This window comes from Rhamphochromis longiceps, linkage group LG10, assembly GCF_057381845.1.
Source record: "Rhamphochromis longiceps isolate RC_006_pf linkage group LG10, R_longiceps_female_GT1.1, whole genome shotgun sequence".
Lineage (NCBI taxonomy): Eukaryota > Metazoa > Chordata > Actinopteri > Cichliformes > Cichlidae > Rhamphochromis > Rhamphochromis longiceps.
In genome coordinates this window covers 26,275,892-26,418,486 of record NC_140566.1, presented here as the reverse complement: position 1 = coordinate 26,418,486, position 142,595 = coordinate 26,275,892, and the positions used below count along the sequence as shown (strand labels likewise).

General features: G+C 39.4%; 11 protein-coding genes, 3 non-coding genes and 1 pseudogene across 16 annotated transcripts; 3 read left to right on the top strand and 12 right to left on the bottom strand.

The window, feature by feature from the left end:
• Positions 1-2,856: 2,856 nt before the first annotated feature.
• On the bottom strand, positions 2,857-18,935 carry LOC146661027 (pterin-4-alpha-carbinolamine dehydratase 2). The gene is made up of 4 exons (XM_085421124.1): positions 18,778-18,935; positions 17,787-17,918; positions 4,993-5,073; positions 2,857-3,148 (listed from the first exon to the last, which is right to left on the bottom strand). Exons 1-4 carry the CDS (start codon positions 18,874-18,876, stop codon positions 3,053-3,055), a joined length of 408 nt encoding a protein of 135 aa, XP_085277250.1. The 5' UTR covers positions 18,877-18,935; the 3' UTR covers positions 2,857-3,052.
• Positions 18,936-19,908: 973 nt separating this feature from the next.
• Positions 19,909-24,834, bottom strand: txndc15 (thioredoxin domain containing 15). Its single transcript, XM_085421123.1, has 6 exons — positions 24,619-24,834; positions 23,641-23,957; positions 22,973-23,119; positions 22,441-22,604; positions 20,430-20,560; positions 19,909-20,264 (listed from the first exon to the last, which is right to left on the bottom strand). Exons 1-6 carry the CDS (start codon positions 24,707-24,709, stop codon positions 20,068-20,070), a joined length of 1,047 nt encoding a protein of 348 aa, XP_085277249.1. The 5' UTR covers positions 24,710-24,834; the 3' UTR covers positions 19,909-20,067.
• A 91-nt stretch (positions 24,835-24,925) lies between these two features.
• Positions 24,926-27,816, top strand: LOC146661025 (tripartite motif-containing protein 16-like). Its single transcript, XM_085421122.1, has one exon. It carries the CDS (start codon positions 25,512-25,514, stop codon positions 27,174-27,176), a length of 1,665 nt encoding a protein of 554 aa, XP_085277248.1. The 5' UTR covers positions 24,926-25,511; the 3' UTR covers positions 27,177-27,816.
• Positions 27,817-29,902: 2,086 nt separating this feature from the next.
• On the bottom strand, positions 29,903-31,438 carry LOC146661024 (tripartite motif-containing protein 16-like). Its single transcript, XM_085419740.1, has 2 exons — positions 30,890-31,438; positions 29,903-30,790 (listed from the first exon to the last, which is right to left on the bottom strand). Exons 1-2 carry the CDS (start codon positions 31,436-31,438, stop codon positions 29,903-29,905), a joined length of 1,437 nt encoding a protein of 478 aa, XP_085275866.1.
• An 8,373-nt stretch (positions 31,439-39,811) lies between these two features.
• Positions 39,812-41,519, bottom strand: LOC146661023 (tripartite motif-containing protein 16-like). Its single transcript, XM_085419674.1, has one exon. It carries the CDS (start codon positions 41,517-41,519, stop codon positions 39,837-39,839), a length of 1,683 nt encoding a protein of 560 aa, XP_085275800.1. The 3' UTR covers positions 39,812-39,836.
• Positions 41,520-44,476: 2,957 nt separating this feature from the next.
• LOC146661022 (E3 ubiquitin/ISG15 ligase TRIM25-like) lies at positions 44,477-46,484 on the bottom strand. The gene has a single exon (XM_085419673.1). The coding sequence runs from the start codon at positions 46,441-46,443 to the stop codon at positions 44,770-44,772; it is 1,674 nt and encodes a 557-aa protein (XP_085275799.1). The 5' UTR covers positions 46,444-46,484; the 3' UTR covers positions 44,477-44,769.
• A 3,851-nt stretch (positions 46,485-50,335) lies between these two features.
• Positions 50,336-60,294, top strand: LOC146661018 (tripartite motif-containing protein 16-like; annotated as a pseudogene).
• On the bottom strand, positions 54,164-54,246 carry trnal-uaa (transfer RNA leucine (anticodon UAA)). Its single transcript has one exon. It is a non-coding gene; the product is annotated as a tRNA-Leu (tRNA).
• On the bottom strand, positions 55,459-55,541 carry trnal-uaa (transfer RNA leucine (anticodon UAA)). The gene has a single exon. It is a non-coding gene; the product is annotated as a tRNA-Leu (tRNA).
• Positions 56,385-56,575, bottom strand: LOC146661019 (U2 spliceosomal RNA). Its single transcript, XR_014913621.1, has one exon. It is a non-coding gene; the product is annotated as a U2 spliceosomal RNA (small nuclear RNA).
• A 788-nt stretch (positions 60,295-61,082) lies between the features above and the next one.
• On the bottom strand, positions 61,083-69,964 carry lg10h5orf24 (linkage group 10 C5orf24 homolog). Its single transcript, XM_085421121.1, has 2 exons — positions 69,684-69,964; positions 61,083-67,612 (listed from the first exon to the last, which is right to left on the bottom strand). The coding sequence occupies exon 2, from the start codon at positions 67,607-67,609 to the stop codon at positions 66,986-66,988; it is 624 nt and encodes a 207-aa protein (XP_085277247.1). The 5' UTR covers positions 67,610-67,612; positions 69,684-69,964; the 3' UTR covers positions 61,083-66,985.
• Positions 69,965-70,102: 138 nt separating this feature from the next.
• ddx46 (DEAD (Asp-Glu-Ala-Asp) box polypeptide 46) lies at positions 70,103-83,445 on the bottom strand. The gene is made up of 23 exons (XM_085421120.1): positions 83,286-83,445; positions 82,957-83,115; positions 81,834-81,956; positions 81,420-81,507; positions 81,076-81,244; positions 80,627-80,868; positions 80,216-80,326; positions 79,886-80,051; positions 79,648-79,768; positions 79,277-79,452; positions 78,909-79,030; positions 77,468-77,546; positions 76,464-76,546; positions 76,090-76,254; positions 75,810-75,972; positions 75,236-75,429; positions 74,973-75,110; positions 74,470-74,619; positions 74,094-74,321; positions 73,662-73,880; positions 71,303-71,447; positions 70,828-70,901; positions 70,103-70,709 (listed from the first exon to the last, which is right to left on the bottom strand). The coding sequence occupies exons 1-23, from the start codon at positions 83,300-83,302 to the stop codon at positions 70,662-70,664; spliced, it is 3,180 nt and encodes a 1,059-aa protein (XP_085277246.1). The 5' UTR covers positions 83,303-83,445; the 3' UTR covers positions 70,103-70,661.
• Positions 83,446-84,455: 1,010 nt separating this feature from the next.
• On the bottom strand, positions 84,456-90,834 carry camlg (calcium modulating ligand). The gene is made up of 4 exons (XM_085421119.1): positions 90,522-90,834; positions 88,608-89,050; positions 88,405-88,470; positions 84,456-86,932 (listed from the first exon to the last, which is right to left on the bottom strand). The coding sequence occupies exons 1-4, from the start codon at positions 90,670-90,672 to the stop codon at positions 86,741-86,743; spliced, it is 852 nt and encodes a 283-aa protein (XP_085277245.1). The 5' UTR covers positions 90,673-90,834; the 3' UTR covers positions 84,456-86,740.
• A 2,973-nt stretch (positions 90,835-93,807) lies between these two features.
• On the bottom strand, positions 93,808-126,977 carry sec24a (SEC24 homolog A, COPII coat complex component). 3 transcript variants are annotated; one of them, XM_085421117.1, is made up of 24 exons: positions 126,595-126,977; positions 123,099-123,722; positions 109,458-109,643; positions 109,151-109,228; positions 108,588-108,650; positions 107,843-108,006; positions 106,300-106,487; positions 105,958-106,060; positions 104,284-104,410; positions 104,005-104,114; positions 103,550-103,662; positions 102,614-102,732; positions 102,228-102,283; positions 101,810-102,016; positions 101,233-101,356; positions 100,754-100,912; positions 100,054-100,227; positions 99,701-99,811; positions 97,992-98,167; positions 97,605-97,742; positions 97,334-97,438; positions 96,695-96,787; positions 96,455-96,558; positions 93,808-95,382 (listed from the first exon to the last, which is right to left on the bottom strand). In XM_085421117.1, the coding sequence occupies exons 1-24, from the start codon at positions 126,653-126,655 to the stop codon at positions 95,268-95,270; spliced, it is 3,498 nt and encodes a 1,165-aa protein (XP_085277243.1). In that variant the 5' UTR covers positions 126,656-126,977; the 3' UTR covers positions 93,808-95,267. The 3 variants fall into 3 exon arrangements, with proteins under 3 accessions (XP_085277243.1, XP_085277241.1, XP_085277242.1); XM_085421115.1 differs by lacking the exon at positions 109,151-109,228 and having other exon boundaries at positions 93,809-95,382; XM_085421116.1 differs by lacking the exon at positions 109,151-109,228 and having other exon boundaries at positions 93,809-95,382; positions 104,284-104,407.
• A 1,853-nt stretch (positions 126,978-128,830) lies between these two features.
• Positions 128,831-140,496, top strand: sar1b (secretion associated, Ras related GTPase 1B). Its single transcript, XM_085421114.1, has 7 exons — positions 128,831-128,989; positions 132,817-132,892; positions 137,150-137,269; positions 137,553-137,618; positions 137,803-137,906; positions 139,465-139,596; positions 139,873-140,496. Exons 2-7 carry the CDS (start codon positions 132,835-132,837, stop codon positions 139,987-139,989), a joined length of 597 nt encoding a protein of 198 aa, XP_085277240.1. The 5' UTR covers positions 128,831-128,989; positions 132,817-132,834; the 3' UTR covers positions 139,990-140,496.
• Positions 140,497-142,595: the final 2,099 nt, after the last annotated feature.

Genomic DNA, 142,595 nt, shown 5'->3' with positions numbered 1-142,595 from the left:
GCTGCTGCTGCTGCTGCTGCTGCTGCTTCTGGCCATCAGCTGAGGTCAATTATCTGAAGGAGCCACATCTGGCCTGGCCTGGTCCAGCTTGGCCTTGTAGCAAGGTCCGTCCGGTCACTTAGAAAGTGGCCCTCCTCCTTCTCCTCAGACAAAATAGAGTGTTGAAGTGATAAAATATACTGATTAATCCAAAGGGGGATAAAGAGAAATGAATGAATGAGTGGATTTTTAACCAGTTAAGAGATTTATCATGGAAAAGCAAGAAGCATTTGCTAGATCAAGTTCTGAGACACGAGGCTCCAAGACATGGTCCATAAAGGGTTATTAAGTTTTTAATTAACTGTTTTTGTGATTGGGTTACAGTTGGAAACTCTTAATTAAACCACAGTTACTGATTTCACAGTATGTGGTCAGCTTGTTTGCTGTCTTCTCAGCACTTTTCTGGAGTATTGATTGCAGGTTGGTCTCTGCAGTCAGTGCAGAAAGAGCCAGCGAGTTAGTGGAGCAGAGGCAGGAGTTGCAAGGAGGCATAAATCCAACAGGGGAGGAAGATCCCTCCTCTGTTGGGTTATTTAAAAATAGAAAAATATAATTCTGAGGGAGAAAAAGAGCTTTGCTTTTTAATCCTCTGTCTTCTATTATTGTTTTCAACCTCAGTTTTCTAACCACAGAACAATGCACACCTCCACAGAAATTTGTTAAAAAGGAGCTAGTGCATTCACCTTGAGACAATACAGATGACACACACGTTAGAGTGCAAACAGAGGCAATGTGGTCTCTATTAGCAACACTGAAAACACTTGAATTCACTGCTATTGTTTCCAGCCTCAAAGTTGTCCTCCTGCACAAAAAGCAGTTTGAAGGGTGGCTGCCTGGGTCAGTGTTGTACAATGTAACACACAACAGATGCAACCGTCGTCTTATTTTGGTGAGAACTTCCCCGTTCAGATGAATAAACTGGGGCTACTTTAGTGCTCACAAATCATCTTTGTAATATGATATATATATATATATCTGACTTTCAGCATGTGCTTTAACCTCACCAGCGTGTGTGGGCTTAGATGGCCTTGGCAATACAATGTGAAAATTTGACAAATTATACAATATGTATATTCAAGTTACCCTGTAAGTGGAGGCCTAGCAGCAATGAGAAAACTGAATTTAGCAGCAGCATCCCGCGATCCAGCAATGCCATCTGAAAAAAGCATTACACAGTACAGAGCTATGTTATATGTTATGGGGGTCATTTTGCTGGCGGGGTTTAGGGGGTGAATTTTCTGATCCTGATGGGAATGGACTCTTCCAACATGAGAAGGTTCCATTCAAACAGGACAAAGGGATTATGGATAGCTTGATGAGTATTAAAATTATATGAATTATATGGTATGGGCTTCCCAGTCACTAAATTCCAATCCAATTGACTTCTGGGAGATTTCAGGCTGACAAGTTAGCGCTCTCCTCCGTCATTTAAATACCAAATGAAAGAATAACATAGGAGAGTCCCTCCAGCTTAGGTTTCGAGACATGTAGAGTCAGTGTCAAAGTACACTGAAGCTGTTCTGACAGACAATTCATATTTTGCTTTGGGTTTTTTTATGTCACTCGTTTGTGACCAGAAAAACCTCATCAAAGTCATTACCTGATGCTTTGCGCTAAAAGCCTTTCTAATGGCTAATATAGTCACCCAGGCTTGTCAGCATGTAATTAATTACCACTAATTGTGAGAAGAAGCACACCCAGTCCATCACCCCACATTTTAACCTTACTCTTTAACTAGAACAATTACTGATAGTTACTTAAAATCCAGTCCAAGCATCAGTACAACTGCAATTAGCTTCTGTTTGGCTTATTACAATCACATACCACATGGTCAGCGATGATTGAAAATCCAGCTGCATTCAAGTTGATGCAATAAATAAACTATTTGACATTTAGAAATACGATTAAATGAGAAAATTGATATTACAGAACCTGCCCTGTCTCTGATTATTCCATTCATTCAGTGTTTCCTTTGTTTCCCATAGCATGAATCCCTCAATCCAGAACTGTGATCAAGATTTAGTTTTTTTAGGTATTGCACATATGACTGATTGTGATCAGATTTAAGTAATAGAAAATGAAAATGTGAGCAGGGCAGGAGACCTCCAATGTTTTCACTGTCCTGAGGATGTGTCAAACTCCAACATCTCACCCATTTTGTAGAAATTAAAGAAATGGGATGGAACATGTTAAACGAGTCACTGTTGGATGAATTTTGTAACATTCAGACAGTTCATGCTGCCCAATTTTACTTTCTATGCTTAACTAGCAGACACTGACTTGTACTTGAAGTGTTGTCAGGTTCCTCATTTAAAAAGGTAGCAAATCTGTTTGAGCCGACTCTGAATTTAGTTTGGCGATAAAATGAGAATTTACAGCATTTTTTAAACTCACTATGATCAGGAAAGACCAAGGAAGCATATTTATGCTTTATTTATGTTTATAAACTTGGATTTTCCCCAAAAAACTGCAACCAAACACATGAGAGGTAGAAGGCACTGAATTTAGTTCAGCCTTTACAAAATCGCAAATCAAATTAATTCCCTTCCTACTGACTTTGACCCCTTCCACGATCAAGTGACAAAAGGAGAGCATGTGATCTGATGGACTCACATGTAAAAGCTCACTGGTGAGAACTTGACAGAGTACTGCTGACCAATCACGATCCATTTTAATTCCATATGAGAAAATCACTCAGTGATACCTTTCCAGTCTCTGACTTTTGGGGAAATCTAAACCAAAGAGCTTTCATACAGTGTTAATTCAAGATACACTGCATCATTTTAAAACAATTAGAGATGAAACAAGAACATTTGTAAACAGTGTAAAATGTTTATTTTATTTTGACAGATTTTATTTGGGACAAAAATCAGAAGCAGGATATGCACATGTGAAAGACTAAATACATTTAACTCTGTAGTGCAGTCGTCTTTTTAAAGAGTTGAAACTAAAATCAGTGTATCTACAAAGGCTGTGACAGATTGCAGACTAAAGACAAAAAAAAAAAAAAAAACTACATGGAAAGTGAAATTTTGTCAATAAATTTGGCCATTTTGATGTCCCGTTTTGACAGCCCTCCACAATCATGTGTAGACAGTGTAATTTGGACCTGTGAAGACATATACATGTTAGTGTCAATCACAAGGCAATGACAACATGATCAAAATATTTTCCTAAAAACAACTTTTAAGAGTTTAATAGTTGCAAAAAAAAAAAAATCCAATAAAATTACATTCTTTGTCATTTCAGAAAACCTTCCATTCTTTTAAATTGTGGTATAGCTCAAGGTTTTGCGTTATTAGGACTGTGGTCACTTTGACAGGTAGGTGCCGGCGCCTATCTGCATCACCAGGCTTTGCCTTTATTCATTCGAGTGACTAAACAGGAGCTCTCGCAACTGTTTGTTTTGGTGGCGCCTTTTGGAGTCATCAGTTATGGGACAAATAATATGGCTTGCTCTGTGGTTAACTGAACCAATATACAGTTTTGTCAAATTAAATACCATGGTTTTACCTGTAAAAATATACTAATCTAATTAGAATCACCCCGTTTTCCAAATATGGGCGCGTCTGGCTCCAGTTGTATAAGCTATTAGGCTCAAGTCAAAATGCTGGTCACAGTCTAAAGGGGGGAATGTTAGAGTAATTATGTCCACCTTTGATTTCCAGTCTGTATTCAAGAGTACAAGGTACAAATCAGATAGCATATGTGTGGCCATCTAGACACAGCTTTCAGTGCATTATGTGTCGCATCCAGTGTTGTGCAACCTTGGAAAAAAATATTAAAACTATCACCTAGTTCTGTGACAGCTCTTGCACATTCTGGTGGAAATATAATGTGACCTTCCTGTGTATTGGTAGGTGTAACTACAGCGTGCAGTGCTCCCAGCTGTGCTGTGGTTTGCCACTTGCAGCCAGTGAATACAGGTTTTGGTTTTTGGTCTCTGTGTGACATTTCTGTGATGACAAACTCAAGCAAACTGCCCACAGGCGCTGAGACTTCCTGCTGCTGTCAAACAATACTCTCCTAAAAACCACTCTCTAATCATACTTTACAAAATGTGAAACTTTGTACATATTGTGATACACATTATAGTTTTATTTGACATAAACTGTGATAACTACTCCTTTCCTGCAGCAGTTTGACCCCCCCCCCGGCTTCCAAAAACATTTTTTGTAAATACCCTTAAAACTGACAACCACCAAAACAGAACAGAAGGTTTAGAGTGAATTTTAGAGAATATTAGCAGCAGCTCAGCATACAGCTTCTGTTTTGTCGAGGCTGTACCTCAGTCGGTGTGGGATTTATGTGTAAGTGTCTGGTGGAAAGTGCTGTGGGGGCCCAGAGACCTGTTGCACCATTGTACAGAGACTTTAATAAAGAGTGGATTAGGAGCAGCATTCCTCCCAGAGCGGCCCGGTCCGCCACACAGTAACTCAGTGGCTACAGCCTAATGCTGAGAGATTTTCAGGGACTGGGTTTGTCATATCAACCACTACTTTATTTGTGAGGCAGGGAAAGTGAGAGAGCCTGTGTTAGTGCTGGGGCTGTGAAGGAAGGCAGACATATTTGCAGAGCTTTTCACAAAAAAAAACAAAACAAAACAAAAAAAAAAAAAACTATGGGAGTAAAGTGTGAACCTGATTTTCTCTTCCTTTTTCTTTTTGCATAAGGAGTGTGTGAAAGCCTGGCTATGGGCCAGTGATAACCGTTTGACATAAATAAATAAATAAATAAATAAATAAATAAATAAATAAATAAATAAATAAATAAATAAATAAATCAGGCTTTATACAAGATCAGTTGCAGTGTGTCTAATTTGTTATTAACAAACCACAAAACTGCAAATATGGCAACAAATCAAACAAACCACTATTGATTTTGCAAGATGCACTTACTCTAATTGACAGTAAATAAACACAGCACTGTAAATGAATCTCCAGTCCCTGTTACCTTATTATAAACATTGAACCATTCTGGGTGATGGTTCATCTTCTCTGCCTGCAGAGCCACCCGTGACATGAAGCCAAACGCCTGTTAGGGGGAAAATAAAATGATGGCTGAATTTATTGCGAGCATGCTTCAAAATGCATGTTTTTAAGCACAAAGTGATTAATACACTGCATTAAATTTGATCCACTTTTTTATAAATAAATAAATAAATGGAAAAAATACAAAAAGATGATCAAATGTTCAGATGTACAAATTCTGCTAAAAGCAAAGTCATCAGAATAACAAACAGAAAAGGACTCCTGCATTTTTAATGGTCAAAATCTAAATTAAAATAAATAAATGTTAACAGTATACACATAATTAGTGAAAACAAATCATTCTGTAAGTAATCTTGCAAAATTGTAACACTTCAACAGAACTATTGATTAGAAAATATAGCGGGCGTGTTTAAAGGGCTCTGTCATCAAATTTGAAATAAGTTAAATGTGAAGTTTCATAAATAATAAATAAAGTAAGTAACGTTTATTTATATAGCACATTCACTGACATAAAGGTCACAAAATGTGGTACAACAATTAAAACACAATGTTAATAGAGAACCATGTTAGGACAGAATAAAAAAGTTTAATACTATATAAATAAAATAATGTCAATCCAAAGCTTAATAAAGTGCAATACTGCCATCTGAGGCGGGGAGAAGTACAAGACGGATTTCTGAATATAGAAGGTCCTCTTGGATGCATGTGTTCAATTTCCACAACCACAAAAGGACTTTAGAGCATGCATGCACACACCGAGAAACATACACACTCTTCATAAGTTTGGCATGTGACTCGCTCCAATCACAGGCCATCCAGGGAGTGATTACGGTTATTCTAATTATCTACAAAGAGGAGAGTGAAATCCCTCGTCATGCTCTCTGTGAGGAGAGGGAAAAAAAAGAAGAAAAAAAGAATCAGGTAGACCTATTTCAGAGCAATTTCCCACTGCAATCTCAATTAAGCCCCTAAATGCTTCCTCTCTGCCTAATTAAATCAACTGAAATGCCATTGTTTACATGCTATGGCTGTGGCCCCATCCACCACCTGACATGACGAAACAGAATTAGCCTCAAAGAGGAAATTGCGTTTAGCCTTTTTAGTGTGTTGTAACCAATTTCTGAGACAGCCTGCTCAATTCACGTGTAGTGCTATGCATGTAACACGATCAGGAGCTTGATCAAATTGGTTATCAAGGAAACCGTCTCCCGATCAATTTAAGTAATTGACATATTCCTGCAACTTGACCTCACTGGCACCAATTTAGAGAGCCGGGCGGTCTGCTTTTTCTCAGTTTTCATTGGCTTTAATGGAGATTGCTAAGCAGCCTGTCATGTCAGGTGTTGTCCAAACATGTCTTCTCCCTCTAAGGGCTGACTTCAGGTTAATATACCACTGAGGAACATTAAGTGACAGGTAAAAGGATTCTGTGTTAACACTTTTGGTTCCTGCACAATGTCCCAGTTCAAAACACTGTGCTTTTTCAGAAACTCCCTTCCTAATCTGTCCCTTGTTATAGAACAAAAAAGTCATCTCGTGGTATTTTAAGATACTTCCGACTGATTAAACATGGTCTATGAATGTTTATAACTCATTCTTCAGGCTAACATTTTTTTCCTTCTTTTTTGACACCATCATTGGTATTAGGGTTTCCACTACACAAGATGTTGGCTGAGACCATGCAAAGTGCCAAATACTGCAGTTCCTCTGGTGTCCACTAGAGGCTTGCTCCAAAAGTGAATTGATCCCCATACAATCCAATGTTAAAGTGCCCAATTTTACAGCAGAATTTAAGAGTAGACATTCACAGCCTAGTATAGAAAGTGTTTAGGGCTCTATAGACAGTTTCTCTAACTCATCTATCTGGAAACTAGATTTGGGGGTGTGGCCACTTTAACACAGACAACTGCTGTCACACCTCACCTTTGGTCTGCTCCACTGCATTTGTGTTGTAGGGACCTCATAAAGCAGTTTTAATGCATTTATTTGACAAAAAATGGTTTCTACTTGAGTTTTGCTAAATGAAGTTCTGGTATTTTGCTATTTAGCTACTTCACAATAACTGGCAGATTTCAATTTGTTACTTACAAAAATACAACTTAAGAATGGTAACCAAATTTGCTAGTGTTAGCTGACACTCTCATTCAAGAGTGGAAATGTGTGGCATTAGAAAACTGATGGAAACACAGTGTATAGTAACAATATGTACATTACAGTGGCTACGTAAATCCTTTATGGTAGGAACTAGCTTATACTGTACACAAGTGGGTTTTTCAGCTTGAGTACCTTTTTGTTTCAAAGAGAGAAAGATGACAGAAATTCAGTCTACACAGCTTTTAAAACTGTGCTCATGAATGTTTGTGTCCATTAGCATAGCACTTTGCTATGCATACATTCAATAGCAAGGCTGAAAGAACACACTGATGTACACTCTAAAAACTCAACAATGCTGTCTTAGTTGGCGAAAAAGCTAGCTTCAACAGAAACACCAAAATAATTCAATACACACACACACACACACACACACACACACACACACACACACACACACACACACACACACACACACACACACACACACACACACCTGAGAAGCAGAATCAATGACTGGCATGGGCAATGAACTTTTTTAACACTCAATTTCACTCCAATAAAAAGAAGTTTTGTTGTCTAAAATGACTTCTGTCTTCTCTGCAGTAGGTGCTAAGCTAAAAGCCCAACAACAGCACAAACATGAACAACAACAGGCCAAATGACAGTACACAGCTACAAACATATACACATGGATCTGTAAAGCTTTTTGGAGCACCTATAGGCTACCAGCCCAGTACCATGCTGGTACCGTAAAGAGACAAGCATGCATGTATAGCATCCTACGCTTTTAAATAAAAGCAAAAAAATACAAGCTGGAGAAGCTTCAGCTCATCTTTCTTCCTCTTCTCCCTGTGCACTGCCACAACTTGTACATAAAACTACAATGTCCTCTAGTGCCTTCAGGCAGCTTTTCACTAAAACTACACAACACCGCAGTGTCCAACAGGACACTACTCAGAACAGAGTTCACCGAGAAGAGAAAAAATAAAACAACGAGTTCTTTGTGTGACTTCCGTCTTCTCTATAGCAGGGGCTAAGCTAAAGGATCAACAGCAGGACAAACACAAACACGAGTAGCTTACATTTCCAGCTGTTCCACATATCTTTGACACCGTCCCCATTTGGCGGCAGACAGCTACGACATGTAGGTGTGCGTTTACTGATCATGCTCGCCGCCTGCGCTTCATCAATCCTATGCTAAAGTTATTGCTAACCACAAATATTAGCAGTCTTATTTTCACTGAAGACTTACATAAAATACATAGAAACGATCAATTTATTTGCAAATGTGTAAAAATGTGACAAGCTAACAAAAATTAAAAGCATGACAAATGGTTTCACTGGTGAACATGCAACTAAGCAACTTCTTAAAAAGAAAGGTTTGTCATGTTAGCATTGTTTCCAACAGCCTAAAATGATTATAAACAATAGGAATGAATCCCTCTGCAAGTATTTATTTTTTCTTGTTTAGTAAATTCAAGGATTTTAATCATCAAATGTAAATGCAGATTTCATAACTTTAATCCTGCAACAGCTAAACAGTATCATGACGTTTGCCAATGATCAAGAACAATGTATTTTGAATTATCTAACCATCCATCCATTTTGTTTACCCCTAATTCATTCAACTGAAACTGCACTAAACCGGACTAGTTTATATTGATAACCCAAGCTTGAAAAGTGCTGTATAACATGGAAGCTGCACTGCTTTTATCATAAGTATTGTCACACTTTCCAAGACATTTCCTGTCCCCATTCAGCTGTCAGTGATGTGCAAATGAACCAAAGAGCATTTGGAGGGAATGGGAAACATAAGATGACTGTTAAGTATCATGAAGCCTGATAAAAGAAACAAAAATGGAGAGAAACAAGAAAAAAAATTAAATAAAAGCAGTAATCTCTCGCTACAAATGAATTGGAGTTGAATGTCAAAATAACCTGAAATAGTGAATCCAGAAAATAAATCCTGCCCTACATCAGCCTTTTCTCAACAGACAGTGCTCCCTTGGGGGCAGTAAACAGAGCATGAGGAAACAATACAGGCAAAGTGACAGTGCTGTGCCTGTCCGTCATCTGTAGGTCATCTCAACACCCTCCACTTGGGCCAAACAGAAATTAAAACCAATCCTCAACTCCCAGATGAGGTCTCGTGTCAGCAGAGGTCAAGGGCTTGGCCTCTCAAAGTGCTTTGTTTATCCCATTTGTATTGTACGGGCCACACTTCTCGAGCCAACAGGTCAGCCAGCTAGTCGGCTATCCATCCTCTCAGCCAGCCAGCCAGCAGTTCTCTCCAACTGGCCCAACAAGCTGTAGCTGTCAGAGTCACATAATTTGACGTGACATTATGCAGGCCCCCATCTCAAATAATCAGAAACACCCGACAGCAGACCGCCACTATGCCCCTCTCCCCTCCACACACACACACACACACACTCTTTTGAGGAGCCATTTTGGTGCTATTACAGCATGATTGTCATACAACACTGGATGAGACAATTTGACGTCGGAGCGGAGTGGTGTTCTCCCTCTCATTGCGGCTCTGGGCTGGAATACAGGACTCAGTTTCAAACACATGTGTCTGTTATTTACAGATCGGCTTTCCACCACCCCGCGGTCCAAGGACTTAGAAACGCCTGCACTGCTTTGCCAGGACTAAGTGCATGCAGATTGTGCCCACCCTTACTAGCCTCTGACAGACACACACTTTCACACTGGTGCATGCACAAATGTACACACACAAGCCTCCTCGGCATATGCGCGAGTATTCGCCAACACGCACGCACAGGAAGACGAGCCGCTCTCCTCCATTACACACCGCCGTGACTACCCGATGATTACTTCGCTAGCCCCATCATCACCCGCGTCAGCGTTAGCCCCCTGGAAAACCTTCGCTCCTCTGCAAGCGAAGAAAGCTGTGATTTCGATGGCGGTGGTTGTGGTGGTGATGATAATGATGATGACCACACCTCATTTCTCTTCTTTCCCCAAACAGCTCTTCACGAGCTTCCAGCTGGCCAGACGTGGGCTGCCCGCTGAGTTGACATGTAACTTAAAGCAAAATATCAAGTAATTATGAAGCAAAGCTGCCAGCTGTGAAGTTCTTTCATGTAGTCAGAGAGAGAGAGAGAGAGCTCTGCTGGGCAAGTGTAACATCAGCGGTATTAATCTTCTCAAATTAAGATTCTTAAAGTTGAGAAAAGCAGAGCAGGGTTTCAGTTTGACTCTCTGCCAGTGTTGACGCTCATTTAGTGACTAATATCATGTGTTACAACTCTTCACACACAACTCAGCTCCTTTTTGTAACGAGTGTCACGTAACGCTCAGGTATGGTGTTAAGGCCAACTTATGCAAACCCCTCATTAACTGCGGGGGTTAGTAGCGAGGGCTCAAAAAGGCATTGGGCTTGTCAACAGACGGCAGACGTCAGGGCCATCTTACTTTACCCAAGGTCTGATAGCCAGATTATCTAACCACCTCCGCTTGGGTGCCACACCTTGTGGCTTCCCTCCAGCTATTCTCACAGGATGGGATGAACGCAGGATGCCTCTGGTTCCCAGGGAAAGTTTCACTTTGGAGATTGAAGGTGGGAACTGAACACCGCTGAGCCGATTAATTGGCTTCTTGCTCGTCTGAGGACAAGTGTAGGAGTTGTATATGCAAATCTGTGTGCATACCTCTAAACATTTGAACAAATTATAACATTTTCTTGTTAGCTTTCCTTTTTTCTCCCCATCCGGTGGAATGTAAAACACTGCCTAAACTCTTTGAAGGGTGGCAAATCCCTGAATCATCGCGTCCAAACAATAGTCAAGAAATGTGGGATACTCCCGAGTCCACTTAAAGGTGGCTGAAATAATAGATCACCAAAGTCATGTATCAAGGAAACCAACCATTCACTAGTTCCAGCTTCTTGGATGTAACGACTGAAGTGGAAACTGATTATCTTTTGGTATCTGGAAGGTCTAGAAGGTCGACTGGCAGGTCAGTGATTTGATTCGCTGTCCAACCAATCCGCCAGTTTAAATGTCCTTGGGCAAGACACCAAAGCGTCATAACTGCCCACAATATATTATCTGTAACAGGAAGACGCTGAGGTTATAAAAACATTAAGGGCTGTATGAATGGGTGTGGCTTGCAGTGTAAAGTGGTCAGTAAGACTCAAAGTGCTACATAAATACAGCACACATGACGAAAGGAATTAACGTTCATTTCAAAAAGAAATAAATTCACTGATTGATATTGACTGACTGGGAAATTGACAAATCAACCCAACAGACTGTCCAATCTGATTGCTCAACTATTTGCCTGGGAGAAGAGGCCCTGCTTGTTTGGTATGGAGCATGAGCAAATGAATTCATCAGTCTAACCTGTATGCGAAAACATGTGCGTGTGTGTGTGAAGCTGGAGGAGGATGGCTTTGGGAGTTTGGTTTACCCAGGGGCTCAGTTTTAGTTGTAGGACAACTTATTCAACACAAGTAGACCAAGTCCCATAACGAGAGGCAGAGGCTTGAAGGAGATTTGGAGGAGAGGGAGCCTCTGACTGAATATAAAAAAGGGATGGGGGAGGGGGGGATCAGCCTCCAAGAGCAGAGCAGGAGCAGAGGCAGCTGTCTGAACACAGCATTGCACTCTTCAGTAAAAATCAGAGTCGCTACCTCAGACTCGAAATTGGAAGTTAAGTCCAGAAGTTTTTTCCCAGAGCTTGTGATGTAGTTATTGTTTGCGGCAACCTTGGGAGGTTGTTTGTGTATGGCAGACACTTAAAAAAAATTTCACACAAATAAAACTAAAATGTTCGGAATTTATTTTATTTATTTTTTTATTTGAAGTGACTATTTTTCAAAATAACAATAAATTAATTTTAAAATATTTTCCACAGCAGCTTGAAGTCGTTTCCGAGGAAAAGAGTTACAAGAGTAGGAGGGGAGTCTTTTCAGCCTTTCAAAATTATTTTAAAAATAATGTATGGGATGAAATCCAGGTAATTACTGATGCATTTGAGTAAAATTATACTTTTACATTTACAGTTCCACTAATGTTATGTGTTCAAGATAGGATTACTTTTTCATTTCTAGGCTGAAGTGAAATGTGAAAAAAATAAGCGTACTATCAGCAACCGATGGACGCAGGAGTGGATGCAGTGTTTATACTTTAAGCTAGCCAGTGAAATATGTTTGTATTATATCCCAATATGGGGGGGAGGGGGGGGGGGGGGGTCTATAAGAACAAGATAGCAGTGAGTGAATAATGTAAATATGTAATCCCTTTAAAATAGTTAAACATACAGCAATTAAATAAATTTTACTACTAACTTTTACTATTAACTAAAACTGTCAGAATCCATATATATTTTAATACAGCACATGATAGGAAATACTTTTAAATGCTTTATCTTAATGTGTATATTTGCTATATGTTTTCGTTTCATCTAATAATATCATCGTAGGTCTTTGAATTGAAATGTTTTAATAATACTATTGTTGTGACTTAATTATTTATTCAATTACAAGAAAAACTAATTAATGGTTTTACTTTTTCTTTCATTTGGTTTTTATTTTTTTATTTATTATGTATTTTTATTATTTAGTTCAAATGTACAGCACTTTGTGTCGGCTGTGGTTGTTTTAAAGTGCTTTATAAATAAAGATGATGATGATGATTTGGAGCCATATAAATAAAATAAATTGACCCGAATCATCAATGATTGCACAATTACAAACAAACATGTTGCACAATTAAAATGAACATTCAAGGCAATGTTTTGTGTGGAAAACAGAAATGAACCAGATGCGTAAACATTGAGCAATATTTTACTATTTTACTGTTTCTATTTAACTGTTGTAATTTTATTATGCTCGTCTGAAACAGGTCTCTCTTGTAAATGAGACATTCAATCTCTGATGGGAATACCTGTTTAAATAAATGAAAAATAAATACTTTTATTTTTAAAATAATTTATGAATGAAAACTTCAAAACGATTGAAAATTGTCCAAAAATAACATTAATTGCCAACAATACTATCACTGATAAATTTAATAACCTCTTCACTGGTGCTCATACCCATTTGCTTTTTAATCCCTCTAATAAAAACAGTGGAGCATGCTATGGATGCAGATATTTAACCATTAAAAATTTCCCTCCTTAGGTTAAGACTGCCCTTGTTTACTTTACAAGAAAGACTGAAGATAATAACCGGCCATTTTTCCCCTCTATCCTAAATGTAGCTTTTGAGTGATTTTTTTTCCCCAGGGCTGCTTGACTGAATATTTGTGGGAGAAGGAGGAATGCCATCGATGTCAACCTCAGCTAACACAACACAACAGTTGAGCATGCACAGCTCACCCTCTCTTATACAAGCTGCACCCGAAAGCTACCCGTTTCACTTGTGTCGCATGAAAGTTTCCACTTCATCCACCGAAATGTATAGCAGATGGTAATCTGTAAACATACATAACATAAAGCTTGATGTGTAAACAATATCAGCGACCACAACTTAGAACATGTTCAATTCCAGCCCAGATTTACAGTATTAAACACACACACACACACACACACACACACACACACACACACACACACACACGTACGTCTATATGTGATTGCAATAACTCCCACTGACCAAAGCGACTCCAGAAAGAGGATTTCACCTCAAAGCACATTAAACAGACTGGACTTGACAGGAAAAATAACTCACAGTTACTCCTCCGACTAATGCCACAAACATCACACTGTATACCCACACGCCGCAGCTAAACTCCTGAGCCATTTATAAAGGCATCATAACACTTTCCACTTGCTGTAATCAAAGAAAAATAAACTCAAAGAAGCAATCCCAGCTGCCATGTTTCCTTTAAATTCATTTCCAGCTCTTGAGCATCTCATGAATTCGCTCAACTTGCTGTACTCACTTCAATGCATGAGTATGGCTCTACCGCCCCCTAGAGATCAGGAGAGGAAGTGTTTTGATACACAGGAAGGGGATTTGTTATTCTCATTATAAACTCTTGGGGATCTGATTTCCTCAAGCCCATCACTTGGAGATAAGTGGCGAATGGAAATCAGCCAGCATGTCGCTCCTCATCTCCATTCCCCTTCGGTAAAAGCCCTTTAAGAGCAGCCATGAAAAACGAGCTGGAGAGTTTGTGAAAATGCATCAGAGAGTTTGAGTGGTGTCTGGAGAGAATAAAAGAGGGTGAAAAAGAAGGATAGAGAGACAGACAGACAGAGCGAGCTGCCAGCATGTAAAATTGGAACAACATGAGCTCATTCCCCCAATAACATGGGGCACAGAATGGGAATGAGAGACAGACAAAGACTGAAAGGCAGAGACAGGGGAAAGGAGGGTGGCAACAAGTAAGAATTTAAAAAAAAAAAAAGAAGAGAAAAAGAAGAAGAGAAAAAGAAGAGAGAAAGCAATGCACAGCAGAAGGAATGATGGGGTTGTTAGTGGTTTGTGAACCAGATGAAACATTTTAACCAATTTGATTGTTTGTGAAAGAAATCATTCTGATCAAAACCCTAATTGCTGCCAACTGGCCTCCTGGCGAGTATCAGAGTAATGCAGCCTGACGTGTCGGGGTAAGAGGAGAGGCTTTAGAGCCAGGAGGAGTAGATGGGGGAGGTCAGCGCTCACCCTCCGACTTCAAACATGGGGAAGTGTAAAAACAGACTATTTTAGGGACTAAAACAACTAACGATGGGATTAGAGGAAGTCCGCTAAGTGGCCTTGAGATGCTGCAGTTTACTTCGCCCCGCACAGAGTGAGCGAACGGAGCAGCTGCTTACAAGACGTGCCAAAAAACTTTTGAAAAGAATATTTAATGTTTGTTTTACCCCAGGAAGCAAGAGAACTAGTTTCAGCTGCCAGGCAGCTCTCAGGAACTGTGTTACAGTAGACACAGTCACCAATATTATAAATAACTATATAAATATTATAAATAACCTTCTGATAAATTGCCATAATTCATTTTAAATGAAACACTTACTTTCAGTGCAATCCTGAAAATTCAGAGCTAAACTGTACCACCAATGTGCACCTGTCCATTTCATCTAAGTACCTCATACAGTACCTGCATATTTTTCCATCCATCCATTTTCTTCCACTTATCCAATTCAGCGTCTCAGGCTGTCATGCCCACTTATACACCTAGAGTCATTTTAGTTAGAAACACCAGTTGACCTAACCCCATGCATGTCTTTGGACTGTGGGAGGAAGCAGGAATTTCCCAGAGACAACCCATGCAGACAGACATGAGGAGAGAATGCGAAATGCAAACAGTAAGAGACCAAGCTGGATTTGAACCCAGACCTTCTTACTGTGAGGCAACAGTGCTAACCGCCATCCTGTTATTGCACATGGTTCACATGATCAGGTTCACTTGTCTGTATGGAATACTAGGTGTATTTGTTTCTTTATGCATTATATTGTTATGCATTGTATTTGGTGTAACTTCAGATGCCCTCATGGTTGGGTATCTTAATGATACTTTTATCTGGATAAATAAAGGATTACACCGCCGCCCGGCATATTCGCCCTACTCAAATATTACCATACTTTACTGTTGACTCTGATTAGCATCCCAAAGTATCCTTGCACTGTGTCCTTGTGTGTCTTTAGAAGCACTTAAAATTTAAACACTTCGTGATAAATATTCAAAGGATGGATGCTGGTTTTTATGGATAGTGGCACAAATTATATAAAGAACAGACCTCTGCAACATGTGCAATTAAACTATCCTGGTGTCACTGAACGTCCTGAGCACTGCCTCAAAGTGTCTCTAGACTAAAGTAACAATCTGGCATTCAGGGCTTGTTTGGATTCATGGTCTGTTTTAGTTATTCTTTGAATAATATTCCCCAATGGGAATCATAACAGTTTTTAAGGCAAGGTTTTCTTCAGCTTCCCTTTTTCAGTAAATATTAAACACAGATGCACTGTTTGGCAAGTTTGGTGGAATTATAAGAACACGGGCACTGCTTCTATTTAAAATTGTAGTTTTTGTTGAGAAAACGAAAAAGCAGAGTATAAGGCGCGAAACCACAATGTAATTGGAGGGAAAAGTGTTTTAATTTAAATACATTTTTTTTAAAAATATACTTGCTAAGTATGAGGAATCTGATCTGAATGTCTGTTAGTGAGTAGAATGGACTGAGCAGTGTGCTTTGTATTACTGCAAGCTACAAACCAGTTTGTTCATAAATAGATTTGTAAATAATTTTGACTATTACACTGTATATATATTGAGCACTGCAGCAGTAGCAGGAGTAAGAAAACTTTTTTGTTGAACCATTTTTGTCTTGTTTATTGGTTATGAGTTTAAGTTGGAGATTTGTCTTTTGTTTGTTTCTGGCCTTTTCTTCGGTGTGGTTGGTGTGGGTAGCTGCACCTCATGTTACATCCAGGTTACCCCAGGCCGGGGACGTAATATTATTTAAATCACTAACTTTTTCCTGCAACTTCATGTCTTTTCTTGAACCACAAAATTTCTATAATTCAGTCTCACGTAAACCAAGTCAGAGATATTGCATAACAACCAAATAATAGTTCATTGATGACACGATGACACTGACACGAAGAACGCTAATCACAGTATTGTTTTTAAACAATACCAAGCCCTAGATGTTATTATCCTGCACATTTGGTGTCTTAGGTCATTCATAAGTACTTCAGAAAAAATGCTGAAACTTGACACAGTTATAACCTGTGGAGACATGTCTGACTACTGATTTCAATATCACAATTTTATGCTCAGTATGCTACCAGAATCACAGCTGAAATTATGAGTTTCCGATCAACACTTTGGGCATGCATCTGGCAGCGTGCAACAACCCTCCTATAGGTGAACAGATTTTCAAGGCTACAGAAACTGGAAAAATGACTGCTTCATCCCAGACTCTACTGGCCACCTGGAATAAAAAAAGACCACTAAGACAGAAATAGATGTGCATGTTTCTTTTTTCCCCCCCTTTATGTCAAATTCAAAGAAACACCATTTACACACCATCCAGCTGTGCAGGCATGGCTGTTGTGGTCTGATATTGTGATCCCAGCACTTATATAAAACTGTTATTTTGAGGCACTTTTCTTTTATTACACCTTTAGCATCTTACATCCTGCGCTTGATTTAATGACAACAGACACTTCAGTTTCAATCACCATATGCAATGGTGCCTAGATGTCGAATTAGCTGCTGATTTTTGCCTGTCGTTCAATCTTTTGCACGCATAACTGCATACTAATCGTGGCAGAGAGAGGCGCCTGCCTGTCCTTTGGAAGCAATTACAGTTTCAGGGTTTTGCTCAAGGGAATGTGGACAGAAGAAGACAGTGATAGAATCGCCATCCCTGCAATTTGTGGACTAGTCCGCCACAACTCAACTATACGTGGTAAATCAAGAATAGGACCTATGCATATTTTGAAAAAAGTGCACACATGCATGACAGGGAAAGGGGAGAAGACGTTAGATACACCTAACTGCACCTGATCATGAATGGCTAGCCTTACATAAACATAATCTAAATTAGGTCTAAACTCAAATCAAAGGAAGTGATGAAAAAAATAACAGCAATATAAAAAATATAAAATTCTAAGTCATAGATCCCTAATTAGATCTAAGACTTCAACAAAGCTAATTACTATATTAACATAAATACACACACCTGATTAAAGGTTTTAAAGTGAAGCTCTTTGAAGATGGCATCACGGTCCTCCACCTCCATCCAGCCTGTGGCCCTGAGCTCGACCAATAGCTGCTCCCGGTCTTCAGGGGAGAGCCAGTGTGAGTCTGATGACTGGACAAAATCATATTACGGTTAAACTCTTTAGCCCTGGAATTATAAAGGACAAATCACGTTTTTTGTAAAAAAAAATTTCTTGCACTATAATGAAAAGTGCTGATTCAACCTTTACACACATGCTTAGTATTAGGAGTTCTCTGACTGCTATTCACGCTGCGTCCAAAAGGTGGCGGTCTAGACCCAAAAATGAACGTTAACGCCGTCCTTTCCAGGACAACAGGTCAGGCTTACCTGGGTGTAACCTGCATAAGGGACCTAACTTGATTGGTTTAAATAACGGATTTGGACGGGACTCCACTCAAGCCCCGCCCTACTCTAAAAGTCTCAACCAAGCCCTAACAAAGCGTACAAAATGCAGGCATTTCACAGGCTAAAATAATAAATAAATGTGATGGTTAACTTTTAATATACAGTTAATCTCAACTTCGCAATAATATGAATACCAACCTCGCCCCGCTCACATTTCTATTGCACATGAGCCAAATGCCAACGTAAAAAGCAAAGGGATCAAATTAACTGAGAAATCTAAAAAACTACTAACGCCGAATTAAAGAACAGCATAAGAGCAATTCATAAAACTGTTACACACTTTAATCGTTTGCGCCTTAACGTAAATGGACGCCTTAAAGTTTGTATTTACATTTTTCCTGGTAGAGTTCAGCGTACGGTTTCTCACGTGATAGAACGACGCGAGCTGGGTACTTTGGAGGCTACACGTCGGAACGGTGCTTGGCTTGTCACGTGGGAGTGCACCCACACACTTAGCTGTGTTCAAAAACAGACTTTCCTCACGTGGAGTTTGTTTCTTCTGTTATTTAATGCTAATGCTAAAGCCTGTCACTACATTACTCACCATTTTAGATGAGTTGTTGCTGCAGAACGGAGGCGCCCTCAAGCTGCTCGGCAGGTGTAGAAGGCTGCCTGTCCTCAGGCTAAACATTAACCTAAACATTATCAGTAAACTGTCAGCTGTCCTCTCTCCCTACCAATGCCCCCTCTGCTCTTCCTCTACTGCCCTCTCATACTTTGCCATAGCTGTTTAACGTAGTGCCTGATTAAAATCACGCATTTTTCCAATGGAGTCTGGTTTTCTATTGAGAAGCAGTGGTATGATACTGCAAATATAGCCGAGAGCCATGGATTTGTGAATGCTTTTTAAGGACAAGTAAATGATGTGATTTTTTGCTTTCCACTGCTAATTATCTAACATGACAAAAGTCACTTTTCGCTCGTCTTCATGTGTTTTTCAAACTGGATTTGGATGCAATTTCTGTTGTGTGCTTATATAAATAAAAATAACCCAAAAGAGTTGCTATAGCCAGATATTTTATGTTTGAGGTGTTTTTTCACTTAAATAAAATTACTTACTGAACACGTTTCACTAGGTTAAATATATAAATATAGAATGTCTTAATACGCCCTAGGTATCAGTCTGCTAAAGTAACAACTATGATGACGAATTTCTCTTCAATTAATTAACACTACTACTGAACATCTGACATATGCCATGATTGAAACGTCATTTTCACCACTGTATAAACTAACGGAATATTCTTTGATCCTTTGGAAGGACTCTGCCAGTGACCTCTGACCTGTGCCAGAGGGTCTGCACCTCTGTCCTTTTTTTTTTTTTTTTCTTTTGCTGCCACAACAGAGAATTTCCTTCCTACACACATCACTGTTTGCAATGTTTTCATTTACAGCTGTAAAATATCTTCACAGGATGTTCCTCTCTTTCACTCACTGCAGCCTACATGTTTGTTCAGTGCAGCTGAATCAGGGGACTGCAAGACAACAAAACACAGTAGAGCCAGGAGGAGGAAGAGGAGCAAAGTGTGCCTACATGAGAGGAGCAGTGTTTGTACAGACATGTCAACTATTTTGTTTTTTTGTACTTTGGACTTACTTGGGTTCAGCTGAACATCAACTAAAAGGCACAAAAAAAAATGACAGCACAGTTTGTCTTCTCGCACACAGCCTCAAATTGTTACTTTTAATCCAAATCTTTATTCTAAACCGCAAGAGCTCAAATGTTTTTATTTCACTCAAACACTTAAAACATGAGCACATTAGCCATTTTAATAAACTAAACTGTTTAGCGAACAATTCTTTACATCATTCTTGACGAACAGTCTGTGAGGTTTCAGTCTTGATGCTCGTGCTCTTGTCCGGGTATGAGCCAGCGTATGCTGTCGGTCCGCAGGATGGCGTACAGAGTGAAGCTTGTGATGAAGAGGATGGAGAAGACCAGCAGCCAGTCGATGCTCCTCACGGGAACGCTAGGGAGGGGACCGAGGCGGTCTACGTCTGTCACAGTTCTATCAGGGCCGGCTTCAAAACCTGGAACACACAGAGTTGGATCACACATGGGTGCAAGTTTCATTTGAGTGGTCGTTCAGATTCATTTTACATGACTCAAAATGTTCTTCCAACCACCCAATTCTGACCCTTTTGAGCCCAAACCAGTAAGCTCTATATAATGTAACACATAACCTGCATTTGTACCTGTCTGGTTAACAAGAAAAGATGTGAGCGTATCCAGCGTTCTGTCAGTGTGGTTGAAACGAGCCATCGGTTTTGCCCCTTGGAACAGCAGGATGTTGGGCACTGCCACAGTCCCAAACCTCGTGGAGAGGCTGGTGGAAGATGGAGACATGCATTACAAGAAAATAACACGCAAGACTTTATTCTACATTTGTATTTTTATAATTTTCAACACAAAAGAACTTTTATCAACTACTCTAATTATCCAATTAACTGTTTGATAATAAACATGAGCTATATTCTGCTTCTATATACAGTGGGGCAAAAAAGTATTTAGTCAGCCACCGATTGTGCAAGTTCCCCCACTTAAAATGATGACAGAGGTCAGTAATTTGCACCAGAGGTACACTTCAACTGTGAGAGACAGAATGTGAAAAAAAAAATCCATGAATTCACATGGTAGGATTTGTAAAGAATTTATTCGTAAATCAGGGTGGAAAATAAGTATTTGGTCACCTCAAACAAGGAAAATCTCTGGCTCTCACAGACCTGTAACGTCTTCTGTAAGAAGCTTTTCTGTCCCCCACTCGTTACCTGTATGAATGGCACCTGTTTGAACTCATCATCTGTATAAAAGACACCTGTCCACAGCCTCAAACAGTCAGACTCCAAACTCCGCCATGGCCAAGACCAAAGAGCTTTCGAAGGACACCAGGAAAAGTATTGTAGACCTGCACCAGACTGGGAAGAGTGACTCTACAATAGGCAAGCAGCTTGGTGTGAAAAAATCAACTGTGGGAGCAATCATCAGAAAATGGAAGACATACAAGACCACTGATAATCTCCCTCGATCTGGGGCTCCACGCAAGATCTCATCCCGTGGGGTCAAAATGATCATGAGAACGGTGAGCAAAGATCCCAGAACCACACGGGGGGACCTGGTGAATGACCTGCAGAGAGCTGGGACCAAAGTAACAAAGGTCACCATCAGTAACACACTACAACGGCAGGGAATCAAATCCCGCAGTGCCAGACGTGTTCCGCTGCTGAAGCCAGTGCATGTCCAGGCCCGTCTGAAGTTTGCCAGAGAGCACATGGATGATACAGCAGAGGATTGGGAGAATGTCATGTGGTCAGATGAAACCAAAGTAGAACTTTTTGGTATAAACTCAACTCGTCGTGTTTGGAGGAAGACGAATACTGAGTTGCATCCCAAGAACACCATACCTACTGTGAAGCATGGGGGTGGAAACATCATGCTATGGGGCTGTTTTTCTGCCAAGGGGACAGGACGACTGATCCGTGTTAAGGACAGAATGAATGGGGCCATGTATCGTGAGATTTTGAGCCAAAACCTCCTTCCATCAGTGAGAACTTTGAAGATGAAACGAGGCTGGGTCTTCCAACATGACAATGATCCAAAACACACCGCCCGGGCAACAAAGGAGTGGCTCCGTAAGAAGCATTTGAAAGTCCTGGAGTGGCCTAGCCAGTCTCCAGACCTCAACCCCATAGAAAATCTGTGGCGGGAGTTGAAAGTCCGTGTTGCTCGGCGACAGCCCCAAAACATCACTGCTCTCGAGAAGATCTGCATGGAAGAATGGGCCAAAATACCAGCTACTGTGTGTGCAAACCTGGTAAAGACCTATAGTAAACGTTTGACCTCTGTTATTGCCAACAAAGGTTATGTTACAAAGTATTGAGTTGTATTTTTGTTATTGACCAAATACTTATTTTCCACCCTGATTTACGAATAAATTCTTTACAAATCCTACCATGTGGATTCATGGATTTTTTTTTTCACATTCTGTCTCTCACAGTTGAAGTGTACCTCTGGTGCAAATTACTGACCTCTGTCATCATTTTAGGTGGGGGAACTTGCACAATCGGTGGCTGACTAAATACTTTTTTGCCCCACTGTAGATGCTAAGGGGTGGTGAGCCACAGAGGACAACAGCTTTAAAAAGTATTCTAAGAGGGGTTTTCACAGTGAGATTACACAGTTAAAACCAGAACAAAGGTGATCATTTACCTGCTGTGCTGTGAGGCATCCAGTGCCAAGAAATGCATGCTGGGAAAAACCCGGGGAAGGGCGTTGAAGTGAGGTGCCAGGTTGGCTGAGAACTGGCACCAGGCGGTGAAGAACAGCACCACAGAGCACTCTGTGCTGTTAGCATTGAGGAACTCCATTAGATCCTGAAAGAAAAGAAGGGATGGGTTTAGTGTTTTTTATCCAGGAGAGAAACAGGAAATTCTCCTGCATGGAATTTTATAAGAGGGATACAAACAGAACCTGAATTCTGGTAAATTCACTCAAAAATGAAAGGTGCAACAAACAACAATGCTCACGATACAAACAGTGAGTCATGCTATGATGAAATAAAACAAAACTGATTTACAAAAAGGTTTATACACACAAAAAATATACAAATAGATGCATTAGAAAAGTTGATAAATTAATCTTGTATATGGTAACTGGTGTAAATGTTTGGGAAATTGGTGGCACACTTTTTACACACTTTACACAGCGTGTAAACATGTGCCTCAGAGGATGGAGTGAATACCTGTGAGGCATTGAGGACCTGCACAGTGAAGTTCTCCATTCCTGTGATGTTCCGTCTATCACAGTTGACTTTGTACGTCTTGGCGGTCTCCGTGGTGTTGTGCTCCTCAACCGTTATGACCTCCGCACGCACAATGTCAAGCGTGAGCTGCAGGGAAACATTCAAGGAAAAGTTAGTTTCTGCAAAACTGCATTTATAACTATACATATTTGGGCTAATCTTCAGTGAGACATTATCAAGCACACGTCAAAACATAAAAACTAAGCTGAGGCTGAAATTAAATTAACCTTGTTATTGATTTTTTTATCAATTCATTTTTAAGATAGGAGAAGACTTTATTGATCCCACAGCGGTTTAAGTCAGTTGGTTTATAACAACCAGTGTTAATATCTTAAAGTAAATTTGTCCAGGAAGACATTTGAGAATCAAAGGATCTCATTGTCTCACTTAATCATCTTAGAAGACAAATCTGCAAATCTTCACAAGTGCAAATTTTACCTTAATAATAAATAATTTACTAATTTGTGATTATCTTTATATTTTGGTTTTTTTTTGGAATTTATACATCAATTTAGATGTCAGTCACTGTGGTAACTGAGGTGGTAACCCTTTAAGGCTGCAGTCTAACAGCAGTCCCTTTTTATGTCTCACAGTTTCATCTTACTAACCTGCTGTGATGATTCAGCATCCTCCTCCTGTGAGCCGCCATTCTCAGCTGGAGCCGGTGAACTACACTGGGCACTGCTGTCATCACAGGGCGGGGAGAAGCCTGACTGAAAGTCTTTCACATTTTTGGGGAAGAGAGACTCGATGTCAGATGGATCGATGGGAGTTTCAGTGCCCATCACAGCATCTGCGATCTCAGCTGTCTTGAACTGCCTCTTCGGCAGAGAGTCCAGATCTCCGGACTCTACAAACTTTGGGCTGTTCTCCAAGTCAGAGAAAGTGTCCTCTGACAAAATGAGCTCCAGTGAGTCATCATATTCTAAGGGACAAAAAGAAAAAAAAATTAAGCTCAGTGCATATAACATATTTGTAATTGTTTTCCATTCCATCTGACTTTTAATAGTGAATCACTGCAGAAGTTTTTCTTATTTCTTGCTCTAATGTCACTTCCACTCCTGTGAAAAGGATCTGTTCCTTTCCTGATTTCATTTTTTGCATATTTATGACACTTATATGTTTCGGATCACCAAACAAATATCATACAAAGAAACAGTTTTTATATGTTTATTTCATTTATACAGGAAAAGAATGTTATCCAAACCTACCTGGCCTTGTGTGAAAACGTAACTGTCCCTTAAACCTAATAACTGGTTGTGTCACCCTTGTCAGTAAGCACTGCAATCTAGTGTGTGCAGATTTTTTTTAATTCAGCCAGGGGGTTTTGACTTTGACCAGGCCATTCCAAAACCTTCATGCTGGTTTATTTGAGCCATTCAGTTACTGGTGTGTAACCTTAATGTTTTCATAGACGTCTGGTTAGAATAAACAGCGTCTCTCACATTCTTTCGGTTGACTAAAAAGTGACTAATCGAATATTACACAGAGATAATATCCTGTGTTACTGTTAATTATCAACCTAAATACAAACATTATATTAGTACTATTAGCATTGAGGCTAGCTGCAGCCGTCAGTGTCTTACCTTGACCAGACGAAAACCTGAAAACATCCGCATGATGCAGCAAAAAAAATAAGACAAACCGTAATTGAATATGATTTAAAATCCTCATCATGTTTTTGAAATGTAAAGAGCAAAACACGATTATGAAACGCTGTCACGACATTTTGAGACGTGAAGGTATGTTGCTGGACTAATAGGAACGAGCGCCCGTGCCTGTGGCGGAAGAAAATAAACGATGCACATGAAAACGCAACTTCCGGAATGCTTATTTTACCCCAAATTTTATATATTTTTTATCCATCCCATATATTTTTAGACCATTCCTCCGACATTTTAGTGCTGTTAGTAGTAGTTTTTACGGGGAAAACTGGTTTCCAGTTTGGGTAACCCTGAGATTAATCAGGGTTTCAGACAGCCTCACTTTACTTCCTGAAGTTTACTGCACAGCCTTATTTGTCTATACTACGTAAGACGTAAGACACAGTATCAAAAGGATGGGGAAACCGAGTTTACTTGTATTGATATTTATGTCATGGTTAATTATTTAGTCCGTTATTATTTATTAATAACGGACTAAATGTGTTACTGATAAAATCACATTCGCAAGCGCATTGCTTTTATTTTGAATTCGGGACTGAGTTTCTCTTTCCATAATACTTAGCACTTAAGGCAAAATAAGGTGGGGCTGCCTTGACTGCGCTTCTGAAAGTGGGTAGGGTCTGTTCACTTCAGACAATTATCATTCCCTCCCCTTTCACTCAGCAGCCAGTTAAAATATGGATCGAAACACCATGTGATCAAATGCGAGCGCTGAAAACACCACACACCACGGATCAGTGTCTCAGTGTCAGAAGGCATTGAATGGAGTTTTTCTTTAGTAAGGGAAAGTGAAACTTAATTTATCTGGAAGAGAAATGGCGCATCAACTGATTCAGCTGGATCAAGAAAAATTGAGCTGTCCAATCTGTCTGGATCTCCTAAAGGAACCAGTCACTATTCCCTGTGGGCACAGCTACTGCATGAGCTGTATCAAAAACTGCTGGGATGAGAATGAAACACACAGCTGTCCTCAGTGCAGGCAAACTTTCACACCGAGACCTGTCCTGGTGAAAAACACTATGTTTGCTGATTTAGTGGAGGACCTAAAGAAAGCAGGACTTCCAGCTGATTCATCTGGTCATGCCTTTGCTGGACCTGGAGATGTGGCTTGTGACTTCTGTTCTGTGAGGAAACTGAAAGCCTCCAAGTCCTGCCTGGTGTGTATGGCCTCTTATTGTGAGCAGCACCTCCAGCCTCACTACAACGTAGCTCCATTAAAGAAACACAAACTCATCGATGCTACTTCAAAGCTTCAGGACAACATCTGCCCTCGCCATGATGAGGTGATGAAGATCTTCTGCTGCACTGATCAACGGTGTATCTGTTATCTCTGCTTAATGAATGAACACAAAAATCATGTCACAGTGTCAGCTGCAGCCGAAAGAGCTAAAAAGCAGAAAGATCTAGCAGGGAATCGACAACAAATCAAGAACAGAATCCAAAACAGAGAGAGGGATGTGAACCTGCTTCAGCGTGAAGTGGAGGCCATCAGTCTTTCTGCTGATAAAGCCTTAATGGAAAGCGAGAAGATGTTCAAAGACTTAATCTGTCTGATTAAGAAAAAAAGCTCTGAGGTGAAGCAGAAGATCAGATCCAAGCAGAAAACTGAACAGACTCGAGTCAAAGAACTTCAGGAGAAGCTAGAGCAGGAGATCAGAGACCTGAGGCAGAAAGACACTGAAGTGGAGCAGCTCTCACTAACAGAGGATCATATCCATTTTCTTAAAAATTTTTCGTCAGTGACACATTTGAATGAATATACAAATTTACCGAGCACCTCCAACCACACTCTGCAGTACTTTCAAGGTGTGATGGCGGCTGTATTACAGGCCGGAAATAAACTGACGAATCTTCTGAGTGATGAATGGACAAAAATTTCACTTGCAGTGAACAAAGTGGACGTGCTACTGCCTCAAGAAGAACCCACAACTAGAGAGGAATTTTTGAAATATTCTTGTGGCATCACTCTTGATCAAAGCACAACAAAAACGCATTTATCACTGAGTGATAATAACCGAAAATTGCATGGAAATCAATCGTATGGAAATTACAGTGAAAACTGGCATGTTTGTAGTAAAAAGATTCTGACTGGACCTTGTTACTGGGAGGTAAAATGGACTGGTGCAGTGACAGTAGGTGTTACATACATGTATAACTCCTGTTATGGGTCAAAGACTGAACGTGGATTGGGAACAGATTGCGAGTCTTGGGCATTGAACCTTTCACATGGCAGTTATCAATTAAGACATAAAAACATTTCAACTTCCCTCTCAGGCCCTGAGTCCTCCACAGTGGCAGTATATTTGGATCACAGAGCAGGTATTCTGTCTTTCTACAGCATCACTGAGACCATGAATCTCCTCCACAGAGTCCAGACCAGGTTCACTAAGCCTCTATATGCTGGATTTTGGCTTCCACAGCATTCTCAAAACTCTCTTGAATTGTGTGAGTTGAAGGAGACAAGTGTTACTGAATCATAAGAATTCAAGCTCTGCCTACTGCCATTCATTAAAGTGTGAGTGTCCATGGCAGTTGACTTCATGGAGTTAATGTTTTATTTTTTTGTTTATGTTGTTATTTCCTGAACATTGTTTTTCAAGCTACTAAAATATTAACTTACAAAGGGTACACTTATGTTTTATTGTATTGTTGTGACAATAAACACAGAATTATATATATATAATGTAGTTTGTAGTGTAATATGAAGTGTAAAGTAGTTTCTATTTCATTGTGAATTTTCTTTTTTTTAATTGGTTCACCATAAATTAGAGTAAGTAGGTTTGCTTGTTTCAGTTTATTTTTATTGTTAAATATTTCATGGCAATTCAGTTTTCATTAGTTTTAGTCATTTTAATTATTTAACAAAACTGAAGGACATCAGAACAGATGTTTTAATAGAAAATATACTTTATGACCTTCCAGCTCTCAATAAACATTCAACAGAGCCTCATCAGAAATTTTTAAAAAGCTGATTTCAGTAAACTGAAATTATTCTACAAAGCACAGTAGTTTTATATTGTAATATACTTTAATTTGACTATAACCTGCATTTGAACTTATAGTGGAGTTATATTTGTTTAGATTTTGTTTGATTGACTGTACTTTGTACAATAGAATGAGAAATGTGCACTTAATAAAGTTTCTGATTTCACAAAAAATGTCACTGGCTCTTTACCATTTAAAGTAGAAATAGATATAATATTTATATTTTATATTTTCTTTGTCCACAGTGAAATCAAATGTTTCATTTTTTAATGTGTACAACTATTCAACCATCTTTATTTAAGATAAATGTTTGTAAGAAAAAAAAATGTAAAAACCTACAATCTAACCAACTACTTATGTTTTTTATAACTCATCATTCTGCAAGCAACCACTCTGTAGGCAGTTACACAAATGTGTACTACTACATTACTTCTAGAAGTAATGAAGTGTTAAATGGTCTACTGAGCAGTGTTTTGTCTTCCATCGGATGCCTCTGAGGAATCAAAAGAACTCAGTGAAGTGTTGATATTTACATGGTAAGATTGGTTAACAGGGCTGTTGGGGATCTGAAGACAACATGATGATGCTTGATGACTTTAGTAGTGTTGATCTCCTGAACTTTTCTTCTGAAAAGTATATGTCTACCAAGGTTTATTGTGAACTTTTACAATAAAACTGTGCGCAGTGAGCAGCAAAAGAATATGAAAATAAACATCTTTTTTCACTGAAGAGGGATTATTATATTAACATGTAAATTGGAGGATGAAACAGTTGGTGACAACTTTACCTTTTTTTCACCAAATATTAATATAGCCATTGTTTATTTTCATTCAACTATAAGAGGATTGGTAGCATTGTATCTTTTGACTGAACAAATTCCAACATTCTAGGGAAAGCTCTGAGACAAATTGTGTATGTACATTAACTGTGCCTTGTGGGACTCTTGTAGAAAAAAACTGAAGATCTCGACTGCTGTTCTGCAGCTTGTAAAAACCATTCTGAAATTGCTGCATATGGCTTTTCATAAGTTAAGTTTGGATCAGGTTTTTGTTGTGCACAACAGCTGTTGTGTCAGAGATGATGGCATTAGAGCAGGTACTCAAAATAGCAACTTGTGGATTACTTAGCTGCTCTAATGCTGGGTTTTGAACACTGGCCATTATGATTATAAATCTCTAGTTGTTTTCTCTTTCTTTCTTTTATTAACCCATTTCTCAATTGTTTATTCCCGTGCTACCAAATTATGGAGGTAAATATTATACATTTTAATTTTAATTAAAATTCTGGAGAAAGAAACATTGCATTTACTACACACTCTGAATTACACAATGTTGAAAAATACAAGTATATCTGATTTGAGAATGAAAAAACAGAAGAAAAAAATGTTTATGTCATTGCTGTGTGCAGGCAGGCAGTGAAAAGGACCCAAGATGCGGACTCACAGAGGCAAGAGTGAAACTCAAAACAAACAGCTTTATTGCCAGTTGCAGATTAAACAGGAGACAACTATACTGGGAAAACAAACTAACGAGCAGGTAAACAGGTTAACAGAACACACAGTGAAGGTTGATTGTACGATGCAACAACGAGCAGGGGAAGACGGAGACACTAAATACAAGAGATGAACAGAACTAAGAGGAAACAGCTGGGAGACAGGGCTGACGCTAATTACACTGACGAGACAGGGAGAGCACAAACAGAACACACTGACAAAAGACACAAACCTTCAAAATAAAACAGGAAATGCACAGACTGGACTCAGAGATGCAGTACAGACAGAACAGAGGGAACACATAGGCAGACACAAAACAGAGGGAGCGCCAAAACTCTTGAGAACCAAAGGGTGTAAACCCAAAAACACAATCAGCATTAACTAGAACAAGATCATAATAACAACAACAAAATAATAATAATAAAAAATAAAAACAAAATGCTGGGTCAAATGACCCAGTGAAGGTTTAAGATGTACAGAATATGGACAGTGTATCTGGAAAGTATTCCCAGTGCCTCAATTGTTCCAAATTTTGTGATGTTACGGATTAAATATAGTAAAGTTATTTGCATACGAATTTATATTTGTGTGAGTTTTTTCTGCTAATGTTTCAACAAAATAGTGGTTAAATATAAACTATATAAGAACTGAATGTATCCATAAAGATTCATCTCTAACAGGTGCAGGATAGATAAACACATCTCAACAAGTAGCACATGGCATCAAATTTCACTGTTTTATGTTTATTCTCTTCTTGAGCTCACACACCTCAGCAGTGTGTCCAGCACTTTGTGGAAGCCACAGTCCAACATGGAGAGGCTGAGTGAACCTGGTCTGGACTCTGTGGAGACGATTCATGGTCTCAGTGATGCTGTAGAAAGAAAGAGTTCCTGCCCTGTGATCCAAATATACTCCTATTCTGGAGGACAGGGGGCCTGGGATGGGAGTGGAAATGTTGTTGTGTTTGAATTCATAGCCGCTGTCTGAAACTGTTAATGACCAGGATTTGTCATTCAATCCAAATCCACATTCCTCTCTGGTCCCTCTACGGCCGATATCCTTGTATGCAACAGCTACTCCAACAGTCTTGTTGTAATTCACCTCCCAGTAACAGCGTCCAGTCAGACCCTCTCTGCTCAGGACCTGACACCATTCAAGGAATTTGTCTGGATGACTTGGATATGACTGGTTTCTACTCATCAGTGTCACTTTTCTGTTGCTGTCACTCAGTGACATCAGTGTGTGTGCTGTATTTGGATCTAGAGTGATCTGACAAGAATGTTTCAAAAAGTCGTGTCTGGTTTTGGGTTCTCCTTGAGAAAGTAAAATATCTGCTTTGGTCGTTCCAACTGAGATTTTTGGCCATTCATCACTGAGAAGAGCCTTCACTTTATCTCTGGTCCATGACACAGATGCAGTCACATCCTCAAAGTACTGCAGAGTAACATTGTTGTAGGTGGGTACGTTTGTAGATGCACTCAGATGTGACAGTGAGGAGTAGCTTTTCAGAAAATGGAGGTGATCCTCTGTCAGTGAGAGCTGCTGCAGTTCAGTGTCTCTCCTCCTCAGATCTCTGATCTCCTGCTCTATTTTCTCCTGAAGCTCTTTGACTCTGTTCTGTTCAGATTTTTTGCTTAGATCTGATCTGCTGCTTCACCTCAGAGCTTTTCTTTCTCAATGAGAAAGACTCATAGCCTCAACTTCGTCTTGAAGCACCTTCACATCTTTCTCTATTTTCTGGATTCTCTGTTGGACATTTTGCAGATTTGTTTCAAGCTCTTTCTGTTTCTCTGTGATGTGTTCATCCATTAAGCAGAGATAACAGATACACCGTTGATCAGTGCGGCAGAAGATCTTCATCACCTCAACATCAGGGCAGATGTTGTCCTGAAGCTTTGAAGTGGCTTTGATGAGCTTGTGTTTCTTTATTGGAGCTATGTTGTAGTGAGGCTGGAGGTGCTGCTCACAGTAAGAGGCCCTACACATCAGGAAGGACTTGGAGGCTTTTTGCTTCCTCCCAGAACGGAAATCATAGGCCATGTCTCCAGGTCCAGCATAGGAGTGAGATGCGAGTCCTGCTTTCTTTATGTCCTCCACTAACTCACCTAAAATGGTGTTTTTCACCAGGACAGGCCATGGTGTAAAATTCTGCCCACAGGGAATAGTGACTGGATCTTTAGAAGTTCCAGACAGATGGAACAGCTCAATTTTTCTCAATGCAGCTGAATTGCTTGCTGCACCATTTATCCTCTGCTCAAATGACATCTTACTTTCTGTTTCCAGATAAAAGCTATTTTCATGCAGAGACACGGACCTGAGCAAATGGAAATTTTCAGTTTTGCATCTTATCACATGACTGGCAGATCAGTAATGTCTGAAGTAAATAGTCTACAGAGAGGTGTGCTTCATTCCAGGAAAGGAAGAATTTTAGTACATTTGGTGTCCATTTATAAAGTTATGAATACTAGCAATGGATCAGAATAGACTGGAGCCAAAACAAGTTTAGAAAAAGCTTAACAGCTGATGTGAGACATCACTAATGCTGAAAAGTTCTTTTATGTCTGGCTTGAAACATACAGAATATACAGATTACAGGTCAAGCATTTAACATGTTAATAACAAATATGGGCCTAATTATTTATTAGAAAGCAACTTTCCAATCTCTGTTTAGGTAAATGAAATATGGATAAAAAATAGGCTTTGTTATCCCAATAACAATTAAAACCGTTTCTTTCTAGAAATCATAACTGGGTTTCAGTAAGGACGTATCCATCACAGGCGTAGACAGCCACAAATTGAATCGGGACTACCAACTCATCCCAGAAACTAAATAACAAAGAATTTGAAAAACACACAAAACTGTGAGACAGAAACCCAGGGGCAATGACAAGTTCAGGCCTGTCAATGATAGAAAAAACAGTGGTGCTAGAGGGCAGTAGCATTGAATAAAGTCTGCTGATGTCAGAGTGAAACTTAATAAGTTTAACTTTTTGTTTTTGATTTTCTTTGACAAAGAAAACACCAAAAAACAAGAAAGAGGAAAAGAGAAGAAAAAAATGTTTGTTAGTTATTTGATCTGGAGCTTATGGATATTTCCTGTTTTGCAACTGTGATAAGAGAGGGTGTGCCTAACGCCTGAGATAAAGTCTGCAAACAGAGTGCGGCTCAGACAGGTGTGCTTAATTCCAGGAAAGGGAGCAGTCAGATTGGAGTGAAACTGAAAGTTACTTTTATAAGATATCTTTTTTTTCCATTTACGAAAATAAAGAAACATAACATTTGGGTTTTCATCCACGGGAGACACGCTGCTGTGCAGTCCTCCAAGATCCTTACTGTGTGTTGCTGGAATTCAATTCACTTTTATTTATCAGGAATTGTAACATCTAGTCCTTTTACTGAATCAGAATGTAACGCCAAATCACAACAGTTGCCTCTATGCGCTTTATATTTTAAGGCAAGACCCTACTTTAATAACAAGAAAACAGAGAAACCCCCAGCAATCAGAAGACCTGAGCAAACGCAACAGTGGGAAGGAAAACCTTCCTTTTAACAGGGAGAACCAGCCAGCAGAAGGGCTTGTGTACACATGAAGCCTGGAGAAATGAATCTCTCTTTTCATTACTTAGATGGAAGCTTTAAGGTTTCATTCGGCTTCCGCTGGCCATCACTCCACCAGACGATCTGCTTTGGAGGTGCTGCAGTTTCAGGCTCTTTGCCTGCCTGCAGGCAGGTACTGGAAATAGACATAAGAACATGGAAGTATTTCTCAATCCTGCCTTTTATCAACGGTTCAGAGTGCCGATGATGTGGTGATTGTGATGACAACTTACTTTCTGTTTCCATATAAAAGCTGTTTTCATGCAGAGACACTGACCTGAGCAAATTGAAATTTTCAGTTTTGCATCTTATCACATGACCGGCAGATCAGTAATGTCTGAAGTAAATCTATAAACAGGGAGGAGCTTAAAGCGGTGTGCTTCGTTCCAGGAAAGGAAGAATTTTAGTACATTTGGTGTCCATTTATAAAGTTATGAATACTAGCAATGGATCAGAATAGACTGGAGCCAAAACAAGTTTAGAATAAGCTTAACAGCTGATGTGAGACATCACTAATGCTGAAAAGTTCTTTTATGTCTCACTCAGAACATGCAGACTATACAGATTACAGGTCAAGCATTTAACATGTAAATAACAAATATAGGCCTAATTACTTATTAGAAAGCAACTTTCACGTCTCTGTTTAGGTAAATGTATTATGGTTAAAAGATGCTTTGTTATCCCAATAATAATTAAAACTGTTTTTTAAAGTGCTGTTCTTTCTAGAAATCATAACCAGGTTTCAGTAGGGACGCATCCATCACAGGCGTAGACAGCCACACATTCCTCATTATAACACGCAAACAACTACAAATTAATTATACTAGTGTAGGGACCCTTCATGTCACATTTCTCCACACCTTAACATTAGGGAGGATTCCTATGATGCACTGAGCATTTCTTCTTCACTCTGTTCACTCCTTTTGTGTTTCTGCACCACAACTGTATTTAATACTTAGCAGTTATTAAACTCTTTGGTAGTTTGCCTTTTGTCTTCTCTTCCTGCTCTTTTCTTTCTCCTCACCCCCAGCTGGTCATGGTGGAGAGCTGCTCCTCCAGACCTGGTTCTCTTGGAAACTTCCTCCTACTAAAAGGGAATTTTATCTCCCTCAACCTAGAAAACCAACCTAAAAATGTTTACTAAGAAGATAAAATGAAAAGATAAAATCATACTGCTAGAATAAAGATTAACACAGAATGGGGAAGGAAAGAACATCGGCAAAGCTGAATAAAATAATGCAAACTTTGTAAATATTACTCTAAAACACAAAAAAATAATTAAAAAATAATCCAGACTCCAGAAAACTCAAAACACGAGAATCAATATATAGCTACAACTGATTCGGGACTACCAACTCATCCCAGAAACTAAATAAAGAATTTAAAAAAAACACACAAAACTGTGAGACAAAAACCCAGGGGCAATGACAAGTTCAGGCCTGTCAATGATAGAAAAAACAGTGGTGCTAGAGGGCAGTATCAGTGAAAAAAGTCTGCTGGTGTCAGAGTGAAAGTTTAACTTTTTGTTTTTGATTTTCTTTGTTTGACACAAAAAACACAAAAATAGAAGAAAGAGGAAAAGAGAAGAAAAAAATATTTTTGTTAGTTATTTGTTCTGGAGCTTATGGATATTTCCTGTTTTGCAACTGTGATAAGAGAGGGTGTGCTGGCCCAATCAGGATGTTGGAGGACTGCACAGCAGCTTATCTCGCATGGGTGAAAACCCCAGTGTTATGTTGTTTTATTTGTTATTTTTGTAAATGGAAAAAAAGAAAGATATCTTATAATAGTAACTTTAAGTTTCACACCAATCTGACTGCTCCCTTTCCTGTGATTAAGCACATCTGTCTCACCGGGACAGGCCGTGGTGTGAAAATCTGCCTGCACTGAGGGAGGATATATACTTCCTTCCCATCCCAGTAGTTTCTGATACAGTCCATGCAGTAGTTATGCCCACAGGGAATAATGACTGGATCGTTTTGAACCTGCAGACAGACGGAACAGCCCAGTTTATATTGATCCACCGGAATCAGTTGCTGCACCATTTCTCCTCACCACGACTGTAAATGTCTGAAAGATTTCCTTTCTGTTACCAGATGCAAATATGCACTGAAATTTGAACTCAAGGTCCTTTCGAGGGAAGTCTGTGACATCTCACTTTCAGTTACCAGATAAAAGCTGCTTTCGTTTCTTTGATATAGAGACACTGAGCTGAGCGTCGAGTGTGCCTAATGTCTGACATGAGCAGTTTTTAAACAGAGTGGGGTTTAGACACGTGTGCTTTATTCCAGGAAAGGGAGTAGACAGACTGGTCTTGTAATTTGATACAGTACTGTTCTCACCATTTCAGCTGTGCATTTGTTAGTGGGTATTGTGTACATTTTATATCTAATAAGTATAAGGGTTGTGAATTTTCTTCTAGTTAATATGAGTTATGCATTTTGATTTAAACAGGAAAACACAACAGTTTTGTATGTCCACTCAGGCATCATTCATACCTGGTCTGTAGGAATTTCCTGCCAGAAGGAGGGGGCACCGCGAGGGCGTCGAGGGGCGGAAGGCGGTGCCTTAGTGCCTCCCTCCTTCTGACATTGTAAAGGAACCCTAACTTTATTGTTTTTTTAATAGTAAGAGATATCTCTCTCTCTCTGTGTGTGTGTGTGTGTGTGTGTGTGTGTGTGTGTGTGTGTGTGTGTGTGTGTGTGTGTGTGTATATAAAAACAGAATTGAAATTGAATGCTTATAGTGGAAACTGTTACTCACTCAACAATTTACAAGGACTGGATTAGTAATACTAAATATTAGTAACATTCAATGTTAATCCCATATGCCTTTTTAGAGAAAGGTTAAATTGATTCAAAGTTTTAGGAAAAATGGATTTAAAAAAATAAGAATTTTAGTACATTTAGTGTCCATTTATAAAATTCTAAATACCAGCAATGGATCAGAATAGACTGGAGCCAAAACAAGTTTAGAATAAGCTTAACAGCTGATGTGAGACATCACTAATGCTGAAAAGTTCTTTTAAGTCTGGCTTGAAACGTACAGTGTTTAACATGTTAATAACAAATATATGCCTAATTACTTATTAGAATTCAACTTTCCAATCTCTGCTTAGGTAAATGTTTTATGGATAAAAAGATGCCTTGTTATCCCAATAACAATTAAAACTGTTTTTTAAAGTGCTGTTCTTTGTAGTAATCATAGCTGGGTTTCACAAGGGACGTATCCATCTCAGGCGCAGAAAGCCACACATTTCTTTGTAAGATTGACATGATATAGTCATCACATGCAAATTTCTTGTTATAAAATGCAAACGACTGCAAATGAATTATACTTGTGTAGGGACCCTTCATGTCATATTTCGCCATACCTTAAAATTAGGGAGGATTTCTATGATGCACTGAACATTTCTTCTTCACTCTGTTGACTCCCCTTTGCGTCACAGTCTGGCTGAGTAGCTGACTGTGTGAAGTATGAATAGTAGACCCAAGTGCAAACAAAATGGAACATGGAATCTAACTTGAGAGACAAAAAGCGAGCCGTTTAAAGTGGCTGATGGAGAAATACAAAGTAATGCACAAGGCAAACAAAGATGAGAATATAAAAAAAACCGAAACTGGGGAAACTAAAAATAAACATGAAACTTGGTGTGGATGCAAAGACCCTGGACCATGGAGACATGGCACAAAAGACAACCTGACACTGAACAAAGTAGGACAGAGGACTTAAGTACACAGAAATATAATGAGAGGATGGGGAACAGGTGGAAACACAGCTGGGACAAATCAGACCTAATGAGACAAGGGGAAGAAAAGCTAGATACACTGCATACAGGACAGAGACTTTCACAGAAAAATAGGAAGCAGAATGGAATGCAGACATGACAACATAAGACACGCAAACATAAAACACAAAGGGCGAAGGAAACTCAAACAGGGGTAGAAGACAGAAGGGGAATCTGAAAAACAAACTATAATGGCAACTTAGCCATAGTAGAAATTAACTTAGATAACCTAAAGGACTTAAACATAAACCATAAAAATCAAAATAAGCCAAAACTCTGAGACAAAAACCCAGGGGCCATGGAAAGGTCAGGGTGGTCAATGAAAGTCTAAGGAAAAGGACCCCCTTTCTATTATTTATATTATAATCTGTATAAAATCATTCGGTAGCCTTGTTTCAGGTCCTGCACAGCTGCTCCTCATTAAAGATTGTGGTGGTTGTCTGTGAAAAGGAAAAGGTTGTGATTCAGAGGAAATAAGGTTTACCAGTAAGGAGAATTAATGCAAACGTGTGTGTGCAGGTCTAGAATTAAAGGGGGTGCAAAGAAGTTATTGTAAGATGTGATTACTCACCTTTCTCTCCTGTGTACTCTGCAAGGTGTTTGGGCAAATGTTTCCCTGAGGGTCCAGACACCCTTTAAAGGTTCCGGGAGAGACCATGGATTAAGAGAGTGTGGTGAATCTTTTGTGCTTGGGTTTTGGGGTATTTATAATAATGTTTGGCGTAAGATTAAAGTGTAAAATATTTATTAATATGAAAATGTGAAATGTATTTATACATGTATTTATTCAAGTTGATGTGCTGTATACTGGGGTGGAAGGTTGGGATTTAAGAATTTACCTGTGTGTGGAATAATGCTTTAGTCTGGGACAGCTGAAGGTATTTAAGGCTGCCAGTTGGCATTGGATGGGGAGTGAATTGTTTGTAAGGAGAGCTGTATGACAAACAAATACTACTTGTCCCCCTGCACTTGCCTTGATCCATCTCACTGTGATTCCAGCTGCTAAGGGCCGCCCTGTGACAGAGAGAAAGAACAGTGGTGCTAAAGAGCAGTAGCATTGAAAAAGATCTGCTGATTATTCCACACTTATTAAGGTGTTTTTTTCACTTTCTATGTTTGACACATAAAACACAAAAAATGACAAAAAAGGAAAAGTTAAAGAAATTAAATCTTTTTGTTAATTATTTGATCTGAAGCATATGGAAATTTCTTGTTTTGCAACTTATCATATGAATGTGATAAGAGTGGGTGTGCCTAATGCCTGCGGTAAAGAGACTGTAAACAGAGGGAGGCTTAGACAGGTGTGCTTAATTCCAGGAAAGGGAGTAGTCAGAGTGCTGTGAAACTGAAAGTTACTTTTATAAGATTAGATTTTTTTTTTCTTTTACAAAAGTAGCTTTAAGGTTTCATTCGGCTTCATCTGGGCATCGCTCCATGAGTCGACCTGCTTTGCAGTTGCTGCAGTTTCACACTCTTTGCCTGCCTGCACGGAGCTACTGATAATAGATACAACAATATGAAAGTATGACTCAAGCCCACCTTTTATCAAGTTCAGAGTGCCAATGATGTAATGGTGTGGTGAATATGTTCTTGGCACACTTTGGGCCCTGTAATATTTAAACCCCTCAACCTACCTAAGTAGGCAACTTGCCATATATATCAGTTTTCCATCTGATACATCAGACAGACATATTGCTAGTAATGGATCTAAATGATCATCAGTTCCAAAAATCTGTTATATCTGTAAAATCCTCGATCAATCCAAAGCCACTACAGCAAAATTTACATGAATTACTACATCTTAAAATCAAAGGAGCTTGCAAAGAAAAGCGTCTGGACTTCTTTAAGTTACTTGAAGACGTTTCACCTCTTATCCGAGAAGCTTCTTCAGTTCTAAGGTCAAATGGTGGAGAGTCCCAGATTTAAACCTAGTGGGAGTAACCCCCCACAGAGGGACAAAAGGACCCCTTGATGATCCTCTAATCGCCTGAGCCAAGGTGTGAAACTGGGTGTGGGTCCCAATCAGCCAGAGTTTCGGGTGAGTTCATTGTGAAACCTGGCCCCACCTTATCATGCAAATTCCTGAGATCGTAAACCACCGCACCGACGACACCAACTCTCTGCCATCTATAATCCAGTTTTGAGATCCCTTCCCAGACGCCTTAACGCCCACTCACATCCTGGGCCATCTGACCTCAGGAATTCGCATGATAAGGTGGGGCCAGGTTTCACAATGAACACACCCGAAACTCTGGCTGATTGGGACCCACACCCAGTTTCACACCTTGGCTCAGGCGATTAGAGGATCATCAGGGGGTCCTTTTGTCCCTCTGTGGGGGGTCACTCCCACTAGGTTTATATCTGGGACTCTCCACCATTTGACCTTAGAACTGAAGAAGCTTCTCGGATGAGAGGTGAAACGTCTTCAAGTAACTTAAAGAAGTCCAGACGCTTTTCTTTGCAAGCTCCTTTGACTACGATGACCTGGATGACTGAGAACCTTCACAGATACATCTTAAAATAATGATCCGTACATTAAAATATCTCATTTTTATTTTCCACTTTGCTAGTTTACTTCCTGCTTTTCTTATTATGAAAACTTTTTCTTCTCTTATATTTAAATTTCTTTCCAATTCAACTTTTACATCCATATTTTCCCACTTAAATTAGTGTAGACCTACAGTATGTATGTTTTTAAGGTTATACTTTCTTAAATTTCATCATTATTTGAAATTATTGAATGCTCTACTTTAAATGTCTCTTAACAAAAGTTTCCATCATTCATGTTAGTGATATTTTATTTCTTGAAACAGGAAACTTTAGTGTACATTGCTCACTTTATTTCACAAACAGCAGTAAATAAATAAAGTTCATGAAAACATAACTAAAATTAAACATTTTACAATCATTTTCCACCAACTTAAATCTAAAAATGAAAAGTACATTAAAAATGCAAACACCATAATAACCCTGAATCAAACACATCTGATATATAATTACTTTTTTCTGTATTTTTAAATATAATGAAGTTATTTTCATATGAATTTATATTTATGTGAGTTTTTTCTGTTAATGTTACAACAAAACAGTGGTTAAATATAAAATATGTAAGAAATGAATATTGTTTTGCCAAATAAACAGTATAGGAATGCAAAGTACATTAAAAATGCAAACACCACAATAACCTTGATTCCAGCTTATCTGATACATAGATTCATCTTTAACAGGTGCAGGATAGATAAACACATCTCAACAAGTAGCACATGGCATCAAATTTCACTATTTTATGTTTATTCTCTTCTTGAGCTCACACACCTCAGCAGTGTGTCCAGCACTTTGTGGAAGCCACAGTCCAACATGGAGAGGCTGAGTGAACCTGGTCTGGACTCTGTGGAGGAGATTCATGGTCTCAGTGATGCTGTAGAAAGAAAGAGTTCCTGCCCTGTGATCCAAATATACTCCTATTCTGGAGGACAGAGGGCCTGGGATGGGAGTGGAAATGTTGTTGTGTTTGAATTCAAAACCGCTGTCTGAAACTGTTAATGCCCAGGATTTGTCATTCAATCCAAATCCACATTCCTCTCTGGTCCCTCTACGGCCGATATCCTTGTATGCAACAGCTACTCCAACAGTCCCGTTGCACTTCACCTCCCAGTAACAGCGTCCAGTCAGACCCTCTCTGCTCAGGACCTGCCGGCAATCAAGGAATTTGTCTGGATGACTTGGATATGACTGGTTTCTACTCATCAGTGTCACTTTTCTGTTGCTGTCACTCAGTGACAACAGTGTGTGTGCTGTATTTGGATCTAGAGTGATCTGACAAGAATATTTCAAAAAGTCGTCTCTGGTTTTGGGTTCTCCTTGAGGCAGTAAAATATCTGCTTTGGTCGTTCCAACTGAGATTTTTGGCCATTCATCACTGAGAAGAGCCTTCACTTTATCTCTGGTCCGTGACACAGATGCAGTCACATCCTCAAAGTACTGCAGAGTAAGATTGTTGTAGGTGGGTACGTTTGTAGATGCACTCAGATCTGACTGCGATGAGTAGCTTTTCAGAAAATGGAGGTGATCCTCTGTCAGTGAGAGCTGCTGCAGTTCAGCGTCTCTCCTCCTCAGATCTCTGATCTCCTGCTCTATTTTCTCCTGAAGCTCTTTGACTCTGTTCTGTTCCGATTTTTGCTTGGATCTGATCTTCTGCTTCACCTCAGAGCTTTTTTTCTCAATTAGACTGATCAAATCTTTGAACATCTTCTCAGATTGCCTCAAAGCTTTATCAGTAGAAAGATTGATAGCCTTCACCTCCTCTTGAAGCATCTTCACATCTTTCTCTCTGTTTGGGATTATCTGTTGGACACTTTTTCGATTTGTTTCAAGATCTTTCTGTTTCTCAGCTCTTTCTGCTGCAGCTGGCACTGTGACATGGTCTTTGTGTTCATCCATTGAGCAGAAATAACAGACACACTGCTGATCAGTGCGGCAGAAGATCTCCATCACCTTATCATGGCGAGGGCAGAAGTTGTCCTGAAGCTTTGAAGCATCATTGATGAGCTTGTGTTTCTTTAATGGAGCTACGTTGTAGTGAGGCTGGAGGTGATGCTCACAATAAGACGCCCTACACATCAGGCAGGACTTGGAGGCTTTCCGCTTCCTCCCAGAACAGAAATCACAGGCCACATCTCCAGGTCCAGCATAGGCAAGACCAGATGAAGTAGCTGGAAGTTCTGCTTTCTTTACGTCTTCCACTAGCTCACCTAAAATGGTGTTTTTCACCAGGACAGGCCACGGTGTGAAAGTCTTCCTGCACTGAGGACAGCTGTGGGTTTCCTTCCCATTCCAGCAGTTTCTGATACAGGTCATGCAGTAGCTGTGCCCACAGGGAATAGTGACTGGATTCTTTAGAAGTTTCACACAGATAGAACAGCTCAATTTTTCTTGATCCAGCGGAATAAGTTGATGTGCCATTTCTCTTCCAGATAAATTAAGTTTCACTTTCCCTTACTAGAGAAAAGCTCCATTCAATGCCTTCTGACACTGAGACACTGATCCGTGGTGTGTGGTGTTTTCAGCGCTCGCATTTGATCACATGGTGTTTCGATCCATATTTTAACTGGCTGCTGAGTCAAAGGGGAGGGAATGAGTTTTCCTTGATCCAGCTCAATTACTTATTGCGCCATTTCTTCTCCCCTCAAATGACATCTTACTTTCTGTTTCCAGATAAAAGCTTTTTCATGCAGAGACACTCACCTGAGCAGATGAAAATGTTCTGTTTTGCATCTTATCACATGACCGGCAGATCAGTAAAGTCTGAAGTGAATACTCTATAAACAAGGAGGAGCTTAAAAAGGTGTGCTTCATTCCAGGAAAGGAAGTATTCAGATTGGCGTGAAACTGAAAGTGTTTCAGATGAAAACAGAATTGTAATTGTATGTTTACATTGGAAACTGTTACTCACTCAACAATTAACTGGGAATACAATTAGCAATACTAAATATTAGTAACGTTCAACACTGATCCCTTTATGCCTTTATAGAGAAATATTAAATTGACTCAAATTTATAGGAAAAATGGACTTGTAATTGTCAAAAAATAAACATTTTAGTACATTTAATGTCCATTATATAATTTTAAATACTGGGAATGGAGCAGAATAGACTGGAGCCAATACAAGTTTAGAATAAGCTTAACAGTTGATGTGAGACATCACTAATGCTGAAGAGTTCTTTTAAGTCTGGCTTGAAACATACAGAATATACAGATTACAGGTCAAGCATTTAACATGTAAATAACAAATATAGGCCTAATTACTCATTAGAAAGCAACTTTCACATCTCTGTTTAGGTACGTTTATTATGGTTAAAAGATGCTTTGTTATCCCAATAACAATTAAAACTGTTTTTTAAAGTGCTGTTCTTTCTAGAAATCATAACTAGGTTTCAGTAGGGACGCATCCATCACAGGCGTAGACAGCCACACATTCCTCATTATAAAACGCAAATAACTACAAATGAATTATACTTGTGTAGGGACCCTTCTGGGGTCCTGGGGAAGGACAGAACATCGGCAAAACTGGAAAAAAAATAATGCAAACTCTGTAAATACTACTCTAAAACACAAACAAAATAATTAAAAAAAAATAATCCAGACTCCAGAAAACTCAAAACACAGGAATCAATATATATGGCTACAGCTGAATCAAAACTACCAACTCATCCCAGAAACTAAATAACAACAAATAATAACAAACTAAACAAAACTGTGAGACACAAACCCAGGGGCAATGACAAGTTCAGGCCTGTCAATGATAGAAAAAACAGTGGTGCTAGAGGGCAGTAGCATTGAAAAAAAATCTGCTGGTGTCAGAGTGAAGGGCACATTATTCCACACTTAAGTTTATCAACTTTTTGTTTTTCATTTTCTTTGTTTGACACACAAAACACAGAAAGCGAAGAAAGAAGAAAAGAGAAAAAAACAAATATTTTTGTTAATTATTGGATCAGGAGCTTATGGATATTTCCTGTTTTTCAACTTGTCACATGACTGTGATAAGAGAGGGTGTGCCTATCGCCTGTGGTGAACAGTCTGTAAACAGAGAGGTAAATAGACGAGTGTGCTTAATTCCAGGAAAGGGAGCAGTCAGATTGGTGTGAAACTGAAAGTGACTTTTACAAGATATCTTTTTTTCATTTACAAATATAACAAATAAAAAAAAACATAACATTGGGGTTTTGCCCACGTGAGACATGCTGCTGTGCAGTCCTCCAAGATCTTTACACTTTTATTCATATAACGCCAAATAACAACGGTTGCCTCATGGCGCTTTCTATTTTAAGGCAACACCCTGCTGTAAGATGGAGAAAACAGAGAAACCCTCAACAATCAGAAGACCCCCTATGAGCAAGTGGTTTGGCAACAGTGGGAAGGAAAAACATCTTTTTAATAGGAAGAACCCTCCAGCAGAAGGGCTTGTGTACACACAAAGCCTGAAGAAATTCATCATTTTTTTTCCACGTGAATGGAGAGGTTTAAAGTTTAATTCATCTGGCCATCACTCCACGACAAGATCTGCTTTGCAGGTGCTGCAGTTTCACACTCTTGGGTAGCTCTTTACCTGCAGGGAGTTACTGATAACAGATACAACAACATGAAAGTATGACTCAGTCCTGCCTTTCATCAACAGTTCAGAGTGCCGATGATGTAATGGTGTGGTGAATATATTCTTGGCATGCTTTGGGCCCTGTAATACCAACTGAGCATTATGGGGAAAAAAATCAGCCTACCTAAGTAGGCAACTCTCCATATTGTCAATATGGAGCAGAATTCTTAACAAATATATCAGTTTTCCATCTGATATATCATACAGACACATGGCTAATATAGAGTAATGGATCTAAATGATCATCAGTTCCAGAAATCTGTTAAATCCCTTTTTGAAAATCTTTTATGAAATGAAGTAACCTTGAAAAATCCCAAAATATACGTGTAAAATCCTTAATCAATTCCAAAGCCCCTACAGTAAAATGTACATGAATTACTAAATAATAACGGAAAAACTCGTCTGTTATATTTAAATTTCTTTCCAATTCAACTTTAACATCCACATCCTCCTACTTAAATTAGTGTTTTAGAGCTATGTATGTTTTTAAAATTACACTTTTTTAATTTCATCATTATTTGACATTTTTAAATGCTCTATTTTAAATGTCTCTTTACAAAGTCCATCATGTTAGTGATATTTTATTTCTTGGAACAGGAAACTTTAGTGTACATTGCTCACTTTATTTCACAAACAGCAGTAAATAAAAATGAAATCATCAATCATCAAATGAAAACATAACTAAAATTAAACATTTTACAATCCACCAACTTAAGTATAGAAATAAAAAGTACATTAAAAATGCAAACACCATATTAACCGTGATTACAATTATCTGATACATAATTTTTTTCTGTAATTTTAAATACACTGAAGTTATTTTCATATGAATTTATATTTATGTGAGTTTTTTCTGCAAATGTTACAACAAAACACTGGTTAAATATAAACTATATAGGAAATGAATATTGTTTTGCCAAATAAACAGTTTTACCCAAATAGCTATTGAAAACAACACAAAGAAATTAAAGAACACACTTATATCCATAAGCATTCATCTCTAACAGGTGCAGGATAGATAAACACATCTCAACAAGTAGCACACGGCATCAAATTTCACTATTTTATGTTTATTCTCTTCTTGAGCTCACACACCTCAGCAGTGTGTCCAGCACTTTGTGGAAGCCACAGTCCAACATGGAGAGGCTGAGTGAACCTGGTCTGGACTCTGTGGAGACGATTCATGGTCTCAGTGATGCTGTAGAAAGAAAGAGTTCCTGCCCTGTGATCCAAATATACTCCTATTCTGGAGGACAGGGGGCCTGGGATGGGAGTGGAAATGTTGTTGTGTTTGAATTCATAACCGCTGCCTGAAACTGTTAATGACCAGGATTTGTCATTCAATCCAAATCCACATTCCTCTCTGGTCCCTCTACGGCCGATATGCTTGTATGCAACAGCTACTCCAACCATCCCGTTGCACTTCACCTCCCAGTAACAGCGTCCAGTCAGACCCTCTCTGCTCAGGACCTGCCACCATTCAAGGAATTTGTCTGGATGACTTGGATATGACTGGTTTCTACTCATCAGTGTTACTTTTCTGTTGCTGTCACTTAGTGACAACAGTGTGTGTGCTGTATTTGGATCGAGAGTGATCTGACAAGAATATTTCAAAAAGTCGTCTCTGGTTTTGGGTTCTCCTTGAGGCAGTAAAATATCTGCTTTGGTCGTTCCAACTGAGATTTTTGGCCATTCATCACTGAGAAGAGCCTTCACTTTATCTCTGGTCCATGACACAGATGCAGTCACATCCTCAAAGTACTGCAGAGTAACATTGTTGTAGGTGGGTACGTTTGTAGATGCACTCAGATATGACAGTGAGGAGTAGTTTTTCAGAAAATGGAGGTGATCCTCTGTCAGTGAGAGCTGCTGCAGTTCAGCGTCTCTCCTCCTCAGATCTCTGATCTCCTGCTCTATTTTCTCCTGAAGCTCTTTGACTCTGTCCTGTTCGGCTTTTTGTTTGGATCTGATCTTCTGCTTCCCTACAGAGCTTTTTTTCTCAATGAGACTGATCAAATCTTTGAAAGCCTTATCACATTCTCTGAAAGCTTTATCAGCAGAAAGATTGATAGCCTCCCCTCTTCGATGAAGCATCTTCACATCTTTCTCTCTTTCCTGAATTCTTTGAAGAAATTTTTGTCGATTTCTTCCAAGCCTTTTCTGCTTCTCAGCTCTTTCCACTGCAGGCGACACTGTGACATGGTCTTTGTGTTCATCCATTAAGCAGAGACAACAGACACACTGCTGATCAGTGCAGCAGAAGATCTTCATCTCCTCATCGTGGCGAGGGCAGATGTTCTCCCGAAGCTTTGAAGTGGCTTTAATGATCTTGTGTCTCTTTATTGGAGCTACGTTGTAGTGAGGCTGCAGGTGATGCTCACAGTAAAAGGCCATACACATCAGGCAGGACTTGGAGGCTTTCCGCTTCCTCCCAGAACAGGCCACATCTCCAGGTCCAGGATAGGCATGATCAGGTGAAGCTGTCAGATGTTCTACTTTCTTTAGGTCCTCCACTAACTCAGCTAACATGGTGTTCTTCACCAGAACAGGCCGCGGTGTGAAAATCTCTCTGCACTGAGGGCAGCTGTGTGTTTCCTTCTCATCCCAGTAGTTTTTGATACAGTCCATGCAGTAGCTGTGCCCACAGGGAATAGTGACTGGATGCTTTAAAAGTTGCAGACAGATGGAACAGCTCAATTTTTCTTGATCCAGCTGAATCGTTCGCTGTGCCATGTCTCCTCAATGTAAGTAACGTCTCCCCAGATAAAAGCTGCTCTTGTCTCTTTTATATAGAGACACTGAGTGTGGAAATTTCCTGTTTTTCCACTTATCACATGACTGTGATAACAGAGGGTGTGCCTAACGTCTGAGGTAAACAGTCTGTAAACAGAGAGGGGCTTAGAAAGGTGTGCTTCATTCCAGGAGAGGCAGTCATCAGATTGGTGTGAAACTGAAACTTTTCATGTTTTTGATTAAGATGTATTTGTAGGTGCTTCAAGTCTTTGTGCAATACTTGCAGGCTGGTTGGTAGGTTGAAGCCCATTGGTTTTCCTTACTTATTTGCAATGTATATTATGGGGTTATTTCATGTTTTATTGTTCTATTACTGAAAATGATGAATTCAATTAGTATTGTCTGTATTTTCTAACTGTTAATGTGAGTTTTGTATTCTGATTTAAACAAGAAAACAAGCCTCTATTTAGAGGATAATTTTCACTCTAAGGTTTTAATTGTTTTTTTTAACAATGCAATTTGTTCAGAATAATAATAAAGAATAATAAATGACCTTTAAATATATTTCTACTTTGTCTTGAGCTCATTTTGCCACACACACCACATATGAATAATGGCAGTCACTTAGTTTTTACAGTAGTTTTTAATACAGCTCATGCAGTAGATGTGCCCACAGGGAATAGTGACTGGCTCCTTTACAAGTTGCAGACAGATGAAACAGCTCAGTTTTTCTTGATGCAGCTGAATTACTTGCTGCGCCTTTTCTCCTCATTCAAATGGTCTCTCTTTTCGTTTTTAGATAAAAGCTGTTTTCGTCTCTTAATGCTGAGACACTGAACTAAAGCATATGGAAATTTTCTGTTTTGTATCTTATCACGTGACTCTGTCAAAGAAGAGGGTACGCGTAAACAGTGCAGAGAGGAGCTTCCATCCAGGTACTCAGATTGGTGTGAAACTGAAAGTGTTTCGGATGAAAACCAAATTATAATTGAATGTTTACACTGGAAACTGTTACTCACTGTTTATCTACCTGCTGTTGCCAAGTGCTTGTTCATACTGAGTGAAGCAAATACAAATAAAACTGAATTTAACTGAACTGACCTGAAGTCATCATGGGCATGAATTTGGACCTTAAAGACTTCAGTAACTTTTCAACTTCAAACTTTTCATTTATTAGTTAAATCCTGGCAACACATGTCACATTTTTTTTAAAATTTTCAATCTGTGTTCAGATCACACCACAAAACTGAAACTGCTCTCATCAAAAACACAAACTACCTCCTCACTGCTGCAGACTCTGGCCATATAAGTACCCTCACTCTCCTGGGCTTATTACATTGTACTTAACTTATTTATAGGGCGATCGTCACTCAAGAGTTGGCAGTTCGTCTTGTAATCGGAGGGTTGCTGGTCCGAGCCCCGGCTCGGACAATCTCGATCGTTGTGTTCTTGGGCAAGACACTTCACGTACCGCCTACTGGTGATGGCCAGAGGGGCCGATGGCGCGATATGGCAGCCTCGCTTCTGTCCGTCTGCCCCAGGGCAGCTCTGACTACAACTGTAGCTTGCCTCCACCAGTGTGTGAATGTGAGACTGAATGAAGAGTGGAATTGTAAAGCGCTTTGATGATCTTGAAAAGCGCTATATAAATGCAATCCATTATTATTATTAATGCTTAGCGTTCATCCTCCAGCTTCACTGTGTTTCTATTATTTTAACCATAGCTGTGTGGCTAGCTCTATAAATACTACTCTAAAACACAAACAAAATAATTAAAAAATAAACCAGACGCCATATAACTCAAAACACAGGAATCAAAATATAGCTACAACTGAAAGAATGAAGACTACCAACTCACCCCAGAATCTAAATAACAAAGAATAAGGAACACTGGGACAAAAACCCAGGGGCCATGACAAGTTCAGGCTGGTCAGAAAGAACAGTGGTGCTGCAGGGCAGTAGCACTGATGTCAGAGGGAATGGCACATTATGTCACATTTATTACGTTTATTTTCTTTTTGTTTTGTTTTTTTGACACACAAAACATAAAAAAGGAAGAAAGAGGAAAAGAAAGAAACAAAATCTTCTTTTTATTATTACACTGTACTCTGTCCAGTTAGCAGTGTTCTTATATGCTGTACGTTTACAACACAACTATTAGTGTCAGGACCAAAGCTCTGAGTAGTAAACACTACTGATACAGTGTTTAGTGTATTTTGAGCTACAAAAGACTGAAAATGAGCTTTAGAGGAGATCCTTCTCTAAAGCTCGATTCTCACGTGAACACTGTGGTAAAATCCTGCTTCCAACTGAGGCAGCTGTCAAAGATCAAGCTTCTTTTGGTCAAACGCAACCTTGAAAGAGACATACATGCTTTTATATGCTCTCATCTCAACTACTGCAGTGCACTTTTCATCCAACTCACCCAGGCCTCCATTGCTCACCTTCAGCTGATGCAAAACGCCACCGGTGGATTTTTATCTTGTGCAAGCAAGAGCTCCTTCACTCACCGTTTTAAAACACACTTTTACTCCCTGTCCTTCAACCCAGTGTCAGATGTCTGTGATCTTATGTTACTTTTATGTACTTGTTTATTGTTTAACTTCAACTCCTCTTTTCTGTTTCCGTATCTTTTACCTTCTGGTGTGTGTTGTTTGTCTTTTGTATTTGATATCATTTTACTGCACTTTGGTTTGCCCTGTTGTTGTTTTTAAGTGCTTTATAAATAAAGTAGTACGGTAACTGTATTTGTTTAAATTACATACTTACAAGTCACCATTTTAGAAAATGCAAGATCAAATCAAAAATGAGTTACAAAAATACTTATATATTTGCCTCCAGTTAGCTGTATTATAATATAAAATACTTAAAAACATAACTATTGGAAAAGGAGTGTGGAGCAGGGAAATTATTTTACTGCTATTGTTAAATAATTGTCATTATTACCATTGCATTAATAATATAATCTGGAGTTTATATTGCATTCAGGGGTTGAACAGTGTGTGTCTTTCAGAAAGACTAAGTTGCAGGCTGACAGGAAGTTGCAGGTTTGCAGAGTGTGCCTTTTGCAGAACTGAAACCGAAAGCAGAGTCTAAGTGCAGGTTATTTTGAGGAGCATTTGAGGACGAGACACAGACAGTAGGTGAAGAGGTGACACAAAGAGCATGTGAGGTCAACACATACACACACATTAGTTAAATTTATTTAGAGGAACCGTCCTTGTTGTCTCGGCAAGAAAGAGGAACGATTCATTTTAAGATAAGAACGGAAAGTACCAAGCCATGAAAATAGAAGATGATTTTCTAGGTGAAAAGTCATGGTGATGTTGATCTGATCTATGTATAAAATGTACCGGTGACGCATGAAGGGGCGTCAGTAAACAAACCCTGATGCTATAAAATATCTGTTCATGCTTTGATTGAGTCGAGGACTACTGGCTGTCTGCGTACAGAGTGTCTTCCCACACGTGTGTTCATTAAAATCATCGTTTGACTTCACCCGGCCGGATCGGTGTGGTTATTCTTCGATCACCTCTTGTACCCTTCCTCAATTTGAACCTTAACAGGAGTGAGCATCTTTACTCTCCAGGCAGAACAAAGCAAGTAACATGTTGAATATTTTCATGTTTTGAGACAGGCGAGATCACATGAAACAACTACTTCACCTTAACTCAAAAAATATATACCTAAGATCGTCTACAATCATTCACCGCACAACCCTTCCCTTCTTGCCCTGCTATCAGAATCAAAGTCCATTCAGTGTAAATATCTTTGTACCCTCCCCTTTCACAGACCTCCCTCAAAAGGACTTTGGGTTCGAATTTCAGTTCATATTTGCATTCTTATAACAGAAAGGAAAGCTTTCAGACATTTACAGTCATCGTGAGGAGACATGACGCAGCAAGTGAATCAGCTGGATCAAGAAAAATTGAGCTGTCCAATCTGTCTGGATCTCCTTAAGGATCCCGTCACTAATCCCTGTGGGCACAGCTGCTGCATGAGCTGTATCAAAAAATATTGGGATGAGAAGGAAACATACAGCTGCCCCCAGTGCAAGAAGACTTTTACACCGAGGCCTGTCCTGGTGAAAAACCATGTTAGCTGAGTTAGTGGACGACCTAAAGAAAGCAGGACTTCCAGCTGCTTCACCTGATCATGCCTATGCTGGACCTGAAGACGTGGCCTGTGATTTCTGTTCTGGGAAGAAGCTGAAAGCCTCCAAGTCCTGCCTGGTGTGTATGGCCTCTTACTGTGAGCAGCACCTCCAGCCTCACTACAACATAGCTCCACTAAAGAAACACAAGCTGGTCAAAGCCGCACTGATTAGCAGTGTATCTGTTATCTCTGCTTAATGGATGAACGCAAAGACCATGTCACAGTGTCAGCTGCAGCAGAAAGAGCTGAGAGGCAGAAAGATCGATCAGGGAATCGACAGAACATCCAGCAGAGAATCCAGGACAGAGAGAAAGATATGAAGGTGCTTCAGGAGGAGGTGGAGGCCATTAATCTTTCTGCTGATAAAACAGGGAAGGAGAGTGAGGAGTTGTTCAAAGACCTGATCAATCTAATTGAGAAAAAAAGCTCTGAGGTGAAGCAGAAGATCAGATCCAAGCAGGAAACTGAACAGAACAGAGTCAAAGAGCTTCAGGAGAAGCTAGAGCAGGAGATCAGAGATCTGAGGAGGAGAGACACTGAACTGCAGCAGCTCTCACTGACTGAGGATCACCTCCATTTTCTGAAAAACTACTCCTCACTGTCACATCAGAGTGCATCTACAAACGTACCCACTATCAGTGTTCAACCTCAACAGTACTTTAAGGATATGATGATGGAAGTGTCACACCTCAGAAATGAACTACAGGCTGCTTTGAGTGAAGAGCCGGCAAACACCTGTCAGAAAATGACTCAAGTGGATCTAAAAGAGCCCGTGACTAGACACGAGTTTTTGAAATACGCCCGTAAAATCACACTGGATCCAAAGACTGCAAATCCATATTTATCTCTGAGTATGAGCAACAGGAAGGCAACGCTGACGCAAGTCGAACACTTGGTTTCCATTCATCCGAAAAGGTTCTTTTTTCTTTTTTTTTTTTTTCTTTTTTTTTTTGCCTGTCCCATTTGGTTCTTTAGCCATCAGAAATGTTGTCTGAAGACCAACAAGGATACCCAATGGATTTACTTTGCCAAATGGATCATCGTGGCATTGCCGTATTGGTCCATTTGGTTGATCTTTGTTTTTATTATTTATTATATTTTATTTTCAGATGTTACAGACGGGACAGACATGAGTGAGGGATAGGAAAGGGAGAAAGAAAGAGGAAGGAAAAGAAAAACAGAAGGGGAGAGGGACAGTGAGAAAGGGGGGGAGAAAAAAAATAAAAATCTCCTGGATCACCTGTTGAGAGAAGAATAGAAAACAAGCAAAAAAAAAAACAAAGCAACGTACTAAACACAACACCATCGCATTAATCTAGCTAAGTGTAAACAGCAGTAAATACTAAATATTCAATGTTGTTGTGCAGCACGCAGGACAGATGTGCTTCGAAGTAGCAGCCAAGAAAGGTGTAATTTGGGTCTACGAGCAGTGAACACCCGTGTGCATACCTGTGTGGATCAGCATGCTTGTATTCCAAAGGTTTCTCCATGTAACGATCTGCTAGGGAGTGTGGGGGGGCCACAGCCCCGTCCTCCGGGGTGTGAAGCGGGTATGGAGGAGATCAAAACTCCAGACATCCAGAGGCCCCCAGAACACAAGAGACCAAGGAAGACCAACAGAGGGGCAGCCGCGCCACTGTTCCAGTAAGAGCTGAGGAGAGTCCCAGATGAGGGTTCACTCAGCAGCCGCGGAGCAGAAGCCAGGGGGAGTTGCAGTGACGCGCCCGTGAGCTCCGCCGGCCCCCAGCTGTGCCTGAGTGACCGAGCCCCAGGCCGAGAGGCCGGGGGCACCCCACCTCCGAAGGGGCCCAAGCGAGCCCCAGGCTCCAGGCCCCCGATAAGCGGCCGCCAAGGAGTGAGCCCACCTGGACGCCCACCCCCAGACACAAAGAACCACCAACGCACCGACACCTGAGGGAGTCCGCCACTGCATCCGAAAAGGTTCTTACCATGGTGGCAGGTGATGAGTTCTGATGGTCTGACTGGATGTTGTTACTGGGAAGTAAAGTGGAGTGGTAAAGTTTTAATTGCAGTTACATACAATGACATTTGTAGAACAGGAAACAGGATTAAATGTGGATTTGGAAATAATGAGAAATCGTGGGCACTGGAATGTGAGGACGGTAGTTATGTTTTCAGACACAACAGCATTTCCACTTTAATCTCAGGCCCTCAATCCTCCAGAGTGGGAGTGTATTTGGATCACAGGGCAGGTATTCTGTCTTTCTACAGCATAGGTGTCAAACTCTGGCCCGCGGGCCAAATTTGGCCCGCAGCCTAATTACATTTGGCCCGCGAAGCCATACCAAATTACTATTAGAGCTGGCCTACTGGTATTATACAGCTAATATATATATTGTTTAGTATTAAGCTTTGCTTGTTCCATATTCAGTTTTTCAGCAAAACTTGTTTGAGTCCATAAGAAAAGATTCATTCTTATATCTGAGAATCTGAAGATTTTGTTTTTCAATAAATATTAACATTAGCCCGCGACTTTGTTCCAGTTTTGAATTTTGGCCCACTGTGTATTTGAGTTTGACACCCCTGGTATATATTGTATTATCTTACTTATTTTGTATTTGTTTGTATTTTATTTGTATTTTTGTATTTTCCTGCTGCTATCTGTACCTGAGCTGAGGTAATGCAAAAATTTCCCCGCTGTGGGATCAATAGTCTTATCTTATCTTATTTTAGAGAAGAGAAATACATTTGTTTTGGCCGATTTCTCATCTTGACCTCCAGCTTTAGGCAACTAAAAAAAATGGCACAGTGTCCCACATTGTAAGGAAATATGGGCAAAGCTGCTGGGGGAAAGGGTTTGCTTCAAAACAATCCAACAACTACTGTACATGCTGGGATAAAGAAACATTTAACATAATAGGTCTGTAGTCCGTTATACTGCTGTGAGAAAATACATGCAATGTGTCACAAAATACAGTGTCATCACTTTTTGGCAAGATAAATAAAATTCTTGAAAAGTGCAATTACATATGGCTGCTTTGCCAAAAATAGAAATAGTGAGTGGTTAAGGTTCTCGGTATTTAACTTCTTGAAGTTGAACAAATGTCAGTAGACTTCCTGTTTACACGTTGTGTCAGGACAAGCGAGCCACACTGTATCTACTTTAAGAAGCTCATGTGCAGCAGATGCAGCATTACCTTTAAATGTCACTCAGCTCTGCCCAGATAAGTGACTTCCCATTGTTCCCAGAGTGAAAAGGAATGGCATTAACACAAGAAAGAAAACAGCGGTTTAATACAAGACATTTTAAAAAAAAATGAAAAAAAGAAAAGAAAAAGAAATTATGATTTCACAGAAACATCCCTGGTTAATATTAGTTTTACATTGAAAAGTGTTCAACTGCCTTTCAGAGAGGTGACACCTCCCAATTTCAAGGTAGTTATTTTATTCACTTTTTTCATTAACCATTTAACAATTTTCCCTTTGGGTTCAGCATCACAGCTTTTTTTTGTGGGAAAGATATTGCTCACATCAAATACCTAAAAACCATATCTGTTGCTCTCATAGATTCCATCCAGTTTACCACACACGAGGCTCCAAATTGTACCAGGAGTGGGGTTTGAACCCACGAGAGCATCCGCTCATTGAAACTTAAGTCCAACGCCTTAACCACTCAGCCATCCTGGTGCATATATTTACGTTTTGCCAAATCATGTGCATACATAGTAGCCCTTACTGGTAATCTCTTATGCATTAAGAGCTAATTAAAATCCTTACATCTATTATTCAGTTCTTTATCCTGCACCCTTTCCCACATTTCCGCCTCCCTGATCAAAACCCCAGTCTTATACTTTTGCACCAAGGTTCTATACAGAAGTCTATGATTTATAATTATTATTACATCTTTACATTCCTTATTTTTCTTTCTCCATCTGTCCATTTGACGGTAATAAGTTGGTCTATCCTCAGCTTTGGGGACCTTATTATCCCATTCAATCAAAAACCGCAGAGGTAAAGACAACCAGAAACAGATTAAAGCTTGGCACTTGTGTATATATGCTTCCTTTAGCAATTTGCATACATTACTGCAAAAAATCATGTCCAACTTCAGAGGGATGCATGGCACATTCCTTCCCCCCTACCTTATCTCTTGGTACATCATCCCCCTTTTCACATATTCATAATCCCTCCCCACATAAACTTAAACATTTTTCATATAAACCTCAACACACATGGAATTGGGAAGATGTAAGCAAGGTGGAGAAGGCCTGGTAGGATATCAGCTTTGATAACTAGCACCTTTCCCAAAATGGTAAGCTTCCTCTTGTTCCATAGCCCCAATTTTATACGCATCTTCTTCAAAATCTTTCCCCAATTAAAGATAGCATCCCCCTCTGTATTCCCAAAGGAAATACCCAAGACCTCCATTGGCCCTCCACATAATTGATATTCACAAATTGCCTCTCTCCTGCCCGCCCATCTTCCCAGGTATTTATACATTGACTTATACTTGTTTATTTGAGGCCCCGCAGCCTTCAAAAACTCCTGTATAACTCTTATTGATTCTGTTACACTTTTATCATCAGCCAGGTACAGCATTGTGTCGTCCGCATACTGTTAAATTTTTAATGTTTCTCCTCCCGGTAACTGTATTCCTGTTATGTCTGGGCTTTCCCTAATTGCACAAGCCAACGGTTCTACATATAACATGTACAGTAAGACTGAGAGGGGGCAACCTTGGCACAGACCTCTCATTTGTCTTTCTTGTCTTACATCCCAGCTTTTTTGGGGGTGACTGGGTGGGGGGATATTGCTCAAAGCAAATTCCTAAAAACTCCTATTGATCATTGTTGCTCCCATAGATACATTTCAGTTTACCAGTCATGAGGCTCCAAATTATACCAGGAGTGGGGTTTGAACCCACGAGAGAATCCGCTCATTGGAACTTAAGTCCAACGCCTTAACCACTCGGCCATCCTGGCGCAGATATATTGTGTATGTGTGTTCCTTTAGGAAACAGGAAGATTGGTAGGAGAAAGAAACGTATTATTCTTGTTTGTTAGGATCATAGCCATAAATGGAGGACTCTTATAAAGTCCATGGATTTTCATTCACACATATTACATGAGTTATCTACTCTTTACACACTAAGGATCCACACTACCAGGGCTACGGCACACAGCTGTTTTATAAATCATCAAAACCAATACTATCCTAAGATTTATTATATACAAAAATGATCTGTTCCAAAATGTTTTCATGTAATCCTGAAAACAGAAAAACAATCTTCTGCACTATTAACCATCCACAAATGGAAACAACAGACAATACAGGTGATTTTAGCTAAAGAAGCCAAGAAAAAATTGTGGGTTTTTTTTTTTTCAAACGATGTAATTTACAGCCACAGAGGACAGGAAGCTGCAGTATGTAGAGAAAGAGAAGAGTTAAACCTATAATCAACATGAGTCCTTGTAGATGGCAGCCTCCGGTTTTTAAAGACTTCTATCGGTCTCTAGTGGACAACAGAGGTAACTGCAGGATTCGAGCCAGAATAATGTAACTGCAGTTCAAAACTACATATTTTTTTGATTTCCCATAGAAAGTGTGTGTCCACGTGTCAGTCCAAGTGGCAGGATTTAGTAATTCTCGTAATAGTTAAATGTAACTCATTCACAAATATTAAGTCGCAACATTTCAGCCTGACTAACCTTCGAAGATTACACGAAGGCAATGTCCACATATCCACACGCACGCATATATCTAACGTATAACAAATTTCTTTACAGAAACTGTTGAATCAAATTACACTTCTTTTTCACAGCTTCAGGGAGTGCACCGTTCCTGGAAATACTGCAATACCAGGTCGATGCGTGGAGTGGACGGAGCAAGCCCCTATTCCATCTCCCTGTTCCAAAAATCAATTTAATATATGGTCCCCGAGTAGGGGACGTATCAGATATTAAACTGATAAGAACAGATACTACACTTGATCTTAGCCAAAAGGCCGAGAAGCGATACCCACATATGGCACGACAGAAACGACTCATTCTGCTTACTGCAACTCTAACTCATGGTTACAATGAAGAACACAGTCGCCTTCTAACAAATGGTAGAGGACAGGTCGATGTTTTACTGACGTTTTACCTCCGAAAATCACAATATAACTATGGTCGGCATGTTTCAGTTTATAAACGGCGCCACATATATAACGACACTTTAGTTTCTGAAACGCCGGTCAGCGTGTGCCGGTTAATGAGATTCAAAATCACGTGGTCGTCTGCAGTCCAATCAGCGGTCGTTAAGACGGAGCGTCTTAAATTCATTTTTATAACTTTCTTGGCGTTATAATTGTTTTCATAATATGATAATTACAAGATGAAAGAATTATAATACCAGTATCGTGCGTTGAAATGAAACGACGAAAATCAAATAAACACGTCTATGATTGTTTAAGGTTTCACAAAGACACACTTCCGCCCTCAGGTGTACAGACAGAAAACTGCACAAAGTCTACTCTAGACCACAGTAATCTACTGTAGAGTACTGACACTGGATTTGCAGCAGTTTCTAACCATGGAAGTGGACATACAAAACTAGCTTAAATAAGTTACAATTATTTATGCATTTTTGTAACTTTGGTGTGAAATGAGAAAGTCTGAGAAAACTTGCAGCTGGAGGGAGGTTGAATGTATCTGTTTATCTTTTCTGCATTTGTATTACTTTAACGAACTAACCCCAGTGCTATTTCTTTTTTTAAAAAACAAAAAAAAACATAACAAACAAACAAAAGAAAAGCGAATAATTTTTTTTACACTTTAGCTTGTTTAGCAGTTAGCAAAACACCCTTAGGTTAGAAAACACACACAAAAATAAACAAACAAAAACAATTAGGATTAACAAAACAGTACGACATCGACAATTGAAACTAGGGTTAAATGTCAGAATGAAATAAAAGGCACTGTTCATAAAGAGTTGGTTTGACCACACCTACCTTTAAAAGGTTCTCTTAGGGGGCAGTGTTTACTTTATACGAAGTAATAGAATACAAGCCACCCTAAGCCGTAGACCGCAAGACGTCTTAAGATTGTGGTGTGATGGTGTGACATTTAATAAAAACATTAAATAGAACTATTGCCAGCTATTTTTTAAACACTTCAAAAACAAAGCCAGTTTAACCACCTTAAACTAACAAAAGCTACACTTACACCAAAAGAATCAGACATGTAAACTGCTCTTGAAGCATTTACAATTCTTAAGATTGCAGTCCCATTTAGAAGAAAACTGGGTGATGTAGAGACAAGGCACCATCTTGGTTAAAATATATATTTAAGTCAGCTCAAGAGGACAAAGGCAAGGAAGGCAGCAGGTTCGAATGGAATCTGCTCCAGATTGCTCAGGGACTGTGCAGACCAGCTGTGTCAGGTGGTCCTGTACATCTTCAACCTGAGCCTGAGTCTGGAAAGGGGTCCTGAACCGTGGAAGACTTCCTGCATGGTTCCGATGCCAAAAATCGCACACCCCAAGGAGCCAAACAACCTCAAGCCTGTGGCCTCGACTTCTCATCTGATGAAGACCATGGAAAGGCTTGTTCTGCACCACTTTTGCCCACTGGTGAGCTCAGCGATCGACCCCCTGCAGTTCACCTACCGATCTGGAATCGGGGTGGATGACGCTGTCATCTACCTTTTACACCGATCCCTCTCTCACCTAGAACAGTCTGGGAGCACTGTGAGGAAAATGTTTTTTGACTTCTCCAGGAGACTAAGGTCCTTTGGAGTCTGCAGGACTCTCTTAAGGACATTCTATGATACCGTGGTAGCATCTGCCCTTTTCTATGCAATGGCCTGCTGGGGGAGCAGATGCACGGACAGGGACAGGAGCAGGTTTGACAAACTGGTGCGGAGCTCTAGCTCTGTGCTGGGATGTCCTCTGGAGTCTGTGGAGGCAGTGGGCAAGAGGAGGATATTAGTAACGCTGACATCCATCATGAACAACCCACATCACCCTCTGCATGAGTCTGTTTGCTGAGCAGCTCTTTTAGTCAGAGAGTGAAACAGCCTCACTGCAGGAAGAAGCGCTCTCACAGATCATTCATCCCAAAAGCAGTTAGACTCTATAACTCCTCAATCACAAAGTCATAAGTCACTGGACATTGTGGACATACACTGTCACACTTCATGCATAATGCATCTTTTTATATGTATGGACGTGTGCAGGTATATGTGTATGTATACATATGTATATTTAGTGTGTACATTCAATTCAATTCAATTTTCAATTCAATTTTATTTATAAAGCGCCATATCACAACAAAAGTCGCCTCAAGGCGCTTCATAGATACAGAGAAAAACCCAACAATCATATGACCCCCTATGAGCAAGCACTTTGGCGACAGTGGGAAGGAAAAACTCCCTTTTAACAGGAAGAAACCTCCGGCAGAACCAGGCTCAGGGAGGGGCGGCCATCTGCTGCGACCGGTTGGGGTGAGAGAAGGAAGACAGGATAAAAGACATGCTGTGGAAGAGAGACAGAGATTAATAACAGATATGATTCAATGCAGAGAGGTCAATTCACACATAGTGAGTGAGAAAGGTGACTGGAAAGGAAAAACTCAGTGCATCATGGGAATCCCTCGGCAGCCTACATCTATTGCAGCATAACTAAGGGAGGATTCAGGGTCACCTGGTCCAGCCCTAACTATATGCTTTAGCAAAAAGGAAAGTTTTAAGCCTAATCTTAAAAGTAGAGATAGTGTCTGTCTCCCGAATCCAAACTGGAAGCTGGTTCCACAGAAGAGGGGCCTGAAAACTGAAGGCTCTCCCTCCCATTCTACTTTTAAATACTCTAGGAACAACAAGTAGGCCTGCAGAGCGAGAGCGAAGTGCTCTAATAGGGTGATATGGTACTACAAGGTCATTAAGATAAGATGGGGCCTGATTATTTAAGACCTTGTATGTGAGGAGCAAGATTTTGAATTCAATTCTGGATTTAACAGGAAGCCAATGAAGGGAAGCCAAAACAGGAGAAATCTGCTCTCTCTTTCTAGTCCCTGTCAGGACTCTTGCTGCAGCATTTTGGATTAGCTGAAGGCTTTTCAGTGAGTTTTTTGGACATCCTGATAATAATGAATTACAGTACACATGTGTGTGTAGTGTGCATGTACATGTCTATACTTATAGATATCTATTACTTACAAATTAATAGTAGCGGTAAAATAGTTAAATTTATGTCTTGCATGTTTCTACAACCATATCCATAATCACATACTGTGTATGCTACCACTGTATATATCACAGGTGTCAAACTCTGGCCCGCGGGCCAAATTTGGCCCGCAGCCTAATTACATTTGGCCCGCGAAGCCATACCAAATTACTATTAGAGCTGGCCTACTGGTATTATACAGCTAATATATATATTGTTTAGTATTAAGCTTTGCTTGTTCCATATTCAGTTTTTCAGCAAAACTTGTTTGAGTCCATAAGAAAAGATTCATTCTTATATCTGAGAATCTGAAGATTTTGTTTTTCAATAAATATTAACGTTAGCCCGCGACTTTGTTCCAGTTTTGAATATTGGCCCACTGTGTATTTGAGTTTGACACCCCTGTTCTACAGCATCACTGAGACCATGAATCTCCTCCACAGAGTCCAGGCCAGGTTCACTCAGCCTCTCTATCCTGGTTTTTGGTTGTCAGCATTTGTTGGAGACACTGTTGAGTTGTGTAAGTTAAAGTAGACCGGAGTGATGACTGATCTGTGGTGAACAGTAAAATAATATATGCTGAGATGTGGCTGCACTGCTGAGGTCAAACTCTGTGGGTGAGAATTTAAAAAAATTGAAAAATACTTCATTTATAAAAGCAGGTATACTTATAACATATGCAGATTTTATAAGAATAAAACTTGCATTAGAAAGTGTTTTGATTTATTCATTTAAATAAACCTATTAATTTCTCTGAACACAATCATCTCCGAAAGGAATGTATTATAATGTAAGAAAATGTCATTATAATTTATATATTAATTAATTCAATGTCTATATTTGTTGCTGGGTATTTCATATGCTGTGTATTCTTCTTGTATATATTATAAAGCTGTTTTAATGATATTACAAAATCACAGCAGTATTAAATGTAAATTTAAGCATGTTTAATTGAAGCATTCTGAATAATGACCAAATTTACTTTTGGTAGCTATAATGTTAACACTAATGCTTTCAATCTTTACAAATGCAGGATTTTTAATTGTTATAGAGTATATTTAGTGTAAAAGCTCAGGTTATCTTTTCTTCCACTGAGCAAAACGGTCCCGTCTTTTGTAACCTGCACAGCAGAAGAGCCACACCTGATGGTTGCATTTATTTCTGATAGATTTCCTATTGTCCTGTCCATGGCCATTTAAAATAAATCTTGGATTTGTTCCACTTTTATGATTCTCAATTTCTTTACTTTTATTTTAATATAACAAATAAGTAAAAGGTTACAAAAGTAAATAAAAGTAAACATTTCACCAGACAGTGTTACTTTCAGATTTATTACACAACTTGTTTAAACATTCCACAACAATCATGCAGGAATAAAATGGGAATTATACAAAGCTTTACACGCTTCTCCAATCACACTTCAGGAATAACTGGACTTCTGATCATTGTCTCAAAAACACTCAAAATGTGAGGTAATTTTTAAAAATCATTATCTACAGACGAAAGACCGTGTGTTGACTGAATGCCGAAGAGGGTGAAAGAAACAAAAACACTCATTATAGGGTAATGAAGTCAGCAATTAACTATACATAACTGTGCACTGCGTCAGCATTGAGTTCATTTGGAATATTAAAGTTTAAAATGCCAGGAATGTCAACAAATGCACCATCAATTCCTTATCCCTTATTTGATGTCCTCCTTAGAAGTAAAAAAAAATTACACATCAGAAATTATTAACATAACACCTTGTCCTTTTTTCTTTTGTACATCAATTCTACAAAAGAAATAAAAGCTACAGTAAAACAGACGCACAAACAAAGTCAGGGCGCTCTGGGATCATTGGACATTTATCATTTCATTCCCTTAAATTCTTACCATTCAGAGAAAATCTGTAAAGGTGCAGAAAGTGTCTTACCTAAATTCTGACTTTGAAAGGTCAAATACTTGAGAGTCAATCATAACTACCTCAGCCTCAGCATATATCTATACTTAAAAATATCAAAGCTTGAGATAATTAAGATAACGGTTGTTATAATTACCTTCTGTTCTTTTAACGCCTGTAACACAAAAAGCTTCCTGTCTTTTTTTTAAGAGCTGAAACATGTTTTGGGGTTTTTCCTTAGTTGCATACACTATACACACTATATGAACAAACGTATTGAGCCACAACTTTCAGTCTTTCAGTCTCATTGCCACAGGTGTGTAAAATCAAGCACCTACCCACACAGTCTGCCTTTTGTGAAAGAATGAGTCATTCTGAAGAGCTCACATTCAAGCGTAGTGCTGCGGTACCTCTGCAACAAGTCAGTTTTCATGCTAGATATATTCAACAATCAGCTGTAAGTGGTTTTATTGCAAAGTGGAAGTGTTTAGGAACCACAGCAACTCAGTCATGAAGTAATAAGAGCAGAGGAGGCATAGTGTTTAACAGTCAGCAACGCTCTGCTGACTCTGCCGCGCTCCAAAGCTCCTCTAGCATTAACATCCTGAGTTCAATTCCACCATCAGGCCGGGGTCTTTCTGTGTGGAGTTTGCATGTTCTGCCCGTGTTTGCGTGGGTTCTCTCCGGGTACTCCGGCTTCCTCCCACTGTCCAAAGACATGCACTTGGGGATAGGTTAATTGGTTAATCCAAATTGCCCATAGGTGTGAATGTGCAAGTGAATGTGAGTGCGAATGGTTGTCTGTCTCTGTGTGTTGGCCCTGCGACTAATTATTGGAATTCAATCCAGATAACAGTTTCCCCCTTACTTGCTAAAAAAAACGCATATGAGAGCTAGCTAAGCTCTTTCAATAAAAAATTGAATATGCCTGATGAGGGTTTTTTACACATAATCTGGGTGTTTGGCGTTAAATACTGTTGTTATTAACAGATTTTAAAAAACGCAAAGTTTCCAAAACTCCACTGTCTATGTGCAAATATCTAGCTTTTAGCCGCTAATAGCAAACTAGCAAGATGTAAAAGTCTATTGGAGCTGCTAAAAGTGAACAAAGCTAATTGTGTGTGTGTGTGTTCACTTTTTCAGTAAGTTGCAGATGTTATAAGAACAGAAGCTACCCAGAAGATTGAAGAGCAGTAACAAAAAGCCATATGTCACAGCTTTTACTAAAAGGTGACTTACACATGTTATAAGCAACCTTAACATGTCTTCAAATCTCCCTAAGTCACTGCGAGCAAACTTCACAATAGCCATTGTGTATGCTCTTATTTATGCTTTTCCTGCTGTGTCATATATCAAAATGTCTGCTGTGGGAAAAGCTCCCCAGTTTTGTTGATCCTATCAGGGTTAGAAACAAATAATAACAATTTAATAAACACTTTAGCCACAAATACTGTGTAAAAAAAAAAAAAAGGTCAGATCATGAGAAAAACAGGCACCATATCCACCATAATCTCAATGGAAAATATCAGGTAAATATCAAACATGACTATATAAGAATTATGGATAAAAAGAAGTCTAATTTTGAAGCATATAAATAGAAAACAATGAAAAGTAAAGTTTGTATTATCAACGTGTACTACTTTACAGTGTGCTCATTAAACACATACTCTCCCAGATGTAACAATGTAACGATGAAGCCAAACAATCATATTTTATGGGTTAGTGGTTTGTTTGTTTTTTAACTTCCATTTCCATTTTCATGCGCCGGCTGTTTTGTGAGGTTGTTCGAGTATTTTTAGATCAAGTCAGATGAGATCATATTCTTTGGTAAAAGGAGGGTGAAGAGGATGTTTGTATGAATTACCTCTGATAACACTACGCACGTCAACAAACCAATGATAAAAGGCCTTATACACAAGTTTAAAAATACAATGATAAAAAGTGATAGTATCAAAGTTTCCACAGTACAATACATACAACAGATTATTGCACCAAATGTAACTATTATAAATGTTATAGCAGAGCGACTTAGTGACACTGTTTCACTTTCTCCACTCTCTGGATTTAAAGCCACCCATAAATGAATAATACAATTAAAAAGCGAATGTTCAGTAGGGAACGTTTTAAAGACCAAAAATTATTATTTGCTGAATGATTAAGTAAAAAAATTATAGTGGCAAGTAGTTACATAGCCAATCGGTCATTTTGTATCAAAATTCTCATTAACTATATGTGTATTACACATGTTGTAAAGTCACAAATATTAAACCAATAAAGCTTTGTGCATCTTACATTTACACTAAACTGGCATTTCAGAAAACATCGCTTTCACCTACGGTCGGCTTCAAGTGCGTTACAGGGTAATGGTAATATACCTAAAAATGCACAATAAATACTAACCTTAAATAATAAGCATGATTGGACTTTGTCATCACTTAAAAAATAATGAGCTGCTTAAACTTTTCCTTTAGGAAAGTTACATTTTAAGTGATGATTTTAAGTGATGATGCTGTGAGACTCACAGCAGTGATGGTGTGATCACCAAATGTTGCTATCAGCTCGTCTTTCCTCTGGAGGAACAGCGCCCTCTCTCTGCAGATTTCCCACTAAAACCTAGAGGCCTGTGGTGGGAGAAAGCCTTATTAGATGGTCTGATTTGTTTACTTTCAGCATTTTGTCCATACACTGCCTGGCCAAAAAAACAAATTTTACAAAGCAAAAAAAAAAGAAAAATTTTCATCCATCATTTTTCATCCAAGTATGTTGGAAGGGTCAAATTATTGGCCTCTTTCAGGCAAAGAAAACAACTAAAGAGACTGATAAACTACTAAAACCGGGTAGGGGCTTTCCAAGTTCTCATTACAATAAGGCAGTAAGCACAGAGTAAAAAGAACAGGACTAAACAAAACCACTCGTCAATGAAAGGGTAGAAAAGGGTTCAATTTGGTAGGAAGTATAAAGATTGGACTCAGCAGTGGAAAAATTGCCAGATTTAACCCTTTAACGCCTATTGTTTCATATTACATACATTCAGTTTTTTGTGAGTTATATCATCAGTGTGATTTTTTTTCCCAATAACAAACCTAAAAAAATTAATTTTTAAGTATTTTCTTTGAAGCCAGATGTAGCAAACACAATATAAATTAAAAGTCATATATAGAAATTAAAATGTAATTCATTTTTCAAACAAATTTGCTAGATAGTTCAATAAACTCTCCATTTTCAAAAAATTCAAAGAACTTTCTAGCAATTATTTCATATTTCAGGCTTTCATAACCCTGCAGGAGCATGCAACTGTGTATGTACAAAAACGTGGTGACGCTGCATAAGCTTATCGAAACAATGCCATGGTGAATGCGAGCTGTCATCAAAGCTAAAAAGGCAGTGCAAGATATTATTAGATTTTTTTTGACAGGCAGTGTATTTTCTGATCTGTGAGCAAGGATGCCAATAAGACTTTTGAGTCTTTAGCTGGGTAAAAGTGTTTAACTTTTAAAAGTCATATCATTCGAATTACATTCAGCAACACATTCATAGCAGATGAGATTCTGAATATCTGTGAATCTGTTCACTATCTTGGGACAAATGTAACACTGACGCAAGATTTCATTATTTTACACCAACAAATGGACCCTGTGGTTTGACACAAAACAAGAACACAATAATAGGTAACAGATTTTCCTCTACAATGTGAGCCTTTTAGAATAAAGCAGTGTACCCTTTCTCTTACTTTATACTGACATCTACACACTAAAAACAGTCACACGGGTTTACATTTTGCCGTAGGAGTGATAAATGCAAAGCTAAAAATGAAGCTTTTAGATCAATATAAGGACATTTAAGCTGCGTTTCAAACACAAGTGCCTCCTAAAAACGAAACAAAACATGTCTAAAAGTTGTTCCAGAGCAGGAACAGTGAGGAAGGTCATATTTTTAAATGGGCATGTTGCTTTTTTAAGACATTAAGTTTGTCGTTCTTGTAAAAGTAAGCTGTGTAGAAAAAGAGCGCATTTTAAAAAATGATTATTTTGGTATTTGTGCTGAAATTTGCAAAAGAATAGCAGACAAAAGCAGAGAGTGGAGAAACAAGTCCCACCACAAATAAGCCAGCAGGTTGCTGGGACTAGCTAGTGGCTGTGAAGAGTGATCAAATACAAAAACACCATCCATCCAAATGTCTACAGCTTCTCTGTGCCGAATATGTAACAAAAAAGGCAACCACAGTCCACATTAGCCAATTTGTAGCAAGTCATCAGAGACGAAGAGTGTTGCTGTGAAGGTGTGTACATTTTTTTTTAAAGTTTTATACTTTTAGTTTAAAAAAATACAAACAAAACCTTAGCTGAATAACAATGATCTGCATGTTGAGTCAGTGGTTTTGCATGCAAATAATATGTAGATATTTTGCAATGTGACATTTAGAGAATAAAATCTGTTTTTAGGAGGAATTCCTTTTTTGTGTTACATGAGGAGCTGAGTGGAACTGGATCGGTCAGATTTTAGTTCTTGGATGCTGGATAAATATTTAGATTTCTACTTTTGAAGTGCCACTGAGCAAACCACTAGACTACCAACCTTTCCTCTATAACTATATTTCTTTACTTCCTATCAACCTGCCTGTTTTTCATGACGGCAGCTCATTTAAATTACAAACTGTAGTTCAGCAATAATGTCCTTGTTTACATCAAACAAGATTTTGAATTGTTTCCATTAGAGGTTTCCTCGATAATTTAAAAATAAATGATCAACATCACATCATACATTATTGTGTAGCTGTTCTTATTCTATGCTTTTGCATGGCTATGGTTACACACTCTCTTGCGAACTCCATTTATTTGGAGATTTAATTAAATTGCCTCAAAAGAAATTATGCAATAGACAACGGTGTAGATGAACTTGCAAAATTGCAATAATATTGTCGTTATTGGCAATAATCGTGAAGAGAAAATCTGACAGGACAGTCCAAGTTTCCAACATTTGTTGGCGTTAAAATGCTACATGTAACACTCTAAGACTTAACTACCACAGTAGCTGCTGGATAAAAGCCTCTTGTTCAATGAATATCTGGTATTTTTTTCTCCCCAGAAAACAGATACAGCAATGTGTACACTGTGTAGTGAAACCTTTCGCACACTATAGATCTCTAGCACTGAAAAACAGTAATTTTATCAGGTGGCAGGCACACAAAAGACACAAACACGAATAATAGAAAAATCCTCCCCTCTCTCTGCCACACAGCAGACTAGGAAAGTTTGCAATCACCCTCAATATGTGGCAGGAAACCTGTGCGTGTCTGTCTGTTATTCCAGAGACGAAGGGTGAAGTAGAAACGGGGTACAGGCTTTACTCATTAGCGGGCTTCTCTTTGCAGGAAGGTTCACAGAGGATTTCTTTGTGTGGTAGTGGATAGGGGAAAGCTGCTCCGCTGCAAGTGCTACTGTGAACCAGTTTGTTGAGGCGAGAGAGGCCCTTGATGCTGCCAGGAGGCCTCCCGGGGCTGACCTTATACCCTGCCGCTCTGGTCGTACCGAGCGGCCTTCCAGGACTCGTCTTGAACCCGGCAGCTCTGGTGGTGCCGAGTGGTCGCCCTGTGCTGGTTCTATAACCAGCTAGCTTGGTGGTTCCCAAAGGCCTCCCACGTCTGCCCGTCTTCCCGACAGACTTGTTCTTCTTCTTGGCATCATCTGTTGCTTGATTGGTGTTTTTTAACCCTGCTAGCTTTCCAGACGAGCGGGGGTCACCCCCAAGAACTTCCTGTCTCTGGCACACCATGGGCTTGTGGCTCTGGGTGGGTAAGGCCATGGGAGCCAGTGTCATCTGGAGGGATGATGGAGGGGGAGGAGGGTAGAACTTGCTGGCCTGTGAGGTGCACAGGTCAAAGTGAGCAGTGGGGTGGTGGCTGTCCTCTGCTAGGCATGACGGCCTGCTGTTCATGCAGAAGTCACTGGTTGTCACCTGGCGCATCATCTTCTGTTGGGGGTTGGAAATAATGCATCATCACTCAAACATCAGGACTAATGTTTTCTGGATAGTGCCATGTCAGGTTAAAGTTAAAAAACAACTCTGCAGTTGAAACTGATCATACCCATATTTGCATGAAGACAAGAAACATGGGAACACTAAGACTTCAGTGAAATATTCTGAAAGCATCATCTGGTCTAATCCAGATCTACACACGGTGGGTCTAATCCCATCCCAACAGATTATTCTCATAAGAAAGGTCAAGAAAGGGTGCTGCTTATTTCTGAAGTGAGCTTCACTTTTGTGCTGCTGGTCAAAGTTCAAATTTAGTGTCAGCGCTAAATATTAAGGGCTCATTACTGCCACGCTGACAGTAGAAGGCTGAAAGCATCTACTATGACCAAGGGGCAACAATGACCACATTGCACACTGAAAGGGGAAACTTCAAAGTGCATGAAGGTGGGAGACGATGCTATATCTGAACCATTTTAACAGAAGAAAGGACTTGAGGATTGTTTTGCTCTGCAGAGAAGGAGCAGCAGCATACTGTAATGTGGCTGTGTGCTGAAGTCGAGGTTATTACAGCAAACAAACTACACAATAACTGTTGTCTCATGGTGTTTGTACTATAAGATAAAGACCCAACAACCAGACCTCAAATAAAACGTAGACTCAAAAAGAAAGGCAAACTAACAGAAACAATAATGGACTTACAAAAGTAATCCACAATATTGAGTAAATATGCTTAGTCTTAGTTAACTTGCACTACTTCTAAGCACTTTGTTCTCCAATTTCTCTTGTTTCTTATTTATTCCTGCTGTCTTACCCTTTATATTTTGTTCCTGCACAGTTGGCATGGAGGACTTATAACTTAGTTCTACATGTACAGTGACAATAAAGGGCTATTTTATTTATTTTCAGCCTGAGGAGGCATTGGTTAATCTGTTGGGTTGTTTGTTTGTTTGTTTTTATTATAATGACTGTGAGTCAACTGCCTTCACACAGTGTTGTCCTTGTTTTATAATACCAGCTTTGAACTTCCTAATCTGCCTTCAATAATAATTAGCACGGAAACATACAAAACTAAACTAAAAGTAAACAAGAAAAACAAGCAAATCCACTCTGAAACTAAACAGAATTAAAACCAAATTAGAAATTTGGATTCACACCCTTCATGTAACAACAACAACCCCTAAAAGTTAAAAAACATTATTGTTATTATTACTACTACTACTACTACCTATATAACCAGGCAAATACCCTTCATATAACAACAAAAAAACAAGTGCTGAAACTATTAAAATAAACAAGAAAATCCCCTGAAACTAAACAGAATTAAAAGTAACTTATTAGAAATATTGAAATAACAATAAAAAAATACAAAAACTATAGATCTCGATGAAAAATGCTTTGTTTAGAAACTCAAGTTCACATCTAGTTCGCTTGTTTACACGCAGACTTTCTCGTGTTAACTCGACCATGAAAAGCTGTTTCATAATTTAACAAACAGCATATGATTACATACGTCCCATAAACAGCTTCGACCTTAAGAATAAGGATAGACCTCACCAAAGTGGTGCTGAAGTGCCTTAGAGCAAGACCTCTCCTCTCGCCGGTCATAAAACCGCGTTAGACTGAATGCATTTGGCTGCTTTGCACACTTTAATTACAGTAATGAAGAGTGTAAATGGAGTGAAGTAAAGAGTGCACACAGCTGCTGTCGCCTTTTCTGCAGAGGAAACGGGACGCAGGGAGGTGTGGACTTTCACCATCACACACGCCACACTGTCAGTAGTAATATTCATTCACAAAAAACAAAATGCACATGGATTCCGCATCTTTGCATTCAGACAAAACCTCCAGCTCTCCGTTAACGAGCAGCACCGAGGGCTGAACGTAGCCTCGTTCCTGGCCCGAATAACGGGCTTTTTTTTTTTTTAAGAGACACAGAGACTGGTTTACTCTGTTTACAACATGGCAGCTGACCGCGGACAGAGCTGATTTATGTGCTCGCATTTGAGCCGCATAACGAATCTAAATGCCCCTCCGGAGACCCGCGTTAGCGCTAACGTTACTGTACCTCGATTGTTCGCAGATCTCGGAGCAGAAAGGGTTAAGGAGCAAAATGATCTTTCATCCCCCTCAAAGCGCGAGTCGATCCATTTTCCAGAATATTTTCTCGCCACAGGACATCGGTTCGCTAACACACGATCACCGCATCGGGTAGTTTCGACGCGAGCGACGATGAGAGGTGAGATGTGGTCAGCTAGACGGCTCCTTTTTTCATCTCCCAGCTCCAGCGGTTTGGATAAGAAACGCAGCCATTTTCCATTAAAAATTAATAAGACAGCAGCGCAGTCTGAGCATGCGCACAACAGCAAACTGGGGATGTGAAGAGGTTATTCTCCTTCCCCTCCTCCTGAACTGCTTTCACGACGGAAAACGCTTTTTTTGTCTCTCAAGTCCTGAAAATTCTAATTTTCACCAAACAAGCGAGAGTAAAGGCTCAAAAAACGACTTTATTTTTCAGATTATTATCCTGAAACCGAGCCATGAAGCAGTTTTAATGCTCACCAAGCATCACTTCCCACCACTGATGAATAATATACAAAGAACTGCTATTAAATAATTAACATTAGCAGTCTGAACAAATACGAAGCACCTTAACAGACTGGAAACAAGTTTATTTTCTTAGCAACATTGTTTTCTTGGGATCTTTCATAAAGATGATGGTTGGTGTGGTGTTCCTACATAAATGTGACTAAAAACATCTTATTAATGAAACCAGGTCTTATACTTAAAGACATATTGTGGATAGTTCACTGCAGCATTGTGCTGGTTTGATGGTATAAAAATCATTGGACATATATATGTGTGTGTGTGCGTGTGCGCGTGCGTGCGTGGGAGGGGGGGGAGGGGGGTCAAAAATGCAAACAAACAAAATGCAACTAAAGTTGGACACATTACAAAAAATCTTGACTAAAATATTCTTCAACAACTTGGATGAAACTGTGGAGATGAGGAATGGAAGCTCCTCCGGTGTGCCTCGGTTCATCCTCTACAGCACTTTGTACCGGCCTTTGCTCGTCGGCTGGTAGGAGTTTTGCTGGGGGGGGGGGGGAAAGAAAGAAACGGGAAATAAAATTAAACATTTTCGGCATAAAGTCACTGCATAATAAGAGTGGATGACATGTTTTAACATGTGTGAGCAAAAAGATACTTACTAATCGGATGAGCTCTTCCTTGATTAGCCGTGTAATTTCTGTTTTGGCTTTCTGCACAGCCAGTTCATTTGCACCTACAACACAAATAACATGTTAATATTCAGTATAGGCTGCTCTGTTAAGGAAACTGGACACCCCATTAGGAAATTCATTGCCTTCGAGGTAATTAAAAAAAAAAATACCAAAAGGGAGGGAGGAGTTGTATTTTGCAAGAGGCACTTTTAACAGCATGATTTAAGCCAACAAAAGCTTTTTTTCCTTCTTTAAAACTTGAAAAGTCAAGATTATCTGCTCCGTGTGATAACTAGTTTATAAACTTCCTGCGTTGTGCTGTTCTCAAGTTATCATGTTCATTGTTCGTGTTCACTGAACCTTAGAGTTCAGCAATTGTACAGCTGCCCTAAAAATATCTTGTTATATCAGGTGTCAGGACTTTAAAAAAAAAAAAAAAGGACAGACGTTCTTTGACACATACTCTCAATAGCCAGGTAGATCTTGCGCTCTCCTTCCTTGGGCTCTTTGCCTGGAGGGAAGTACGTTCCTCTGATGGTGATGGCAGCTTCAGAGTATTCACCGATCCTCTGCAAAGCTTCTTTAGATGTCACCTTCCACCTGGCAGTCTGAGGGAAGGAAGAAAAGGAAGATTTTATAAGCCCTTTTTTGTCTGCTTTATGTTCAGAGGAAGAAACAAAATACTTTGGGATTCTTGATTGTTAATCAGTCGTGACAAAAAACACAAAACGCTCAGTTTAAGCATCTGTCATCTAAAAGATAAGCCCCTCTCCCGGACAAAAAGCATTTGTATTGAGCATAAACATTTTGCCAAAAATTAGAACAGCTTAGCTTTTTTAATCAGAGATTAAAAGAAAGTTATTTTCTTAGTAGCTTAAAGAAGTCGAGGATTTTAATGTCAAGTATTTTTAATAGATGGATTTGCTTAATTTTCCACTCAAATTTGCATATGTTAGACTTTACATCATGATGCACCAACTACATGCAAGAGGTGGATTTTAAAGGAGTATAACAGGAATGACTACTAGGCCCTCAGGTCTCCAGCTGTCTGCATCCGTGTTCGCAATGGAGAATAATCAAGACTTACGTGTAAGCAAATCAGGAACACACATTCACAGATGTTTTAAAAAAAAAGTACAAATGGCTTTCCAACTTTAAATCTGAAATTGCATTGCTAAAAAAAGCGACAGTGTAAGTCTTACATAAACACTTAGAGAAACAACGTCTATGCTAGAAAAACTTGAACGCGTTTCACTTGAAACCACAACCAGGAGATGGGTTTGGTGTGGTGTGAAAATCACTAAAAAGAAAGCAAAGAAAACACTCAAAGACGTGTAAAGTGGAACTTCTGGTATGTATGGGTAGAATGCCTGCAGACTAAAAAGTGAGCAGACTCTAAAATGGGAATCATCTCTCAGTTTTATAGGGGTTTTAGCAACGTTCACTCAACACAACGTATAAAAAGCAAGATGAGAGAAGAAGGAGGTCTTACAATAATGCAAAAAGAATGACAGGATATCTGTGCATTTGGCAGGAAAAATAACTTTTGAAGGAATTTTGCTGGATTTTTGTTATTGCTCCCCACATGAAAGTACACTTTAATAATAGTAAATCTGGGTGTTGGAGGAATTGTGGCTCCCAAACTGCAGAGCATTATGTCTGCTGGGAATGTCAACACATGCAAAACTACTGGATGGAAACAGACAGGGTGTGACAGGGTGGATCGTCAACACTCACATATGACCTTATGTCTGGATAACTTTCCACCAAAGGAATCAATAAATAATCATATTGATGATGTTGTTTTATCGCCTTATGATGTATTATGATCCTTAGATTTCCCCATTACGCATTCGTTATTTATATACAAATGTATGGCTAACCAGGTAGCTGCAGGTTAGTCTTACATGTCTGTAAATTTGTTGAAAAGTTTTAAATAATAATAGTTTTGGGGTTTTTTTCTTTCTTTTTTTTTTAAAGTGGGCTTGAAAAACAAAGGGAGCAATAGTAGAGCTCCGTTTAACAGGAAGTAGTCAGGAAAAAAAATGCAAAAGCAAAAGTTTGTTTTATGTTTTGATTTGTCTTCTATTTGGTCTTTTACTCATTTTTAAGTCCTTACACGGCCTTGCCCCACACGACATCTGAGCTGTTTTATTTCCCAGTTGCTCAAATCAGCAGACCAGCTGCTCCTGGATGTGCCGAGGACACAGTGGAGGCTCGGGAGAACAGGGATTTGCCATGGCGGCTCCCAAACTGAGGAATTCTTTGCTGTTAAAAAGACAGGCCTCTTCACTACCAGTTTGCGCTTATGACCCACCTCTTCATCTTGGCTTTTCCCAAGTGTGAGATGTTGATTTTACGTTTTGATTTTAAATTTTTACTCGTGTTTAATTCTGTCTTGATGCTTTTATTTTACATTGTAATTTTAATTCTATTTATTTTATTCTAACATATCTTTATTTTTGTATCCTGAGGTTTTATCAGTGGTTGCTGTTTTTTAAAGTGCTTTAAAGGAAGTTGGCTTGGCTTATCAGCAGCACGGGCTAAGCTAACAATCCAACAACAGCACAAACAGAAATAAGCTAGCATGCAGACAGTTGATCCCCATATTTTTGACACAGACCCCTGGTGACAATACACAGCAACAACATCCAGATTCATGATTCCTTCCCTATGCTGTTTTGGAGAAATGACTTAGTCGAGTTAAACTACTGAAACCCAGCGGCTGTGAAAAGAAAACCTGAGTCCAAAAAACAAAGAGCAAAAATAAAACTGATCCTTGCTGAATATTTCAGTACAGCCCTGCGCTGTGTGCCGCTGACCTGAGGGAAGTCGTTGATCTCCAGCTCCTCTTCATATCTCCTGACTGTCTCAGCCTGCTCAGCCGCCTGCCGCTCCTCCTCCAGCTTCTCCACCGGGGTGTAGTTGAGCTTTGCATTGATCTTTTCTGCCAGCTGCTCTGCGATGGTTTTGGCTGACACTGAGGGGGTCATGATGGTGCCGCCCCGCAGGATGGCGTTGGTTGCCTGCTGCATTACATCCTGTAGACACAGAGTAATTGTAATTGTCACAATGCAAACAAAGTTTTAATTACTAGCTGAGGTCCTAGGATTTTTGTGGGTACTAAGTATTGGACACAATAAAAATTAAACCTAAGTGGTTAGTCTGAAAAATCACAAGTCCAGCAATCTCAGCTGTGTCATGAATACGTGCACAACCGTCCACTTCACGGTGGCACTGGAGTCTTGACGTACCTGAGCCTCAGCGCCCAGGTTCTTCTGAGCGTTGATCTTGAGCGCCAGCCTTTTGGCCATTTCCAATTTCTGGATGTTACCAGCAGACGTAGGCCCGAGTCCTGGCAAACCTCCGGGGGCAGCCGCTGTGGCGGCAACAGCTCCAGCTGGACCAGCAGCCGTGCCCGGAGCAGACAGATCCTTCACCCTCTTCTTGGAATTAAACATACTTTCGATTTGCTCCTCAATCTAAGAAGGAATAACAGTTAAACATGTTTAATAATAATAGAACTGCAATTAGAGGACAAAAAAAAACTTGAAGCCAAGCAGCTTAGCAGAGGTAAGTAAATAATTTAAATTAAAAAATTTAAATCTCCATTATTTAAAAGTTACTCACATCCAGGGCTCCGTCCTCATCGTCAGAGTCCTGCAAACCGAGAGCAGCTTTCTGCAGCTTCTTCCTCTCATTGGCCAGAGCATGCTCAGTCTCATCAAACTTGAAGCCTTTTCCTGAGAAACCACTGCTGCTCTTAATGGTCTTACCCTCCTGCACAGAGCAAAGGGAGGAAAGAAAGAAGCTTTCAAGTTTGTCACATTGTTCTTCTAGATCCTTTTCAATCTGCTTACTAACTGAGACACCAAAGATCAAATTTTATCCCAATTAATGTTAAGCATTTACAATATAAGAAAACAATAAACAAATGAAATACGAAGTATAGAAGCAACAAACTAGCACCATGTAACTGCAAAGAAAGCATAAAAATGAACATGATATTTAAGCTGATGCATTACATGTGCAGAAAGACGTTGCTAATACCTTCAGAAACTTCAACATACGTTTCTGCCTGGCAGTAAGTACTGCTAAAATATACGATTGCCTACTGCGGGTCTTTATCTTACCGCTTTTTGTTGGTCTTTGAAAGAGGCCCAAAGCTGCTCCAGTTCTGGTGGGACCGGAGAGCCCGACAGCTCCAGAGCTTTAATGATATCGCCAGCATAGCGAACCTGATCCTCCGTGATGAACGTGTAGGCGTATCCCTGAGAAGCAAATGTGTACAGATTTAAACATGATTACCACCAAAAACAAAACACCCCAAATGTCAACACAAATTTCCTAGTTTTTGATGTCTAAAATTAAATGAGCTCCCTTTAAAGGGGCTGACCTTGTTGCCTGCTCTGCCCGTGCGCCCGGCCCTGTGAACGTAGTCCTCGTAGTGGTTGGGACAGTTGTAGTTGACCACCAGGATCAGCTGCTTCACATCAAGGCCTCTGGCTGCCACAGAGGTGGCGACCATCAGACGACACGCTCCATTCTTAAAATCGTTGATGATGCTGTCTCTGTCGTACTGATCGATTCCTTGGAGACACAGAATTACTAATTTGTAGTAAATGTGGCCATAACAGAACAGAAACCTAAAAATATAACTGACAGATATAAAACTGACTGATTGTATATTCACATTAGGAGGACAAAAAAAAAATATGAATTCATGTGGTTTGATGAGACTTTTTAATATTCCTGGTCGTTGTTTAAACAGACCAGATCATCCCAAATACCTGAAATTGAAAAGTGATTGACAATCTGCTAGCCAATGAAGATTCAATATGATGAAAAAAAAAAAACAAAAAAAAAAAACTAATGAGGCTTCTAAATGAGACTTGAGAAACCAGAGGGTGATGTCACAGTAGCTTTGTTATTCATCATATGGCTGTCAAAGTCAAAGTGTGGCTCACTACCTCCATGTAAAGACATGCAGGGGTACGAGGCTTTCATCAAGTCTTTGAGCAGTCCGTCTGCGTGCTCCTGTTTGTCCACAAAGATGATAACAGATCCTTTTTCCTGGTAGTGACCCAGAATCTCCAGCAGCTTCAGGAATTTCTTGTCCTCATCGATTACTAGCTGCAGAAATAAAAACAGATACTTTTTAAAAAAGGGGGGGAATTAAAACTGAACTAGTAAGCAGAGAAACTGAAAGGGAAAGTTACTGTTTAGTGAGATGTAACATAAATGGCTTACCACGTGTTGCTCCACATCAGAGCAGACGACACTGCGGCCTCCCACCTGGATCTCCAGGGGCTTTGACAGGATCCTGCGAGCCAGCGCCTCCATGGCTCTGGGGAAAGTTGCTGAGAACATGACCGTCTGACGGTCTGGACGCACGTTGTCAACGATACGCATCACCTGGTGTGTGAATCAGAGGGGGAAAAAAATATATCTGAGAATTTTTGTCACTGAACATTTTCTTTTGCAGGTTCAAAGTTGATTTGTCCTGGCTTTATAAAACATTATTGTGACAACCGTTCCTCAAGTGCTAAACATTATACACTAAAAATGCTTCATTTGATGCTACTGATGCATGAAAAGCTGTATGTTAGTGTATGATCCCCCACCTGTGGCTCGAAGCCCATGTCAAACATCCTGTCTGCCTCATCCAGGACCACATATGTGACTCTGCGGAGGTTGGTTACCCGACCTACACATTAAGGAAGACGGGCATAAGGAAATCAGTTAAATATGAACAACGCCAAGGCTTAACAGGCATCCTGCCTTCTTCACATCACATGAAACTAGTCTAACAAAACACAGAAAAGCTTTTTCCATGATACAACTACTTGATACAACTGGACAATAAATCAAGGCATCCTAATTTCAGCACATTTTTCAAGTGGCCAGAGTTTTATTGCATTGGTATTTTAGGCTGTTCATTTCTTTGCTCGTCTTGCGTACCATCTCAGGGGCAACTGGGACCTGTAAAACATATAATACAAGAGATGGAGCCACATCAAGCACTATCTGAGCGAGCGCCTTTTCACCTACAAGGGAAACATATTACAGATTACCTCGCATGTGTGGAAGCAACAAGAAACCCCTTCTATCATACTAACTGCTACACACATGTAATAGCTACTTTCTAAGTACACTAATAGTGTTTTTTTCACATTTCTATGCAAAGGCTCAGTGCTGCGCAGGACTCTACAATCATATTTACTCCCAGAAGCAGCACATTAAGTCAAAATAACCTGACATGATGCAAAACTCTGATATAATACAGTGCATACCCCTGACCACCTTACATCCATGTTATGATACACTTATCAAACATTACGATTGTTTCCTGCTTTAAGTCAGAGGAACCGTGGAGGCAGCACCAGGTCCACCTACCTGTACTTGGCCTGAGCTTCGGGAATAACACATCAGTCTTGTAGATATGAGTGATCCCAAAGGTGGTCAAATAATGCCAACAGTTTAGTAAGTAGTACTGATTTGGTTCATTATGTACTGTATCATACTGTTTAATCCATGCAAAGCAACAAGAAAAGGCATCAAATGAGCAGATTTGCATTTATGTCCTATAAGGATAGAGAAGCGACACGACCAAGAGTGATGAACTCACCGCTGTTGGCCCCCAACATGTCAATCATTCTTCCTGGTGTGCACACGATGATCTCAGCTCCTCTCTTCAGCTCAGCGATCTATAATACAGAAGGCAGCGTTAAGGAAAAACACACATTTTCTTTCTGTTACAGGAGTTTTGAGGGAGGAACAATGTCCAGAATTTAAACACTTATAATACCAACACAAACACAATAAAGTGATTATGGTGCACGAGGAGCGTATACAATAATGAGCAACTTGAATTTGGAAGTTTCTGCTACTGGGTCTCAAATCGGTGTTTCCTCCAAACCTTTTCAAAATTCTTCAAATTATTTTACAATATATTTTTTAAGAAGTCTCAGCCATGCATGTTTTTGTTTAAATATATACAAGAATTGCAAAATAGTCTAGAAGACCAATTTTAGGTAGGTATTTTATGCCGTTATTTGATAGTATAAAAGGTAGACGCGGCCACAATGTCGTCACCTGCTGTTTGGTGACGTTCAGTTTGACATCACCACCTTGGTGTTTTGAAATTAGATGTGAAAAGTGAGACTCAAACTGAGGATATCACCACCTGGTAAACAGCCTGGATAATCCAAGTCGTTAGCCAGTGAACATAACCTGGATATTCCTCCTTTCTGACTACGAATGGCCATCATTTAGACTAAAGTCTTCAGGAAAGTGCTTACAGGTAACAGAGTAAAGGAAACCAAGGTCTGTTATAGCACAGACTCTACTACTTAAAATCTTCTTGCAATTGGAGGAATCACCCCCTTGCTGCCCATAAAAAGAAGCAGGTTTAATCTTCTACTCCACCTCAAAGTTAAAGTAGAATTTATTTATGGTTCAGCAGGGAGAGCTCGCTCACAATATGCTGGAAGTCCAGGGATGGCCCATCTACGGTCTACCTGCACAGAGCTTTTTGTCAATTGAGGCAGCGAACAAATAAGTGCTACAGCCGGTCTGTGGGCCACTCTTCTTGTGCTGTTGATATACAGTATTTTTTGACATGCACTACTGGCATTTTGGAGGACTGCATGGAAGTGTTTTGCAGTGGGTGAAAACCCTTCTCTCCACTCACTGTCCACACAGAAACATGTACATGGATGGAACAAGCGGAACCACAATTTGCTCTGAAGCCTGTGTTATACTGTCAATGTTGACAGTAGTCCTGTAAGCAGTTATTATAGCAGCAGTTGTTCTTTTGTTGTTGTTTGTTTTTTTAAAAACAACCTATTGTAGTTTCCCACACTATTACATCAACATCAGCCTGAATCATTAATGCAAGGCAGGATGGATCCATGCTTTCAAGTCGTCTATACCAAAATCTAACCCTACCATCCAATATATAAATCCATTTTTGGCTCTACTGAAAAGCATGAGCTGCTATTTCAGATGGACACCATAGGTCTATTAAACCTCTAAAATGATGTAGTTGTGCTACAGCGCACACTTACCTGTTCACTGATGCCCGTGCCTCCATAAACACACACCACCCTGAGTCCCAGCGGTTTAGAGAATTTCTTACACTCCTTTGTGATCTGCAGAGCCAGCTCTCTGGTTGGAGTCATAATTACAGCTGTGTAAAAGGGAGGAAAAACAGGATAATTGGATTGTTGTCGTTAGGAAAAAAAAAAGGAACAAAAGAAAAAAAACTTGACCATTTGGTCTTCATCTGACCTACAGTTGGATTCTGAACCCGGACTATGAAAAGCAAAGGAATCAGACAGGATTCATATGTTTTTATTTAAATGTGATCAAAAGATGAGTTTATTTATATTTTAGCGAGAAGCCCAAAGGAAAAATAAAAGTTCCTGTTGCTTACAGATTGGGCCCTCAGATTCCTCCAGGGGTCTCTGGTCCATGATGTGTCGGAACATGGGCAGCAGGAAAGCTATGGTTTTCCCGCTGCCGGTCTTAGCAATACCAATGAGGTCTCGGCCCGACATGATGGCAGGGATGGCCTGGGCCTGGATGGGTGTGGGTTTCTCATAACCGTGCCTTTAAAAGAAAACCATGAGCATCTTGTCAGAAAGAGTCATATGCAATCCCAATATATTAATTATATATTTGTGGCTAGTCTTGAGTGAATATGAATGGTCATATTTATTGGCTTATTAATGGATTTTATATAAAGAGAAAAGACTGCTCACTGCACAATGATTTTCAAACATGCACACACAGAGACACACTCACTTCTTCAGGGCGTTCAGGATCTTCATCGACACTCCACACTGCACCCATGTCTTGATGGGTTTGGGACAGCCTTTCCCTTTCACCGTGATGCCTTCCAGTTCCAGCCTGTACGCATTCACTTCTGTATTTATTTAAAATAAAGTAAATAAACAAATTGAATAAAGAGATTTTAAACAGGTAATTAAGCATGAAAAAGACAAGTCGTTTATCATAGAACAGATATGGTTTTCTCACTGACCTTCTGTAGTCATCTTGGCCAGCTCAGGGACCTCCACGTAGAAGTTTTTGCGGTACGATTCATACTGGATCTTTGTGTGGTCAACAGGCTCCAGGATCTTCCTTTGTTTGGTCTGGAAGCCTGTCAGAGCCGTCTGGAGATCAACCTCTTCCTCCTCTGATGAGTACTGTCAAACACATGAGCATCATTTTAGATTGTTAAAAGATGAGCCCATCAGCAGAAAGCAGATTAATTACTGAGGATCTCTGTTTCATTCATATCAGCTTCTCGGGCAGCGAGAGAAGAGGTTTAACCTTTATTATATAATCAAAGCAAGCATTAAAATCTCACCTCCATGGCATCCTGGTCATTCTCCATCAGCTCTCCCTTCTTTTTGTGCGTGTGAGGTCCTTTCTTGGTTTTAACGACTGTCACCACTTTGGTCACAGTCATTGCACCTTTCTGCAGAAGAAGAGAAGACACGCATATTCATCAGCAGAAGAACAAACATCCATAAAGGCAGCATCTGGTCTGACACTAGTAGATGATAAACCCAAAGCCACACGCTTCCAGTGATGAACACCTAAAGACAAAATGATAGCAACTACACAAACATCAGGAAAATGTTGACAAACTTCAATTGCATTTGAACATTTTTTCTAAGATTTTTAGTTCAGGTGTGTTTTTAGAGCTGATCCTAATGACTTTGGGGAGGGTTGGGCAATAAGGATAACACTGCAAAATGCGGGATTTTGTCCTCACCTTATCATTTCCTTTCATGGCTCCAATGTTGAACTTCTTCACTTCCTGTTTCACCTCCTCCATGTAGGCATCCAGGGGATCTATATCATCCTCCTCTGTCTGCTGCTCCATGGGAGTCTCCTTGTCCTTATCGTCATCACCCTCTTTCTTACCATCCTTTAACTCCTCTTGCCTTTCCCCTTTCCCGTCCGCCTCCTCGTCATCATCTCCCTCCATTACAGCAGAACCGTCCTCGTCATCGTCTGAAATGAAGAGTTAATTAAGATGCTGGGCAAAGATAAACCTATAGCAAGTATTGGTCAGTTAGCTGATAAAATTAAAGCAAATAAAGGGTGACTGATTGGTTTATCACACAGATAAAGTTTTGTTAGACACAGTTTAAACAATTTAAACTACTCGTGAAGTCCAAAGTAAAAATTCAACAGTGTTTCCTCCAGTTACTTCCTCACCATCATCGTCCTCCAGGCTCCATTTCTTGCCCTGCTTCATCTCCTCCAGTTCTTTCTTGATCTCTCCGATGTTTTCGATGGCCTTCTTCCTCTGCTCTTCCCTCCACTTCTCCACCCGCTCCTTCCTCTTCCTCATCTCCTCCTCCAGTTTGTTCTGGTCAAAGTCTTGCTGCATGAAAACAAAGGAAAAGCACAAATATTTTACTTCTCGTTATGTTCTTTACTTACTTGCTTATTATTTCAAACAAAGAGGCACTTTAAAGTTCTTTCTATGGGCAAAGAAAAACATGAAGAAAGGACAATGGCATTCAAGCTAGCAGAAATAAACATATCAACCAACTTACATCCTCAACCTTTTCATCTTCTTTCTCCTCTTTAATCTTTTTCTTTTCAGCTATTGGCTCCAGGGTGTCCTTCTCTTTGCTTTTAGCCCTGCAAGGGAAAAAGAAAATAAGACAAAGTGTAATAGATGGGATTATGGAATTGCTCAGATTAAGCAAACCATCCATCCAATTTCCAAGGTCTTCTATACCGTTCACCACTTCTAGAGGACAGTTTAATCTTTATAAAAATGGAAAGCTCCATATATTATATGGTGTTTTTTTTAACTGTCGCCAAGCTCTGAAAATATGCCTCACATCCTGGCTGCTGATAGCATCTTTACATGACTCTGCGTGCCAGCAAAAGAACACAGTGGAAGTACAGAGTAGAAGACTCTGTGTGTTTTCAATTTCACAGATGGGAATTTAAAGCCTCACTTTTCATCCTTTTTACTGCTCTTGCTGGGGCTACCAGAGCGGGACCTCCGGGCTCGGCTTCTGCTGCCCGACCGCCTCCTGTCTCGGCTTCTCGACCTCCTCCTCTCCCTGCTCCTGGAGCGCCTGGAAGCCAAAGGCAAACATATCACATGTAAAAGGACAAATCAACAGGGAGACAACAGTTTTGTCAGTTTCAGCTTTTTAAGTGTGCAGATGCGCATCTGAAAGGAAACCTCACAATAGCTTAATCATAATAAAACTGTATCATAAAAAAAGTGCATGAGAGTTTTCATTGTCTCGATTCAAAATGATTCTTCGCCATCACTGTGATTTTTATCCACTGTCCTACTGGATTTGCAAAATTCAACACATGTGAAAGTTTTAGTTCAAAAGAATTTTCAAATCAATGGATGCAATTCTACTGAAATTAAAGATAATTACCAGACAGAGCAACAGCAGTAAACAGTTTTGTTAAAAACTAAATTTGGCTTCTGTTCATCACCGTATAGCTTGGACATATAGCCTGTTGTTTTTTCCCCCCATTAAAGCAGGCTATTGTCTGATGATGTTTATCAAAGAGTTTTTGGTGGACTCTGTTGTCCTAATGTCTCTGAAGGAAGAAAAAAAAATTGAGAATGTGCCCCTCTCCAAGCAGACAATTGACCTTTTCTCATTGGCTCTGGACAAGAACTGTAATGTTTGCGAGTCAAGTTACTCATCTTTGCAAGTGGGAAAACAAAAGAGTGTGAGATTAGCGAGTGCCCCAGGAGTGATTTATTAACAGAATACCTGCATGCTGAAGCTGAAATGGGACAACAGGCAGGCTACAACCAAAACAATGTCAGACTTTTGAAACAGATGCAAGATAAAGTGACTGAAATGAACCCAGAACTGCAATTGGTATTGTTGCGTCGTATTATAGGTCAGGAAGTGTTGTGCAAGTCTGCAAGAGATGGTCATTCTGCCTGCATATGGTTGGAAAGTCAGTATTGTTACATCGGATCAAAAGAGTGACCAAAAACTTCAATTTGTGTTCAGGCTGTAAACACCAGAAGACTTCAGTCCACTTCAAAATGTATTTATTTACGTGTACACTTAAACTTAAGTTCAAACCACCACACACCTGGCTCGTTTTCTGTCTCTGGAGCGCGACCTGCGGCGATCCCGGCTCCGTGACCTCTCCCTCCGGCTCCGCTCGTCTTTCTTGGAGCGCTTGTCCGGGGAGCGACTCTTTGATCGGCTACCCGACCGTCCCCGAGATGCGGAACGTTTCCGGTAATGCCTGTTGATTAAAAAACACATGATATGAGAGATTAGCTCTTGGTTAACGTGCATAAACATCAGTACGCTTTTAGCCAGCATGCTAACGCTAATCTAAAATCGCTTCCTCAAACAGAAGTTAGTCACACTCGATTCACCAGCACCAGACTAACCGTAAAAGTCCAGACATACCTCGACTCACGTCCCATCTCGAACCCACGCAGATAAGTCTCGCAAAAAAAGTGAAATTAGTTCTCAAAAAATAAACGAGTCTTGCGCGTCGAGTGGATGTTTGTGTGTTTGAACCCGCACGTAAAAAAAGTGCGACTCTACAACTCCTGAACTCCACGGGTAAAAGGTTGCTGCGCCACCAAGTGGTGGGAGGTCAGAATACCCCAGCCTTATCACAGGCTGTGTCGCAGGGCTTTTCATTTGTGAGCGGTTCCCGAACTTTATGAAGATGATTTCATTTTCATTTATTTCACCTTATTCATCTCTTTATCTTTCGTGGAACTGAAACATTTTAAAATGCTCTCATTCTTAAATATAAGATGTATTAATTGGAGGATCAGTGGTTTATTGGTTCCACCACAGAGTTATAAATTAAAAACCTATTTATCTTTCTTGTTATCTTCCACATTTTAAAGCTGAGACTTACATGAGAGATCGCACTGGATTTGAAAAGAAAATATATAAAAAAAAAATCCTCCAATGGCAGCTTTTTGTCACTACTGGGGTGAATCTAAATGCAAAATGTTCAACGTAGCAAATATTTGCCAGAAGATTGGTTAAATTTCAATATGAACCATGAATAGTAAAGTAAAAGAAGAGTAGTAACCGTAAAGACAAGACGTATAACAGCAGATCAAATGATTCCAATAAGTTTTACTCAAAGATAACCCAAGTAAATACAAAATGCAGTTTTGAAATGACTTCATGTATTTAGGGAAAAAAATCTAACCAAACTTACCAGGCCCCTATTAAATACTACACCATTACAACCAGAGGAGCGTGAGCTGTTGAAGGCAGAATGGATCCATGCTTTCATGTTGTTAACATCAAATTCTGACCTTACACTTTCAATTGTGCAAGAGTTTGTTGGTTTGATTCCAGCTACAGACACAAATACCCTTTAGGGTTACATCCTGTCTAAAACGCTGCCAAACCAAACATGCTTGACCATGCTTACATGGCTATACAGGCATTTAGTTACTGCCCTGTGATTGGCTGATTAGATTAGATACATATTTTTAATAACCTAAATTTAGTCATTTCAGTTCCCTTGGTCTTTCAAATTAAGGCTTTTTCAAAGTTTGGCTCAATAACTGACTGCCAAAAAAAAAAAAAAAGAAGAGGTGAGTCACACAAGTAGTATTTATTTGGTATGAATTGTTCGGTTGCTCATTCATCTTTTGGAGCAGAGACTGTTTACATCACATCAACACTACATTTGTTACTCACGTTCAAATATGTAAGATACCGCAAGAGCCATTAAAAACAGTATCTGCAAATTTACCTTATCAAAAAACAATCAAGTAGGTCAGACAAGTTGTAGGATAAATTACACCAAGTCATTCACATGGAAAAAATATTCACATTCATAAATTAATCAGGTTAAAATTACAAATATGAAACAAGGACAGCACAGAAGTAGAGAGAGCATACTGTATATTTATGCAAGTATGTATGAGAGAGGCTTGAACAAAGCAAAGCAGGATATGTCACCAGAATTACTCAACACAAATAAGCATACGAAGTCCCACTGCCTCACACAAAACTGCAGTGACAGCACTTTCTAGTAAAACCCCCCAAAACACTCTCAGCGTGTATAAAGTTCACCGCGGTTTTAAGCTCACCGAGCTTAATAAAGTACACAAAACATACAAGGGCTAAACTCTTCATCAGACGTAAACAAAGAAGGAAATTGTTTGTAACGTAAGTGGACCCTTCCCAAAGATCAGAGAAAATGTGATTTTTAAAGCAGTGCTATGAGGAAAAGAAAATCCCTCAGAAATGGGAAGGTCCTCAACACTCGACTATCTTTAAAATCTCTAACTGAAGGTTGGAGGGCCATCTATGTAAAAGTTTGTTTTGTAGAAAAATCAAAGAAGCTCACAGTTTTAGGCAATCCAGAAATTCTGTCATTCTTCCTCATTCCATTTATACCAGAGTAGTTTTGTTCTTCCCGGCCTCTTCTACCTCTAAGATCTCCGTCTTTTTAAGCCAGCTCATTCTGATGGACAGAAATGTTTGATACGGCTCTTTCTACAACAGATTATTAGTGTGGTTAAACGATGTCTAACTGCTGGCCTCTTTCTCTCCTTCTTATTATTTGTTTTAAATAGGCTGTGCAGCAGTGTCGGAGGTCATCCGAACCTCTCCACTCAGAGAGAAGCAACGTAACTGTGAGATCTCTGAGATTAATCACAGTATTCACAAAAAAGCTGAATTAATAAACCTGAGAATAAAAGTCAGAAAGCAAATTTCTGAATCTCAGGGCGAGTATTTTTCCAACGCTGCTCGAGTTAAACGTTTCTCACACTTTTGTTTGCGGGAGATTTTTCTACTGGGCTGCTATGCTACGATCTGTGACACAGCTGTCACGTCTCTATCTCGTCTACAGCTCTGGTGTGGACACTGCAATCAGCAGGGGTGTTTATGTACCGTATGAGAAAGAACAGAAAACTGCTGCTTCTGTCAATGTCATTCATACTGTCAATTGTAACGGATCAAGAAACTTCTCCAATCTTTCCTTGCAAGGTTGTACCAACGTCACTTTCACAATGTACAAATGAAGCACTTCAACCTAAAAGGCCAGCAGTGTTCTGCGTTTGATTTGAGTGGCATGAACTGAAAGTGAGTTGACCCTGTGCGATGCCCTAAGTTGACAAAAAGATTACCGTACTATAGTGTTGTAGACTAGCTACCTCCAAAATTCTCCAGCAGTTTTCATCGGTTTGACAGCAGATTTTGGTTTTACAGAAGAGTTAGAACCCTGCTGAGGAATCTGGCTGAAAATATGACACCCTGCTCAGACTAACCTCAACTTTGGAGGTTATTACTCCGCAGAATGACTCACAGGCTTGGCGATAATTCAAAGCGTTCTGACTCAACATCTTGTTCAGCAAACAATTGTTCCTATCAGGTGTCAGATTTTGAATTATGACCCAGCCTTTGAGGAGTCTCCAGTGTTTCCCCTTCATAAGTTAAATGCAATCTGTGGCTGCCCACTGGGATGTCAGACTGATGACTGTACAGTAATCCAATCTTCGGCGTGATACTTCCCATTTTCCGTACTAATAAATATCCTTCGGCGCAATAAATGGCAGTACATTCTTTACACACAGGTAACACAGGTTTCACAGCTTCTGTTCAGAGAAATATTAACCTGGAAGTCTGTAACAAACACCGAACTTTGTGGTTGGGCGTAGCTTTAGCGTTAGTGAAATCCCGAAGAGCTCAAATGACGAGCACTCGTCCAGCTGGCGTGTGCGGGCCTGATCATAAGGCAGCAGGGGTTCACCTCCAGACTGTCAATGATAAACAAGCACCTAAGGGTGCAAATGAGCATGCCTATGTTGCTATGAGAGATGGGAGGGGACAGCAAAAAAGGAGGGGTGGGGGTTTACAGAGGTCCTTGTAACCTATCAGGGAGTCTCTGAGCCAATGAAGAGCAGTATCTCATGCGAGAGGATGAAGGTGAAGAAGTAGACACAGAGGTCAGCGAAGACGTCACCCATCCTCCTGTAGGTGTCCATGGAGCGATTGATGACCTCGGCAGGGATGCCGGACAGTAACAGGGCAGCAGTTAGCACAGTGGTCTGGGTCTTCTTCTCTACCTGCAGAAACAGGAGAACCCAAAGCACATTATATGCAAATATATGTGCTTACTTCTCATTATTAATCAATCTATTTTTGCACTAAATAAATCAAGATTAAAATGTTCAAAAACTAAAACTCTATTAGAAATTTGTGCCAAAAGTTCCTTCAGTGGCCACTTGAGGCTGGCTCAAAGAGCAAGTCAATCCCCATAGACTCCCATGTTAAAATGTCCAGCTTTGCAGCAGAAAGAAACATGTTTACAACCTGCTTTGGTTGTAAATTAAGTGGAGTCACTGAACTGGACCTCTCCATCTATTCTTCTGGTGATGACTTAACAATCCACCAGCTTTTCCAAATATGATCACTTCTTATTTAAAAACAAGAACAGCAGCTGTTAAAATTAAACCCTGAGCCTTCAAAATGAGTCCAAAACTAGTGGGTGATGTCACGGTGGCTATGTCCATGTTTTAAAATATCACTGGACCCTCTGTGGCATAAATTCAAAATGCTCCTGGAAATATTCCTCACATATTTTGGACCATACTGACATTAAAGCAACACACAGTCGCTGTGGATTTGTTAGCTGAACATCCATTATGCAGATCTCCAATTCCACCACATCATAAATGAGTACAGTGAACTCAACGTCATGCTCATGAAAGCAGTTCAAGAAGATGGGTATACTGTAGTCATAATGGGATGGGCATGGTCGGCAACAGTACACCAAAATCTGACCCTACTATCTGAATGACACAGCAGAAATTCAGACTCATTGGAACAGGCAGCATTTTTCCAAACTTCTATTGTCCAATTTTTGAGACCCTGTATGAGCTGTAGCCTCAGTTTCCCTTTCTTAGCTGACAGAAGAAGCACCCGGTGTGGTCTTCTGCTGCTATAGCCCATCTGCTTCAAGGTTCAGGGTATTTTGCATTTAAAGGTGCTCTTCTGTATACCTTAGTTTTAACAAGTTCTTTGAGTCAAACCCTCAACATGGATTTTTCTCACAGAGAATTGCTGATCATAAGATATTTTCTCTTTTTTCAACCATTCTCTGTAAACCCAAGAGATGATTGTCTGGGGAAATCTTAGTAGATCAGTTTCTGAAATACTCAGACTGCCTAACTGGCACCAGAAACCATGCTATGTTACATTTGAATCATCTTTCATTCCCAGATTTTCTGATGCTCGGTTTCAGCAGGTTGTTTTAATCTGTCTAGTTGTTGAACAGGTATTTGTCTTTTCCTTATTAGCAAATAGTTTTTATTGTACTTTGTATGAACTTGGCGTTGGTTGAGAAGATTGTAGCTAAAAAGACTGGGCTGTCAGACACAGCACAACTACATCGGAACAACTGCAATAGGTCATTGTATTTGATTTTCTATTTATACAGAGAAAAACAAAACTAAAATATTATTCGTAGTGCTGTCCGCTCTGCATGCACAATGTGTGCATGCAGAGTGACGAGAGTCTTAAAAAAATAAAAACTCACCTTTGGAAAGTATTTGGACAACCCCATGTAGGCCAGTTCAAGTGTCAAAAATGGAGCAAATATTGACTAAAATAAAACAAGATAAATGTAGCATTAACAAACAAATAAATAAATACATATTTGGTACTGATACTGGCATAAAATGTAAAAATGAACTCCTTACTAGTGCACTAACAAGTCTGTGTTAAAAACCAAAGGCTCACCAGATACTTGCAGACAAAAACCCTGACAAAAACAGCAAGGAGGACGCTGCCGATGAGCCTGAAGACCCTGAAGGGATCAAACTCCTCTGAGTCCGACCTTCCATCCTCGGCCGGCTTTTCATTGGCCAGCTGACCCCGAAGCTTCATGGCATCATCAAAACGAGAAAAGTAGGATGCAGAGAGAAAGCCTGGACGAGGAGAGCCACTGACATCATCTGACGGCCGCTCGCCCCTCGGTCTCCGCCGGACTCCTCCGATATCATCTTCTGAGGATCCTCCGGGTGGCTCACTGGAGAGCTCTGGCAGGGGTGAGCCTCTCCTCTCCGGGGTGGAGCTGTGGGAGTGACTGCCAATCCCTGGAGACGGTCTCGGAGAAGATGAGGCAGTGGACCATGGCTCTAGAGGCAGATGGAACCGGGGTTCTGCAGGACGCCGTGACGCTCCTGACAATGAGAAGACAATAATCAATAATATGACATTAGCTAGTGCTAAAGTGATTGGTCACCCCCCCCCCCGTCCCAAAAAACCCCAAATCCAGGTGTGATGTAACTGCAGTTTTAGCTTTAATTCAAAAGGATTTAACAAATTAATTAATTATCTTTATAAACAAATTGCAAGCAGTTTAGATTTTGTACAGGGGACTATGGTTTTACTTCAGTTCAGAGACAGCATAATATGGATAACAGATTGTAGTACCAGTAAGTTTCCATTAAGTTTTTTTTTTTTGCTGGGTCTGACGGCGTGAAGACACTGATGAGTTCCAGCTTGTCTGTGTTGTTTAAGTTAAACTGGGAAGTTAATGTCAGCATAATTTTTTGCCTCACAGTGTTCAAGAGCACAGGAGTGAGTGAGAACAGAGAGGTCTGAGCAAAAACAATCAGGACTTGTCAAAACTCATAGTATGTTCCACAGAATTGAGAATTTCAACACATTCAAGTCTGGGAAGATTGATTTTGGATATTTAGAGTAAGATAACTTCAGCGAGGGCACTCATGATGATGGAGGAGGACCTGGGCTTGGTAGATATGGCCACACTGAAGAAGAGGGCTTGAAGAAGTCAATTAAGAAGAGAACAGTGACTGATGATGATGGTCGCTTCGATCACTTTTTGAAACATGATAACTATGATGTGTCGCCAAAGAAAGGGAATGACATCATAGACAGTACTGCTGGTGTTGTGCCATAGAGTGATTGTCTGCCACTTCTGATTTTTCTATGCATTTTCAATGTATAATATCTTTGCTTATTGTACCTACATTATAATAAATACAGTCATTTTTGGCCACTTAAAATATCTCAATAATTATTTGTTGCAATTTCAGCCCCCTTTTGGCCATATCTCTCTATTCTTCATGTCAATGACACTTTTTACCCTGATAAATAAAGGATATATAAAAGTCACAGCCAAAAACCAACTGCAGCTTTTACCTTGTCACTCACTCCTGTGCTTTCTGGTTCCAAATGACTAGATATTTGTTACAAGAGATATGCTTGGCATATATGTACTTTTTGTTTTCTTATGTACTGACTACTGCAGCTTCTCTGCAGGTGTCTTAAAGCCTGTGTGCAATAAGACAGGTTGGCTGAGGTACCTTCTATCTACACTGCTGTATTGTTGTGTATTAATTATTCTGTTTATCAGAGCTGAGCAGCCTGTGAGCCACCCTCTGATCTCCACCTGCTAATGCTAACAACATTTAGCATGATTTGAATCCCAAGCTGCTGCCATTTTCCTCTTCTACTTAATATATCTGTAGTGAGCCCGATTATTTACATAGTAAGTTATGGTCCTAAAAGACAGCACTAACGTCCTAACTGCAGCCGCAGGATGAGGCGGGTCTCTGTCACGACAGCGTGTTTCAATAGGAAAGACACGCCCAGGAGAAATTCAGAGGATCGTTTGTTACCGATTACCGTTATTTTCAGGCTCGTTTTTGGTGATTCCCACGATCCTGTTCATCCTGTCCTCTGAATTCATGAGCAGCCTTTTCCTCCGGATCTCCGCTCTTTTCTGTGCCGTCGACATGGAGCCCGTCTTCTCCTCGCTGGCCTCCCCGGACTCCATGTCGATAATTAAGTAAATGACCCTTTAATGCAAACTCAACCCACAGTACATAAAGCTAGTGCTTCAGTAGCTCACGGTACACGACACAGAAGCCTCAGACCACTGAATTAAACGCTTAACACGAAAGAGCGACGAGCCTTAACTGTGGCGCACAGTGATGATGTCAGCACGGCTTTTTTAGATTACGTCAACGATATGCGATGATTGCGACGGTCAATAGTAATAAAATAATAATAATAGTGAAGGGGCCGGATGGGTATATTCTGCAAAAAGGCAAATTTACAACAAAACGGGTCATATATTTAAAAGAAAAAGGTGATATTTAAAACAAATAAAAACAAATGGCAAGTTTACAAGAAAAAGGTAAAAAAAAAAAAACTATATAAATTTATGGTAAATAAATGTATTTGTTCTTAGTTTGTTTAAATCCTCAGCCTCTTTATGCCTTTAATCGGCTCTAATACGCCTTCATAAAACTGTATAACAATATTAGCATTTAACGAGCATATAAAAGTACAAAGAAACACTAAGGAAACAGTGTGTTCTGAGTGGCAAAGCATAAGCATAACAAAGCATAAAGCATAAAAAACGGGATAATTTCATTTTTAGTTTCATTTTTGTTTTTCGAAATGGCACCAAATTTTAGATTTTCTCTAGACCTCAAGAGGCTGGAAGTGACAAGTTCTGCCTTTTAAAAAAAAAATCCATTTCTGAATGGTCTGTAGTGTTAATAGGAAAAATAGCTCTAACCTCTAGGTTTGGAGTATTCTTTACTCAAGCTGAAGTAAAAAGTGCATTAACGATGCAAAAAAAATCAGACCTGAAATAACAATTTTTTTCAGTTAATTATATAAAAGCAGGGCATATTGATTTAAATAATTGTAACTGAGCTATGGAAAAACTGAAGAAATGAAACAACTTGATCATTTTATTTGTTTCATCTTTTGGTCATTGGTTATATTAAAGCAATGAAGTGATATAATTAAAGGTCTGAGAAAAATGCTTATTGCAAATGTCAACACAGCACATACTGATGCTGAAAAACAGACAGACAGATATTACTAAAAGCCTGAACTTACCACAACTTTCATACCCTTGATGGGTGTCTGTACATCTCAGACTCTATGGGCCTCTGTTAGCATGTTCAAGTTAATGACAGCACAATTTTAAAAAACGACCGAACAAGAGAAATGAACACATCAGCACAGCTTACATTTGCAAAGTTGCATCTGAACAAACCACTTCTTCTTCTAGAAGAATCACCATATCAATATAAATGTCCACTCGTCAATATTCTACGATAGAGTACTAGCACTGTAGAGAAAGGTGGGATTGAAGTCCACTTGGCTAACCTCTCACTACATTGGAGATAGGGTAAAAGGTCTTAACATCCAGCCTTTATGATAACAATGAAACAAAGTTCTAGAAAAGATCTTATCAATGTGTGTTTTTAATTTGTATCAAAGTTATAATTAAAGTATACATCTAAGTAATATGATGAATGAGAAATCTGAGTAATGAAACTGATTTAATATTTAATCTCCTGACCTTTTGCTGTGATTTGGTGTGTGCGTGTGCTTTTGTGCTGAGGTTGATTGTACCAGCAGGGAATCTAAATATGGCACACAGCCTAGAGCTTGTCTGAGGTCTGTAGTGCTTGGTCAGAATGACTAAGCAAATACTCAGAGAAAGTTTGATTTTTAATGTTTATGATTTAATTAATTTAATTGATAAAACAAAATTATATGAAGTAAATTGTGATTGACAAACTGAGTTTTGAAGAGTAAAGATGAGAGAAAGTATTTCTATATAATGAGCTGTTTGGAAGATTGGATCTAAGCAGATCCAGCAGAGGGATCTATTGCTGAGCCGGGGACAGAGGCTGACTGGAATTTATTCTTTATTGACAAAAAACAAACAAAAAAAGTCTGGTGCTAAGAAACAAATATTTTATGGTGATAAGTTAATAAATTTTCACTCAATTGTCACTTTTCTCCCCTTTAATTATCTTATACCAACTATAACGCATGATGGCACAGGCATGATGATTTGGCCTTGCTCTGCAGCCACAGGGCACTGTCATGGCTGCTGTCATTGAGTTGACCATGAACCATGACCCCAGAACAAATTTCCAAATGAGTGCCTCAAAGCCCAGGCCTCCACCTGACTGGAGTGAATATCCACAAACCTCAATAATCTGAAACAACATTGTAAAGAAGAGTGGACCAGAAGTCATATGGAAAATAATTATTTCAAGTTATTTCATGTCACGCTGATGTTCATCTGAGGTTGTATTTAAATCATTTTAGAACCTGTAAGGACAAAATGATTTTTTGTTACATCCTGATTACATGAAGCCTAAGAATTAAAGGAGTGTGTACTTTAGTTTTTACAATGCCTGTACAATTAGGGAACACAGAGTGGGCCAAGAAGAATCAGAGAAGCCTCTCAGATTAGAGAAAAAACCTAAAATGAGTCTACTTTCCTTCAACATGAGTACTGAGACTGAGGTCCTGCGCACAAACACCGATGATACAGAGGTAGAAATTCATCAGTGCTGCTACTGTTTTTGAACAGTGTATAGATGTGGGGCAAAGCCAATATTGATGATCCACTTTATACTCAAGACACAGCTAATAACTAACAGGTAAACCTCCACCCACCCTCCAACCAATTTTAAAGTTTCAAAGACAAGGTCTATTATATTGTATAGCTTTCTTGTTATATGTAAAATTGTATTGTATTTATTTAAATTTTTACTTTTTAATTATTTTACCTGCATTTTTTAATCACTCTTATATTTAAATGTTCATTTGCTATTTTATCTAGGGATTGAGAGTAACGTAGTTTCTATTCTCTGTATGTCCTGTACATGTGGCAGAATTGACAATAAAGGTGACTTTGACTTCATGTTGTCCCTGTAAGTCAGAAGAGAAGTCACAGGTCAAGTCAAATTTGTATTATTTTCTACTTTATTTTTTGGGTGTTAAATTAATTCAATTTCTTGTTGAAAGGTGAGGTCATTCTAAAAAGCCAGTGGCATTACATCTGTTGATTTAATCCACTCTGTCCACACTCACGAGTGGTGTTATTTTAGCTGTAGTCATGTGACTGACATCCAGTCCTCAGCAGGTTAACTCTGTACAAAAACAAAGCTGCTTTTTATTTTCATCAGTATTTTTTTATGAAAAACAATTTTCCTTGTGCATGAAGACCAAAACATATTTGTCTGTTCCTAAATACATTTTTGTTGATATGATACATAGATTACAAACTGTATGAAATGAGACCAAACCAAATTAAAAAAAAAAAAAAAAAAAAAAAAAAAAATTCAATTCAAATGCATTCAAGAGAAATATAGACTGATTTGGTCCATGTTGTCTTTTGTAGTCTTTGTGTTCACAGAATAAACACTGTTCACCCACCAAAACACAAACTACACTTAAAAAGTCCCAACATTTTATTTTCTTAGCGTCATTTCACCTTATTTGTACTAAAATCATCAGCATGTCTTTACCTTTATATAATGCAATCTTTTAATATACAAGTATCAATAAGCATGATTAAAAGATCACAATGGCTTTGTTATGTCTGTGTTAAAGAATTTCCCATATCCTATTATATTAAAATATTTCATATATAGAGTCTGTATTTAAACAGAGGTTTTAATAATAAAAAGTGAGTTCCCATACAAGGCAATTATAGAATTTAATCAGATTGGGAGTCTCATAAATTAAACAATCAGAAAAAGAAACAAACAAACAGAACAGCAATGTCGTCAGAGGTGTTCTGAATATCCAGATAGAAAGAGCGAAAAGATGAGCGACAGACCAGACCGATGAAACCACCTTCCGCTGCCAAATCCAAACATTCGAGGCAGCGACGGCAACGAGGCTGATCTGCCTTCAAACACCTTTAAAATTCAGGCTTTCAAACAACAGAGTCTACAGATTTGTTCAACACACAAGTATAATGACTGTCAAATAAAAAGCACACGCTCTCTCCTTCAGGTACAATATTAGAGTGTTGTTAGAGCTCAGCTGCTGTGTGTACAAATACTCCAGGTGACACCCAAAAAACAAAACAGTCTTTTTGCCGGTTCCTTTCTGTCTTATAAACTAGTCTTAAGCGTATGTATATATGTTTGACTCTTATTAATAAAGACTGTGCTTTTTCCAAACACAAACACTTCACACATCTGTTTTCCTGCACTGTTTCTGAGCACTACCTCAGTTAGACAGCATTGTTCTGTGAGAATAAACACTGATTCATTCGATCATTGACACAATAATCATCCAGGATTTCTTGTTTCTTCAGCAGGGTTCAAAAGTGCCCAATAAGCATCAGAACCAATTATTTGTCACATCCTCGTCACATGACTTGATTGGGCTGATGCCTCGTGTTAAGTTCAGCTCGGGTTTCCCCCCCTCAGAGATATGGTGGACCACAGCTGAAGAAGGACCAAGAAGCGACCTTGAGTGTAGTCTCACTCACACGCATACACACTCTCACACCATATACATATATACTCGCACACATACACTGACGCACATGTTCGCTTCAATGTTCCCTCGTCTCCGGAGCCACACTGAAGATTATTTGGAGATTTGCTGTTGGAGGTGAAGGAGGAACTCGTAGTACGACAGGGCCGACTCTGTTCGGTCCTCGATCATGTTTTGCATAAAGCTGGCTTTCAGCTGGCTCTCGTCCCTGAGTCACATGATAATGGGTGGGAAATAAGAACACAATGAGAAGACGTGAGTTGGGATTGCTCCTACATATTCAGGTACTAAAGATGTGCAATTTAAAATACTTTCATTCATTTTAACAGGGAAGAAGAGGAGATGCTAAAGTTTTTCAGAGCATTTCCTTCAACATAGCACAGTTGCAAAGCCTATATTTTACTATTTTGTTAACATGAAGTCTGTACTATAAAGGAGGGTTAGGAGGCCTGTTGACGACCGTCTGGGACTTTCCCATCAATAGTCGTGAAAGAAAAATTGATTTTTACTGACCAGTTAAAAAAGTGTGACGCAAACCAGAAACATAGACCATGGGCTTTCAAAGTAAAAGCTGTGCTTCAGCAGTACAACCAACACGTTTCAAAAGTAGCAACTTTTACACTGGAGGGGAACGGTCTCTGTTTGCGGTCTGCACCACACTTTTCAGTTTCTTAACTGCTCAGTGAGTAGTCAATATCTGCCCTGCAAACTAGAGGTAGCAACTCCATGCCCACCAAAGCTACTGTAAGGTGGTTTTCGATGCTGCTTTGTAATCCTCTTTGCTTGTTACACAGATAGCAAAAAGGTCTATTGGTTTAAGAGATCATCTACAGTTTTTGTCTTTACTTATCAGCCTCAACAGGAAATACAGTCCCTCATAAGCCACTTGCCTTACTTGATTTATACATTACATTATAGTTAGTATCATAAGCGTTAAAGTGCTATAATCCTAAAGGCACAGGGTGGCTTGTATTTTTTAGACCCTTTTGTTTTGCTGGGTTCTGAAAGATCAAGTCTGAAACAGTCTTATATGCCCTGAGAAAACATTAAGTCAACACATCACCCTATAAAAAACAGTTACTATAGTGAAATTTTAGCTGTTATATAGATAAAGCTATAAACTGATCTTGATCTTTTACCTGTGGAAGAGTGTGGGAAAAACTGACAGCACTACAAAAAGTATCGGTAGTTTATAACAGTTCTTAGCTAGACCACCAGGGAGCACACTTTTTACTTTTGCAACTTAATTCATTCTTTTCTAATACCCAGTGAGGCCCCACCTGATGATATGCAGGGAGGGGAAAAATGGCCTCTGATCTCTCAGCCAACCAATGAAAGCTCTGGTTCTCTGAGACTCTGCAGTGTCCAGTTCCGGAAGCAAATACTGTGAGAGGACAGCAACAGTTTTTGTTATCAGCAAGTAGGGGAAGGCGTCAACATATGGAAATGTAGCTGGGCTGCATGTTTTGAGAAGTCTTGTTACAGAGATAGAGCAGTTGACCCAAAGTAAGAAATCCTACCAGATTATCAGGCACAGCAGCGTAGTTTGGAACTCCTAGGACCTGTGTGAGGAAGTTGGAGTGGCAGTTTCGTCCAATCCACAGGTATATCACCTTTGGGAAGAGAATGAGGTTCATTTAAATATCTTTAACTGAAGAGCAAGAAGATTACAGTACTGAGAACTGTGACTGAAGAGCTGAACACCTTTAAGTACAGCTCAGGAAAGCTCATAACTGATGTTTTTAATCTAGAACTGTGCTACATGGTTACATAAAATGTTGAGTGTACAAGTTATTATCAGGCGTGGGGGGAGAATGATTAGTGTCATGGAGAAAGCTGGAGTAAGGCTTCATCACAGAGCTACACATTTGCATAAGTCACACAGAGAAGAGGCACTAGTGATACAAAATGTACAATTCAGTGATTTCTCATTTTCCAGAAAAGGAAATCTCTCAATCTCTCTCACTATGCCAATATTAGCACCTTTTAAAAAGCCAGAAAAAAGGGCCATCTAAAGAATCTTTAGCACTGCTGCAAATAAGTAGGAAAAATGTAGGAAATAAATTAAATGAGACATTCAGGATGGGAAATGCCAAGCTGTAATTTTGCCCGACATTGAAAATTGTTAGCTTGCTCTAAGAGCTCATCTTGAAACGCACAATTCCAGCATCCATGAGGAAAGCTCCCTCCCTGCTGAGCTTCTCCACAGACAGCTGCAGCAGTCTGGGCTGAGGGATGGTCCGCTCGTTGATGTTTAATGCTCCCTGAAGATGGAGAAAAGAAAAGATCACTTAGTAATGAAGAAAAGCTGAAAATAAATAAAATCCTTCCGAAAATGGTTTTAGTCCAGTCATGTAATCTTAAAACTACACATTACGCATAAAAAGAAATAAAACACAGGGCTTTGAAACTTAAATTCATCCTCCTCACCTCGTCAGTCAGGTCGTCGACACGGTACAGAGCAGGATGGATCATCAGCATGGCGTAGGCCAGTGGCTGGTACTTCAGCTGAAGCATGGCAAACACCCGGTCATCCAGCCTGGTGCTGGTGCCTGTCCTGAAGGCTTTCTGCAAAGCGCACATATAAACACACCAAAAACCTTCAATGACGACTCAGTGGTGGCGTATTCAAGAAAGGCCTCTGGAAGTAGAGCCAGTTAGTGTTAATGTTCATAAAAATTAGTGAATTTAGCAAAGAGAGGATATAGTAGATCGATCTTTACACCAAACAAAGGTACGTTTAAGCACAGGGAAAGGTTGAAAATCAGTCAGTGGAAAAGATTAATGGCAGTGTAGCAGTTGTGTAAACCAGCCAACCTGTTTGAGCAGAGCAAGAATGTAGAGCGGGAAGAGTCTGAGGCAGGCCGGAACCAGCAGGCCAGGCTGCTGGATTGTCAACACAGACTGCCGGTAAGACATCAGCGAGTCGATAGCAGCGTTGGTCATTGCGTCTCTTGCATCGCTCAGACTTGCCGTCACCGAACGGTCAACAGCTGTGGAGAGGGACATTAAGAACTTTTAGGCAGATATTTGTGGGATTAAATAGAAGGGCTGTCTCTACAAACAACACCGACTACCAGAGTAGTTTAAAAGAGGCTCCAGTCTCACACCAGTTATGAGACAATCATGCATTTTAGGTCTGATATTGTAATATAAGGGGCGCTGTTCCTAGACCATGTTCAAAACGTAAAAAAAAAAATCTGTGATCAAGACCTCAATAATTACACTTTTTAAGACAATGTTTTTTTAAAATCAGACTTTTATGAACCTTTCTTAAATAATTTAACTGAAACAGAAATATAATACTTCTCTTTACCAGAATATGGTAAACTAAATATTTGTGTGATTAAAAGATGAACTTTCTAAAAAAAAAAAGATTCATTAAAATTTTATCTGCTAATCTAATTCACCTAACAGCAAAATTGTTACTGTTAAAATTCACAATATGTGTGACTTTACAAAAACTTATTTTCCTTCATAGTAACGCTCTTCTAATAACATTTCAATGGAGACTATGATGTGAATTCAGTTTGAGGAAATTAAATAAATTTGTGTTTGACAGAATGAATGACCTGCAGGCCTGTGGCTATATTGGTTCTTGTGGGTAAGCGACAGTTGTGTTGGTGGGCCAGTAAAAGTCTGATCTACTTACCCAGAGGGTGGAAAGAAAAACATGCTGAACACTGCTAAGTGACCCAATTTTATGCAGTAGGACATTTAACTACCAAATGAATTTTCTGTGAATTTAAAATGAAAAAATACGTCCGTCTTTGAGATGTTAACATTTGTGACATGACCTGTAAAAAATGCTTATATTTCCCAGCAGAGCTTAGCATTAGGATTAGTGTTTATAAATCTTTTTGAGTATTAGCCTTGTGTATATTACAGTTGTGAGTTGATAATCATCATTCACATGGCATGGCTGCGCCTTACTATGCATTTGAAGTCACAGTGCTAAAACAGCCATGCTCCACCTGATTGTTATAAGATTAAAATGAAATAAACTCTTCTGAAACATAATATCAGTATCTGTTCTCCAAGTTAACATCAGATGAGCCAGCACAGATTTGAATGCTCGGTTATAGAATGGTCGCTAGGACACCGCAGCTGTCACCACTCATCACCATCTGTCAGTGCTTATAACAGCGAAGACGATGAAAACCCTGTGAGGATTTAGGATCCAGCCAATTAAAAGAGTATTAACTGTGACAATGAAGAATAATCGCCTAGTTATGCTTTCCACAAATCCAAGTTTATCCAGATTTTACAAACACACAATCACGTATCCAGAAATTTACAACTGGTGAAGACAAAGCTCTCACACTGTTACTTCACTTTCACATTTCTGCCTACAATTATTATATACAAGTTTCAAAACAAACATAACTGGTAATAACTCTTAAGTATGCAAAAGAGATGTGCAAACTGACCAAATAAAATTAAGTATGAGTGGTAAAAAAAATAACAAAATAATTGTAAAACTTTATTATCTCATGTGAAATTTTAGAAAACAGTTTAGCACGTACCCATGCAAGCCAACAGCCCAGTGATGGCTTGAACATCAGCCCCAGCAAAGATATCCGACAGAGAATTCACCACAGGGAGACACAACGTGTGCACGCGGATCCTCCTCTCTCCTGTAAGGGACCATTCATGTTATTTAAACATATTTTAGTTCTACCCATTTATTGCATATAAAAATGTGTAAATAATAACATCTGCTTTTCATTCGATAAAATTACACTAAGTAGTTCCATCTTATATAATAATAATATTCATAAGTCACTATTTGCATGGATGTTTTTTTTTCCATTTATCAACACTATTCTGCAAAAAGATAAGGAACCCAACAGGCTCGTCTAAGTGAGCATGTGCGTACCTTTGCTGGAGGTGTAAAGCAGCGCAGCCTGGAAAGAGACAACCTGCATGTCATCAAGGTTTTCCTCGATGGACATCTGAACTGCGAAGCCGGCGTCTGGGTTGACGTTGGGGAGGGACAACAGATCTGTGGAGCGCACAAAGAAGTTTCCGTGGAACGTGTGGATGGACAGACCTGCATAGGAACAGAGAGAAATAAAAATCAATTAAACTGGACTGCATTATCTTAAAAGGTAGCAAAAAACAGAAACCATGAATGAGTCCAAATGTGTTTTCCTCTCTATAATGACTCAGAGTTTAAGCTTTTATGTCCAATTTCCATGATGAGCAAATACAGGGCTACAAAGACCTTGGTGTTAGCAACAGTAAGCATATACTACTAATACTTTTACCAATAAATCAAACATGTAAAGAGAAACTTGAAACCATATTTGGGAATTTATCGCTGTAAGGAAAAGTTTTGAACCAATTACCAGGATTTCTAAAAATGATTTTTGAGTGAAAATCAAAACTATTTGTATTATTATTACTATTACAAGTGTGTTTATCTAATTGTGCCTTGGATGATGATGAATAGACCACATTTTATGCCAAATCAGTGCAGAGTTGCTAATTCCAAAGTTTATAAACAACATCATGCAACGGTAACCTTCACTTCTATTCAACACTCAATCATCTTTAGCTCTTTTGTGCCCACAGACCTTTGGTGCAGCGTATCCTCATGACAGCCTCAAAGCCAATTTTCCTGGTTAAATATCTCTTCAGATCCTTCTGGAAGCGCTCAACCTGAGCTGGGTTATGCTGGTGGTGGTAGGATGGGTAGTAGTAAACGCTCCCTGCTGAATATCTGGATATGCATCCTGCAATAAAGAGAGAACACACAGAAATGGAGAGAAAAAGCTTTAAAGTTTTGAAAAAACAGACTGGTTAAGAATTTCTATCAATTTCCATCTCGTTAGGGAAGAAATAAAATCTGATAGCATCGATTCTGTAATCAGATTTCCTCCCATTAACAACAAATATTTTTGTGCTTAACGTTTTTACCACTCAAGAGTTTTAAAATCTAGGAATATGAGGGGATTTTTAAGCAAGAGGTTAACATGATAAAAACAATAAAAGATCCACTGCATCCATCTTTTCCCTCCATTGTCCCCCTCCAGTCCATTGAGGTGAGATTTACCAAGAGATGCCAGGTCACAGTACTGAGCACTGAGCAGGAACAGGTCTACAGCCACCTGCTGGCTGGAACAGTCCAGAGCCAGCTTCTTGTAGAAGTCTGTCGCCGGCGCTAAGTGCTGGATATCCTGAAAGGAATGCACATCAGATAGCGCCATGAACATAAAGTGTAAATGTAAAGCAACAACTCAAAAGTCGTCCAAAGTAAAACAAATTTTTACAGTTTGTGGAAAAGCTGACATTTTTTAATCCTGATTTAACCCTCTGGTTTAAGATCACCAAAATCAAATAACTCTAAACATAAAAAGGTAAATCTTCTCTCTCTCTCAGTCTCTGAAAAGTTAGTTTTTCTACAATAAATCTGATCTTATTCCAAAAAAAATGCTTTTATTTTGCATTTACTAGAAAAGTTTAAAACTAGCTGTCAAACATTCGTCATGTCCATTTTTGTTCTATGACTGACTTGAAACACTAGTCATTAAGACTTACTTTAATATAGTTATGGCAACTGGTGTCTACATATAACACAATGGTTATATTTAAATCCCGCTGTATACCATTCAGCACACTTCTCTCATTACCTTGGCAGATGCCCGCTGGTTGGGGTCCTCTCTCGACTGCAGTGCCCCAACACCGAGGTTAGGCAGCTGCGTTTGAAACACTGACATGCGCCCTCCAGTGGGGGACAACAACTTAAAGGCTGCTTGCAGAGCTGAACCCAGGGCGGACTGCGTCTCCATCGTCTTCTCAAATAAATTTGGCAGGCTCTTCAACAGATCCTGCACAAGCTGAAAGGCAAATGGGTGGACATGAGTCATATTTTTATGACGTGTTATCGCTATTAATCAGAGAAAACGGATATGAATATAAAGCAGCAATCAATTTTACTTCCTACATAATGTAAACACATAGTAAACTGTTACACTGAATCTCAGTTTCAGAATACAGTCATTTATAAATTAAACAACACAGGACTTTAACAAAATGTGCATATCTGACCTCTTTGCTTTCATTGAGGTTTACTAGAAGGCTGTCTGGTGTTGGTAAAAAGATATCTGTAGAGAACAAAACGTATTTATTTAAACAAATATAACAGTAGGTAATGACAACCATAAATCGAACAGGCGAACAACCATAAAGTGGTTTCATTAAGAAATAAGAGTCACTGCATGTATTGCAACAGTTTTTACAAAGTTTCGCTTAAAATAAAGGCGAAAAAACATAAATGTACTAATTTACCAACATGGCATTCATGTTTAGTGAGCCAGTAAGTCTGTGACCTTATATGTTTGCTGGTTCTCGATTCCTGCAGCAAGTGGGCACACAGCTGATGTCAAGTTACTGTGATAATGAAAGTGTGGCCTTTGCCGTCAGCTGCGTCTCACCTTCTATGTCAGACACGATTAGCATCTGAGGCTGGGAAAGTCCTTCCTGGAGGTTGTAGAAGTGGATGGTGCTGTCAAAGGTGATGAAGCCTACCTTAGTCCGTGAGTCTCCAGGAAGTCTAGGACACATAAACACACACTTCAGTAAAGCTTGCCCTTATGTGTCAGGGATAACCTATTTTCATCGAAGTTAGCAAAGACCCAAATTAAGATCCTTCCATTAAGATATTATGTTGGATCGTGTTACTGCACATTACAGAAAATAACCATCTGTTGATCAAATATGTAGACAGGTGGTCAGAGTCAGCCTGCCAGGGGGTCCAGTTTGTCCTATATAAAAGGGATCAACCTTCATGTGCAAATATTAACTGTACATGTTTAATATGAGTATCGTCCACCAGAACAGTGTATGACAGAAAATAAGGTACACTATGTTGCCAAAATTATTCGCTCGTGTACCTTCACATGCATATGAACTTGGGTGACATTTTATTCTAATCTATAGGTTTTCATATGATGTCAACCCACCCTTTGCAGCTATAACAACTCTTAAACTCTTCTGGGAAGGCTTTCTTTACGGTTTAGCAGTGTATTTATGGGAACTTTCGATCATTCTTCCATTCCATTAAGCTCTCTACAAACTGTTCTTGAGCTAATCTAAAGTTCAAATAAAGTTTGGAGATTTGTAGCGAATGACTGGAGAAAGTCGGCGACCTCTGCGCACTATAAGCCTCATTGTTGCACAGGTGGGATCCTATCACAGTACCATGCTGGAATTCATGGAACTCCTGAGAGCGACCCATTTTTTCACAAATGTTTGTAGAAGCAGGCTGCATGCCTAAATGCTTGATGTTATACTAAATACGGAAAATTACTGTTTAAAAGGCTATTTTGTCAAAAGGACTCTAATGAATCAAAATTAAAGGTTGTACATACGAATTGATGTTGTCCAGCAGTGACTGACAGAACACATTTAGGTAGCCTGTCTCCACTGCATTGTGGGAAACGTCCAGAACGAAGAGGTAAACAGCAGGCTGGGGTGGCCTCAGCTGAACAAAATCAGAGCAAACACAAGCTAGTTAAAGCAGGGTTAATAAAAAGAGACAAAATTACTATCATGTACACAGAAGACTGCACAATTTCCAACCCTCAGAATTTAATTTAGCAGGTTAAAATAGCAAGTTAAAAGCTTAAAGTAACCACTAACTGACTTTGCCCTGAGACAGAGTCCTGGAAAGTATTTTCCCTGCAGAAGGCTACACCTCTCCCACCATCTTTGAAATCTCCCTCAGCTTTCAGATCATAATTCTTCAATTTTACATCACTCTGAAAATGCCAGTTTTATAATAGCATGGATTTAACTGGTGACAGATGCAATGTTAAACACCTACCATGTATTCTGAAGGAGCAATGAACTCAATGGTGGCATTCTGGACCTCAGGTCTTTTGTGTGGTTCTCCATATGATCTGCTGACAGGGTTGTACATGAACTCCTCTGGAACTACACACAAACACACAAAACTTCCAGTGAGATTTTAGTACTGAGTCAGATCTTCTACCTGAGGTGAAAACACATATAAACTAACAAAATCTTCTTTCCAAAGTAGGTGACATTATTCTCTCTTTGTACTTAATCTGTGGGTGGAAAAAAAACCCCTCCTGTTACTTACCATCATTAACCCGATAGCAAAGGTTGCACTTCCACCTTCTCTGGTCCAGGAAAGAGACAAAGGGATTGATGTAGGTTCTGCAGAACCGACACCTAACAATCGTGCTGGATGTCACAACAGGAAGCTGCTGTATTTATAAAAGCAGATGAGAAACAACTTCTGTGAGATGAGAGCCTCAAGGCAAACATTATCTGGTATGCAGCTTATTTCAATAAAGACGTTTCTTGTTGCTGTCCAAGCTGTGAAATGTCTCTGGAATTTGTGTCCTCAATTAACAGGGAAACATAAACGTAGTCACTGTGATAGATTTTGCCCAGGGGTGTATTAAGTCAAACCCTACTGGGAAATAAACAGCTGTTAGGAAGACACTGTTTAACCAATACAAATTTGATGCAGCTCATGCATCTTTTTAAAGATAATATAGCTGTTATATGTTGGTGTTATATGAGGATGAAACGTTTAAAAATGGCTCTGGGAATGCCTCATTTTTAAAAGCACCACTAATGAGATTAGACAATTAGCTCCTGTAACATATATATGATTTCTGTGGGGAATTCATTTAATGAACTATAAGTCACAGGCATATGTTTAAGGAAGAAGCCAGAGGAATGAGGCACCTATTCCAGAAAGACACAGAACAAACTCATTCACTCTGAGTTAAGCATGTGTGTGCCACTAAGTAAAGAGGAAAGTCTGTTCCACTGAAGGGAGACATTACCGCACTTTTATCATTCAAACCAGACATGCAGCAGTTAAAGCAGCAGAAAGAGTCAATATCCTAACGCTACATTTTATTCAATGCAATCCTCTTATTTATAATTTAGTCTTTTGTCAATGTGTGATAAGTGCCAATTGCCAGGTTTGACCCAGTGATAATGATGACATAAAACTGCATGGAAGCGTTTAAGATCAAGACAAATTCTTATCCACTTCAAATGAGAGAAAAACAGACAAAAACAGAAGTTAATACATGCAACCTATATTCATAAACAGTCTATAAATATTCTCACCATATGACATAGCTATGACAGCGATATATGGAGAGAAATTTGTCTTAAAGTGTTAGTGCGTGAAATGATTAATACATGTGCAAATGCATAATACTGCAACCCCTGCATTCATGTAAATAACCAAAATAAGTCACTGCTTCGAAAGACATTTGAATGCTGGGAGAAAACGGAGACATCTGAGCTTTGGGTGTAACCCAGTATCGTTTCACATAGAGCAGACCTTTTTTCTAAACAGACAGAAATACCTCGCCACCCTCTGTCTAAAAGCCATTAACCTACACCTCTAATTGTTGATACATGATAATGACTACACACATTTGTGACTAAATTGTCTCCTATGTGTCACCAATATTATGTGTATAACTACTTAAATGTGAGGACAGAAATCAGTGCTGTCTCCTCACACTCAGGATTGATCATAAAAGTGGTAATGATAGTAAACATAGGCCCCGGGTAACAAATCTCCAGCTGGGATTGTGGTGATGTGTATGACATGTAATTAATGTTCTCTGCTTTGAAATAAACGAAAGATAGACTCAGCACTTGTTGCTGAAAACCTGCTGGCTTGCAGCTGAGGTTCACAGTGGAAGCTGTTGGAGTAACTGACCCAGTTAAACTGACTGACAACTTAGAATGAACATTCAATAATAAATTGACACGTTACCGAGAGGTCTTTGAATGGGTGAAGCAGCAAGCCCAGTGGCATCTTGGCTTTATTGAGCAGAGACTGGGTCTGAGGGATGCTGGTCAGTGTAGAGCGAAAAACTCTGGAAGCACACAGAGTGGCAAATTCAGCGTTTAGGCTGTGTGCACTTAACACGAAACAGTGATATGATTGATGTCCCACTTTAAACAAAGCATTTCTTAACCATTTATAATTTTGAGTTTAAAAACATAAAAACTAAACAGAGATCATTTACAGTATTACTAGCTGTATGAGATAAAAACAATCAATTCAATGAAAGACAAATGCAACAACACGGAAAATTAGTTCATTATGACTCACTCTGGGCTGCAGTTGAGTTTCTGCAGGTCCTGGGTGAGGCAGGGAGTCGGGGCAGGGACTGGAGCCGGTGGCAGCAGGTTCCTCTCTTGCAGGAGGTTGACCACTCTCAGGGCCTCTGGAGTGCTGGACTGGAGGCTCATGGCTGCTAATGATGGGCTTAGCTGAGCTGGCCCCAGGCCACCAGGTGGCTGAAACAAAAAAAACAAACAAACAAACAAACAAAAAATACATTAAGCCTGATAGTCTAATAATATTTACTTGACACAATAAATGTGAGAATTTTGAAGTCCACACGTGTTCAAGTGCTTTTTCCTAAATTCGTATCTTGAAATAAAATTAATTTAAAATTGATTTAAATATTGGTTGCAAACTGTTCCCTCACAAGCCCTTTACTATAATTCACCTAAGTTTGTTTAGCCATTCCAGTTCTATAACCAGTTCAACCCTATGCAACAGTGAAAAAAGCAACCCAGTGTTGGTTATTCTCCTTTCCATATAACCAGCACGTGTTTTGCATTCATGTGCAAGTCAATGAAAAATCGAATAAACAAACTGTGTATGCAAAGTCATAACAACCATCTGCCTCTCTTCATTGGCAGTGAGGCGGTGGAGAGGGTGAGCAGTTTTAAATTCTTGGGGGTAACTGTGACCGAGGACCTGTCCTGGGGCAACCATATCACCTTAGTTGCACGGAAGGCCCAACAGCGCCTCTACTACCTGAGGAGACTACGGAGCGCACACATTCCCAGACCTCTGATGTTGAACTTCTATAACTGTGCCATCAGCAGCGTCCTGACGCATGGATTTCTAGTGTGGTTCCCCAGCTGCACCAAGGCCGACCAGCAAGCACTCCAGCGGGTGGTGAAAGAAGCTGGCAGAATTATTGGAACAATTCTGCCAGAGATTAGTAATATCTTCCCCACTCGCTGTCTGAGGAGGGTGCACAGTATCCTGCGGGACCAACATCACCCTGCGCGCCACCTTTTCCACCTGCTGCCCTCAGGGAGAAGGTACAGGTCTATACAGGCCAGAACATCCAGACTGGCCAACAGCCTGTATCCACAGGCTGTGAGGCTCCTGAATTCTGCCCCCCTCCCCTCTCTGCCCCCCTCTCACGGGCAATAACCATATCCAACTTCTTAATAGCACTGAACTGGTTTGCAGTGGTGCATTATATCTTTATTCTCTCTCTCCCCCCCCCCTTTCTTAAATAGACAACCATCATATCTCACAGTACAATAATATTGAACGGGTTGCATTGTTGCATTTTGTCATGTTTCTCAGGTCTTTGTCTGAATGTCCTATGAACATTACCTGTCTTGTTCTCATGTTGTTGCTAAGGATTGTCTCATTGCACTGAAGTCACACTGGGTTAAATATTTACACTTGGGTTTTAAGGGGTATTTGTTTGTTTTTTTTACGGGTTGTACGGAAGCCCCAAACGCAATTTCATTGTTCTTTGACAATGACAATAAATAAATACTTGACTTGACTTGAAAGTGTTCTAAAATTATGTGGAACTGGGTTGTGACGTTAGGCTCACCTGCTGATATGGCTGAGGTGCTTGAGTGTAAGGCTGCGTGGCGGCTTGCATCGCAGGGTGGATGGGAGGGGTGGCGTGGGGAGCTGAGGTGTTCTGGTACCCAGGAGGGAGCGAAGGGTAGTGGCCCAAGTGCCGACCGGGTGGTCCAGGCTGAGTCGGGCCAGCTATGGAAGAAACAGTAACATTAAAAACATTTACACTTACAAAGGTTTACATGAGAACTCAAATAGCAGACATCACTAAAAATGGGAAGCTCTGTGGCTGACAGGTACACACAGCAGCAAGGCATATTAGTCACCAACTTAAATAAAACCCAGTGGCAATGTTTCGTGGTAATGAGGATTTGAATGTGTTTTTATAGGCTTAAGCTACTTAATGTTTGTCTACACAAACAATGGCTGTTAGCAGAAGTTGTTTATTGTGGATTTTGTTCTTTTCATGGGATTTGCTGATGATATGAAAAGTATATTACAAATTCCGAGACGCCTGCTGGTATGGAACCAAAGGGAAAAACAGAAAATAAAAGACTGTTCACCAGAGCTGACAGTCGCAGTGGGATTTGTGACAGTTAATATTTAGATATTTGTACTGAAAAGGGAATCCAGTTGGGATTCAAGACGTACATCACACAATTAAAGATTGTACAATAAAATGTAGAAATGCCTCATATTCGTCAAAAAATGCAAGGGCAGGCATTTGCAAAGGCTGCAAATGTGACTGGTGTGTGCACAGAAAACCGCCTTACCCATTTTGTTGTCAAGATGATTATAGCTGTTTGTTGCTTGCGGGCCATTGCCAGCCACAGCTCCTGTTTCAAAGCAAACACAGACATGATATGAATAATTTAAGCGGCACTTTGCCAACCACAAATAACAGGGATGGAACAAAATGAACTACAAAAAGGGTCAAAACAATGACAATACTAATGATGACGCAAATTAAAGAGACACTAAACATGTTTATGGGAAGTATTATTACATTGGTGATTTTAATATTTAGAAGTTGAGCCACATGGAAGACATGGTGAGTCTAGATGACTGAAAAGGTAAAACACACCACCAAGAAATAATTGTTTCCATGGATGCTCAGTTTAGCACTAAAAAGATACAGAGTTACTATGAATGCCATTACAATATCTCTAGATTAGTTTTCATTTTATATCCATTATTCTTTAAGACTATGAGATGAAACCTCTGTATATGCTCAATAGTGCATCCAGAGATACAAGCAAGAACTGTACAGATGAGACAGGACTGGCAGCACAGCACTGACACAACATCTAAGAGCTGAAAACTGATTTTGCCACACCTGGACATTCAATATCTCCCTCCTGGCTGTCGGGCTTAGTGGGGGAAAGAGTGCTGTTAACAACACCCCCACACTGAGCTGGCATGTAGTGGAAGGAGCGGAGGGAGGGAAACAATGGAAGGTGATCAGGAAAAAAAATATAGAGAGATAATAACACGTTGGCTTATACAAAGGATATGCAGTCATTAAATATCACGATTATCACATCTGTGGGAGTAAAATGTTTAATGATTATTCTAATGTTTCCAAATGTGCTGAAATCTGGGCTCTGTGTTTTAAAAAAAACTTATAAAAAGATTACACATACCATCTGCTTTAGGTGGTGGTGGTGTGGCATTTGCCACTGGAGGACCAGTGGGAAACGATGTGGGTTTCATTGTTGGTGGTGGGCCTGCAGGTGTTGGACCTGTAGGTGGAGGCCCATAAGCAGGCCTGTTTGACTGGCCTTGGTATGTATGGGGCGCCATGGGATTCATTGGTGGAGGTGCCACACCTGTAGAGAAACAAAGACTGTAATTTGTCATGATTTCCTCTATTCAGTGTATAATGAGCTAATTACTTTGCATACAAAATGTGAAAAATTTGAGAGGTTTCTTTGACACGAGAACTGGAAAACTTTAAAATTAAAAGGCTTGAATCAATGACTATGTTTATCTTTTCTTCTCTTTAATAAATGACTAATTAATCAGAAACCAGTGTAGCTTGTTTCTCTGGCACACAGCCGGGACTTTAGCAACATCTTCTATCATCCCTGTGAATCTGCTGACATCATGTTACAGCTTTCAGCTGGTCAGTTATCACTTCTAAAATTATGTCAAGGTTGCAGTCTATGTAAAACAACTCCAACATGCTATCATGTACAAGACATCAGAGTGTACTGTACCGCACTAAGCTCCAGGCTGTGGTGACAGCAGCTGGTGGCGCTACTAACCTACAGCAAGTTAACCTCAGAGCACAAATGAATTCATCTGCACTAACACACCAGCTAGTTCAGGACTGTCTGTGCCCAAACAAACACTTCTTGATGAACTTAGTGATGACTGAAGACAGCAAGTATGTTTACTCTTTTACTATGTTAATTATGCAATTTCCTAAGCTTGTATGCCAAGGGTGGGCAACATTTGCTTTCTGTCTTGAAGAAAGAGTCCCGTTTTACCTACTTAAGTTAAACTTAAAAGTTAAAGTTAAACCATCAATTTGCTAGACAGCATTACCTCCTTTACAACAGGTCTGGCCAAGACGAAACAATTTTTGTTTGTTTTGTTGTTTTTTTGCATTAATATGAGACACTCCAAACTAAAACAATCCACCTAAACACTTATTATTTAATTTTTGTAATATTTACTGTTGTAGAGCAGGTGTTTGCAGCAATGAACTAAGAAAATATAAAGGTTCACAGACACAAATTAGGAGCAAATATTTAGTCAGAAGAATGACTAGTGAGAATTTAATCATTTTGTCTATGACTTGGACAGGTATCTGAAACTTTAAAACCGCTGCAGTAGAGACCTGTATCACCAAATTAGAGTGAATTAAGACATCGACAAAGATTACTAAATACATTAAGTTATTAGTAATTATGATGTGTGTCAGAAATGTGTAATTTAGTTTAATGAGAATAACTGCACCATCAAATCATGCCATCGGATGTTAAAAGGATAGATGTTTCAAGATCAGCTAAGAGCTCTAACATGATGTCTTTGTCGCCTCACAGAAAAAGTGGCACACCTTCTGTTAGAACTGGGCTTAGAAGCACTGCAGACCAATTACAGTCTAGTCTAGTGATTCAGTCACATTCAGTGCTCTTTAATGATTTGGGGGGATTTGTTTAGACTTCTTTTTTAGGGATGCCTGGGGAGGATTTAGACTGTCTGTCAGGCGGATGTATTTGTGTGTGCATGTGCTGTATAGGTTGCACACACAATCAGTGGCTGTATAGGTTTCCATTGATAGCTAGGACCAAATCCAATCCACTGGAATTTTATGCCTGATCATCTCAATTCCTTTTATTAACACTGCAGTGGTTTTCTAACAGTTCACACTGCAAAGCAAAGATTTTGTTCCACACTGTGGGAGATAACACAATAGTTGCACTGATGCTGGAAACCTATGTCCTCCTACTTTTCTTCCCAAAAAAACAACAACAAAAACACAAAAACAAAAAAGGACCTGACCTATATGAAGAAAATCTTAATAACATCCATCCTTAATGAAGTTTTAAAATGTAGTTTGGCAGGTTCATTATGTATATAGACATAAAATGGCTTCAAGTATGCTTTTGCAGACTGGAGCAACTCAACAGAACAAAACCCAATTTCATGATCACAAGCATTTTTTTTACCACTTAAACTAAATGCCCTTTGTGCCCATACAGAGTTTATTCAAAAACTGATTTATGTAGTAAAAGCATAAATAGACAAAGAACTTTAAAAAAAAAAACAAAAAAAACCTTTCCTTTACAGTTTTCAATGTTACAGAAAATGTTTCACTAATAATAATAATAATAATAATAATAATAATAATAATAATAATAACAAGAAGAAGAAGATATCAACACATAGTTCTGATGGGGCAATTTTAAATCAAAGTTGACTGAAAAATTAAAGACTCAAAGCAACCGTTTGACCTCTGCAAGTACTGCACTAAAACAAACAAAAATCTAGGTTAAATTACAGAAATGCTTTGTGAAATCACTTTGCCTCTGTGGTCACATATTACACAACCAATTTATGTCAAGCTAAATCATGTAACAAAGCCACTTCCTGTTACTAAGACTCTTTATGAGTGTTTTTTGTTACCGCTGTGAGCTAACTGAAGGCTACCCTTAACCCTCACAGGAAATTAAAATGTAACCAATAACCTTGAGATACAAATGAGTGAAACTGGTTAATATCAACAGCATTAATTTGTGCATTTTTCATTTTTCATCATTATCACCAGAGGCTGTGCCAAAAAGTAAAAGTGGTCCCAAAAGCTAAATTATATTCAGTATAAGAAACAATATGGTTTGTATTTGAACTTTGTATTCAGACTAAATGAGTTTCTGTGCTTGGGAGGGAGCCAGAGGCCACAGCAGGCCAACATGTTCAGTGTAGGAACAGAGGGCAATGTCCAGCTCCAACATATCAGCATTCTAGATATGCATATCTCCAACACATATCAATGAAAGAAGACAATGACAGGGAGAAATTAAAGCAATCACACCACAGAAAAGATACCAGAAAGGAACAGTGCCAAATTAACACACATTACAGTACCGTAATTGTCGGGCTATAAGCCGCTACTTTTTGCACAAGCTTTGAACCCTGCGGCTTTTAGTCAGGTGCGGCTTTTCTATGGATTTTCCATGATTTTTGTGATATCGTAAGACGATTTGTTTTGTTTGTTCCGCTGTTGTACGGCACTACGTTGCCTGGCGGAAGGATCGGGGTTCAAGAGTGGTATGTTAGTCACATGTCCGTCCGCCAGGCAACATAGTGCCGTATGAAGTAGCGCGAAAAACAAACTTCAAAGTAGCGCTACGCATTCAGCGGGAGTCGTGGATGACGAGCGGCGATAAACTTGCGAAAAGCAAGTTATGCCCAACTCCACCGGTGGATTCTGACAGCGTGGAAAAGTGCGAAAACATCCACGATCACCAACGGATTTTGAAGGGCTGGACTGCTGCATGATGGAGAGGAGGACACCGCCACGGCCCTTCTGAGGCTGTTCGACTCTGACACTGACAACGAGGATTTCTTTGGTTTTGAAAGTGACAACGAAGGAGAGAAGCGGAGAGTGGATGACGAAGCCATCCTGAGCCTGTTCGTTTCCGACATTGGAGAAGAGGACTTTGGTGGTTTTAGAGCGCAGGAAGAAGAGAAAGATGGTGAATGACTGACTTTTCTTCTTGTTAAAGCCGTGTCACTGCACCTGAGCCTAAAAGGTAGTCCGAATCTATTTTCTGGTGTGCTGTAGGTTACTGTTATGTACTACATGTGCAAATATGTACCCATAACTTGTTTTTCAAAATATTAATAAAAGGGGTGTGTCTCCAAACAGCCATCTCTTTCCTGACAATTCCCTTTGTGCATATTCTCTTACATATGATAAGTCAACATTGAAACACCTGCGGCTTTTAGTCAGGTGCGGCTAATGTATGTACAAAACAGGATTTTCCCCTGATTTTAGCTTGTGCGGCTAATATTCAGGTGCGCTTTGTAGTCCGGGAAATACGGTATATATTTTCAAGTAATTAAATAGGCAATAATTGCATGATAATAATTGGTTAAAGTTCAGTGCTTTCAGTGAAACCCGACAGGATGATTTACTGATTTGACCCCAGGACAGGGGGCATCATTATGGTTTCATTTGCAACAACTAAGAATTGTTGCCTCACCACTGTGTAATTACATCTTTTTTTTAAATGAAATTGCATTGGGTTAGTGCAGTGGCCTCTGGAAGTTCAGTGTTGTACACAGAATTCAACTGAACAGTGCATACAGTGGTGTGAAAAAATGTTTGCCCTCTTCCTGATTTCCGAGTGTTTTGCACATTTGTCACACTTGTTTCAGATCATCAAACAAATTTTAATATTGGACGAAGATAACCCGAGTAAATACAAAAAGCATTTTTTTAAATGACGATTTCACTGATGATGGGAGAAAAGTTATCCAAACCTACCCGGTCGTATGTGAAAAAGTAATCTCTCCTCTTGTTAAACATAAATTAACTGTCACTAAACACATTTTTTGGAAAGCTGAATTCAGTTTCACTAAACTCAGGCCTGATTACTGACAGACCTGTTGAAACAAGAAATCACTTAAATAGAACCTGTCTGACAAAGTGAAGCAGGCTAAAAGACCTCAAAAACAACACATCATGCCAAGGTCTGAACCTGAGAAAAAGTCACTGACAGTTACCAATCTGAAAAGGTTTACAAAGCCATTTCTAAGGCTTTGGGACTCTATTGAAGCCATTATATACAAATGGAGAAAACTTGGAAGATTGGTGAAGCTTCACAGGAGCAGCCGGCCTACCAAAATTATCCAAGAAAGCATAGAGAACACATCTAGGAGGTCACAAAAGAACCCAGAAGAACATTAAAGAATCACAGGCTTCATGTGTCTCTGTTGAGGCCAGAGATCATGATTCAACAATAATGAAGAGACTGGGCAAAAATTGTCATACCACTGGTAAAATATGGTGGTGGTAGTGGGATGGTCTGGGGCTGTTTTACTGCCTCAGAACCTGGAAGACTTGCTGTGGTATATGGAACCATGATTTCTGCTGTCTACTAAAGCATCCTGAAGGAGAATGTCCAGCCATCTGTTCGTGATCTCAAACTAAAGTGCACTCGGGTTCTGCAGCAGAATAATGATCCAAAACACACCAGCAAGTCCACTTCTGAATGACTTAAGAAAAACAAAATGAAGACTTTAGAGTGGCCTAGTCAAAGTCCTGACCTAAATCTGACTGAGATGCTGTGACATTAGGGGTGGGGGAAAAAATAGATACTGTGTAGTATCGTGATATTTTGTTTGCTAATAATGTATCGATACAGGGACAGCAAAAATCGATATTTTGTTACAAAAAAGGTTTTTTTGCTCAGAGCATGTTGATCCTTTTTCTGAGCAAGAATCCTGACATTCCTTCACTGTCCAAATGTGTTTAACTTTTTTTTTGGCAGCAATAAACATGACAGTTTACTTATTTTAATTTAAGACATGTTTTATTTTAATTAAGTTTGAAACTTTTTTATTTAATGTAAATTTATATTTTGTTTTAATTTACTTTCAAATTCTTCAGTTGCTGAAGGGGCTGCATAGTTTTCATAAATTGCTTAGTTCAGAATAGCTATAATTGTACCAGATGGTTGCATTCAGTTAAGTTGGACTAGACTGTAATACAAACCGTTCAGTTTGTCAACAATAAAACTGACTGAAATGAGAGAAAGACTGAGTGCGAGACTTTGATATTAGATAAAATGAATATTGATAAAGTTTAACTTTATGTACAGAATCTGAATATTGCAAAATATTTTTTTTTAAAAATCGCAATAATATCATATCGTGCGTTAAGTATTGTGATAATATCGTATCGTGGGATGTATGGTGATTCCCACCTCTATGTGACATGACCTTAAAAAGATGGTTCACGCTTGAAAACCCTCCAATGTGGCTGAATTATGGTAAATGGCCTGTATTTGTATAGCGCTTTTCTAGTCCCTAAGGACCCCAAAGCGCTTTACACAACCAGTTATTCACAGAGGCGCACTGACAGAGGCGAGGCTGCCGGACACTGGCGCCGGGCCCTCTGACCACCACCAGTAGGTAACGGGTGAAGTGTCTTGCCCAAGGACACAACAACCGAGACTGTTGTGGGATTATAATATTATTTTATGCCATGTTAGACCCCTAATTAAAGATTGTGAATTATTATGTAGTTTTAGTTTGCATTATTCTCCTGAATTAGAAGAAGGTGATAACTATTGCATTTGTTAAACTGATTTGCATTACATTAGACCGCTGATTTATTGTGAATGAATGATATTGTTATATGATGCATTATACTGCTGAGTTATAAGAAATACTGTTCGCAGAAAGTCATCGCCTTATTTGTCTGATTAGAAGAGAACAGAATATACTGGAGTTTTCTGCCCCATCTCAGCAGGAGCAGATAAACAGGGAGCCAAGGTCGTAGCTTAGGCGCTGTGTGAGAGAAAGAATGTGAATGTTTAGGCTTTTATGATTAGGTGGGGGCCACTAGAGGCTATAAGAGTTTGATCAATGCTCCACCATTTTGAGATCTGATGCTGTCTGCGTACGGTGTCCATCTCCCACGCGTGTGATCATTAAAATCATCGTTTGACTCAACCCGGCCGGACCAGTGTTGTTATTGTGGTTTTTCCTCTTGTATCCATCCCCAATATTTGAATCCGTAACAGTTTGGGGGCTCGTCCTGTGGTATTGGGGTGGAAGTTGGAGGTTTGGATGGTCCGAGGTTGTCGAACGGACAGGCACAAGCCAGTGGTCTGACGTGAGTGGGCATAAGCCGGCTTTTGTATAAGCCGGCTTATACAACGGTAAGGCACTACCTGTTGAATCTATTTCCAAAGTGTGCCAAATTGGACATGATAAAATTAAAGTCTACTCACTGAAATTACTGGTAGAAGGCCTGTTTTGATTTTGATGAAAAAAATCTCATGAGAACTGAAGCTGAAGTAATGATAATGAAACGTTGAAAGTGACAGTACTGAGTATTTAAAGCAGTTGGACTGCTGATTGAAGTTAAAGCAGTTGGACTGCTGAGTGAATTTAGTTTGATAGGGAATTGGTCATTTTGTGGGTTAGAGTCCCATTGGTCAGACAGGTTGGACCTGGGTCAGTCATACACTTGTTTTGGGGTATTGACTGTTGTTTCAAAGTATTATAAATTATTATAGAACGGCGGTTGGACCGCTAAGAAACGCAGTGCTCAGAGGTAACGCTTGCCAAGGCCGGGGACGCCTAGGCCTTGTACTCTTTGAGGGATAGTCAGTTGGTCACTGTCACATTCAAAATGGAGATATGTAATAATAAACACTGGTCCCCATCTTTTGGGTGCTCTCTTGAAATAGTCAGCAATTTAAAAGTAGGGGCATGTGCTGAGAGGTGGTGCTGCACAAGAACAAGAGCAAAATAAAGAAAAATTATTGTGTTTAGCTTTGATAAATTCAAATTAAAATGTACCATTACACTCAGAGGATCAATATGAAATCAAATATATGCTAATTTTGTATGAAGTACATGGCTGATAACTGTTCTGTCCTGAGCATTTGTTTTTACAGCACCCACTTGACCACACCAACAGTTTCTCGCCACCAACAGGGGGTACTTGCAAAGAATAGGGAGGAATATCATCAAAACTGGGAAAGGTAAGCCCCGAAGGGGGGTGATAACACCATAACTTTCACTTATGGTCAAATTCTCAAAATTTGACCCCAAACTAGAAAATTCTTCAAACATTTAGAGACAGAGTGGATAAACATAATGTCGCAAACCACATAAGGATGGAGCATTTGAATCGATAAGATGGTGAAATAACACGCAGTAAAATGTTGATCATGTTGATTCTGTTTATTCCAGTGTGCAGAGCAAGGCTATTATTATTAACGAAAACAAATGAAATAACGAAAACTAGAAGTGAAAAAACATTTTCGTTAACGGAAATAAAATAAAAACAAAAAAAGGAAAACTAACTAAAACTGTAATGAGTGTTCACAAAACTAACTAAAATTAACTGAATTTATAGCAAAATGTGTTTAGTTTCATTGATGTGTGCGTGTCCTACAATAGTCAAGGGTGAAAATGAAGTTTAGCTTCCAGATTTTTTCTTGCTGTCTCATTATGCCAGCAGGTGGCAAGTACGTTAGTCGAGTCGTCTGTGTTGCTGCTCCGTCCACGCGCAGAATCATGTCAGGAAAAGTCGGGAGAAAGCGTCAGAGTCCAATTTGGGATTACTTTGAATACGACTGTGTTTTGGATAAAGCAAGTGTCTTGTAGTGGAAAGAGACAAATTGAGGGGCAAATAAGGGACATTTCTAAAGGGAAAAAATCCCACAAACCTTAAAGTGCACTTGAAAAGTTCACACCAGAAAGCTAACCTACCTTACCTTGAGAAGGTACGGGAGCACACTCAACCATCATCCCCAGAAAACAGAAGCTAACCCCAGACAAGGCGGCGTGATGCATCCCGAGACAACAGGACTGGGATATCTACATGACTGTGTGAGTCAATTGCCTTCAAAAAGTTTATCAATTCATTTGAACCAAAATTACGAACACCCGGTGCTGCAAGAGTTAATAGTCTCAATACCCAAGGATAAGCACAAGAGCATGACTGATATGATGAAACTGGGATTTTGTTACACTTAATTATTGCAGACACAACTAAAACTATAACTGACACTAATCAAAACTAAACTGAAACTAAGGATTTTCAGAAAACAAAAACTAGACTAAACTAGCAAACAATTGGTAAAAACTAATTACAACTGATATAAAATTGAAAATCTGAAGTCGAAGCTAAATAAAAATAAAAACTAATGAAAATTGCAAAGCTATTAAAACCCTGGTGCAGAGATTGGCAAATCTGACCAGGAAATGTTATCAAATGGATTGTCGGAACAGTCAGCGTTAAAGTCACCTTTGACAGTCCAGACTAAGATGGCGTTGAACATCTTCAGGGCGGAAAAGGGTTGGTGTGACCAAGGTGTGGTTTGGCTTGTTGTATGTATATTTCAAGATCATATGGCTCTGGATGGACCAGTTACCAGGGCATGGAAGGAGGACAGACTCATTAAATGAGGAGAAGGAATTTCCTGCGATTGAAGATCCTCTGGGTGAGTGGTTGACTAAAAGCATGCATAAAATAAAAGCTATTTTTTGTTATTGATTGATAATTGGCCACATTTACAGCTGTATTGACTTGTTGTGGACGCAGTCTACTTCATGTTTAAGCACTCTAATTAACAGATTGAACATAGAGACATTAAAGGAAGAGTATGCAGCGCCACCCTGTCAGATGCCAGTCACGGTGGGGCTCAGTGATGAATCAGGTTAGCCGGATTCATAGCATGAATCAAGACAAAGATTCCCCTGCTGTGGTCAGTGAGGGAAAAGCAGGGGGAAATAAAATTTAAAAGAGGCATTCATAAACGTTTATGTGTCAAGTTTATTAACGGGATAAAAAGGGGGTGTTTTACTGTTATTTTAGCATCAGCATTATTGTTACATCAGAATCATATAACAAACATTGCATTGATCATTTATTGAAGCTTTTGACATTATACTAACATTTGTGTTCCAGTGATTGTTATAACCTCAGGTTAATCTTCTATTTACAGGTGTCAGGATAATCATATGATCTTTCATTGCAGGTGTAACCATGATCATTTTTATACATATTGCAGTTTGTTGCTCATTATAGAGTTGTGCTCAAGTTAATAAGGGTTAAAAGCTACAGTCAACGCGATGTTTGGCTGATCTATGGACTGGAGTGACTTCGAGCATAGAAGGCCTCACGCGCTTACATAACACTGATATCATGTTTTTCTTGGCGATCTTTTATTCAGTTATATCTTTTGCTAAGTTTTAAGTAGTGGCAGTTAATTAAATGACATTCATTTAATATTACATACCTGATTCAGAGCATTACACACAGATCAACTTAACAATCTGCGAAACCTTGTAGCTGCAATATTGTGTCTCCATAAGGGACAGTTGGCTCCAGGAGATAAGTGGGAGTCAGTGCCTGTCCTCGAGAAGGAGAGAATGTTCCTTTGCTGTGTCAAAAGTAGTCAACAAGTTCATATTCCAGTGAAGTTCATATTAATGCAGGTTTTGTTTCTTGGAAATTCTGCAGACGCAGGCTCTGGGCGGAGCCAGGAGTTGAACAGATCTAACATGACAATTAAATTGGTTTCATTCCCTGGCACAGGCTGACAGGACTGGAGCAACGACACTGGATAGGAGAAGGTCTCATACTTTCTAAGATATGAGGTCACTAACCTTTTCTTTTAATTTTCTAGCTCCGTTGATTTGACACATGGGAACGTGTCAAAGAAGGGGGGAAGTTGAGTTTTAACATCAAACAAGGGTTATATGAACATCTTTATGACTTCATTTGTGTTTTAATAACTTAGGTATGGTAAAGCTTAAGCTAATAGTGACCCAAGAGGTTTCCGGACTTTTTTAGAGATCCAGTGAGAAGCATAAATCATTATTTCTATGTTTAAGCGTTAATCATTGAAATGAACTGAATAGCGTTTAGATGATAAAATGCTTGTGTTCATGAGAAGCTGAGTACCACACTGGAGAGGAAACCATGGGACAGTAGGCGGAAGCAAACACATGATTTTTGGGGGGGCAAATGTTAGGATTAAAAATGGCTAATTTGTTTTTGATGTCTTTTGTTAAAATGAGTGGTTTTAATAATTTTCAGACACACCTTGCAAATGTGCTTATAATGAGTTGGCACTCGGTCTTTTGAAGGTCATAAGCTTCGTTCGGCGTGATGGTCCAGACTGATAAAGTGTAGGAAATGCCTTGAGTGCAGAGGGCTAACAGCATTAACCCTTTAAGACCTACCATAGAACCAAGTCCGCCAGAGCTTATATCATATTTTTACATGCTGTGGAGCCATTTTTGGGAGCATTTCAAGTTGCTATACATCAATACAACCATTATAGCCCAGATTTTAATAATATGTATTCATTAAGTGCATAGTAATTACATAAATTGCAAAAAAGTGCAATAAACTACAAAAAAATTGAAAATCGTTTTTGCTTTTTTAACATATATTTGTAGTTAGAGAAATTTAAGAGGCTTATCCCTCAAAACTGTAAATACAAAAAAGTTGCACAAAATAGTTTCCCACCACAGGAAATTTATTTTGAGTGTCTTCATAGTTTTATTTTTGAAATACACCAATTTTTATACACTGCAGGAAAAACGAAAATAAATATTATACTGCAAATTTGCAAAAAAGCAGCATATGCATCAAAATAAACTATTTCCAGCAGTGCAATATGAGTCCTAAGCATCCCAGAAACGACACAGAAAGTCATAAAGTCAAAGATAACTTTTAAAAAGACGAGTATAGGCCCTGAGGCCCTGATAGTAAAAAAGACTACATTTCCGCGAAAATGACGTCACTTCCGGTTTCGGGCATGTAATGGCGGAAATGCAAAAGTTCGCGCTGACGTCTATTCCAACGTAGGAAGTGTTATGACCAGCTGATTGGATCGGTAAAGCGTGTTTCTGGAATATTATGTTTTTGTTCCTGCAAGCGCTTTTTATTCAGTTTTTGCAAAGCTTTATGTGCTGATGGCATAAGATGTAAGTACAACTCCTCCGGTTTCATATGCAAAAAAAATTTTTGCGCTAGCTTACGTGGTTGCAGTGCTACCGGGATTTAAAAATAGTTACGCAAAACAGAGTGTGCCCACTCCGATCGGCTGTAAAGGGTTAACCATGAAGGGGTTGGCGGAAATCCAGGAACACCAGACCAACGAGGTTCGAGAGGCTCTTGGGCAAAAGGGGGACACGTTCCTGTTCCTTTTTCTGGGGGATACACAGGACACACAGGACCCGAGGATACACAGATCGTTGTTTGAAATCGGGGCAGAATAATCCCCTGATCTGTGCAACGACTGAAGGGTTGTCTAACCCCTGAGGTTGAAGAAAGAAGAGCAGAGGATCACCCAACTGGAAGACACTGGTGGCTGCAGCAATAAAATAAAGGCTAAAAGCTCCTCGGACAGAGGTTCTAGTCTGAAGGGTATAAGGTAGCACCAAAATAAAGCTGTGGAAGAACTGGGGAGTGTCATCTGTACCTGCTACTGTTGTAATAATAGTTTTTCTTGCATCTGAACTGCGCAAACACAGAGGTCATCTCACATATGGTTCGCCCAACAGGGGGACAAAGGGCCTCAGGGGGAAGAAGAAATGAACCCGGCCACACTGGATTACAGGGTGTAGGTGAGCTCTTTATTCTAAAGAGCTCAACAGGGGGAGTGTGAGATTATAATATTATTTTATGCCATGTTAGACACCTAATTAAAGATTGTGAATTATTACGTAGTTTTAGTTTGAATTATTCTCCTGAATTAGAAGAAGGTGATAACTGATGCATTATACTGCTGAGTTATAAGAAATACTGTTCGCAGAAAGTCATCGCCTTATTTGTCTGATTAGAAGAGAACAGAACATACTGGAGTTTTCTGCCCCATCTCAGCAGGAGCAGTTAAACAGGGAGCCAAGGTCGTAGCTTAGGCGCCGTGTGAGAGAAAGCATGTGAATGTTTAGGCTTTTATGACTAGGTGGGGGCCACTAGAGGCTATAAGAGTTTGATCAATGCTCCACCATTTTGAGATCTGATGCTGTCTGCGTACGGTGTCCATCTCCCACGCGTGTGATCATTAAAATCATCGTTTGACTCAACCCGGCCGGACCAGTGTTGTTATTGTGGTTTTTCCTCTTGTATCCATCCCCAATATTTGAATCCGTAACACTGTCCAAGCCGGGGCTCGAACCGGCAACCTTCTGATTACAAGGCGAACTCCAAACTCTTGAGCCACGATCGCCCCGAATTACAACAATTCTGTAAGAACAAGCGGCCAAAATTATTTCACAGCACTTTAAAGAACTAACTGCCAGTTATTGCAAACACTTGATTGCAGTTTTTGCTACTAAGGGTGGCCCAACCAGTTATTAGGTTTAGGGGGGTAATCGCTTTAACTTTTTTTTTTTTTTTTTTTACTCTTTTTAATAACAAACACCTTCATTTAATAAGTGCATTTTATGTTTACTTGTGTTACCTTTACATGAAAGTGTGACAAACATACAAAAGAACAGGAAATCAGGAAGAGTGCAAACACTTTTTCACACCACTGTATATGCCCTTTCCAATAACATAACAAATAATACCATATGTATTTGGTTACATGAAATAACAGTAACAATTAGTTCCATCGTAAGGACAGACTCCAGCTATAGGTGGAGAAAGGCCTTGTTATGCTCTTTATCCTCATGAGTTTAGCTTTCCACTTGTGGCAGCTGGTTAGAGTGGCACTCTACCAGCAGATTTCCACACCAGAGCAAGGACTATAGGGCAAGAGGCTCAAGACGGCTCAAGTATAAAAGGCACAAGAGACAAGAGCAAGTTAACCAACTCACTTGTAGGAAAACATGGAAAAACTGGACGCAAAGGACTATAGGTCAATAGCACCTGAACATTCGAAATAAGACTGATGGGATTGTCAATTTATATATTAATCTTAATGTTGTTTTGGATGAAAACAACACTGTGAAATAATTTGCAAGAAAAAATTATGTCTTTGTCAGTTTGTCCAGGTTTCCCAGCCACGTAAAGTCTATGTGTGGGGAAACACTGAGTATCTCTTTGTTATATGCCTTGATGTACTTACCTGGCTGTGTATAGCCGTGCAGAGAGGTGGGAGGCATTCCTGGGCCCGGGGGTTGGGTAGTGCTGTAAGACATGTTGGGAGGTGGTGGTAGTGGTGCTGCTGAGCTGTAAGATGCTGATGATGGCAGTGATGGCCCTGCTAAGGTTGCAGCTGGATTCACATGATTTGCCACAGGGCCCATTGGAGGCGCACTAATGGAGGTTGCTGGCCCCAGTGGTGGTGTAGGTGTGTTGTACTGCCATGCTGGAGTCATGGGCTGCTGAGGGTTGGGGTAGTAGCTACTAGAAGACACAGAAGGAGGAGGTGGTGTTGCCTGTGCAGGAGGCATTGGCATCCTAGGACCAGGACTGGGGCTGGCAGACTGAGGAGGGGTATGTGATGGATGACCTCCCATTGGAGGCCTGGGCAACAGTGGCTGGCCTGCAGAAGATGGGTAGGAGGTGGGTGGTGGGCCTGGCTGATATGAGCTAACTGGGGGAATAGGCTGGTATAGCCCAGCTGGGTAAAGTCCAGGGCCAGGGGGTGCAGGAGCTTTGGCCTGCACTGGATTGTATGGTGGTTGATTAGTCATCCCATAACTAACCCCTGGTAGCTGCTGGAGGGCAACAGGATTCTGTGATGGACCTGGAGACCAGAGGAGGATAAATACAGACATGTTAATACATTTTTCTCACAGTTTCCTCTTTGAGTAATTAAAATCAGACATGAAAATCATTTAATTCTCTGGTTAATTTTATGTCAATTTTATTTTTTTATAAAAACTCTTATTTCAATCCCTTTGTTTAGGGGAAAAGATCTGCCTGACTACTCGCCAACATTTCACAATGGCTGCAGCTCTTTAAATAACAGTATTGTCATGTAGGATAAGAGTTATATCTGAAATTTAGCCTTCGGTTCAAAAGCAGTAAAGCCTTTAGCGTTACAGAGAGATGTAACCAGCAATGTTATAGATTTCAAGCTAGGGGCTATTTTTTGTGATTCAAGTGCATTTTAATTAAGGCAATCCACTTGCTTTAAATGTTTTTATATGAAAAACAGATGGCACAGTGCTGGCAGTGAAAACTACACGGATGCATCAAATGACCAATGAGCCGACAGCCCAGAGGAGTAATCTCTTTACTTGGATTTAATTTGTTGTGATTTTCCCTCAGTGACAGTGGGTTTCAGGCTTACTTACTGAACACAGCAGTGATAAAAGCTGACACCTGTGCACCATTAAAATGCTGTGTTTACTGTGCAGATACTAGGCTAAAAATGTAACACAAACATCTCAGTTTCAAGAGTGTCAAACATTAATAACAATAGGCGATGTAAGATCTTGTTATGAACAGGAAACAGTTGTCAAATTCTAAATAGTTATAAGGAAGAAGGAAGGAAAGCAGGACAAAAACTACCAAGAATGATCTAATCAGCACACTTTAATTTGCAGCATCAATGTGATGCCATTTGTGGCCTAAACGATTATGTAATGCAAGCAGTTTCACTACTATGCATTTATTCCTTTACTTTATAACTGACAGCAGAGCTAAGTCAGCAGAGTGAAAAGGGATTAGAAAACTTTTCTCAACATGCAAAGATAGATGACGGAACATAATCCAGTAATCTATGCCCTTTCTAAGAGCAGGGAAATTCTAAGAAAATCAGAAATCATAAAGTGCCGAGTGTGATATCAGACCTTTCACTCCAGTAAAAAAACAAAAAGCATCTAATGGTAAAACAAGAAAAACTTCACTTACAGAGTAGGAAAATACAACCCATGTGAATCTAGACTTGAGGGTGTAAATATGCATTACAATGATTAAGATAATGAAAGCAGCTCTAAAGACCACTTTATGACAGCAAGTTCAAATAGTGAGGCTGTTAATGTACTGGCGCTGTTTAACTCCAAACACAAAACTAATAATTTCAGTTTAAATGGGAGAATGCCCATGGGTAAGTGCTGTAATGAAATTATTACTAAATTGTCTTCAGAAGTTCAACCCTGTGCTGCCAGAAATACTAATACTCAAGACAAGAAAATGAACCAAAGATACAGAGACAGCGCAGACTGTCAGCTTTAACTTGAATACTAGTAAGGCAGTCAGGAAAGCCTTTTGAGTCTAGTCCACTGCAACTTCTGGCTTTAACAAAAACATAAATAATGATAATGATACCGAATAAAATATAAATCAGTCAAGAAAAAAACCCAACAACAACAAAACACACACACACACAAAAACCACACCCTCACCTATGAGCATATGCAGGGGCTTGTAATGGACAGTTTCCTTATAACTGCCTTTAGTCTTTATACACGAAGCTTAGCATTATAATATGACATTTCTGTCCATTCATAAGTGATGGGAATTACACCTGATATATGGAAACATTTTTTAAACAAAGATCCATATTCACACATTAACATTTCATTTGCATAAAGATAACCCAGGATAACAAATATTATTCAAGTCATGCCACCCAGCTTTATTGATGTGCTTGATGGGTTTTTTTCTTGTTGGTAATTGGCATTGTTTATTTTCCACTGCTGTATTTTTAACTGAACTGCAATTAGAAAAAAGAAAAAGAAAGGAAAAAAACAATGCTATATTAAAATGACCAAAATCACGTGTACTCATTTACAACTTTTGAATTGGAGCTGAGGTATTATGACCTAGGGATGCTGTTGTCTGCACAGAACAAGAAAGTTATTTCAAGTGCAGACTAATTTGATTGTGAAATATCAGTACTCCACTGGAAAACCATAAAAAGATATGAATAACCTGAAATTAAGACATTTATCTGTTTCAGGCTGCTTTGCTTTAACATATTTGGATGGTCCCCAACGTGCCACATGTACAGAAAAACGCAGGACGCAGACACGCCAGAGCTTTTAAGCCAGCTGAAAATCCGTATTGCACAACAGTGAAAGAACTAGTAAACAAGCAAATGTATTTATTCACTGCCACTAAAACTACATCGGGAGTTTAAAAAAAAAAAAAAAGGAAGGGAAAAAAGGTTCAGACAAATCCAGCAGCATGAAAGGAAAAAAACAATTACTTTTCAAGTTATCAACGAGCTCGCATTATATCTACGTATATTATATTATGTTGTGTGGAGAAAGGTCGGACAATTGAACACCTGTCTCTATAATTTTATGGTGCCTGATGAGTCCTATAATCAACCTGTTGGGCTGCCACCTCGACAAGGGAAAAGTAGCAAACATTCAAACACTAACTAAATGTGTATGTATAGCGTAACTTAAAGAAAGAAACTATTTTGGTCACGTTAAGTCATCATGGTAGCATAGATCAAGATTAACCTCAGCTCTACACCTGACAGGTCGCCCCTACTTAGCTACCTATCGTTACAGTGTTACTAAGCAAGTCAGTTAGCTAACAACTAGCATCAGACACAAGATCCAAGAAGTGCCGCTAGTGCTCGTTTGTGACTACCGAAAAGCCAGTTAGCGGTTAGCTACTTCGCGTTGAAGTAAATATATTTAATAAAAGTTACTCACCATTTGCGTATGTTTGCCCTGTCCCAGTCCCATTCTGAGAATTGAACCCCGCAGTTGACATCTTGAAACAGACACCAGGATCTAATTTAGAGGTGCTTGGTTGGCGAAAAGCTAGCTACGACTTTAGCTGGCTAACTAGCTGGCTGACAGTCGCGGGTAACGTTTAAACCTGTAGCTCTGACGGCGCGTAGCCTGCTCAAAGCGTCGTCCGCGGCGACGTCTCCTATTATCTCAAAAAAAAGTTGATTAGGTGACTTGTTGACGATTACAAGCCCATCGCCATTATCAAAAAACCCGTTCGGCTATCTACGGGTGAGTAACGATGGGCCTGGTCAGAGTAATCGTGTCAGACACTTCTCCCCTTTCACCGGAAGCTGGGATCACCCAGCAGGATCAACGTAGAAACTGTCGGGCATGCGCAGTATTTACACGTGGCATTTCCTCCGGTGCACAGGATTTTCCAGTGTACTAGAAACATCATCGAGTTCATGGACAATCACTGTGCATTTTTTGAGAAGCTGCTCATTTAATTGCACGTGAAATACAACCTGCGATACTTTTTCCAACGTATGGTGGAATCCTCTAATCTAAGTTAAAGCACTAAAAGAATATGCTATAGTTTGTCCCCAGGTGAATTCTTTTGGACATAACTGTATGGAAAAAACAACCTTGGTTAGTTGGGAATAAGCTTCATCTTTATAATAGGATTAATGTAGTTTAATTCACCTTTTTTGCATTTGATTAAACAGTCAAGCACTGGAAACATTTAGACTTGACATTGAGTTTCCTTACAACTTCTATGAATTCCGAGCTATTTGTTTTGTCCTTGCATGCAACTGGGAAAAATCCAGCATCATTGTTTTGAAAGTGATAAGAAAGTCAAAGGGAATACATTTGTACATTATTTTTTTTAATCACTGGGGAAATTCCATATGAATAAGAACTGGTGGACAAACTCCAAATCAGATGTTTGACCATTTTTGTCAAGAAATGCAGAAATGTGACAATAAAACTTTAAGAATAATAAGTCAGTTAACTATAATTTGTTAATTTTCTTTTTTCGTTTTTGCCAGGACTTTATCCTTCTAGTCATATGCACATAATATGATGTAGCCTATACATTTTGTGCTTATAATATAAAATGAAATAAGAATTGCTGAATGTAAAAATGGTCTACAAGTCCTATACATTTCAAATAATCTGCAAAATAATTACATCCTACATGACCTGTGTCTATCTTGGGATATGATGTTAGTGTTGTGGGTGTCTGACCTGAAAGACCAACACAAAAACTGTATAAAAAAATGAAATGAGCAGACTCTGTTTCATAAGAAAAATTAGATCCTTCAGTGTGTGCAGATACATGATGGAGATTCTCTATTACTCAGTTGTGCAAGCACAATTACTTCACAGTGGTCTGCTGGAGGGTGGCACTGTGACTGGCTACAAATTTAACACTTTTGAAGCTGGAGAGCAGATCACTGAACAAACTGTTCCCATCATGGATTAATCCGGACCACCCTCCGCACTGGTTACTGTAGAGAGACCGCGAGAGAAAGCACCTTCTCTAACAGAGTGATTAAGCTCTGCTGACATAAGTACAGCTACATACCACATCACCCTCTATAATAAATAATATAATAAAATACACCTGCCTCGTAGAGAAAGTATTTGACGGGTATTTTTTATTAATATTAATATTTTATCATCCTTAAAATCCTGTTCTGTTCACTCATGATATTGAGTTTATTCCTTCAACTTAGAACTACTATGAGATATCATGTGATGATTCACTTGATGGATAAAGTCCTCCTCAGAATGTGACCAGTTCCCAGGAGGACTATCTTCTGCACCTCCTGAATGGAGTGCAAGATTTTATTAGTATAGTTTTCCATTTCTTTCTTTCTTATTATTATTTTACTATTAATTTGAACTGCTTTAAACAAATGATTTTCTAAATATGAGATAAACAAAGTACATCTCGTCATATCAGAGCTGACATGGACTTGCCTAACGAGATTATTTGACTATAACAATATGAAAACTTGGAGCAAACCATCACACACGCGTTAATACACCGATAAAATTATTTAATTAAAAAAATGAGCAAAATATGTCCATGTTGGCTCTGAAACAAAAAGAAATCCAGAGCGGAGCTAGATTTTAGTTCCCCTGCCGGAAAGATGACTGTGAAACATAAACAGGAAGCGGAAGGGCAGAGTTTTCGGGGAGTTGCTGGACAGCCATTGCAGTGTCGTGGCTCAGTAACAAAACACGAAGGAGGAGAGAAGGACCTGGCATTTTGCAGGCTCTCTGGGTTTTTTGAGCAAGTGACCAATTTACATGAGTATTAGAGCGAACATACTTGTTATATTAATCTACACCTAGATAACGGGTAAGTTTTTTTTTTTGTTTAATGTACTTGATATCTGAAGAGTCCCGTAAACGTTCGACATCTAGGCTAGCAATTTCTCCCGGCTGCTAATGTTGCTACGTTAGCATTTCTTACACCAAGTTTACTGTTACGGTGCTGGGAGTGAGGTGTACATTTAACTTGACCCGTTGTCATATTTATTTAAACATTGGTGCTTATTTCAGAGTTGAAAAACAGTCGGAGTATTGCACAAATTTCATGGTTTTAGCACGTCGAAGAGCCGCTTTTGTAGCTAACTGCTAGTTAGCTAACGTAGCCATCGATGCAACGTCGCCTAAGTGATAGAGAATATGACACGTAGCTAGAAGCTTCCTGCTAGCCGGTTAGCCGGCCTCGCCTTCTCTTTTCAAACTATACCTAACCAATATATATATATATATAAGCGTGGCATGGTTTGTTGGCATTCTTAAATACAGTCCTCGTTGTAGTTTTTTGGCTGAAGTGTAACCTGGCAGAGACCATCAATTGCTGTAACATTAGCCGTCATATTGAAGGTTAGCTCACTTCACTGCTACGTCTATACTGGCTGTTATAACCCGGGGATTTTGACAGCCGAGTCAAACCGCATTCGTTGTCTTCGCAGTGTTATGTTAGTTGACAGGTACTGCCTGAAACCTAAATGTGATAATAATTCATATCTTCTCAGAGGAGAAAATGTGCCCCATCTTAGTTTGGTAACACACTGCTCTGATAGGCTTTATCTAAGACATGAGCACTTTGCTACTAACACGCTGAACTAGGAATTCAAGAGGTAGATCACGTTAGTGTTTGAGGTAAGCGGTCTACATGGGTGACGATTTTTGATAAGACACCCCTGTTACCCATTTAATGTTGACTCAGCGTTATTGCAGTGTATTTAAATGTCAGATTTAATTATATTAGACATCTTAGTTATAACGAGTTTTTCTTTGAGGGCACATTTGAGTTCCCGAAGTCATCTTTTTTGTTGTCACAAGTTAAAGGTTCAAGGCAAAGGAGACAAATAAATATAGAGAAAATATAGTGGCCAATGAAATTAATTGCCTTGTTGCCAGTGTGTGAATGTGTGTGTGAATGGGTGGATGACTGGATATGTAAAGCGCTTTGGGGTCCTTAGGGACTAGTAAAAGCGCTATATAAATACAGGCCATTTACCATTTGTTGTTTCACATAACTTTGCAAAAGCGAACATTTGTAGCATAACTATTTTAATATATGTAACAACTAATTTCAAAACATAATTTCTCAAAGTACTGAGCAATTGAGCACAAAATTTTACTGAGCATATTTAAAAGTAAAAAAATAAATCAAACTAACAAAAAAAACTTAATGTATGTGAAAAGTTTGGGGCCCACCTAGGGCTGTACGATATAAGGATATATATCGGATGACGACATAAAAACGTCTATCGTTTCATTTTACGCTATCATTTGTTTCGTGGTGTTGCAAAATAAACTGTTTATGGCAATATTTTTTCATCGTTTTGATGGTCACTGTAGTGGCTATATTCATTTCTTAAAGTTCTCTCTTTCTCTTATATTTAATATAACCACACTATGGACGGACAAGCGCCTGTTTTTATGCATTGTCATCAGCAACAATGATGGTAAAACCATCGCGTCCGCTTGTTTATTTTCCACATAAACCTTTCTCAATAAAGCTCAAGATCCTGTTGAGACTTTTCAAAATAAACTGAATCACGTAAAATAGTATGCAGAGTATTTACCAATGAGAAGCAAAAAAGAGCCGTCAGGTGCTAAAAAATAAACCTTAGACTCAAACGTTAGAACAGGCTTTTCCCTGCAGCACGCTGCAAAGAAAACGGCGGCTGTTACAACCTATGTCTAAAAATGTGTAGTTTCATGCATCGGTAAAACACTCGACTCCAGATATATGACGCCCAGCTAGAAACACTTCAGCTACCCGAGATTCACAGAATTTACAGAAAATGTTACATTTTTGTGATTTATATCGTTATCGGACGATAGATGTTTTATATCGGGATATGAGATTTTGGTCATATCGCACAGCCCTAGGCCCACCTAATAGTTTTTGCCTTTTCCTCAATCGTATGACATGAGAATGGATTTTTAAGAAGTTGTTTCTTAGGGGGTGTTCTTTTAAGGAATCTTGTTGTCTATTAGATGGCCAGGAAAATTCATAAACTTCTGTTAAGATAACACAGGTAACGTTGACATCTTAAGTGGGGACCATTCGTCCTAGAGGCCCTTTATGAGGAAAAAAGAAGGCTGTAATGGTTCGGAAACCTTCTTCATGGATAATCAATTTGATCAGAGTAATTCACCTTCATGTTTGCATTAAATTTTTATTTGTTTACTCTAAAGACCCATTCCTATTTTCCCTTTATTTTGATAGTGTCTGTGTCTTTCTTAGGGCTACCGTTTGGTTTGGGTGAGCTCTTGTTCTCTTGTTAGAATATTGTCATTGTTCATTGGACTCTGAGACAGACGGCAAATGACAGAGCAAGTCAACAACAGCAAAATGTAGTAGAGCGTCAGCATAGTCTTTTAAAGTTGTTCATGTGTATTTTTTAGGGCATATATTTACCCGTCAGTGTGTCAGAAAGTCTTCTGAGATTTACCGACCAAACAGAAGATCTGTTGGCATTTGGCTTTTCATTTCAGACCCTAGTAGTAGCAGTTGGTCATGCTTGATGATCAGTTTGCACATCTTGTAAACGACACCGCCAAATGCAGTTGAAACAGAGTAAGGCAGCAGACTTCAGGCAAGCTTTTTATGGCCACATGCATCTTTTGCTTGCCGAATATTTTACAGTCACTGAGGCAGGCATGGGAGCATATCGGTCCACAGTGTGGCACCAGCTGACGTGTAGTTCAGCTGTATTTGCATGATCTTGACCTTTGTCAGCCTTATACTTTAGCCCTGGAGTTGTTTTCATGTTACGTAATTGGGGCCAGAGGTCTGTACCAGCTTACCTTGCTGTGATCAGTGTGCAGAGGATTGAAAAATGAGATGAAGTTGGAAATGGAGTGCAAAAACTTCTTATTGGAGAGGGGATGTTTGCTTTTTCTGTCCTCCCTTTTATTGAATGTCATAAGCATAGCTCTCACATATTTGATTGGGTCACTTAAATGGGAGACAAAGAAGCTTATATGAAGTAGAAATAAAAAATGAAGACTGTAAAAATGTGTCTTACCCAGAAAAAAAGAAGAAAAAAAAACATCTGTTACACAACAGAAACTGCTATTGATTTCATACTTGTAGTAGTTATCTGAGTCTGTTTATTTTGGGTTTTTTTTTTTAATTGGACAAACAATTAGGCTACCCCCATTTAAACGTCTTAGACGGCATAATTTTCAGATTAAAGCTCATGTTGTCTGTCAAGAAACTGTCAGATGGTATGTGATCAGGGTTCTGAATCTCCTGTCCTTCTGGAACAAGATAATCATTGGCTGTAGAAAGGCACTCACTGTTCTTATCAGCAGTTGCTAGTATCTGTGTGATAGGTTGATGCAACTGGCATATTTAGTTCTTAAGTTATGTGTTACCCTTTAATTGTGTTTATCACTTAATATTTTCAGATACTTTGGCAAGTTGGTTTTTGCCCTATTTAAAAAAAAAAAAAAAAAAATCACAATTTTACAACTTATAAAATTTGAAAAGTACTGTTGAATCAGATAAGATATTTTCTTTAAATATTTAAAAATTTTGCTTCACTTTACAGCACTTATCAGTCCAAAGGGGGAAAAATACCCTTCTCTGTGAATTAATTTGTTCTTTCCTTTGTTTTGAATCCTCTTTTTTTGGGGGGTGGGGTTGTTTTTCAGGATTCAACAGCTCCGGATATGTCATTCCTATTGGAGTGGATTTCTAGCGGTTTCAATAGCGTACTACAGTTTTTAGGTGAGTACCAACTAGGGATGGGAATCAAGAACCGGTTCCCAGTTGTCCATTTCCTTGGACTACTGGGAACTGTTAGTCTTGTTGGTCTGCTTGTCTATCGATCCAGTTATCGGTTCTTGCACTTGCCAATAGTGACACAGTCTATATTGTGGATATGACATTACTTTTATTGTTATTGCACAATAGGATGAGAATGCAATGGTAAACTGGAAACTCCATCTAGGACATAAACACCTGCATTATGTTGCTAACACAGCTTCGACTCTTTGCAAGCATCTAGTCAGACAGCATGCTAACGCTAAGCTAGCCAAGAACGCAGGGTGATGTTAAAGCTGAGTGACTGCTGACCCCAACCCAGCCAGACAGACCCTAAACTTCAAAGGTAACAAACTGATGAGCAGACAGGCTGCAGCCTCCGTTTCAACAATAGAATTACTGTGTTGATCACTTTGAAGTGTCTTTGTGCTGGTGTTCATCATTGCTTTGTGTTGTCAGTTTTGTGTTCATACCTAAACACTGAGAGAAAGATCATATTATTATCATTATCTTATTCCAGTGTTTTTCTAATTTTTCTATGTAACTTTGCACTGTCCACTTTCTGCTGTAACAAAACAAATTCCCCACGTGTGGGACTAATTTATCTTATCTTATCTTATCTTTTATCTTTGTGACCTTATTAGGATAGCGATTTGTTTTGGTGTGTGAAACTGTAGCCTCTGTTTGTATTGTTAAATGGTAATTATGAGTCAATGCATTTCAGCTATGTTACAGTCAGTGTTGGGAAGGTTACTTTTAAAATGTATTCCATTACAGAATACAGAATACATGCCCCAAAATGTATTCTGTAACGTATTCCGTTACGTTACTCAATGACAGTAACGTATTCTGAATACTTTGGATTACTTAATATATTATCATGCTTTTTACAACAACGTGAATGTACTATTGCTGTGTGATTTATTACTATTACTGAAGGTCCGCGACTCCGAACTGTAGTAAAGGGACCTCTGACTAAAACGGCGGGGTCCCTGTCGGCTCGTAGCCGAAAACTAGCTTTACTTTGTTGTGTGGGTCAACTTTTCTTGCGACAGACAGAGAGAGGCGTTGAAAGACTGCTCCAACGGAACTTATTGTTTTCGGAGGAAAACACGAACACGGTGTACAGTCGAGTCTTAATAGCTTACTTACAACTGGGCTCGTCAGGCACTCTTCTTGGCTGAAGTGGTTATTATTATATTTACATGCTTCCAGCTCCCGTTTTTCCTCGATGACAACTCGTACCTTTCCACTCCCCTTTTTCTCTCTCCCTCCTCGAGCTCACAGACCCATAACGTGTATGGCAGTCCATTCTCCCTGCAGCACGGACTACACTGCCCATGATGCTACATTCTTTAGAGCTATGCTTGTAGCATTCTGCCTGTTAGCTTAGCACAACAACAACAACAACAACGAAAAGGCGCTCTCTCACCCAGGAAACACACAGTCGCAGAGAGAGAGAGCGTCGCCCTGTAACCATGGCAACCGTAACGCTGCCGCCTGGATCAACAGAACGTAGCTGTCAAACAAAACCCAAACAGTCCTGACCCGCGACAAAATGAAACAGGAAAGTACCGCAGTGTAATCCATTTATTTCAACAAAGTAACTGTATTCTGAATACCACCCTTTTAAATGGTAACTGTAACGGAATACAGTTACTCATATTTTGTATTTTAAATACGCAACGGCGGTACATGTATTCCGTTACTCCCCAACACTGGTTACAGTAAGATGAAAATAATGTTACGAGTAAAATTAATTACTTTCTCCTTGGAGTGATAATTACTTTTTTGAGTATTGACTAACGCTGATCTGCTTGCCGCTTGGCAGATCAGTGTTACGAGAGTCCATCTGTTAGTCGAACCTTGGATACAGGAGAAACAATGCGTTTTTCATCCTGGTCATGGAACACTGGACCAGCTCTTGGTCTGCATAACTGGCAATAAGTTGGACTCATTCCTGGTGGGTGATGGGATCCACCAGGGCTGCCCTTTGTCCCTGATTCTGTTCATAATTTTCATGGACAGAATTTCTAGGTGTAGCCAAATAGCGAAAGGCTTTCACCTGGGTGGTTTCAGAATCTCATCACTGCTTATTACTTTCTAGTATCAGCTGATATTTGCTGGAGCCACAGCTGTAAAAGCTACTGGTCATGATATCGGTTTGGATATCTGGTGAGAGGGAAACATGAAGATGAAACCAGGAGATGTCCTTACTGAATCATCAGAGCTGAACAGGTGAAGGAGAGACAGGTTTACCTTTTTAGGTGACATGAATGAGTTGAAGGGAAGTTATAAACTGTTTCTGAGAGACAAATAACATCAGGATCCTTTTCTAAGTAGCTGACAGCTGGTAACTGTGCAGGGGCGGGTCAGGGGGCCAGGTAGGGCATTAACAGGGAAAGGGGGGCACAAAGAAATACTTTTCTTTCTTATTCTCATTTAAAATGTCTCGCTTTTAAAAAATAATTATCTGAATCTTACAACCAAAGTTTTTATCTGACGTAAAATGTATAGAAATCATACATATACCAACAGGACAGTGTACATCACTGTCACAACAGCGTTTATTTTCATTCAAAGGCTTTATGGCTTTAATACCTGGTGGGCCGGTCTCTAGTCAAAATGCCCAGGCCGATTTTTTTTTTTTTTTTTTTTTGGTCCCAGTCCAGCCCTGAAGTCAGCTGTGACGTGAGGACTATATATACTGGCTGAGAGTGCTTGAAACTCACTGCAATATCCACCTAAACAAATAGGTGTTGTCCCTCAGGCAAAACCTTTCCAAAGTTTCACACAGAAAGTCTGATCTTTCCAGGCTGTTGCAGCATCTCCCTCTGTGTAATATGGATATCTCTGAGCGGTGAACCATGGTGGTTAAAAACTGACAGGATTGCACATGCATGTCTTCAACCTGTCTGCACCTCCATGCAAGGTAACAAAAATTGAGAGATGCATGATCAGGAAAAATGCACCAAAGCATGTTTTAAGCGTCACCTCTGGCGTCTGCCGCCATTTGCTAGGGAGACATCCGGTATAATGGGCCATTTATTCAATCCTGACCCTGTTGACATAAGAGGGACACAGTGGGTAGTACAGCTTTAGTTGAGATCTGATATCAAATATAACTGAAGGTAAGGTATCAAATTAGAAATGGAATAAGTTGGATTGGTACATCCTCACTCATTATCTCCTAATCCACGCTGCAAAGTTTTATTGTTGTTCATAAAATATTTTTCAGCTGCAGCCCTTGTCAGGAAAATGCTTTGTTTTGTTTCACATTCTAACACATCCATTTTTACACTCTTACACTTTTGATTGTATCACCATTTTTTGGAGTGGTCATCATTTTTCAAATTCTTTCTATTGCTTCAGTGTATGTCTTTAGTTCCTGGTTAGAGCTCTAACACACGGTAGCCTATGGGTTATGGCATTGCCATTTTGCTCCCTGAAAGTCGCTCAGCTTAAAGCTTTCAGTGATGTCCACATGCTGCGTAAACATGAAAGCCTGATAAAGGATACATCTCTCAGAAACATGACAGAATTTTCCACCCTTCTTTTTTTTCCCCCTCTTTTCTTTCTCTCTCTGAGTGTCCATTTGAAATGTGTACCAGCAGCTCTTTTCCCCAGGGTGTGCTGTTCTAGTTTCTGTGTTCGAACTGCTTATATGAAACGGGCGTTCCTGTTCTCCCAGTTAGACAGGTCGCATAGTGCTGCTGTAAGTAATGTCATCCAGTTGACTGACTCAGAAATGTTATAAATCCACCAGGTATCACTATGCTGACTCAGAGTTGTAAACACAAAGGCTTGTAATCTTGTTAGGAAAGTTGATCAAGGAGTGGCATAACTTTGCACCTTTTATGTTTTGAGAAAGGTTTTTTTTTTTATATATATATATTTTTTTAATAAATGTAAAAGAAAAAAGAAGAAGAAAGAAAAATAGTCAAATCAGTCCATCAAATTGGAAACTAACTACTTCTTTTTAAATAATCATTGTGTGAATTTGAGAAAACCAAAATGGTGTTCTGATTTATATAAACTTATGTGGATTAAATGTCCCCTGTAGTTCTAAGAACAGGTCTGAGCTTGACAGCCTTTGTTTAGTGTCACTGATTTGCTTTAAAGGTTAAAAAAATATATAATGTGATTCAGCAACTTAAAAAAAAAAAAAAAGAGTAGTAGCGTACAGGTTTGTGTTCTGAAATACTTTTGGCTTTCTTTCAGGACTGTATAAGAAATCCGGCAAGTTAGTATTTCTTGGCCTGGACAATGCTGGCAAAACGACGCTACTGCACATGCTCAAAGATGACAGATTGGGACAGCATGTGCCAACTTTACACCCAAGTGAGTTGGTGCTTACTCTGTCACATGCATGCACGTTCACACATGCTCATTCGGTTATGTGTCAAAAGACTATCAATACAAAGAAATGGAGGCAGCTTTTACAGACATTTATATCTGTTTTCTTGTTAACAGACACTTTTAAAGCAGATGCTGTTGATTGGATGTAATATCATAAATGTAACGTACCTATGTGTAACATGCGCTTGGATATTCCATATGGAATTGCATTAAACTGATGTTTTTTCAGTATCTTTGCTTGACTAATTCATTTCCTCCCCTCCAGCCTCAGAAGAGCTGACGATTGCTGGTATGACTTTCACCACCTTTGACCTTGGAGGCCACGCACAAGGTGTGTCTGTGTTCTGATAGTTTTTGTATTTTACTGATTGCATTTTGTTTTTAAGGAAACAACAATATTCATTTGTATGGCTAATGTACTTCAGTTTTCAGTCTGGTTAGCCCAAGGTTAAAACAGAAGAGAAGTTGACAAATAAGATTTTTTTTTTTTTTTTAAATTTTGTTTGTTCACTCAGCCCGCAGGGTGTGGAAAAACTACCTCCCTGCCATCAATGGCATTGTCTTCCTTGTGGATTGTGCAGACCTCGGGAGATTGGGTGAATCAAAAGCAGAACTTGATGTAAGTACCCGCAACACACGTGGTCCCCATCACATCGCTAAGCGTCGTTTTTGACAGCTTTTAGTATAATAACAAAGAGAGAAATAAGTGTAGTTTTGGTTATTCATTGTGCATGTTACCTTTTACCACATGTATTTGATAATTGCAATTTGAGAAAAAAATGAGAGGAGATAATAGTTTTTGTTTTTCCCCAGTAAGTCCATATAAAGATACAAAGGGACCATTAAAGAACTACTCATAAAGGGATTATTTCTTTCAGAAAACAAGTAATCATGTAGAAAAAGAACACAATATAATTAATAATTATTTTAAAAATAAGAGAAAAAAGAAACATGTTGAAAAAAGCGTGTTTGTATGAAAGCGGCACCACAATATTATTGATCACAATTGTTTGCCCAATGGGTACCAATATTATGGGAATTATGATAGATTATACAAAACAGTATGGCAGTTTTTCTTTATTCAAATGTTTTTTTTAAGGGTTTCAGTTTGTGGTGCATTAATCTAATGTCTTGGATGTTTCTGAAAAATCTGCTTCTAGCCCCGCTTCTTAAAAGAGAGGGGTTCATTTCTCTTCCCTACATGTTCTAATCTACTTTTCAACCAGCCGACCAAAGGGATATTTCTGGTAACTAATTTACCAGTTTTAGAATAGTCTGAAAGGCAAAAGCTGCTCACAGAACATCCAAAACTGAGCAAATTCTAAAAGTGTAACATTGGCCAGTCAAATGTTTTGTTTGTATTTTAGGAGTTACAGGAAAATGTTAATCACACTCTTTATTTTCTAATTGTGTTTCACAAAAGCATGTTTTTTGCTGGCTTTTTTAAATTTAATTTTTAAATGGACAAATCTGGGTGAATGATTAATGACCTGGCATGGCTATAAGAATCACTCCTCCTCCTTGTATTGGAAAGAATTTAACCAAACTTGTGTGCAAGTTTGGTTAAATTCACACCAGCTGTGTTCAAGGTCACATTTTAGTTTTACAGGCAGTAACCTATGAACAGTGATGGTTCATAAGCCAAATGAGCTACAACGTCATTGTTACTGTGGTCTCCTGTCTGACTTCAAGTCACTAAAAACTCATGCTATTCAAAGGCTACTACTGTCTACTAGTTACATATAACTTAGTCAGTTAGAGGACAATCAAAGCAATAACTGTGAGAACTTACTAGAAAAAATTATAATAGCCATAAACGCTTCATTCAAACACCGCATTTTTAATTATTATTATTATTTTTTTTTTAAATAAATCTGCTCGTGAATTAATTTTTTCCCTTTAATTTAGAAGGGACGATGCATATTATTGAAGATATCAATGTAAATATACCAGAGTTAGCTAAAAGGCTGCTCCTCATCTGTGGTCTCTGACAGGTCAGACAAAAATAGTGAAGAAGAAATTTACCCCACACTGTCAGACAATGTACAACAATTTATTAGCCATTGTTTGAGATGAATTTTAAATGTGTTGAAGCATTGTCTTACTTTTTGGAATATGATTCCAAATCTACCTTTACCTACCAATACGAATGTTGTCACTCTCATTGACCCACCCAGGCATTAATGACAGATGAGACCATCGGAAATGTGCCTATTCTGATCCTGGGCAACAAGATTGACAGGCCAGAAGCCATCAGCGAGGAGAGGCTGAGGGAAATCTTCGGATTGTACGGACAGACGACAGGAAAGGTGAGACACCGTCCAAGTGAACCAAGGCTTTAAAGCTCTAAATGCTGAAGAACAGAAAAAAAATATATATAAGTTCATATATCAAAATGTGAAAGGACCAACAGTCCTAAATAAATCCCTGCCTGGTTCTTTTGCATAACATGTCAGATATTTTATCAATGTAAAAGACATAGGGGATCATGTGCAGTAAATGAGCCTTGTACCAATGTGTTGTGGTCCCAAAGTGGGTTTGGTTTAATTTTTCTTTCTGCTTTTTTTTTTTTCTTCCATCCTCAGGGCAACGTTCCCTTGAAGGAGCTGAACACAAGACCACTGGAGGTGTTCATGTGCAGTGTGTTGAAGAGGCAGGGCTACGGTGAGGGCTTCCGCTGGCTCTCCCAGTACATCGACTAAAGAAGCCAAGCCCCGTGACACGCTGACACCACCACCACCACGATTATCAGGGCGAGCGCTAAATCCAACCATTCGAGTCGCCCACCGTTGCCACCAGTACCATCATGCTCAGCCCCACGTTCGGTTAATCAAGTCTACATCCACCTTCAGAGAAACCAGTACAACTTGATCCCAATAGACTTTTATTGGTCGAACATTTGGTTCTGCACTTACAGCATTCATACCTGTACATGAACACAGTTGTTTCCATCTCTCGCTTTTTTTTTTCTCTTCCCCTCTTTGAAAGAGTAACATAGCATTGGTTCCACAGCAAAGGGTGTTCAAATTCAAGTGGATGAATCTTTTCTATGTTGTCTGTCCTCTGCTGCCCCTTTCTCCCTCGCTCCCTGCGATCTGTTGATAATGATGATAGATGCATTATAAGTGTAAAACTGTACATGATTCCATTTATATAATCAACAATCCAATGCCTCTCCCCCACCCCCTCTTCAACAACATGTTAAACAATGAGAGAGAGCAACATAGTTGTATACATTGCAGTACACTTTTTTAACAGTAAAGACATTCAACATCGTATTTAATCGCAGTGTTTTTGTTTTTGTTTTTTTGCTTTCCCCACATGGTTTCAAAAACTAAATGAATTGGCCACATGCACACACCCCACTCTATACATGTGGCTGTTTTACCCATTTATTAAAATGGAACAGTGCATTGATCTTGGTGTATCAGAAATGTGATGAGTTTCTTTAGGTTATTTGGAAGTTAAAATACTCTCATCCCAGGCTCTGTGGGCACAGTCACATTATATTGAGTCAAAATAGTCAATAACACACCCCCCCCCCCCCCTTTCTTTTTCTCTTTTTTTTTTTTTTCCTTTCTTAAATTTACATAAGAGAAGCATGGGGTGGTAACATAACTAACAAGAGGAACGTTTTAATAGAAGTAATACTGGCTGTAACTCTGATAAGGTTTGAAATTGTGTAGGTAGCACAATGGTCAGTTGATGCAAGGAAGACTATTTAAATAAATTAAATGAACTTTGCAATAAATATCTTTATAATAACATGCAGTAAGAAATGAAGCGAGGAATAAAATAAACAGCCAGATGTAACGTCTAGTAGTCATCACTGTTAGAAGTTCATACTACAGATGTACGTTCCTGCTCAGACCTTTTCACAGGGTTAATCTAGTGACCAAGCAGAAGACACGTCCCACAGTGGGAACAGGTAGATAGGCTTAAGACACCTAAGAAAGGGACCATATATATGAAATGTACACAAACATCGTACATGGATTTTGTATTTCTAAGTGGTATCCTTTGATCTATGTGCATTACCAGATACTATTATGCATGCCTTGTTCTTTTGAGTTTTTTTGTTTTATTTACATTTACTCCACAATACAACAGGAGAGAAGGAGATGCCAAAATTCACTATGAGATGATTGTTATGTTTTTGTTTTTATTTTGTAAGGAAACAATGGAATTGCGCATAATACATACTTTTTTCTGTCCCTGTCCCTTTGTGTCTCTTTAATTCCCTCATGACAAGATGATGAGCTATTCCAGCAAGGGTGGGACTTACTGTTGTTTGCATCATATGAAATGTAATAAATGTTTGCAATGAATAACAGGCTAAACCTTGATCCCCAATGTAGACTCCTTTTTCCCCCCCCACTTTTCTTTAATATTAATGTTTTTTCCATCAGCAATCAATTGGTGCTTCACACCCAAGCGCCTTATACATCAATGGAATTTTTTTCTTCAACATTTTCCAGATGTGGTTCTTTTGAAATCACATTATATTTTTGTGAGTTAATAACATCCGAGAGCCTTCATAACTTTAGTTCAGGGGAGACAAGGGGCTGAAAAACACATTGAGGCCCTGCAACCTAGTCAGTCAAATCTCTCCAAGTGTCATGTTCTAAATGATAAATCTAGTCTTGTTTTTGTTCATTGTTTATTTCTGTAACCAGTATTGGTGTCGTGGGATTTGCCAGTCTTAACGGCACCAAATTAATGTCTGGTGTAGAATAATAGAAACTAACATTGGTACCCTGGATGTTTTATCCCTTTTCTGATAATTCACTGGCTAAAATCTTAATTTGAGGTCAACTTTCAAGGGCCAATATCACTTTGTGAGACGAGTAGTAGTCAAAATGAGTTATAGTCCATAAAAGGCCTACATTTTTATACCTCACTTATCTCTCAGGTAAATTAAGACATTGCACAAAAAACACTTGATTCTGAGAGGGTCAGGTGCAAAGTTTTTTCCTTTCCTTTTTTTATGTAACGGTCCAATTTTGTCTCTTTTATTCAAGTAAAAGTGTCAATCCACCAATATTAACTGATCTAAGAATATGAAATAAAAATCTTAATTTTAAAAGTAACAGTATCAAAAATTAATTTAGTAAGGGTACAAATTCAAAAATAATGTTGATGAATTACTGTTTGCCAGTTTAATAGTCAAGTTCAATGATCTCTAAGATAGTGATCCCTTCAGGAAAACACAAAATGGTCCCATCTCTGGGATCATGAGATGACAAATGGGGCAGGGGGGAAAAATCATATATTGAGATTACAGTTTAAAAATGCTTAACAAGCAAGA

Excerpts from the sequence above, each read along its gene's own strand:
- LOC146661027 (XM_085421124.1), bottom strand. The coding sequence starts at position 18,876 with ATGTTTAGGTTAATGTTTAGCCTGAGGACAGGCAGCCTTCTACACCTG. Across the intron at positions 5,074-17,786 it reads ACTTTAAAACCTTTAATCAG|GCGTTTGGCTTCATGTCACG; the intron begins GTGTGTGTATTT and ends TCCCCCTAACAG. Across the intron at positions 3,149-4,992 it reads GGTTCAATGTTTATAATAAG|GTCCAAATTACACTGTCTAC; the intron begins GTAACAGGGACT and ends ATGTCTTCACAG.
- txndc15 (XM_085421123.1), bottom strand. The coding sequence starts at position 24,709 with ATGATGAGGATTTTAAATCATATTCAATTACGGTTTGTCTTATTTTTT. Across the intron at positions 23,120-23,640 it reads ATGCTGAATCATCACAGCAG|CTCACGCTTGACATTGTGCG; the intron begins GTTAGTAAGATG and ends GTTTCCCTGCAG. Across the intron at positions 22,605-22,972 it reads AGGTCCTCAATGCCTCACAG|GATCTAATGGAGTTCCTCAA; the intron begins GTATTCACTCCA and ends CTTTTCTTTCAG.
- LOC146661025 (XM_085421122.1), top strand. The coding sequence starts at position 25,512 with ATGGCGCATCAACTGATTCAGCTGGATCAAGAAAAATTGAGCTGTCCA.
- LOC146661024 (XM_085419740.1), bottom strand. The coding sequence starts at position 31,438 with ATGTCATTTGAGCAGAGGATAAATGGTGCAGCAAGCAATTCAGCTGCA. Across the intron at positions 30,791-30,889 it reads AAATAGAGAAAGATGTGAAG|AACAGAGTCAAAGAGCTTCA; the intron begins GTGCTTCAAGAC and ends AAATCTGAACAG.
- LOC146661023 (XM_085419674.1), bottom strand. The coding sequence starts at position 41,519 with ATGGCACATCAACTTATTCCGCTGGATCAAGAAAAATTGAGCTGTTCT.
- LOC146661022 (XM_085419673.1), bottom strand. The coding sequence starts at position 46,443 with ATGGCACAGCGAACGATTCAGCTGGATCAAGAAAAATTGAGCTGTTCC.
- lg10h5orf24 (XM_085421121.1), bottom strand. The coding sequence starts at position 67,609 with ATGATGCGCCAGGTGACAACCAGTGACTTCTGCATGAACAGCAGGCCG.
- ddx46 (XM_085421120.1), bottom strand. Across the intron at positions 81,245-81,419 it reads AAGATGAAAAGGTTGAGGAT|CAAGACTTTGACCAGAACAA; the intron begins GTAAGTTGGTTG and ends GTTTTCATGCAG. Across the intron at positions 80,869-81,075 it reads GAGCCTGGAGGACGATGATG|ACGATGACGAGGACGGTTCT; the intron begins GTGAGGAAGTAA and ends TCTTCATTTCAG.
- camlg (XM_085421119.1), bottom strand. The coding sequence starts at position 90,672 with ATGGAGTCCGGGGAGGCCAGCGAGGAGAAGACGGGCTCCATGTCGACG. Across the intron at positions 88,471-88,607 it reads TTTTTGTCTGCAAGTATCTG|TCAATATTTGCTCCATTTTT; the intron begins GTGAGCCTTTGG and ends GTTTTATTTTAG. Across the intron at positions 86,933-88,404 it reads TGTCCAAATACTTTCCAAAG|GTAGAGAAGAAGACCCAGAC; the intron begins GTGAGTTTTTAT and ends CTGTTTCTGCAG.
- sec24a (XM_085421117.1), bottom strand. The coding sequence starts at position 126,655 with ATGTCAACTGCGGGGTTCAATTCTCAGAATGGGACTGGGACAGGGCAA. Across the intron at positions 104,115-104,283 it reads TTGCTATCGGGTTAATGATG|TTCCAGAGGAGTTCATGTAC; the intron begins GTAAGTAACAGG and ends GTTTGTGTGTAG. Across the intron at positions 101,357-101,809 it reads ACCAGCGGGCATCTGCCAAG|GATATCCAGCACTTAGCGCC; the intron begins GTAATGAGAGAA and ends CATTCCTTTCAG.
- sar1b (XM_085421114.1), top strand. The coding sequence starts at position 132,835 with ATGTCATTCCTATTGGAGTGGATTTCTAGCGGTTTCAATAGCGTACTA. Across the intron at positions 137,270-137,552 it reads TGTGCCAACTTTACACCCAA|CCTCAGAAGAGCTGACGATT; the intron begins GTGAGTTGGTGC and ends CCTCCCCTCCAG. Across the intron at positions 137,619-137,802 it reads CCTTGGAGGCCACGCACAAG|CCCGCAGGGTGTGGAAAAAC; the intron begins GTGTGTCTGTGT and ends TTGTTCACTCAG.